The sequence below is a fragment of the Terrapene carolina genome, unplaced genomic scaffold (genome assembly GCF_002925995.2).
Source record: "Terrapene carolina triunguis isolate 2854851 unplaced genomic scaffold, T_m_triunguis-2.0 Scaffold93, whole genome shotgun sequence".
NCBI classification, from domain to species: Eukaryota; Metazoa; Chordata; order Testudines; family Emydidae; genus Terrapene; species Terrapene triunguis.
Window position 1 is genome coordinate 23,280,664 of NW_020664444.1, and position 144,179 is coordinate 23,424,842.

At 42.9% G+C, this 144,179-nt stretch overlaps 3 protein-coding genes across 3 annotated transcripts; 2 read left to right on the top strand and 1 right to left on the bottom strand.

The window, feature by feature from the left end:
* Positions 1-2,804: 2,804 nt before the first annotated feature.
* TVP23A (trans-golgi network vesicle protein 23 homolog A) lies at positions 2,805-34,167 on the top strand. The gene is made up of 8 exons (XM_024194035.2): positions 2,805-2,856; positions 3,187-3,266; positions 13,704-13,848; positions 15,610-15,699; positions 26,032-26,160; positions 28,158-28,286; positions 29,175-29,243; positions 33,929-34,167. The coding sequence occupies exons 1-7, from the start codon at positions 2,848-2,850 to the stop codon at positions 29,235-29,237; spliced, it is 645 nt and encodes a 214-aa protein (XP_024049803.1). The 5' UTR covers positions 2,805-2,847; the 3' UTR covers positions 29,238-29,243; positions 33,929-34,167.
* Positions 34,168-34,494: 327 nt separating this feature from the next.
* On the bottom strand, positions 34,495-53,443 carry NUBP1 (nucleotide binding protein 1). The gene is given in 8 exon segments (XM_029911284.1): positions 34,495-34,559; positions 35,156-35,241; positions 36,104-36,211; positions 37,768-37,877; positions 41,772-41,824; positions 41,827-41,925; positions 45,043-45,145; positions 53,369-53,443. Coding segments are annotated over 8 exon segments (699 nt in total).
* A 10,424-nt stretch (positions 53,444-63,867) lies between these two features.
* Positions 63,868-115,477, top strand: TEKT5 (tektin 5). The gene is made up of 7 exons (XM_024194034.3): positions 63,868-64,440; positions 65,036-65,119; positions 67,505-67,575; positions 72,720-72,863; positions 78,714-78,936; positions 100,903-101,057; positions 115,255-115,477. Exons 1-7 carry the CDS (start codon positions 63,868-63,870, stop codon positions 115,466-115,468), a joined length of 1,464 nt encoding a protein of 487 aa, XP_024049802.2. The 3' UTR covers positions 115,469-115,477.
* Positions 115,478-144,179: the final 28,702 nt, after the last annotated feature.

Sequence of the window (144,179 nt, forward strand, 5' to 3'; positions counted from 1 at the left end):
TAGTTTCCTGGGTTGTTTTTAGTTCCCTTTTTATAGATGGGCACTATATTTGCCCTTTTCCAGTCTTCTGGAATCTCTCCCGTCTCCCATGATTTTCCAAAGATAATAGCTAGAGGATCAGATACCTCCTCTATTCGCTCCTTGAGTATTCTAAGATGCATTTCATCAGGCTCTGGTGACTTGCAGGCATCTAACTTTTCTAAGTGATTTTTAACTTGTTCTTTTTTTATTTTATCTGCTAAACCTACCCCCTTCCCATTAACATTCACTATGTTAGGCATTCCTTCAGACTTCTCGGTGAAGACCAAAACAAAGAAGTCATTAAGCATCTCTGCCATTTCCAAGTTTCCTGTTACTGTTTCTCCCTCTTCACTGAGAAGTGGGCCTACCCTTTCTTTGGTCTTCCTCTTGCTTCTAATGTATTGATAAAAAGTCTTCTTGTTTCCCTTTATTCCTGTAGCTAGTTTGAGCTCATTTTGTGCCTTTGCCTTTCTAATCTTGCCCCTGCATTCCTGTGTTGTTTGCCTATATTCATCCTTTGTAATCTGTCCTAGTTTCCATTTTTTATATGACTCCTTTTTATTTTTTAGATCATGCAAGATCTCGTGGTTAAGTCAAGGTGATCTTTTGCCACATTTTCTATCTTTCCTAACCAGCGGAATAGCTTGCTTTTGGGCCCTTAATAATGTCCCTTTGAAAAACTGCCAACTCTCCTCAGTTGTTTTTCCCCTCAGTCTTGATTTCCATGGGACCTTACCTATCAGCTCTCTGAGCTTACCAAAATCTGCCTTCCTGAAATCCATTGTCTCTATTTTGCTGTACTCCCTTCTACCCTTCCTTAGAATTGCAAACTCTATGATTTCATGATCACTTTCAACCAAGCTGCCTTCTACTTTCAAATTCTCAATGAGTTCCTCCCTATTTGTTAAAATCAAGTCTAGAACAGCTTCCCCCCAGTAGCTTTTTCAACCTTCTGAAATAAAAAGTTGTCTGCAGTGCAGTCCAAGAATTTGTTGGATAAACCAAGCTATTATTGTCAAAGTAATAAAATACATCTTATCAGTAATCTTTGCTTTCCAATTGTTTGTGTATTTATTTGCCTATTTGCAAAATTCAGTTGACAATGGGTGAAAGCTTGCACTGTATTCTGTATTTACTTGCTGTATTAATAGCTGATTAAAGCTAGGTCCTGTGCAACATTTTGGAGGTGTACTTACTTGGTAATTTCTTCATTTAATCCAACTTTTTCTGTATTATTATTTCAGTTAGATGTTTTAGTGCACAGTGATAAATTACGCTTTAGCGTGATTGTCTAGTGACTAATTAATCATATCTAATATGCTATAGATATTAACCCTTTTTTGATCCTTCATCCAACCATTATCAAATTAAAATATTTTACCCACTGGTCTCAAAAAGCCCCTAAATTTCTGTCACATTTCCCTCCTTATCTTTTTCTCATAACTATAAGTTATTAAAGTTGCTAAAATGTTAAGTGTAGCTTAGCTGTGTCATTTCATACTTTCATTATGTAGTGTAGCTGAGCTACACTACATAAACTGTACTTAGGCATAATCAAACAAAAAAGCAGGTGATTATTAAAATAACCCTCAGATAAATCCTGCTTCAGTTATACAAGTATTTAGCCAATAATAGAATTACACAAGTAATTCATTGTTTTCAATGGGACTATTCACATATTCCCATGGGAAAAGAGAGCAAGATTTAAATAAAACAAAAACACACTGTGTACTTTCCCCTAGTATGTTGGAAATCTCATTTTAGTAGTCTGAACAGCACTTTTGATCACATCATTGCCATGAAAAAGTGTATTTTTAAATTGTAAAAAAAAAAAAAAAAAAAATTGTTTTACAATGCTTATAAGTGTGTATATACACCCCCCCACATATATAATTCTATAGGATATACAATGTTTCTAAGCTGCCAGCTACCAGTAATAAGGAAACAGAATGCACTCAGTACAAAAGTAATAAATGAAAATCAGTTTAATGGGCTCTCAGGCTTGGATTACAAGGGTTTTTTTTTATATAGAAGCTTCATTCTATTCTATTAAATCTTTTGCCATTTTCTCCCAACTTGTGGGTTTTGTCTTCAACAACAGAACCTAAGAGCTACTTCCTAGACTGGATGTGTTTTCAAAACCAATGTTTGTTGTCACTGAGACTCAAACAAAGGTTCTTTTCTTGAAAAACCTATACAAAAAGTGAGAGAATAAAGGAGCTCACTAAAATAAAAAGGTATTTGAACTGTTTTTTGTTTTAATCAACTTAACTTTTTTGTATTTTGGTTTAATAAAGGCAGAAGAGGTTCTGGTTTGCCAGCATACAGCAAACAGAAACAAATTTGAGAGCAAGAGGCTGTATCTGAATTAGGTTGCTTTGTTTCTTAATTAAAAAAAATGCTGAAGGTAAATGGAAAGCAAATAAATAGGTGAGTGGTGAAGGGGAGGACAGTCTCTGCTATGGGATTGGATTTTGTACAGCACCGTGCTCAATGCACCACCAGTAGGGCCCCCCTGCAATATAACTAATCATCTAAAAAGCCCATCCACCCTTCCCAGCACCTTCTCCACCAACTAGCCCAGACCCCTACCCACTCCTCTAATAGCCTAATCCCCTATTATCTCTCCCCCCCCCCCAACAGCCTGGTCCTCTCCCCCCGCCTCGGGCCGGACTCTTTTCACTGTGACACCCGCTTCTCCCCCCGCCCCCCGCTCCTTAGCAACCGGTCGCGCCTGGCCCGCGAGGCCGAGCCCGCTGCCGCCTGGGCCGGACTAGGTCCGGGGGGACCGCGGAGCATCCGGCTCGGCTCGGCGCGGACGGCAGGATGAAGCAGGTGGGCCCTGGCGCCCAGTCCTTGCGCCTCAGCCAACGGAAGGCGAGCGGGGAGGGCAGGGCCTGGGTGGAGGTGCGGTGTCAGTAGGTGAATGGGAAGTGGTCGGAGGGTGGGGGCGGCGGCTGGGGGCAGAGGGAAAGGGGGGCTAGGATGGGGGAGGTGGCTAGGGGGCAGAGGGAAAGGGGGGATAGGCTGGGGGAGGTGGGGTGTTTGGGAAGATGGGTGGGGGGCTAGAGGAAAGGGGTGGTAGGCTGGGGGAAGTTGGAGTGTCAGTGAGCAATTGTCTCTTTCTCCATTGATGTCTGGATGTTGGGGGGTTTCTCTCTCCAGCCGTTAGTGGATGACACTGAGGATGTGTCTCTTGACTTTGGGAATGAAGAGGAACTGGCGTTAAGGAAAGCAAAAATCAGGTAAGTACTTTAGAAATTTAGTGTAAATTACATGATTATTCCCTTAAATGCCATATCTTAAAAGCAGGAATCTGTGGGAAAGGCACTGGTTATACTGATAGACAACAGGAAAATACTCCTCAATGTGCATGAAAGCCAGCTGTCTGTCTTTCCTCCTTGACAAACTGCCGCCCAGGAATTGTTCATGCCTTGAGTCAGGATCCAAGCATCGCTTTGCCAGTTCTTAAGCCTCTTCAAAATTGCATGTATCACCCAGAAAATATGCATCCTCTCTTTGCTGTGGCAGCATGTTAGCCTTTAAAAATCCAGCTCAAAAGAACATTTTCTTCTTCCATAAATTTTTTTTGTATGAAAGGATCTTGTTGAAAACAAAAGGTTCCTATTCAGGACACTGTTCCAGCCGAGAGGGAAGGCAGACATCATTTACTGGCACCTTCTCTTCATCTAGTTGTAAAATGCCATTTGCAGTACAACTGTTACCTAGGGGGGGAGAACAGCTTGTCATGCCAGATGACCAGACTTTCCTTTGTCATGTAATTTGAGCTGTTCTTGTAAATTTAGCTGTTAGGTCAATAGGTCTTTTCCAAATCTATCTGATCCATCCTTTTGGAGCAAAGTAGGTTTGTTTTCCCACGGTATCCTAGTACTGTGTCCATTCTTTATTTAGATGTCACAATACATGGAGATTTCATTACTTTAGTTAGGAGACTGTTCCACAGTCTATTAGAGCAATGCCAAGGTTTTTATTATGCCAACAGGATTAGAAGTATACACAGTACTGATGAACTGATAACCTTGTGCTTTGATTTGTATTACCTTCCCCTCACACAGCAGGTGTTGCTATTGCTTATTTGCATCAATGGGAGAAGCAAAGTGATCAATGTGTCCTAATCCATCTACTTCCTGTAGTATTATTTCCATAGGGATCAACCTCTCTTCTCAATATGGCAATAAAAATTTGTCTCATTTGCAAAAAAAATCTGTTTTAAATTACAGAAATGTGATTCCTTAAGCTATTCCCATGGAAGCTTATTTTTATATTTCTGAAAATGTGTGTGTAAAGGAAAGAGGATGGAAAACATCAAGGATCTAGTCAAACTTCAGTTTGTTGTGATTCAGAGTATCCAAATAATATGCACGCCTCCTCCTTGATTTAACTTCCCCTTTACTACTGCTTCACGTAGTTTGAACTCAAAATGGTGCTTATACAAACAGTTACCCAGAGTAGCCTGTGCATTTCTGGTTCACTGATGGTGTATCAGGCAGTGTTGGGCAGTGAGATAGAATGCCTTTAAATACTGAAGGGCGCTGGTGTCCCAAAGAATGAAAAAGTAGCCAGTGCACTAAGGCTATGTCTGTACTAGAGATCTTACAGCGGCGCAGCTGTACCAATGCAGCTGTGCTGCTATAAGATTTCCCGTGTAGCTGCTCTGTGCCAATAGGCGTGAGCTCTCCCGCCGGCATAATTAAACCACCCCCAACGATCATGGTAGCTATGTTGGTGGGAGAGTGTTGCCTGCCGACATAGCGTTGGCTACACTGGCGCTTCTGTTGGTGAAACTTACGTCACTCAGAGGGGTGTTTTTTCCCCACACCCCTGAGTGACATAAGTTATACCGACAAAAGTGCTAGGGTAGACAGCCTCTTTGCTGTCTCTTTAGTTTCTTTCTCTTACTTATACCCCCAAAGTTAACTGTCCTATCCCCAGTCGTTTAGAAATATAGGCTGGAAGGGATCTTGAGAAGTCATCAAGTCCAGCCTATTGCCATAGGGCAGGACCCAATCCAGTGGTTCTCAATCTATTTACCATTGTGAGCTGCAGTGCAGCTCTCTGTGTGTTATGTGGGCCACCTCCACACAATATATATATACACTATCTGTATGGCCCTGAGGATGTCACATGGGCCGCAGCCATGTGCTGATCAGGCTGCGGGTCGAGAACCACTGCAATAAACCTAGACCAACCCCGTTTTTAAAAACCTCCAATGATGGTGATTTCACAACCTCCCTTGGAAGAGTATGCCAGAGTTTCTTATAGTTAGAAAGATTTTCCTAATCTCTAACCTAAATCTCCCTTGCTGCAGATTAAGCCCTCTACTTCTTGTCCTACCTTCAGTGGACATGGAGAACAGTTGAGCACCATCGTCTTTATAACAGCCCTTAACATGCTTGAGGAAAGTTAGCAGGACCTCGCCCCTCCCCCCAGTCTTTTTTCCTCAAGACTAAACATACCCAGTTCTTTTAACCTTTCCTCATAGGTTTTCTAAACCTTTTGTCATTTTTGTTGCTCTCCTCTGAACTCCAGTTTGTCCACATCTTTCCTCAAGATTGTTGACCAGAATGGAACGCAACTGAGGGAGGCCTCACTAGTGCTGAATAGAGCAGGGCAATTATCTCCCGTGTCTGACATATACAACACTGCTGTTAATACATCCCAGAATATTAGCCTTTTTTGCAGCTGTATCACATTGTTGATTCATATTCAATTAGTGATCCAGTATAACCTTCAGATAAGTTTCAGCAAGACTACCACCTAACTAGTTAGTCTCCATTTTCTAGCTATGCATTTGATTTTTCCTTCCTAAATGAAGAACTTTACACTTGTCTTTATTGAAATTCATTTTGTTGAAATCAGACTAATTCTCCAGTTTGTCAAGGTCATTTTGAATGCGAATCCTCTCTTCCAGAGTGCTTACAACCCCTCCCAGTTTGGTGTAATTTGTTAATATAAGCATTCTCATTTGTAACGTATCGGCACACTCTCCACTCCATTATCCAATCATTAATGAAAATATTGATTAGTACTGGATCCAGGACTGACCTCTGCAGGACTCCACTAGATATACCCTTCTGGTTTGACAGAGAACCATTGATGATTACTCTTAGAGTATGGTCTTTCATCCAGTTGTGCACCCACCTTATAATCATTTCATTTATAGTCCAGCAGCTACTTTCAAAAACTAAATGTGGAGTGTTAAACAGGTCACATTTAAGTTTTGAAGGGAGAGAATTGAAAGGGCAGACTAGCGGACAGGGAAAGTGTCCGTTTGCTTTATTTTTTGTTTTTGTTTTTCTGTTTAGCAATTTTTTTTTTCTTTTCAGATGAGCAAGTCATGGTGGCTCAAGTTTGCTTACTTGATGGCATCAGATACAACCACAGCTCTAGGAATAGTCCAATTGTTTGCATGTGCTTCCTCTGCTGGGTGCACAGCCGCAGAGTACCTCAGCAGTAGATATGAGATAGCGGAGTGGAGACTGAGGAAAAACTCTTTTCATATAATCCTGAGATTTGAAATTTTCATTAATAGGCAAAAGATAATTACTTTGACAATACCTCACAACTCCCCTAAAGGATACTTTCATGCTTGAGATTTTTTTTTTTTTTGCTATACCACATTTACTACTCACTCCAGCATTTTTGTTCTGATGAAAATGTACCAGACACAAAATCAGCTTTGCCTGCTCTTACCTTGATGGAACGGACTGAATTTATTCTTTAAAAAAAAAAAAAAAAAAAAAGCAGCCTATCCACTACAGACAAAATCAATTGTGCAAGACTTTGCTATAATTAACTTTAAAAAGTGCATTTGTAGGATGAGTAAGTGGCTACTCTGAATGTTGCAAAGTTTTAGGAAGGTATTTTTCTCAAAATATTCTTACAAACAATTGTGGCAAATTGATTAAGAACAGATTAAACACATCATACTTGTAAATAAAGAAGTAAAGTCCAGATCCAATGCATATTGAAGTCAGTGGAACAACTTCTACTGGCTTCAAAATGGGTGTTGGATGGGACCTCAAGGTAATACAAAATCTAAAAGAATTGGCTCTTAGATTGTATTTTCTAACCTATCATTTTTTCCAGAGGTTTTTAAATAATTCCTTGAAAGCTGAAAATGAAATTTTCATGGGAACAAATTATTTAACTCCATTTAAAGCGAGGTGGAGTTGCTCATAAGTGCTTTAAATGCTTACAAAATGTTCCTTAAGAGAAGGGCTCCTTTATTTAAAGAAAAGGGGCAGGGGAGTAGATCAGTCTGTTAGGTTTTCAGTACAATTCTAAGACTAGGGTCAGATAAAAATAGAGCAAGATTTGAGCCTTTCAACCTTGACATTGTTTTTAATTAAATGATTTCACTTCCTCCTTTAAACATCTGTAGCATTTTTTTACTGTTAATCTCAAATTAGACTCTTTACAGACACACTAATTCTAGTTAACATTGTCTCCATTTCAATTTGATAAATAAAACTTATTTTGCATGACTTATTCAATCATGTCTTTGACCACTGCTTGTAGGTTATACCCTTCTCCCCCAATTTCTGTTTGTCTAGTCCTAGAGCTAGTCTACACTACCCGCCCGGATCGGTGGGTAGAAATCGATTTCTCAGGGATCGATTTATCGCGTCTCATCTAGACGGATAAATCGATCCCCGAATCGATCTTTGAAGTGACCTGCAAAGGAACATTTTGCTTCTTTGTAATTTGTAAAGAATGCCTGTGATTTGAGGTTATTTTCTGCTGGTTTCATCTTAGCAATAAAAGGAACGTGAGGTCTGTCTTGTTTTGCTGTAGTTCTTCATAAGCAGACCAAGAACATTTGGTAGGCCATTAAATTAAGAGGTAGTTCTGTTAATCCTTAACAAGAGCTTTCAACTTTAAGATATTTGAATTTGATCTTTAACAAGAGAAAATTTAACATTCTGAAGAGAAAATATTTCCCTTTTCAATCTGATTTCATTTTCTAGATAGGCGTCAACCTACTTTTAGTTTAGTTTTTCATTTGACTACAGTCTTTCCTATTTTTCTTGGAAGACTCAATCTGAACTTCTAAGTAAAAAACAAATCACCAAAAACCTTTTGAGCCCTGCCTTAAATAAAAAAAGTAAATACCCATTTTTTCCTTTTACAGGCCACTATCAAAGAGCCCAAGAATTAAGTATCCCTGCTTACTAAGGGCTTGTCTATTCACTTTTTACATCTATTTAACTACATTGGTGCAGTTGCCTAATGTGGATGCAATTATACCATATCAAGGTGTAAAACACAAGTATATAATTTTTCAGTAAAGCTAATCCAATAAACACCTTTATATCAGTATAACTATATTCACACTAGGGAAATGTAACTAAATTGATTTTTCTACCAGTTTAGTAAAATGGTTCAAAAATTGAGTGTAGACAAGCCCTAAGACTGCCTTCTTTGATGGCCACTGTCCACTGAGAATTGAACTGAAATTGCCAGCTTAATTTATAAGCAGTCATTCAGCTGTAAGTCCCCAATTCTGCATGGTGTAGTTCACAGGCAGACTGTAGTGCCCATGTGGAGCCCAATGTATGCATACAACTGCAGGATCAGAGGGTGAGACGGTAAGTTTTGGTTACTTTTGCTCAGTACTGGCTTTGAATGCGTGAACTAGAGCTAAAGTGTCATTACATTTTAAATGTCTCCTGAACCATCCTATGTCACTTAGTTCTCTGCCTCTAATACCAAACTATAGCAATCATCTTAGAAAAAAATCATGATGCTGTTTCTTTGAACTGAATGTTAGTTAATATGAATTGGCTTTTTTGTTTACTAATTACATTGGCCTCTTCTGACTGTCCTTGTATGTCTAGAGAGCTTTTAGGAAGGGTTGTTTCCAGTTGCAGAAATAATATTGAAGTAAGTATAGATAAATACTATTTACCTGTGAATGGATTTTGGAAGGTACACATTTCGCTTTGTTCAAAAGGGACACAGGTGTTCTGGCTTAATGTTTTACCTGCTTTATAACACAGTTCTGCTTGGGAATATTCTGTCAAAAATCTTATGTAGACAGTAGGAACTAGAAACTGTCAATTGCAGCTCTGAATCAGAAGAGTGAACAAGTCAACAAATCTATTCCCAGAGTTTTTTTTCTGGTGCATAAATGAGGAAGTAAATTACTGTACCAGATTAATTTAAAGCTCCTTTGGCATAAACAGAAATGGACTACATTGAAATACAACAACATGGAATTCTTTAAGCTTCTGAGAGGTTATTCTAAACAATGGGGTGCAAGTTATTACTGTGCATACATATGTATGCACAAAGCAGAAGAGCCTGGAACCCTAGCTCTGTGAGTAGGTTCTTGACTGATTAAATCCTGCAGGCCAACCACTTAGTCAATAGTATTTGCTATCAGCATGACTTATATATCAACTAAGATGCGTAAACACACTTCAATCACTGTTTCCCAAGTAGAAAAAGGTGTCAAAGCCATAAGCTAGTGAAGAATATGCTGAAGTCATTGAATAAAATATTACACTTTTGCTCAGCATTGTCTGATATGGCAGTACAAGATTGACAGGGATACCATGGTGGGAGCTTCAGAAAAAGCAGAAGGCCATCACTCATCCAAACATGCAGTTTGTTTTGGTTTATCGTAATCCTACCTTCCTATTTTTTTAACCACAGGTTTCCATGGTGAAAACTAAACTTAATTGCCTTTTCAACTAATTATGCCACTTATCTTTATGATTTACATTCTGAACTTACCACAAAGAGGAAGCCCAGTGTAGGTGTCAGATATAAAAAACCACCCAATATTTAGAGAGAGAGACAGGACACATTAATTTGCGAAGAAGTTAGAAAGCTGTAGAGCACGTCTAATAGTCTGTAGAGAGGCAGCATTTCATGGCATCAATTCCTCCTCAAAGTCCACTGCCTTCTTGCCAAAACTCCTGCAAATATGGTGCAAAAAATAAAAAAAATCCCCAATTTTAACAATTGTAATGGGACCTATACTCTGGGGAAATGAGGCCACGATTAACTTGTGTGACAAAGTTCCTCCTCTGCCTTGGTGGGTTCTGCATTTTTTGGCGGAATTGTTCACCTCACAGGTTCACTGCAGCCCTCAGTTTGGCCGCTTCTGATAGAGGCTCAAACCTGCCGTTCGCTCAGGTAACCTCATCACAGGCCAGCATTGGGGAAATGGAGAACAATACCTGCAGTCTCTGTGTCCCACCTAGTGGGTCAGGGACAGGCCAGATCCCTTTCCAAATTAGACCTTCCCTTCTGGTGTTTCTTACAGACCAGGTCAACTCCTCCTGTGTCCGATCAGGAGTTTGGGGGGAACCCAGGCCCACCCTCTACACCGGGTTCCAGCCTAGGGCCCTGAGGATAGCAGCTGTCTACAATGTCCCCTGTATCAGCTGCGTGACAGCTACAACTCCCTAGCCTACTTCCCCATGGCCTTCCCCCAGCACCTTCTTTATCCTCACTGCAGGATCTTCCTCCAGAAGCCTGATCACGCTTGTACTCTTCAGTCCTCCAGCAGCACACCTTCTCACTCCCTTCTCCTTGCATGTCCCCTCACTAACTGATGGGAGGTCCTTTTTAAACCAGGTGTCCTGATTAGCCATAATTGATTCTAGTAAGTTCTTAATTGGCTCCAGGTGTCTTAATTAGCTTGCCTGTCTTAACTGGTTCTAGCAGGTTCCTGATTGCTCTAGGGCAGCCCCTGCTCTGGTCACTCAGGGAACAGAAAACTATTCATCCAGTAGCCAGTATATTTGCCAGTCTGACCTGCGGGATAATTCCTTCCCAATCTCACACAGGGTGATCAGTTAGACTCTAAGCATGTGAGCAAGAACCAGCCAGCCAAGCACCTGAGAGAGAGAATGCCTGATGTCACCTTAGAGCCCTGTCCCATCTCCAGCCGTGGTCATCCTTGCTGCTTCAAAGGATGCGTCTTCCAGTGAACACCTATCCAAGTCTGGGATCAGAACATTTCTAAGTCCTGGTAGCACTATTAACACCTTAATGTCCCTCAACATTAGTACAGCTAATACATTTCAGCAACTGGTCTATTCTGGCAGCCGTTACCCACCACTTGTCTGCCTGGTTTTGCTCCATCACTAACGTTTATCAGCACAATGCACCTTTTATGTGAAGCTCTGCCTTGTGTAACCTCTCCTTGCTACTTACCACAGCAGAGTAATAGTCACTTGCCTTTCTGGTCCATTTCATTAATGTCATAGGTCTTCCCAGACATCCTGGCAATGACTATATAGCTCAAACACCCTACATTTCCCCATATTGATTTGCTGTTAAAATCAGAAAGTGTGAAACATACATTCCTCATTATCCCTACTGGAGTGAAGTTGACACACATTACAGATCTGCAATAGCAATTCAGTACTCCCAGTTTTGACAATTTCCAATATAATCATGTCTTTTTACACAGAAACTGCTCAGAGGAAGTAAAAAAAAAAAAGAAGCTTTCATCTAAAATTTCATATGCTTAGTTGTAAACCAGAGAATGGTTTTTGGAAAGTTTGAAGTTAGTGTGGGTACGAACAGAAGAATGATTAAATATCAACTCATCTGTTTACCTGGATTTGTTCCCTGTGTCATTATTGCTTTTTTAATAAAGTGAGTTTCTCTCTTTTGTGAACACTGCATTGCCAGTTGGTTCTGGAGGAATGAAGTATTCTATTCTGGCTAGCACATCATAAACACTTATTAACTAAGTTTTGACTGCAGGAGCTTTGACTGGTGTGGATTAATGAATGTAACTCTGGTATAACCATATGTTAATCATATATTTTTGAAAATACTACTATCTACAAAAATTTATTATTGTCCACTTCTAACTAAAAACTTAAACATCACATTTTGAACTCAATGAAAACTATTGCATTAGGCTTTACACTTACTTTTTTGCAGTCTTTTACTTTAGTCGGAGTTAATTCATTTAAATGTTAACATCTACAAAACTTCTAGCATGTCAGCTCATTTCTGGAAGTAATCATTTTGGATAGGACCCATTCCATAAGTTTCACCTTCACCTCTGGATAATATATCACCAGCGAGGTATTTTGATCTGTTAATATTACTGTATCTTGCTGCTTAAGTCTTGTAAAAACTTGGCTATACTAATTAATGGCAGCTTTATAGGGACAATTCCAACATTTTATATGCAGGCAACATTGTGAATTTTATGTTGGAGACCCAACACTGGGTCTACTGCTCACGCTTCCTGCGACCTGTCACATTTAAGTGTCAGCTATGTCTTATTCATTTTAAAAAATAACTTTCTTTAGAGGATCAATAAAGATATACAGCAGGGGTACTCAAGCTGAGGGTCGGGAGGTTATTACATGGTGGGGTCGTGAGTTATCAGCCTCCACCCCAAACCCCGCTTTGCCTCCAGCATTTATAATGGTGTTAATATATATAAAAAGGTGCTTATAATTTTTAAGGGGGGGGTGTCACACTCAGAGGCTTGCTATATGAAAGGGTCACCAGTACAGAAGTTTGAGAACCAGTGCTATACAGTATTTTTGCTATACCTTGCATAATAGCATTAATTATTAAAATGGGAAAATGGACTAATTATTGATTAACTAACAAATTAACTGCCTTATTCAGAAGGTGAATTGTGTTTTTCCATCACAGGGGGTGATAGTTGAATTCCTAAAATGGAAGTGCCTCCAAAATTAATTGGCAAGCTAACACTGAAATCTGTATATGTGCTAATTAAGTATTAGTCTGCTACCTTGCAGATGGAAGCTGCAAGATAAAACATTCCTCAGTAAAACAGCTTTCCTGCTGAACGGGACAGATGCAAGTTCACCTTCTTTCCAAAGGGACAAGATTAGTTTAAGTGGCTGGGTCTTTGCTTGTATCAGCTGAACAGGTCCAACTAACCATTGGAACTGTAAATTGGGCTCAAGGTCACATACTTCATAGCTTGTGTAGGCCAAACTTATTGTCTACACCAGGGGCTCCTTGCATTCCTTCATTCTCTCCCACAAGCTCCTTCTGTGCCACCCTCCTATCCCCTTCTGTTTCAGGGTTCCCCTGAAACTCTTCCCTGCCACCCCCATTTTCACCTTTCCCCCATGCCAGGGGCTATGTATCTCCATCCCCCACCCCACCAGGGGTTTCGTGTGCCAACCCCCCCTATTCCTGGGTCTCTGTGTACAATCCTCTTTCCCAGGTCCTCCAATCTCTCCCGCCACCAGGGGTTCAGTTCCCAATTAACCCCCCACCTGTACCAGGGTGCCCCATTCTCCCCCTTCTGCCAGGGGCTAAGTGCACCCTCTTTCCCGTACCAAGGTCCCCCTAGTCCCTCCCAGGGTTGTGTGTGCCCCTATTCTCACCAATATGCCAGGGGACTGCCTACAACAAATGATGAAGAAACTAGATTTTTTTTGTTCTAAATTGGGGGAAGAAGGAGTGTTTATAGGTAATAGGCAGCACAATCTTCTTTTTAGTCTTATGCTGAAACTTAGCTAATGGGAAAACCATGATTGCTTTGTTGAATAAGGGATCTACATCCTACCACACACATTTAAGTAGATATCACATGTTTTTCAACAACATTTCATAAACATTAAATTGCAACATTGGTAAATATTGTAATATGTTTTGTCTCTTAAGTTAGTAAGTGTTCTGGATTGTTTCTCTAGGCATCCCCTGGCTACCTTTTTTCACCTGTTTTTCCGAGTGAGTGCTATTGTTACCTACTTGCTCTGTGACTGGTTCAGCAAAAGCTTTGTTGCCTGTTTTGTCACTATTCTTCTCCTTCTGTCCTTTGACTTTTGGTCTGTTAAGGTAAGAACATTCTGAACGAGTAATGAAGTTTAGAAATATTTTGTTTATTTCTTGATTTTGATTTTTCTTAATGACAAATACAGTGAAAAATAACCATCAGATAATCCTGTACTGCTCTTCCTTTATTAAACTTGCTGAACAGCTTTGTTTTAACTAGATGGAAGCAGCATTTACATATTTTAGTACAAATATTAAGGAAGTTACCTCACCTAGGGTAGTCTTGTTTATGCTTTGCCTTTGGAATCAGGTAAGGTAGTGTTCTATGCCTTAGTGATCTTTACATTCAATTTAAAGAGCAGTATTCATTGATGAACTCCAAAAAAGGATGATAGCTATAATACCAGGGCCTTTGAGATTGAGAAGCTTTTGATGTAAGAGGGGAAAATCATTAACATAATTTTTCATTTATACATCTTTTAAAAAGCCTGGAGTCTAGGCACCCTGAAAGTGTAAAGAGATACCATACATTTGTAATAACTTCAGAATATAACCCCATAGCTTTAATGAAGTTCTAAACCACTTAATAATGGAGAAAATGCAAAGGATCAGAGAGGAGGACTAAGGCACTGATTTTACAATCAAATCCGTGTGGGTAGACTCTTGTGCCTGCATGGAACCCTCACAGAAACCAGTGGGGCTCTTCATAGATACCAAGGATCACTGAAGTCCCGATCCTACAGTTTGAACTGCAGAAGACAGCAATATTGCCACTAATGTGGTGGGCCTTCTGAATTTGACCCCATCTTGTAGAAAAGTCTAGTGATACTGACAGGAAAATCTGTCACTACTCACTAGTTATTTGAAAAGCAATTTTAAAATGAAGACAAACTGGAAAAAACAAACTTTTAATCTTGTTCTGCCTGGTCACGATGTCTTAGAAAGCTTTGGACTACTTAAAGAAAACAAAGAGTTTATTTAAATTTTTTGTCAAACCGATAAAAATTGATCTGTGTTAAATCTAGGATTTTTTTGGGGTGGGGCTGGGGGTGTGTGTGTCTGGGCAAGAAAAGAAGCCTAGAAGTGAGAAAAAGTTACCTGAGCTATAAAGCCTGTGGATGTCCCTACCTACATATGTGGCTTTCCATTTTACTTCAAAAGTGACTGAATAAACATTGTTCCTGTATTATACTAAATTTAGATTATTTTGAGATTTTGGGGAGGGCCTTTGGATGCATTAAAATGGGCAGTTGAATATATATGTTAACCTTGCATTCAAAGAAAGTCTTAGAATGAAGGGAAAAGGGAGAGAAATGGAACAAGGACTGTGTGTTAGTTTATAGATGTATGTTGATGTAATGAAAAATTTGTACAGTAATCATTCATATGTAAAGATTAGTGCCTACTTGTTTGTTTGTGAATCTTTGTTACTTGCTTGTTTATAATGAATGTTCCTCTTTTCTGTCTGTTCTATACCCTTTTGGATTTCCCCTCTTACATTCACAGTGTGACTGGGTGTTCCCCAGATGAACTTCACTATCTGAATAACTCCTCTTGTAATCGACTTGGGAGAGACATTTTCCCATTGAAATAAAATTGCATTGTATTAATGCTTATATTAGAACAGTATTATAAGGCTCTATAGTTTATTGGCCTGTCACCATACACCCCTAAATATTTGGCATAACTCTCAAAACTTTAAACAGTTGACAAAAAGGATCTAGTCTTTCAGAGTCGTGTTTGTGAATTAAAAATAAATAAATCTTGGTCTAATGTGAATTACCTAGTTGATTTATGGAAATAACTGACTACCTCTATCTCTAGAATGTAACTGGAAGACTCTTAGTTGGCTTACGTTGGTGGAACCAGATTGATGAAGATGGAAAAAGCCACTGGGTTTTTGAAGCAAAAAAGGTACTTTTAAAGTAAGAACTGTAGTAAAACATTATCCATGTTACAATATATAATGATAAACAGTTGATAAGTAGCACTGATACACTATTAAGTGCAGTGAATTCTGGAATTTTAATGTTGTGTAAAGGATATTTTTATCCAGATTTTACAGCTCTTGGGATAAATTTACAGAGCAATATTAAAGGAATTGAGAGCACATTTGAGAGTTTTTTCATAGCACTAAACTTTTGTCATGCTACAGTTTCAACACTTTGACCTTGGCGACAACAACAGGTCCTGGCTTTATGACAAATTTATATAATTTTATTGCTTGTAGAATTACAATTTTTATTTCCTGGAGAGAGAACATTATGTGTTAGCTTGGCGTTCTATTTGCCCACTCCTGTTACTGATGGCAGTTCTGCTCTGATACTCAAGAATTGTGCTGGAAATGAAGGTTATCTATCTATAACCAGAGTTCTTTGAGATGGACTCTGTATATTAACGTTCCTGGGTGCAGCTCAGACAGTGGAATCTTTTCATAGCAGTGCCCATTAGAGTGCTCATGTATCCCTCCTACCTCTTCCCCTTGCATTCCTGAATATTCTGAGGGCAAGGTTATAAAAAGGCATATGGTACCTTTTGCTACTTCAGTTCCTTTCACTACTTTCTCAGACTCAAGATTCTATTAAGATTCCAAGGAAGAGGAGAAAGTGGGTGGGGAGTGTCCATCTCGGAGGACAGGTAAGTAAGAGGATACTCAAAGAAATGAAGGTTACTATTCCATTTATGGAGTACTGCTTGCCAAACTATCGTATAAGTGGGAAGGTAGGACTTTGAGTGCTAACTGAAGCCAAAGCCAGGTAGCAGTGTTTTGTAAATGTACGTATAGAACTCCAAGTAGCAGCCTTTTAGAAATGCAATTGTAACATGTCTAAGGTATGTTATGGAAGTGGTGTGTGACCTATTGCCAACAAGAGATAGAATGGATGCTTTCCTCAGTTTGACAAATGTGAAAGTTAGATACCACCTTGGGAACGAATCTAGGGCTATGGCTACACTGGCGCTTTACAGCGCAGCAACTTTCTCGCTCAGGGGTGTGAAAAAACACCCCCCTGAGCGCAGCAAGTTACAGCGCTGTAAAGCGCCAGTGTAAACAGTGCCCCAGCGCTGTAAGCTAATCCCCTCTTGCAGGTGGAGTACCTGCAGTGCTGGAAGAGCTCTCTCCCAGCGCTGGCGCGCGACCACACTCGCACTTCAAAGCGCTGCTGCGGGAGCACTCCCTCGGCAGTGCTTTGAAGTTTTGAGTAGCCACGGCCTAGGATTAGAACAGAGCATCATCTTATTCTTGTGAGAGAGAGTGAATGGAAGATTAGCCAGAAAGAGCATGTAGTTCATTCATTTGCCTAGCTGATGTTATGGCTACTGTGAAAGCCATTTTAATATATAGAAGAAACAGAACAGGCTGCTGTAGCGGTTGAAAGGGAGGCTTCATTAGCTGCATAAAGACTAAATTGAGATGTCATGCTGGTACTGGATTTTTTTTATTGATGGATACATATGGGCAAGTCTCTTCATAATTATCTTTCTGGGCCTGATGGGTAGCTTTAGCTGCTAGGTGAACTTTCAAGGATACAGAAAGACCTGAAAGCTTTAATTGAAGCAATTATTCAAGAATAGACTAAAGTGGTGCCAGTGGTAGTGTTTAGCTGTTTTGATGTGGCGGGGGGGGACAGAGTGGGGAAGAGAAGTGTCTGGGGATATCTGCAATGACTCATCCAACCTTTTCTTCTTTGGTGGACAGATCTGAGGATAACTAGCAGGAGCCTTCCTCTTATTCCAACCTTAGAGGCAGAAACCATTTTTGTCCCTTGTGGAGCCGGCACTGGATCTGTGCGGTGCATTTGGGCTTCCACAGTGAAGGTTGATGCAGTGCAGATGGACAATGTAGAAACAACTGCCAGTTCTGGAATAATCTTCAGATTTGAAGTGATCTTCAGAACTGGGGGATGACACTTAGGCCTGGTCTACACTAGGCTTTTATGTCGAATTTAGCGCCGTTATATCGAATTAACCCTGCACCCGTCCACACCAGGAAGCCATTTAGTTCGACATAGAGCTCTCTTTAAATCGATTTCTGTAATCCTCCCCAACGAGAGGAGTAGCGCTAAATTCGAAATGGCCATATCGAATTAGGCTAGGTGTGGATGGAAATCGACGCTAATAGCTCCGGGAGCTATCCCACAGTGCACCACTCTGTTGACGCTCTGGACAGCAGTCCGAGCTCGGATGCTCTGACCAGCCACACCCCCGGGAAAATTTGAATTCATTTTCATTTTCCTGTCTGGGCAGTTTGAATCTCAGTTCCTCTTTGGACATCGAGGTGAGCTCAGCAGCAGTGGCAACGATGCAGAGCTCTCCAGCAGAGATGGCCGTGCAATCTAATAGAAAGAGGGCCCCAGCATGGACTGATCGGGAAGTCTTGGATCTCATCGCAGTGTGGGGCGATGAGTCCGTGCTTGCCGAGCTGCGCTCCAAAAGAAGGAATGCTAAGATCTACGAGAAGATCTCCAAAGCCATGGCAGAGAGAGGCTACAGCCGGGATGCAACGCAGTGCCGCGTGAAAATCAAGGAGCTGAGACAAGGCTACCAAAAAACCAAAGAGGCTAACGGACGATCCGGATCCCAGCCCCACACATCCCGTTTCTACGAGGCACTGCATTCCATCCTGGGAGCGGCCGCCACCACTACCCCACCCCTGACCGTGGACTCCGAGGATGGGATATTGTCCGCGGCCGGTTCCTCGTCGGACATGTTAGCGGATGGGGAAGATGAAGAAGGAGATGAGGAGGACGAGGCAGTCGACAGCGCTGGCACCGCTGATTTCCCCGACAGCCAGGAGCTCTTCATCACCCTTACCGAGATCCCGTACCAACCGTCCCCATCCCTTACCCCGGACACAGAATCAGGGGAAGGATCAAGCAGTAAGTGCTGTAAACATGTAAACATTTATTTAAAACAGAACGGTAATATTTATACTATTAACAATGTATATTTATAAAAGTGCTGTAAACTAGTAAAAAAATAATCAGGTACAAAACAGGAATATTTACAAAGGTAACAAATGGGTTTTCATGATTTCTCTGTCTTAGGCTCTTCTCAATTTAGTCCCAAGTATTTTAAAAAATTTTCACAATGTCCCTTACTACATGATTCCGAGGCCCAAGACGCTCCACTCCATAGTCCCAGTGCACCTAGGCGAAAATCCGGTCAATGTGGCCGGGGATTGACGAGAAATCCTCGTAGGAGAACTCCTCGTAGGTCTCGTGGAGGTAGATCTCAAGCCTGTTTATGAGGTTCCGGGGTAGGGCGATCTTAGTGGGCCCTCCGTGGTAGCAGACATGTCCCCTCCACGCCACAATCAAGTACTCGGGGATCATGGCCCGACATAGCATGGCGGCATACGGCCCCGGTTTCTGCATGCTTTCCCGCAGCATGCGTTCTCTCTGGGTGTCTGGGATCCTCAGGAGGGTGATGTCGCTCATGACGCCCTGCTTTGAATTAGGGAGGGGAATGTTAGTATTGGGACTGCTTTACAGCCACGCGGTGGAGGGAGAGGGGCAGCATACAGGGATCTTTCCCTGGGACAGCCGCGAGGGGGTGGGACAGGGGCAGAGTTGATGCTGTCCTGATTGCTGGCAGCAGAGACTGGCATTGCTTTCAATGTGAAAGGAGGCCAGTGCTACTGCTGGAGTTTTAAGCAGCCACAAGTCTACGGCTTACCATTATTGCCCGCTCCAGAAGTTCAGGTCTCCAGCCACAGTTCTCTGATCACTCCAAGACCACCGCAAGTCCACAGGCACTGAAGGCGACGGCCGAAAATTCGACCTTGTCCTGAGTGCGCATGTGAGAGGTGCAGTGCATGGTCTTGTTCACAGAGAAAGACTAGGTTCTTTGTATACAATTTCATTTATCTGTCTCAGGAATTCACTCCCTTTTTACAATTCACACAGACACATCTGCGACTGTCTCCCAACCCAGCCTGTCAGCACACTCCCAGAGGCTAGCGCAGATTAGGCGGAGGAAGAAGAAGACGCGTGAAGACATGTTCTCAGAACTAATGGGCTGCTCCCGAGCCCAGGCAGCCCAGCAGACACAGTGGAGGGAGAACTTGTCACAAATGCACCGAGCAGTCATGGAACGGGAGGAGAGGTGGTGTCAGGAGGACCAACAGGCTACTGAAAAGCTGCTTGGACTAATGAGGGAGCAAACGGACACGCTCCGGCGCCTTGTGGATATTCTGCAAGACCGGAGGCAGGAGGACAGAGCCCCGCTGCAGTCTATCTGTAACCGCCCTCACCCGCCACCAAGTCCCACACCACCCTCACCTAAAGTCCAAAGAAGGAGGGGCGGCAAGGGACGTTAAAACTTTCAGTCAACCCCTGCAGACTGCTCTAGCACTAGAAGGCTGACATTCCCCAAAATTTCATAAGTCCTTTCCTACCCACCTCACACAAGCCCCCGTCCAAGTTTCACCCCCCACGTTTCATGTCTGGTTCGCAATAAAATGTTTGTTTCTGTTCATTGCTGTTTCAGTCAGGTTCTTTTGAGGGAGAGTCTGTCTGGAGGGGGGAAGGGGATTGGTAATTGGACAGGACAGTGATCTTTAGCAGGGTACAGAGGCGGTGTCAGGTCCAGCATCAGGACACATACACAGTGCAGTCACTGGTTACCCTGGTCAGTCTGGGAGGTGTTTTTCATGTTCTGGGGGGGGGGGTTGCTCTGTGACTTTGTGGCGGGGGAGGGCCGTTACAGATCTTATGCAGCGGTCCTTATCCTGGCTCACAGATCCATGCAGCAGGGGATCTGTAACCCTACCCCCCCTGCCAGAAAGTCACATAGCCGACACATACACACAGTTCCCCCCAGGAGTGCTGGCAGGCTCCATTGAAATAACCAGTCCACCAGTGCGGAGCCTGTCATTCCGGGAGTTTAGAAGCATCATTTGCATCAGAACACTAAACCCGCCCCCCGCCACAGTCTGCGTCCCCGGTTTAAAATATTCCCGCGAAAACAGCAATACAGACAACGGTGTTCATTAACAAAATAGAACTGATTTTATTTTTTGGGAAGGGGAAGGGGGTGAAGGGGGTATGTAACTGGAGAGGATAGTCAAAATGAACTGGGTAAAGAAACGGGGGCAGGTTCAGCTTTTCTGTCCACAAACTGAAAAGTCACTGGTTGCCCTGCTCACTCAGGAACCTAGCTTTCAAAGCCTCCCGGATGCACAGGGCGTCCCGCTGTGATCTTCTAATCGCCCGGCTGTCTGGCTGGGCGTAATCAGCAGCCAGGCTATTTGCCTCTAGCTCCCACCCCGACATAAAGGTCTCCCCCTTGCTCTCACACAGATTGTGGAGCACACAGCAAGCTGCAATAACGATGGGGATATTGGTTTCACTGAGATCACAGCGAGTGAGTAAGCTTCTCCATCTCCCTTTGAGACGGCCAAAAGCACACTCCACTACCATTCTGCACTTGCTCAGCCGGTAGTTGAACAGTTCTTTTTCTGTGTCCAGGGCGCCAGTATAGGGCTTCATGAGCCAGGGCATTAGCGGGTAGGCTGGGTCCCCGAGGATGACTGTAGGCATCTCCACATCCCCAAGAGTTATTTTGTGGTCTGGGAAGTAAATACCTTCCTGCAGCCGTCTAAACAGACCAGAGTTCCTGAACACGCGAGCGTCATGAACCTTGCCCGGCCATCCGACGTTGATGTTTGTAAAACGTCCCCGATGGTCCACCAGTGCTTGCAGCACCATTGAAAAGTAGCCCTTTCTATTGATGTACTGGCTGGCCTGGTGGTCCGGTCCCAGGATAGGGATGTGAGTCCCATCGATAGCCCCACCGCAGTTTGGGAATCCCATCGCGGCAAAGCCATCTATGATGACCTGCGCGTTTCCCAGGGTCACTACCTTTGGGAGCAGTACCTTCACGATTGCCTTGGCTACTTGCATGACAACAACCCCCACGGTAGATTTGCCCACACCAAAGTGGTTCGCGACTGACCGGTAGCTTTCCGGCGTTGCAAGCTTCCAGAGGGCTATGGCCACTCGCTTCTCAACTGTGAGGGCTGCTCTCATCCTGGTATTCTGGCGCTTCAGGGCAGGGGACAGCAATTCACAAAGTTCGAGGAAAGTCCCCTTCCGCATGCGAAAGTTTCGCAGCCACTGGGATTCATCCCAGACCTGAAGCACTATACGGTCCCACCAGTCCGTGCTTGTTTCCCGGGCCCAGAATCGCCGTTCCACGATATCCACATGACCCATTGCCACCGTGATGTCCTGGGCGCTGGGGCTCGTGGTTTCTGACAGCTCTGTGCTACTCTCCGACTTCAGGCCATCACGGCGGTGTCGTAGCCTCCTCGCCTGATTACTCTTCATCTGCCTCAGGGAAAGGTGTATGATAAGCTGCGAGGTGTTGAGAACGGCCAGAAGTGCAGCGATGGTCGCAGCGTGATCCATGATCGCAGTGCTGTGGCGTCCGCGCTGTCACTGACCAGAAAAGTGCGCGAACTGATTTCCCGCCGGCGCTTTCATGGAGGGAGGGAGGGCGTTAGTGACGGACGGATGACGACAAATTTTTTTTACCCAGAAGGCATTGGCGGCTCGACCCAGAATTCCGATGGGCAGCGGGGACTGCGGGAACTGTGGGATAGCTGCCCACAGTGCACCGCTTCCAATATCGACGCTCGCCCCGTTAGTGTGGACTCACAAAGTCGAATTACTGTCCTTAGTGTGTCCTTAGTGTGGACACACACGTTCGACTTTGCAATATCGATTCCACATATTCGATTTAAGTAAAATCAAATTACCCTCGTAGTGTAGACATACCCTTAGGTAGGGATTTACCCTGACCTGACATCTTAGTCTGATTTAGGAACTGATGTTTTGACAGATCGGAGGAGTCTCCTGTATAGGATTTGGCCCTGCTAACAGGAGTTGCCTTGTCTTGCACTGTGTTTCTCGGAACCAAAGTAGACCAATATCAAGATTTTTCAGAGTTCAGCATCGACTGTCTGAGCACTTAAAGTTTAGAACAGGTGATCTGGGCACTGGCTGCATTGAGGTCTTAGATCCATATCCTGGGGCAGAGATCAGAACTTTATGTATAGTGTTTTTCATCTTCTCACTCTCCAAGGTGTCAGAAGCTGACACTGGCCTTTTCACCTTAGATGCAGGACCCGTTGGATGAGTATGATCCAGGAGGTTTTGCAGTCAGAGCTGCTTGAAGCAATAAGGTTTGCAGCCTCTTCTGGTGCTCCTTGTGTAGTTTTGGAGAGTGACCCTCTCTGCAGGCCAAGTATAAATGCTCTACGATAGGCATCATATTCCAGGAACACTGCTGGACAAAAGCACACCTTATGAAGTCACATCTCTTAGTTTTCAGATCTGCCATGGAACTGGAATTGAAGTCTCAACTAAGAACAAAGAATAAAAAACTAAGTTTAACACTATACTAAGCTAAGGCACTGCATTTTTAGAGAATGATTTGGGTATGATGGATCCAGAGAGATTCATGTCAGGCTACTGCCTAGTTGGAAGAAACTGAAGTGGTAGAGGGCACCCTGCCCCCTTTATAATAGCCTTGCCTTCAAACATTCTGGAATGCCAAGGAGTGCATGAGTGCTCTAACAGACACTGCTATGAGAAAGCTCCAGTCTGCCGCACCCACTGGCGTTTCCCCAGAGTGGGAATATGCTGAGGACATGCTATAACCTTTCCTAACAAGCTCTTGGGGTAAAGATTCATCAGTGTTTCCAACTTGGATGCTATAACTTTTCTGACCATACTGGATTTAAGTTCTATAAAAAACCCAAACTCTTTGTTTATAAGACCTGTGCACTGAATCTTTACTTTGCAAAACATGGAAGGCTTGCTCTACTTAAACCATTGCTTCCCTTTTTGTGCTTCACTCTAGCTCTTCATACATTTTGGATGTTTCCTCTTTCACTCAAGACAACTCAGCATTTTTGTAGATTGAAAACAGTCCTGTTTGTGCATAAGAGAACATGTTAAAGTCAAATCAGTACTTTAACTTGCGTTAGTGTCTGAGGGCTGGTCTATACTTAGCCGCTAGTTCGGCGGCTGGAAATCGAACTTCCTGGTTCGATTTATCGCGTCTGGTCTGGACGCGATAAATCGAACCAGGAAGTGCTCGCTGTCGACTGCGGTACTCCAGCTCAATGAGAGGAGTACCGCGGAGTCGACGGGGAGCCTGCCTGCCGCGTGTGGACCGCGTCTGAACCGCGGTAAGTTCGAAGTAAGGTATGTCGAATTCAGCTACGTTATTCACGTAGCTGAATTTGTGTACCTTACTTCGACTTGGGGGGTAAGTGTAGACCAAGCCTTAGTTACCTCTTCAGGAGTCAGCTCAGATATATCTGGCTTCTGCGGGAGCAGGAGTCATGCCTATTATGTATTTGTTGTGACTTCAAAATAGACTGGGCATGCTCTGCAGTTACCAACTTAAACAGTAATCTTGAAGGATTCCCTTTGTATTTAACAGTAAATGAAGTTTGCGTGGTGCTAGGCATGACCTTCACTGTAAAATATATCAAACATTTAATAGTAAGTTATACAAATAAAGTGAAATCTGTCATTGTACACAGTTTAATAATAGAAGAGCTGGCTTGCATTTCATGATTTCTAAATTGTAGAATGTTGCAAGCTTGAAACATATAGGGTGCCAATTTATTCTAAATGGCTTTCCAGATAGTTATGTCATTGCTCATTTTCAGTGGAGCATTTTACACAGCATAGGGTATGTCTAGAGTAGACCAGTGGTCTCCAACCTTTTTACACACAAGATCACTTTTTGAATTTAAGGGCAACCCAGGATCTATCCCCCCCCCTTCCCCGAAGCCCCACCCTGCTCACTCCATCCCCCCACCCCTGTCCATTGCTTGCTCTCCCCCACCCTCACTCACTTTCACTGGGGTGGGGCAGGGGGTTGGGGTTGTGGGGGATGCAGACTTTGCGCTGGGGACAAGGGGTTTGCAGTGTGGGAGGGGGCTCCGGGCTGAGCCTGGGGCAGGGGGTTGAGGTGAGGGGTGCAAGCTGTGGGAGGGAGTTTGAGTGCAGGAGGGGACTCTGGGCTGGGGCAGAGTGTTGGGTGCAGGAGCAGGTATGGGGTGCAGGCTCTGGGAGGGGGGTCAGGACTGGGGCAGAGGGGTTGGGGTGTAGGAGGGGGTATAGGGTGCTGGCTCCGGAAGGGGGCTCAGGGCTGCGGTGCGGCCTCCCGCTGGGTAGCACTTACCTCGAGCGGCTCCCGGTCGGCGGCACAGTGAGGCTAAGGTAGGCTTCCTGCCTGCCCCGACCCCACACTGCTCCTGGAAGGGGCCAATGCGCCCCTGTGACCCCTGGGATGAGCGGGGGGCATGTGGCTCCTCACGCTGCCCCTCTCTGCAGGCACCGCCCCCACAGCTCCCATTGGCCAGGAACGGGGAACTGTGGCCAATGGGAGCTGCGGGGGCAGTGCTTGCATGCAGGAACAGCGTGCAGAGACCCCTGCCCCCCATGGGGCCATGCTGGCAGCTTCCAGGAATGGTGTGGGGACAGGGCAGGCAGAGAGCCTGCCTTAGCGGCAACCCCACTGCTCCCCCCGGAGATCGCGATTGACTGGGAGAGACTCTAGGATCAACCGGTTGGTGACCACTGGAGTAGACTGATCTGTGCCTCTAGTTTTTCCAAAATCCAAGGTGAGATTAAATATGAGCCAAAATGACACATTGATTTTTGAGAATTAAGTGGCGGTTTGGTTCACAATTTGCTCCTAAAACATTATTATCCTGCCTGTTAAACAGTGTAGTGTGCTGGACATACTCATTCTAGGGTACTTCATAATTTTGTAGCATTTAAATAAAATCAACTGAGTTCTACCACTTAGTATGTTTCTTTTCATATTGTTGAAGATAAATTTGAATTTTAATGGCTGTTTCATGCAGAATATAAATGTCTAAAATGCTTGGTGGTTCAACTAGTTACCCAGCATACCTATGGTACTAAGTAGAGTTCAGGGCATGACCAATTTTTGTCTGTGTAAATAAAATTAATACAGTATTTAGAAGCTGTATTTTGTTCTCCCATGCTGCAATGATTTCAGTTAACTGAATGCCAATCTAAGGAAGCATACAGCCAGGCAATAGGAAATAATTTATTTCAAGTAGCTACAGCTGATATTATATAAAACACAACAGGAACATACAAATGCATATACATTATCTGTGAAAGGAATGCCTCAGTCCTTAACTATTATCAGGGTGTTTTGGTAATTAAAACTAAATGTTTTTCTTTCTAGGTATCTACAAGCATAGCTGCCTCAACCGAAGTTGAAGCTCGAATCTTTTGGCTTGGACTGATTATCTGTCCAGTTATTTGGACAGTGTTCTTTTTTAGCACTTTGTTTTCCTTGAAGTTGAAATGGCTGGTAAGCATGGGATAACTCCATATGAGCTGTGGGTGATAAGTGCAGTGAAGGGGAAAGGAGCAGAAAAACAAGTATATTAAAAATATAGTTTTAAGTTAGATTCCATAGGAAGTAAGAATTTAAGTTAGAAGATTAAAATGATAGCTTCAAGAAGTTGTAGAGCAGGCTTCTGTTTCCAAACCGTGAGACATTTTGCTGACATTGACCGTCTGCAGTAATGGCCTCCCGCAGCTCCCAGTGGCCGCGGTTCGCTGTTCCCGGCCAATGGGAGCTGCGCGAAGCGGCGGGCCGCAGGGGCTGGGAATGGCGAACCGCGGCCACTGGGAGCTGCGGGATACTGTGCCTGCGGACAGTCAATGTCAGCAAAATGTCTCATGGCCCGCAGATTACCCTGATGGGCCGCATGCGGCCCGCAGGTTGCCCACCACTGGTGTATAGCATATGCTTGAAATGAGGCCTTTTAAACTTCAGTTACAATTACTGTTTCCAAAATAAGATACTGTTTTCTAGAAAATGTCTGGTACTTTCTTTGGAAGAGAGTAGTACCAATAATATTAATTTTCTTAAGTTCATTAGACAACTAGATGGAGAAGTGCAAACTACTAAACTTAGGAAGGAAAAATCAAATTCACAGCTACAAAATGGGGAATAACTGGCTAGGTTGTAGTACTGGTGAGAAGGATCTGGGTGTTATAGTGGATCACATGTTGAATATGAATTGACAGTGTAATGCAGTTGCGAAAAATATTAATATTCTGGGGTGCATTAACAAGAGTGTCATATATAAGACACAGGAGGCAATTGCCCCACTCTGTTTGGCACTGGTGAGGCCTCAGCCAGTACTGGGCGCCGCACTTTAGGAAAGGCTTGGACAAACTGGAGAGAATCCAGAGGAGATGTTTTATCATTTTTGTGGCTATCACCGTTTAATCACCAAATAAGCACCATTTTTTCCATGCGTTGTGGAAAAAGTAAACATGTAACTTTTCTAAATTGTTTAGAAAACCTGACCACTGAGGAATGGTTAAAAAAACGGGCACATTTAGTCTTGAGAGAAGACAACAGAGGGGGGAACCTGTTATGTCTTCAGATTTGTTAAGGGCTGTTATAAAGAGGACAGTGATCAATTGTTCTCCATGGCCACTGAAGGTAGGACAAGAAATAATGGGCTTAATCTGCAGCAAGAGAGATTTAGGTTAGATATTAGGAAAAAAACTTTGATTATAGGGATAGTTAAAACTCTGGACAAGGCTTCCAAGAGGTTGGGAATCCCCATCATTGAAGGTTTTTAAGAACAGGTTAGACAAGCATCTGTCAGGGATGGTCTAGATATAGTTGGTTGTGTCTTATCGCAGGGGGCTGGATTTGATAAACTCTCGAGGTCCCTCCAGCAGTCCTACATTTCTATGATTCTGAAAGCTGCTGAAGCTGACCTATTAGAAAATGTTTACCAAATCGTTTTGTGGTACTAAAATTATGCTTTCTGCAAATGTTGGCATATCTTCTAAACTGTATTCTTAAGTCTTTCATAAATTTGCAAATTATTATAGAACCTCCTTTGTAGGTAAAGGGGTAGTGGCATTCAAGGTTAAATTAAATTAAAGGTCTTGTAAATAGCTGGTAGTGAGAATTTGGCTATGAATGTCTTAAAATGAAGGGAACATGACTGTAGATTTAAAGCACTGACAAAATGGGTCAAGCTGAAAGGAGCGAGACCAGAGCTGGGGGGCGGGGAAATGATTTCCATCCTTGAAATGTAAAGTGAGACTTCCCCCAAAAAAAAGGCTAATCTGTCAGTGGCTAGGGAGAGCTGTTACTGGTTATTTAAGCTTCCTAAAATGCAAGCTTTAATTTATTATTTGAAGGTAAATTCCTTTTGATATTATTTACATTAATCAGCATTATCATTTTGTCCATACTAAGTTGTTGATTGTCTATAGCCTCTTAGAGAGACAAGTTGGGTGAGGTAATACCTTTTATTGGGCCAACTTCTGCAGGCTCTTGTGATAGCTGGAATCTCCCTTCAAGCTGCTAACTTATATGGATACATCCACTGTAAATTAGGAGGGAAAAAAAGCATCAGCAAAGTAACTTCGAGATTTTTGTCACAGCAGATGTTTCAGAGGGTAAGTATTAAGCTTAGTTATTATTCTCAATAGTCTCATCGTGTATGAGTTTTCCACAGCAGGCTTTTAAGGAATGAGGCATTATGCTGATTTACACTTCGATAGACATGATTGAGGAATGCCAGGTTGTGCGTTATAGTGAGTTGTGTTCATCACATATACATCTAAGTGGACCTACAGATTTTCTGTGCATGAATAATATCAGCGCAAAAGTCTGTCAACACTTTTAAAGTCTCAAACTAGTGGTCCCTCTTTCTGAAATGCAAAATTAATGTTTAATCTGAAAAACCAGTTTGGGAATTCTACGGTCTAACTGCTGCACTGCAAAAGAGTAAGTGTGACCTGAGAAGCCAAAAGGACCCATTGACAAGGACTGCTTTGCAATAAATGAAGGATTTCCTTGAAAAGTGGCCTGTAAAAAGGGCCTATAAAATTGTCCTGGTATTTGTTTGAGTTCTGTTCATGGTTTGGGGTATGGTACAAGAAAATATCTTGCTGGTGCTACTACACTCTTTTCTTTTACGGATGTGGATGGCAAAGACCAACAAATCAATTTCTAGTTTCCCAAAAGATGCAGAATTGAGTGGCTTAAGAAAATAAGCACCATTTCCCCCCTACATTGTGGAAAAAGTGACCATGTAACTTTTCTAAATTGTCTTGTTTGCATGCCTGAAGTATAAGAATTAGACAATGTGTTTTATAAAAAACCCATTCTGTGCTCTTGTATTACCTCCTTGGAATAGTTAAGATTAAGATTTTGTAAAGTACATTAGAGGTGGCAGCAAAAATGATTGAGAAATGATTGCAGTAGATGTTCTAGATACTAATGCTGGAGCAGCGTTAGGTTAGTAGAACATCATCTTTGGATTTCATGTGTTCATTCTACAGGAGAGACAAGAAGAAATTCAGGGTATGGATGTCCTGAAGGATATGGAAATACATAACCACTAGGTGACTGTAAGTTGAGGACTGATATTGGAAAAATGGATAAGCAATAAGGCAACATCTATTAAGTAACACTATTCTAAAGCATGAACCCTGTCTGAACAAGAATAAAGAATTGCTTGATCAAAACATGTCAAACTCAGATTTTTAGTGACAGAGTTCCTTTGTTGCAGTTATAAGCTAACACCTTAAGATAAAAAGGCAATGTATTCAGGAAGGAAAATTTCAATTTTTACTTAAAACAGGGCAAAGTATCCTACCATGCAAATAATTTCTTGCTTCTGTTTGAGAAGTTAATACAGAGTTTGTTTGTTAATGATTGGGGTCATTTTAAACATTAAGATAGAGATCAGGAATCCTCCAGAGGATTTCTGATCTCTGGGTGTTTCTAATACTCAGTTCTGTGATATTCATACTGTATAGATCAGGCAGCATAATTTCAGAAGTGTAATAAAAAAAGACAACTGCAATTTTCCTACAGTATGTGCTACTCATTTCTCAGAGTTTGGGCTAATTTCTGGCATAAAGGAGGGAGGTCTGGAATCAGAGATTGGGATCATAGAATCATAGAATATCAGGGTTGGAAGGGACCTAGGAGGTCATCTAGTCCAACCCCCTGCTCAAAGCAGGACCCATTCCCAACTAAATCATCCCAGCCAGGGCTTTGTCAAGCCTGACCTTAAAAACCTCTAAGGAAGGAGATTCCACCACCTCCCTAGGTAACCCATTCCAGTGCTTCACCACCCTCCTAGTGAAAAAGTTTTTCCTAATATCCAACCTAAACCTCCCCCACTGCAACTTGAGACCATTGCTCCTTGTTCTGTCATCTGGTACCACTGAGAACAGTCTAGATCCATCCTCTTTGGAACCCCCTTTCAGGTAGTTGAAAGTAGCTATCAAATCCCCCCTCATTCTTCTCTTCTGCAGACTAAACAATCCCAGTTCCCTCAGCCTCTCCTCATAACTCATGTGCTCCAGCCCCCTAATCATTTTTGTTGCCCTCCTCTGGACTCTTTCCAATTTCTCCACATCCTTCTTGTAGTGCGGGGCCCAAAACTGGACACAGTACTCCAGGTGAGGCCTCACCAATGTCAAATAGAGGGGAATGATCACGTCCCTCGATCTGCTGGCAATGCCCCTACTTATACAGCCCAAAATGCCGTTAGCCTTCTTGGCAACAAGGGCACACTGTTGACTCATATCCAGCTTCTCGTCCACTGTAACCCCTAGGTCCTTTTCTGCAGAACTGCTGCCTAGCCACTCGGTCCCTAGTTTGTAACAGTGAATGGGATTCTTCCTTCTTAAGTGCAGGACTCTGCACTTGTCCTTGTTGAACCTCATCAGGTTTCTTTTGGCCCAATCCTCTAATTTGTCTAGGTCCCTCTGTATCCTATCCCTACCCTCCAGCGTATCTACCACTCCTCCCAGTTTAGTGGCATCTGCAAACTTGCTGAGAGTGCAGTCCACGCCCTCCTCCAGATCATTAATGAAGATATTGAACAAAGCCGGCCCCAGGACCGATCCTTGGGGCACTCCGCTTGAAACCGGCTGCCAACTAGACATGGAGCCGTTGAACACTACCCGTTGAGCCCGATAATCTAGCCAGATTTCTAGCCACCTTATAGTCCATTCATCCAGCCCATACTTCTTTAACTTGCTGGCAAGAATACTGTGGGAAACCGTATCAAAAGCTTTGCTAAAGTCAAGGAATAACACATCCACTGCTTTCCCCTCATCCACAGACCCAGTTATCTCCTCATAGAAGGCAATTAGGTTAGTCAGGCATGACTTGCCCTTGGTGAATCCATGCTGACTGTTCCTGATAACTTTCCTCTCCTCTAAGTGCTTCAGAATTGATTCCTTGAGGACCTGCTCCATGATTTTTCCAGGGACTGAGGTGAGGCTGACTGGCCTGTAGTTCCCCGGATCCTCCTCCTTCCCTTTTTTAAAGATGGGCACTACATTAGCCTTTTTCCAGTCATCCGGGACCTCCCCCGATCGCCATGAGTTTTCAAAGATAATGGCCAATGGCTCTGCAATCACATCTGCCAACTCCTTTAGCACCCTTGGATGCAGCGCATCCGGCCCCATGGACTTGTGCTCGTCCAGTTTTTCTAAATAGTCCCGAACCACTTCTTTCTCCACAGAGGGCTGGTCACCTTCTCCCCGTACTGTGCGGCCCAGTGCAGCAGTCTGGGAGCTGACTTTGTTTGTGAAGACAGAGGCAAAAAAATCATTGAGTACATTAGCTTTTTCCACATCCTCTGTCACTAGGTTGCCTCCCTCATTCAGTAAGAGGCCCACACTTTCCTTGACTTTCTTCTTGTTGCTAACATACCTGAAGAAACCCTTCTTGTTACTCTTAACATCTCTTGCTAGCTGCAACTCTTGCTAGCCTTCCTGATTTCACTCCTGCATGCCTGAGCAATATTTTTATACTCCTCCCTGGTCATTTGTCCAGTCTTCCACTTCTTGTAAGCTTCTTTTTTGCGTTTAAGATCAGCAAGGATTTCACTGTTTAGACAAGCTGGTCACCTGCCATATTTACTATTCTTTCTACACATCGGGATGGTTTTTTCCTGCAACCTCAATAAGGATTCTTTAAAATACAGCCAGCTCTCCTGGACTCCTTTCCCCCTCATGTTATTCTCCCAGGGGATCCTGCCCATCAGTTCCCTGAGGGAGTCAAAGTCTGCTTTTCTGAAGTCCAGGGTCCGTATTCTGCTGCTCTCCTTTCTTCCTTGTGTCAGAATCCTGAACTCGACCATCTCATGGTCACTGCCTCCCAGGTTCCCATCCACTTTTGCTTCCCTACTAATTCTTCCCGGTTTGTGAGCAGTAGGTCTAGAAGAGCTCTGCCCCTAGTTGGTTCCTCCAGCACTTGCACCAGGAAATTGTCCCCTACACTTTCCAAAAACTTCCTGGATTGTCTGTGCACCGCTATATTGCTCTCCCATCAGATATCAGGGTGATTAAAGTCTCCCATGAGAACCAGGGCCTGCGATCTAGTAACTTCTGCTAGTTGCCAGAAGAAAGCCTCATCCACCTCATCCCCCTGGTCTGGTGGTCTATAGCAGACTCCCACCACGACATCACCCTTGTTGCTCACACTTCTAAACTTAATCCAGAGACTCTCAGGTTTTTCTGCAGTTTCATACCAGAGCTCTGAGCAGTCATACTCCTCTCTTACACATACAATGCAACTCCCCCACCTTTTCTGCCCTGCCTGTCCTTCCTGAACAGTTTATATCCATCCATGACAGTACTCCAGTCATGTGAGTTATCCCACCAAGTCTCTGTTATTCCAATGACATCATAGTTCCTTGACTGTCTGGGGATTGGTCCTGCTTTGAGCAGGGGGTTGGACTAGATGACCTCCTGAGGTCCCTTCCAACCCTGATATTCTGTGATTCTATGATTCTATGACTGTGCCAGGACTTCCAGCTCTCCCTGCTTGTTTCCCAGGCTTCTTTCATTTGTGTATAGGCACTTAAGATAACTTGCTGATTGTCCCGCTTTCTCAGTCTGAGACAGGAGTCCTCCCCTCTTGCACTCTCCTGCTCATGCTTCCTCCCAGTATCTCATTTCCCCACTTACCTCAGGGCTTTGGTCTCCTTCCCCCGGTGAACCTAGTTTAAAGCCCTCCTCACTAGGTTAGCCAGCCTGCTTGCGAAGATGTTCTTCCCTCTCTTTGTTAGGTGGAGCCCGTCTCTGCTTAGCACTCCTCCCTCTTGGAACACCATCCCATGGTCGAAGAATCCAAAGCCTTCTCTCCGACACCACCTGCGTAGCCATTCGTTGACTTCCACAATTCGACGGTCTCTACCCAGGCCTTTTCCCTGCACAGGGAGGATGGACGAGAACACCACTTGCGCCTCAAAGTCCTTTATCCTTCTTCCCAGAGCCACGTAGTCTGCAGTGATCTGCTCAAGGTCATTCTTGGCAGTATCATTGGTGCCCACGTGGAGAAGCAGGAAGGGGTAGCGATCCGAGGGCTTGATGAGTCTCGGCAGTCTCTCCGTCATATCGTGAATCCTAGCTCCTGGCAAGCAGCAGACCTCTCGGTTTTCTCGGTCAGGGCGGCAGATAGATGACTCAGTCGCCCTGAGGAGGGAGTCCCACCCTCTTCCTTCTCTTGGGAGCAGTGGTCGTGGAACCCCCATCCCTAGGACAGTGCATCTCATGCCTTCCAATCGATGGAGTCTCCTTCTGCTCCCTTCCCTCAGATGTATCATCTACTCCACTCTCCGCATTAGTACCTGTGGAGAGAACATGAAAACGGTTGCTCACCTGTATCTTCATTGCTGGTACATGGACGCTCTTCTTTCTTCTTCTGGATGAGGAGAGCAGAGGAAAGGCACATTTGAGAGAGATTTCTGGCAACACAGCACTTTATTACCTAGTGAATTAAACTCCTACAAATAAATTAAAGCCTGAACACTGACTTATTTCCTTGCTATAAATCAAGTAGGCAGCAAGCTCCCTCAAGTCAACTCATTCTGTTATGCAACCACACAGTCAAGTTTATATTGATTTAAATTTGAAAACAAATGCAGTTAATTTTCCCTTGACACTTGCCCTCTAATTTCTTTTATTACAAACAAGGAAACTAATGTTAACTTGTCTAAGTTAAAAAAAAAAAAAAAAAAGGTAGTAATTTGTTCCTACTAGGCTGAAAGTTATTTTTCTTTTCCCAGACACTCTGATCACAAAAGAGGAGACAATCTTAAATTTAAGTGACTGCACTCTAAATATGGAACTCTACTAATCAAAGAAAAAGATGTCCAAGTGATCTTATCCAATGAAACACAGCATGGAAATGCACACTACAATTAATCCTCAAATGAAGAAGGCTTGAAAGTACTAATATTTAAAAAAAAGAGACTCAGGTAAATGTTCCAATGAAAATATGTATTTAATGTATAAGAGTTTCTGAATAAAGTCTATATGTGAACCTCTTTGGAGATTAATTTCACTAACGACATATGCAAGATTTCAGGTATCACAAAATAGTGCATCAGAGGTGAAATCTACATGCAGTAAGTGACTTATTTCTATAAACTTATAATAAAGCTTTGAGACAGCAGATGGACTAGCTGGTGTTCAAATAATATGGTGACTGCACACATCAAGAACAGGAAATTAAAGCAAGGACATTAACTTAAAAGCTATTTATTTGCAATACAGAAAAGGAGTACAAGTCTTTACATTCTTCTTATCAATTCAGGACACAATAGTTGCTTTCCTATAATTAACTGCACATTTATTCTGTTCCTTGGTTAGATAATTTTTCTTGTGAGTGGTGTAGGCCACAATATTCTTGAATCCCTTCAAAGAGGCAAAAACAAGGTAGTAGTGAACTTATTTTAGGTATTGTTGATCACTGTATGGATCTATTGCCTGCTGTGGGCATAAGTCACAACTTATATTTGGTTTAAAGAATATCTCAACATGCCTTTTAGACCAATTTTTCTTCTGCTATTTGAATACTTTCTGCATTTTGTACATTTGCTCTTCCAGAAGTGTAAGAGTGACATATTCAAAACTTCATTTACTGGTAAGCTACCAAATTCCATTTAAGAAATGCCTGTTCATAGAAAGCAAAACTATTTTATTTTGTCAGTAAGAGTACATGATGTATTTGCTGGAACTCAGTGAAGGTCAAAATAAGCCATAGAAGACACATTTATTTTAGTTACCTGGAGTTAAATAGCTATCATTTTAACAGAATTTAATTGTTGAAAATACAAGTGGCTGAAGTAATTCTCTGAGACAAATAAAGAGATAACAAATGGTGCAATTTCATGATTCTTATACTGTACATTCTGCCAAAATTATGCTGTTGATGCCTTCATAGCATATTTTAGAAATTAATTGCTCAGACAAGTAATTCACAGATCAGTCTTTTAACATGACATACTTACTTTGGATGATATTCCTGTAAGATGAAGTAGCTGGGGACTCACGTATTTCAGACAAAAAAGATTGGCCTTTATCACAACTTTTCCCTCTAAAAAAGAAAAAAAAATAAGCTAAAACCCTTGTGATGCAGGAAAACAAACAAACAAACAAACAAACAAAAATTGCCTGAAATTTACCTCCCCAAAATTGCTGTACCAGTCCAGTGAACCAAGGACTTATGTTCTTCCTGTGTCAGTAACATATAAATGAAGCATGGTAGCTATTTTCTTATAGATAGCTATTAGAACTAAGTAGCAGAACAATGTAGTTTTTCAGATTGAGGTCCTAGGTTTTCCTAGATTTAGAAGTCTATGCACATGCCCTGTCTATACCATCCTTCCATCTACATGGGATGCTGTTCCTTAATTTTATGGAAAAGTAGCACCAAGATGGTCTTGCTTTGCACTCGATAGTGTAGATTGGTGTATATTATCTACTAGTAACTTGGTTCTTTACATAACTAGCTCTTTTCTTTTAATATATCTAATTATCCACTGAAAAAATCCAACTAAATTCATACAACTAGCATTTTTTCAGTTGTTATAGAAGCTCTAGTTTTAACTATATCAAAACTTGATGTTACAAGATTTTAGTCTTCCTGTAAATGAGCGGTTTTTCAAAAAAATTGCACACTCTAAATTAGTCATGTTTATAAGGGTGAAAGGCTGACATGATTACTATTTAAACCTAAGCAGGAAGTTCTCTCACCATTTTACTTATTTCAGACCAAACCATATTATCACAGTTCCACAAACTATATTTACAGGAATTTTCATTCTAAAAGAATCAGCTATTGGACACTGTGTTGTGTTTATCACAGTGAATCAGTCTAACACATAGTTGATATGCCAAAAATAACCCTAAAGTAATGGCAAGCACGTTGCTGCTTATTATTATGTAATTTGCCAAGCTTCCCTATTTGAGGATCTAGGAGCACTTTACCAAGGAGAGAAATATTTAAATTTTGGCCCATCTTCTCTGTTCCTCCAGTTGTTGGCGGAAAGATTTGAGATTCAATCGGTAATATTAAAAAAAAAGGACAAGTAATACAAGACAACTCCAGAAAAGATCATTTTGAGAACGACATTTCTTCAGCTTTGTTTAGTGGTATTTTCCAAACATCACTTATTGAAATCCCAATTAAAACAGGACCATATATTGTGGGCTTCTGAAGGCTGTGTATGGTAGTTTGCTGGTATACTATCACTAAGTACATTGGAACTCTACACAATTAAAACATTTGACCTAAGCTTTCATACAAATCATTTCTGCCCATTAAGAGCATTTTAGGTGCATATATAAATCACAAGTACCATTTCTAATACATTTTTCCTCTTTTCGTCTACTTTAGGTTACTATTCCTCCAAGATATTTATTGTGGTATATACACAATCCTAATTTTAAAATTGTGGGTTAGAATTTAAATTTACAAGAGTGGGGATTTGAAAGCAGACAGTGTGGCCAGCCAAAAGCTGTCAATATTCTTTAATTCTGACCTGCAAAAACCTAATTCTTTCCAAGACCTGGGACTCCTGAACAGAGACTGACGATTATGTCTGATTTTCAAGCACTCATATTGCTTTGAGGATGTGTTCAAATGGGTAATAGGTTGATGCCAAGGAACTTACCTGAAACCCCTGGACCCACATTCCCAAGACCAAAAACATGCAGACTAATGCACTACCATCCTTCAGTTCTTCTCTAACTGGGTCAGTAACATGTCCTTTGTCATCTTGTTCCCTTCCATGCCCAGTCCTCAGACTCTGTATGTGCCAGTCATGATAAACATAATCAGGCATGGGAATGTTTTTAGAAAATGATTAAGGTAACAGTGTAGCTACACCCCATTCCACAATGCTCCCAGTTTGTACTTTCATGTGTTGAAAATGACAAGAAAGTTCTGAAGCAAAAGCAAAAGCTCTCTTATGTATTAGGGTTATCAGGAGTTCAACATCTAAAGGAAATTGTTAGTAATGCAGAAACATCTAAATGTTTGCGTAAGCTTTTAGAAGCAAAACTAAACAAGAAGGGAGGATGCAGTAGTGCTTGAAAACACAGCACTTCAGAAGTTTCCTACATCACAGAAGCTGCAACATCCCACATCATCGATTCAGAGATGCCAGCCAGTGGCTCCTCTTAATAGGAGCATTTAAGACATAGAGTTGTTAAACACAGATCTTAAAGTAGGTCTATCATTAAAATATAGATGTCTAACATGTAACATCCCGCTGTGTAGCTGAAGCCTCCATTTCAAAATTGCTATTTTTATACAATGTCCTGGCTCCTAAAAGAAGCTACAAAACTAGTCCTTGGCCTCAGGAAAGCACGTTTCGTAACTATCTAAGGACAGCAGTACCTGTATAGGAGCTTGATACTGTTTCCACCAACAGAAACAGGATTTTTTCCGGTACTACTCCAAAAAGGATTTTTTAATTAATGGCTTTACTCAAGAGATCAAGCAAGTTTGTGCCATGATAAGTAAATCCTTTCCCTTCCCTCATGGTCACCACAAAACATACATACATTTGGAGTGCATAGATTAAGACGAGTTAAAGTATTTTTAGATAGTCTTACCTTACATTTTGGGCATACAAAGCCACTCATATTTTCAACAACACCTATGATTGGCAGTTTCACCTTATGACAGAAGTTGATCTCCTTTCAAACATCTTGAAGTGATATTTCCTATCAAAGGCAAGTGTTATTTTGTCAGTCCACATGTACTGGACTTTTTTCATCTATGGGTTTCCCCTACAAAGCAAGCTTTCCTCATCCAGAAATCTTTCAAGCTACTGTTACAAGAGTGCTCACTTCTCTTCACATTCTGAGCATGTTTTCCACCATCAGATTAAACATATAACCTATTGTCTGGTTTACTCAGTTAAGGTATCTTCTGTTTTGAGACTGACCAAAGATGATCAAGCTTTTTAGATCCTTATTCAACCAACTTAGCTTCCAGCATCTTTAAATCTGTCCAACAATTCTGGCATGGGATCAACCATCTTTATGCATATCGCCTGCATTCAGGTCCTATCTTCAGTGACAAGTATTTTTTAAATAGAACGGATTATGCAAATATTACTTTTGCATCTACTGTTAGTTTACAGAAAGACATCAACAAACTAATCTGGTGAAGGTGTTGAGGAAGATGTGCGGGAACGGGTTTACTCACTCTTTCCAAAGTAAATTCTAACACCACTCCCTAATCCTCACCCTTCTCATGCACATGCCTGACCTCATTTCCTTCTACTCCCTCCTACCACATAATTTGCATTCTGCTCCCTACTCAGTATTCCACTTGTTTCCTGCCCCTTGTGCCTCTGGACATTTTCTTGTTGCTCCTACTCCTGTAAAACTGCCTCTTCCTGCACAATTGGCCTCTTCTCCCCTTCCTTCAAATTACCCACCAAGAATGTACCTTTGATTTAGCTAGACTTCTGCCACTAATCTCAGCTCTGGTGCCTGACTTCAAACAAAAAGCGCCTCCCTCCTCCCCCCCGCCAAAAACACAAAAACAAAACACATTATACACATCCCAAGAAGGAAAGGTATACTAAACCACAGAGATTCTACTTTCCTTAAAAAATAAAAATAAAAAAAGCTCACTACAATTCTCCCCCACCTCAACATCACTAGTATTGGCCTGCTGTTTAATGTTATCACTCCTTACTTCCCTCCTAACACCACCTGTAAGTCAACAGTATTGCAAGTTCCTGAAGGCAAAGGACTCTGAAGTCTATAACATGCCATAGAGCTGTATACAAGTTCAACATACTGTCATTTAAATGAGAAAATTATTTGATCTCTACCCATCAGCATCCAATAATTTCATAGAATCATAGACTTTAAGGTCAGAAGGGACCATTATCATCATCTAGTCTGACCTCCTGCACAATACAGGCTACAGAATCTCACCCACCCACTCCTGTATCAAACCTGTGTCTGAGCCACTGAAGTCCTCAAATCATGGTTTAAAGACTTCAAGATGCAGAGACTCTTCCAGCAAGTGACCGGTGCCCCACGCTGCAGCGGAAGGCGAAAACCCCCCAGGGCCTTTGCCAATCTGCCCTGGAGGAAAATTCCTTCCTGACCCCAAATATGGCAATCAGCTAAACCCTGAGCATGTGGGCAAGACTTGCCAGCCAGACACCCAGGAAAGAATTCTCTGTAGTAACTCAAATCCCATCCCATCACAAGCCATTGGGCATATTTACCGCTAATAGTCAAAAACCAATTAATTGCCAAAATTAGGCTACCCCATTATACCATCCCCTCCATAAACTTATCAAGCTTAGTCTTGAAGCCAGATATGTCTTTTGCCCCCACTACTCCCCTTGGAAGACTGTTCCAGAACTTCACTCCTCTGCTGGTTAGAAACCTTCGTCTAATTTCAAGTCTAAACTTCCTGATGGCCAGTTTATATCCATTTGTTCTTGTGTCCACATTGGTACTGAGCTTAAATAATTCCTCTCCCTCCCTGGTATGATTGCTCTCTACAAATATATCAGAGGAATAAATATCTCCCCTCAGCCTTCTTTTGGTTAGGCTAAACAAGCCAAGCTCTTTGAGTCTCCTTTCATAAGACAGGTTTTCCATTCCTTGGATCATCCTAGTAGCCCTTCTCTGTACCTGTTCCAGTTTGAATTCATCCTTCTTAAACATGGGTGACCAGAACTGCACACAGTATTCCAGATGAGGTCTCACCAGTGCCTTGTATAATGGTACTAACACCTCCTTATCTCTATTGGAAATACCTCGCCTGATGCATCCCAAGACCGCATTAGCTTTTTTCATGGCAATATCACATTGGCGACTCATAGTCATCCTGTGATCAACCAATACTCCGAGGTCCTTCTCCTTCTCTGTTACTTCCAACTGATGCATCCCCAGTTTATAACAATAATTCTTGGTCTTAATCCCTAAATGCATGACCTTGCACTTTTCACTATTAAATTTCATCCTATTACTATTACTCCAGTTTACAAGGTCATCCACATCTTCCTGTTTGATATCCCGGTCCTTCTCTGTATTGGCAATACCTCTCAGCTTTGTGTCATCCACAAACTTTATTAGCACATTCCCACTTTTTGTGCCAAGGTCAGTAATAAAAAGTTTAAATAAGATTGGTCCCAAAACCAATCCCTGAGGAACTCCACTAGTAACTTCCCTCCAGCCTGACAGTTCACCTTTCAGTACGACCCGTTGTAGTCTCCCCTTTAACCAGTTCCTTATCCACCTTTCAGTTTTCATATTGATCCCCATTTTTTCCAATTTAGCTAATAATTCCCCATGTGGAACCGTATCAAATGCCTTACTGAAATTGAGGTAAATTAGATCCACTGCGCTTCCTTTGTCTATAAAATCTGTTACCTTCTCAAAGAAGGAGATCGGATTGGTTTGGCACAATTTACCTTTTGTAAAACCATGTTGTAATTTGTCCCAATTACCATTTACCTCAATGTCCTTAACTACTTTCTCCTTCAAAATGTTTTCCAAGACCTTGCATACTACAGATGTCAAACTAACAGGCCTGTAATTGCCAGGATCACTTTTTTCCCCTTTCTTAAAGATAGGAACTATGTTAGCAATTCTCCAGTCATACGGTACAACCCCTGAGTTTACAGATTCATTAAAAATTCTTGCTAATGGGCTTGCAATTTCATGTGCCAGTTCCTTTAATATTCTTGGATGAAGATTATCTGGGTCCCCCGATTTAGTCCCATTAAGCTGTTCGAGTTTGGCTTCTACCTCGGATGTGGTAATATCTACCTCCATAACCTCATTCCCATTTGTTATCCTACCATTATCCCTAAGCTCCTCATTAAAGACTGAGGCAAAGTATTTGTTTAGATATTGGGTCACGCCTAGATTATCCTCAACCTCCACTCCATCCTCAGTGTTTAGCGGTCCCACTTCTTCTTTCTTTGTTTTCTTCTTATTTATATGGCTATAGAACCTTTTACTATTAGTTTTAATTCCCTTTGCAAGGTCCAACTCTACATGGCTTTTGGCCTTTCTCACTTTATCCCTACATGTTCTGACCTCAATAAGGTAGTTTTCCTTGCTGATCACTCCCATCTTCCATCCTTGTAGGCTTTCTGATTTTTCTTAATCGCCTCTCTGAGATGCTTGCTCATCCAGCTTGGTCTACAACTCCTGCCTATGAATTTTTTCCCCTTTCCTGGGATGCAGGCTTCTGATAGTTTCTGCAACTTTGACTTGAAGTAATTCCAGGCCTCCTCCACCTTTAGATCCCCAAGTTCTTCAGTCCAATCCACTTCCCTAACTAATTTCCTTAATTTTTTAAAGTTAGCCCTTTTGAAATCAAAAACCCAGTCACAGATCTATTTTTGTTTATCCTTCCTTTGGTTGTGATGAATGGATCATGCTGCGCATGGGTCCCAAATGGCAGGAAGAAGATTCTGAAGCCAATTGGCTGAGTTAAATCATTTCCTTCCACGGAGAGACATTCCTTTGCGCTACAGTTGATTGACATGGTCATTTCTGTAAAGTTAATAAGTGTTCCAAAGCAAAGATTTGATTTAACTGGTATTACATTGGTAGCAGTACTTCTCTTACCTGAGGGGTAGTGATTATAACTGCTCCATCTATGTATGCGGAACTTAGATATGCACAATAGATAAATGTTCATCTGAAGTACCTGGAGGTGTATCCACAATAAGGTAGTCAATTTCACCCCACTGCACATCACAAAGAAATTGTTTGATCATTCCTAAAAACAGATGCAATTTAGAAACATACAAGCTAGAAAATAGCAAGTGTGCACAGTTTCCCCACTCTCCACTGTAAACTTAAAGGAGCCAAAAGCTTGAGTGAGACATTCAGAATTTGGTCTGTTATTCAGAAAGCCTGAAAGGCACTTTGAGAATCTATTCTATGCTAAAAGATTAGAATTTGAGAATTTGAAAGTGGAAGGCAGCTTGGGTGAAAGTGATCATGAAATCATAGAGTTTGCAATTCTAAGGAAGGGTAGAAGGGAGTACAGCAAAATAGAGACAATGGATTTCAGGAAGGCAGATTTTGGTAAGCTCAGAGAGCTGATAGGTAAGGTCCCATGGGAATCAAGACTGAGGGGAAAAACAACTGAGGAGAGTTGGCAGTTTTTCAAAGGGACACTATTAAGGGCCCAAAAGCAAGCTATTCCGCTGGTTAGGAAAGATAGAAAATGTGGCAAAAGATCACCTTGGCTTAACCACGAGATCTTGCATGATCTAAAAAATAAAAAGGAGTCATATAAAAAATGAAAACTAGGACAGATTACAAAGGATGAATATAGGCAAACAACACAGGAATGCAGGGGCAAGATTAGAAAGGCAAAGGCACAAAATGAGCTCTCAAACTAGCTACGGGAATAAAGGGAAACAAGAAGACTTTTTATCAATACATTAGAAGCAAGAGGAAGACCAAAGACAGGGTACACCCACTGCTCAGTGAGGAGGGAGAAACAGTAACAGGAAATTTGGAAATGGCAGAGATGCTTAATGACTTCTTTGTTTCGGTCTTCACCGAGAAGTCTGAAGGAATGCCTAACATAGTGAATGCTAATGGGAAGGGGGTAGGTTTAGAAGATAAAATAAAAAAAGAACAAGTTAAAAATCACTTAGAAAAGTTAGATGCCTGCAAGTCACCAGGGCCTGATGAAATGCATCCTAGAATACTCAAGGAGCTAATAGAGGAGGTATCTGAGCCTCTAGCTATTATCTTTGGAAAATCATGGGAGACGGGAGAGATTCCAGAAGACTGGAAAAGGGCAAATATAGTACCCATCTATAGAAAGGGAAATAAAAACAACCCAGGAAACTACAAACCAGTTAGTTTAACTTCTGTGCCAGGGAAGATAATGGAGCAAGTAATTAAGGAAATCATCTGCAAACACTTGGAAGGCGATAAGGTGATAGGGAATAGCCAGCATGGATTTGTAAAGAACAAATCATGTCAAACCAATCTGATAGCTTTCTTTGATAGGATAACGAGTCTTGTGGATAAGGGAGAAGCCGTGGATGTGGTATACCTAGACTTTAGTAAGGCATTTGATACGGTCTCGCATGATATTCTTATCGATAAACTAGGCAAATACAATTTAGATGGGGCTACTATAAGGTGGGTGCATAGCTGGCTGGATAACCGTACTCAGAGAGTTGTTATTAATGGTTCCCAATCCTGCTGGAAAGGTATAACAAGTGGGGTTCCACGGGGGTCTGTTTTGGGACCGGCTCTGTTCAATATCTTCATCAACGACTTAGATATTGGCTTAGAAAGTACGCTTATTAAGTTTGCAGATGATACCAAACTGGGAGGGATTACAACTGCTTTGGAGGACAGGGTCATAATTCAAAATGCTCTGGACAAATTGGGGAAATGGTCTGAGGTAAACAGAATGAAGTTTAACAAAGACAAATGCAAAGTGCTCCACTTAGGAAGGAACAATCAGTTTCACACATACAGAATGGGAAGAGACTGTCTAGGAAGGAGTACGGCAGAAAGGGATCTAGAGGTTATAGTGGACCACAAGCTAACAGCATGATGCTGTTGCAAAAAAAGCAAACATGATTCTGGGATGTATTAACAGGTGTGTTGTGAGCAAGACACGAGAAGTCATTCTTCCGCTCTACTCTGCGCTGGTTAGCCCTCAACTGGAGTATTGTGTCCAGTTCTGGGCACCGCATTTCAAGAAAGATGTGGAGAAATTGGAGAGGGTCCAGAGAAGAGCAACAAGAATGATTAAAGGTCTTGAGGACATGACCTATTAAGGAAGGCTGAAAGAATTGGGTTGTTTAGTTTGGAAAAGAGAAGACTGAGAGGGGACATGATAGCAGTTTTCAGGTATCTAAAAGGGTGTCATAAGGAGGAGGGAGAAAACTTGTTTATCTTAGCCTCTAAGGATAGGACAAGAAGCAATGGGCTTAAACTGCAGCAAGGGAGGTTTAGGTTGGACATTAGGAAAAAGTTTCTAACCGTCAGGGTGGTTAAACATTGGAATAAATTGCCTAGGGAGGTTGTGGAATCTCCATCTCTGGAGATATTTAACAGTAGGTTAGATAAATGTCTATCAGGGATGGTCCAGACAGTATTCGGTCCTGCCATGAGGGCAGGGGACTGGACTCAGTGACCTCTCGAGGTCCTTTCCAGTCCTAGAATCTATGAATTACCCGAAATATGACTGCAGCCACACTCAACCTCAAAGCATGGGTCTATTCCGCAAGGAGAGTATGTAAAATGGCACCGTCTCACTCAAAATACCTGCTCTGTGTCTGACTTCAGCAAATATATATTTTTACTCCTGTTAACAGTGCAGAGCCAACACAGATGAGTGAGGTGGATTCTATTACTTCACGTGTATCGGAATTATTTAGCAAGTTCCAATCAGTTACATCTGTAAAACTCCATCTATGGCAAGTGATAAAAGATACCACTGAAGCCATAATTTTGCCTGCAGAAGTTTCATTACTGGTAGTAATGCTATAAAGTAAAGAATTCAGTTTTACTCTCAGATCCCATCATTTGCAAGGCTAATACTTAGAAATCACCATCTTTTCAGCTGACCATTTTAAATATAGAAGGTTTTGGATACAACAATCCTGGACTCTCACAATATCAGTACAGAGTCACTGTTCAGAAAGATCTGCACCTTAAGTTATACTTCCAATAGAGCATTCTACTCAAATTTCTCTATATTTTAACTCAATATAAGAACCATCCTATAGTGAAAGGAAATGCTAAGAATAACTGCTTTTCCAACAATCCAAGTTTTATATGGAAAAAAGGAAGCCCTGTCTACATTGCAATAGTTTATGCTCCCCGATGCAACAATCAACAACAATGAAAATACTTGAGCTACAGACCATTTTTTTGGGTCCTCTCCAGATAACAGCATCATCAGGACCATTGAGCAAGAACCCCACTGACATGACACTTAAGTTTTCTTCAACATACTAGAAAAGAGGACGCATACTATTAAAATAGCCCAGAAAGAAATTTACTTGACAAAATAACATCCTTACCAGTTCTTAAATGGAGCAAAACATAATTTAAGAAAACGGATGTTGGAGGAAAAGTAAGGACACTTCATTTTTTCAGTCAGTCAAAGGCTGCATGATTTCTGTACAACAGTCAGTAATCTGACTATATTTACATTTTAAAGAGCCTTTTACAAACGAATAATGCCAATTAGTGCAATAATCTTCACAGAATCACTATTGAGAAGGCATCTGGCTAAAATTACTTCCCTTTCTCTCTCAGATTCAGAAAAGTATTTCTGTGGTGGCATGTACAAAAGTTTGAACAAAATCTGAAATAGTTCCATGCATTTTGTTAAGAACATCACTTCTGTTATCCCTTGGGATTTAATTATCTGCAATGTTATTATAACTGAAAGTGAAGTATTGTGCATAAGTGCATGAGAACCAGAAATAATGAAACTGAATAGTCTATTTTCACTGCCCAAACCAGAATAAGTGCAAAGGGAAACAGTTGAAAAAGCGAAACTTTATTTTAAAATATTTGGTTATAATAATCCACTGTGATGCTAGTAACAGAAGGAATTTTTGTAAAGCTATGATTTTTAACCTGTAGTGCGTCTTTAAGAAGCAGGATGTCTGTATATGGAAAAGACTGGGTGGTAGAGAGAAAATAGTTCTAGTTTCTCTCTGGAATAGGCCCCCGAAACTGTATTCTTTTTTTAAAAAAGAAAAAAAAAACCCTCAGTTCTAATGGGCAATCATTCACCATCTCAATGGAAGTTAATTTGTATCTTCCTTGGTAGTTGCAGCAGGAATTGCCTAAGCATGGAAACTGATTTGTCCTCTCATGCTCAGGCACATCCATGCTACAAGAACAAGGCCCAGCTGCATATTTTCCATGGTTAGATGGCATTCCATTGTAACAGTTTTATTGCTAGCATGGTTAGAAAGTCTGTAAAGAAACAAGTTTTCCTATGCACCACATTGGCAATAAAACACATTGTAGGAATATAGATGTGCTTAATTGTGTAGCATAGACAGACCCCTTGGGATGGTCTGTGCAGGTCAGGATCGGCACAAATCAGCCAGTGCAGTCCTGGGCAACTTTGTGCTACTGCTGCGTATCCACTGATCTATGAAAAAATACTTCAGGCTCAGACATTTTTAACAAAGGCTAAATTCTCTTAAAGTTACTTGAGAGATTAGGAGTTTATTACTCTTCAACCAGCAGTATTTGAATTGAGATCTTAAACACCTCAGTATTTACAATCCATTGTGAGGTACAACTTTTTAAACAGTCTAAAACAAAAAACAAAAACAGTCTTAAGCATATGTGCAACTCTCAGCAATTAGCCAATTGTGTACCATTCTGAGCAGCAGGGGGAATTGCTTGAAAATAAATTGCTTTTGCGGGAGTCCTTTCTGTGAATTGAACATGTAGCAAAGCTTCTGAAATGCAATTTGAACTCATCTGTGCTACATTCTTCACCACACTCAGAGCAAAAAAGGTTATTCTAAAATACACGGGGCCCATCAGGGTAATCCGCTGGTGGGCTGCCAGACAGTTTGTTTACATTTGCATGGCCGCCTGCAGCTCCCAGTGGCTGCGGTTTGCCATTCCCAGCCAATGGGAGCTGCGGGAAGTGGGCGCAGGCTGCAGGATTGCCCACCACTGATCTAGAGACATGTTCTGCACACTCAGATACAAAGACAAGCATTCCTCTATCTAGCTAATTTCTAACAGCCCCATAATTTAAAAGAACACATGACAACAACCTCGAAGCAGATGAAATTATAGCAAAAAATAGAATTGACAGCGATTAAAAAGCCTGAAGAATAGTGCAAAAGTTTAGTCTCTTGGTTAGGGCAATGGGATTCTTGTCTTCTCTTCTCAGCTCTGCCACCTACTCATGCAAAGCTGTATCAAGCTGGAAATGAATAAATAGCACAGAGATTGCACTGTTATACTATGCTTTGTTTTTGAAACATCTGCTATTTTAGTAAGAAAAATGAGCAAAAGAAGTTTGATGTTTAATAACAACTTAAATATTTTTGAAGTACAGTGTACACATTAGAAACTAATTCAATCTACACATTATAAACCAAGATAGGTTTCTTTGGCAAAAGATCAGGGGGTAGCCATATTCGTCTGTATCCACAAAAACAACAAGGAGTCTGCTGGCATCTTAAAGACTAACAGATTTATTTGGGCATAAGCTTTTGTGGGTAAGCATGGCGGAGGTTTTTTACCCATGAAAGCTTATGCCCAAAGAAATCTGTCTTTAAGATGCCACCAAACTCCTTGTTGTTTTTTTTGGCAAAAGAATTATTACAGCTTGTTTAAAGTGTCATAGAACAATCCTGGATTGTCCAATCCTTGAGTTGTTATAACTAAAGCAGGTAAATGTTCCCTGAGCAGCCAAGCAGGAATTGGTAGAGCCCTGTGCGGATACAAAATTTATATCTGTGGATATAAAATGGATATCCGCAGCATTGCAGGGCTCTAGCAACGAGAAAGACCAGCAGGGCCATGGCCAGCGACTACGCCAGGCGAAAGCAGCAGCATGTTGGGCTGCCGCTTGCAGGAGTCAGTGCCCAGCCTGGGCAGCTCCTCTGGTGTGACTGTACTGCACTCTGCCCACTGGGGGTGGCACCAGGCTCACTGGCAGCTGTCCCTGGTCACACTAGTAAGTGCAAGTGGCTCACACATTCCTGGGAAGGAGTCCCTTCCCGGCAGCGGTGTGTATCACCAAGATGGGAGGGGTTGCAAGCACCTTGGAGGACAGTATTAGAATAAAAAAAGACTGATAAATTGGAGAATTGATCTGAAATCAACAAGATGAAATTCAAAAGAGACAAGTGCAAAATACTTAGCTAAAAAAAATCAAATGCACAAATACAAAATGGGAAATCACTGGCAAGGCAGTAGTACTGCTGCACAGCATCTGGAATAGCGTGTCACAAAGTGAATGAGGCAATAATAGAATGCAGTTGTGAAAAAGACTAATATTCTGGGGTGCATTTAACAGATTGTAGGTAATTGTCTCACTATACTTGGCACTGGAGTACTGTACACTTTAGGAAAGATGTGGACAAAATGGAGAGCGTCCAGAGGAGAGCCACAAAAGTGATAAAAGGTTTAGAAAACCTGACCTCTGAGGAAAGGTTAAAAAAACTGGGCATGTTTAGTCTTGAGAAAAGAAGACTGAGGGGGACCGTAAAACAGTGTTCCAATATGTTAAGGCTATTAAATAAAGGACGGTGATCAGTTGTTCTCCATGTCCACAGAAGGGAGAACAAGAAGGAATGGGCTTAATTTCCAGCAAAGGAGATTAATGTCAGATTAGAAAAAACTTTCTAACTATAAAGGTAGATAAACTCTGGGCGAGGCTTCCAAGGGGAAGGTTGTAGAATCCCCATCATTTGAGTTCTTTAAGAACAGGTTAGATAAGCACCTGTCGGGGGTGGCCTAGATATACTTGGTCTTACCTCAGCACAGGGGGCTGTATTATAGGACTTCTAAAGGGCCCTTCCAGCCCTACATTTCTATGATATTAATATAACTTGAGTGCAACAGTGAAAGGAGTGCAGATTTATCTTATTTTGGGATATTTAGAAGCTTAGCAACTGTATTAAAAAGGACTGTGAAACAATTGCTTCCATTAGAAATACACATCTCTGTAATAGCAACACATGATACTATCAGGTAAATTGTCCAGGTCTTTAAAAAACCCTCTAATGCCACTTAGTTTCCAAGTATTATTCTTCCATATCTCTTAAGTGTTAGGAGAAAAAGCCATGAGCTGCAGAGGCATAATGATCTCTCTCTCAAATATTATATCGTACCTTTCATCAGCCTTACAGCAAACTACATAGGCAAAGGTATCAGGGGGTAGCCGTATTAGTCTGTATCCACAAAAACAACAAGGAGTCTGGTGGTACTTTAACGACTAACAGATTTATTTGGGCAGAAGAAGTGGGTTTTTTACCCACGAAAGCTTATGCCCAAATAAATCTGTTAGTCTTTAAGGTGCCACCAGACTCCTTGTTGTTTACATAGGCAAAATCACCAGGACATATAGGACATACAGCCCTCTGCCTACCAAAAAAAAAAAAAAAAAAACACTGTACAAACAAGAGAAATACCAGACAAGGACATAGAGTAAACTCCAACACTTACAAAATGTCAAGGTCTCATCCCAAAGTCCTGATTTCTTTGTATTCTTGTGACATCAGAAGGAGGAAGACCTGAGTTGACTGCTCAACGGTTTGAATCTGCAGTCCCTGGGAGACTAGGTATCCTTTCTCACTTTTAACTTTCATCTGTTGAAACTAAATCTAGTGGTCTTTCAGATTTACAGAGCATCATTGTACAATGTGAAGAAGACAGCTGAATTAAAGATAGAATAAAAAAAACACTTGGAAAATATAGTTTGTCCGCTGAATGGTACTGAGGAAGAACTGAATCAGTGATCAAGCCCAACATTTGACCTTTTATTTGCATTGGGGGAAGAAACAGATTTTAATTAAATAACCACAAGAATTGCTGAAACTCTCTCACAATCGTCAGGTATACAAAGGTTCCCCCCACTGGAAAGTCTCTGAAAATGTGGATGCTATTTTTGCCAACAGGTCTGGGAAAGAAAAAATAATCCAGCCAAAGACTAAGAGGGCAGTACATGATAACCAACAGGAGGGAAAAAAGAATCAGAGTGGAAAAGACTCATTGCATCATTCCAATGCAAGAAAGTTCTCTGCGGTACATTTCTAGTGGCTTTTTCCAGAGTGAATAATAAAAAAAAATATTTGATTTTAAAGATAGTTCTAAGGGGAATGCCGCATTAATCTTTCTACTATTGGATAATCACATGTCCCTCTAAGAGTACACAAGGCAAGGGCTAAATTACCTTTAGATTAAGTTCAAATTCCCCTCTGTTATCTGGTGATTTTGAACCAGCCACATACACCAACACACGATAAAGAGGTCTGTAGAATACATTGATTAATATTTCCAACTAGGGAGGAAATTCCACTTACGCAGCAGAGAAAAATATAAGTCTTATGATAAAAACCTCTTGAAAGGAAACAAGCCTAACTTCCAGATGTTCATGGTCAGAGTGGTCAGCCATTCAGACCTGGTTCCTCAGGTTTAGAGAGTTTTTTCAGTGGCTGCAACCAGACTTCTGTGTCCCCAGTGCAGCAATATCAAATGTCTGCTGGGTTTTTTCCGCCCCCCCCCTTTTTTTTTTAAATCATGAGGTTTTTTACAGTTTCACTCAAGTGCCCTTTGACTTTCTGTGGAGGATACTCTGCATTTTGCTATTCAAAAAGGCTTGTTTTTATCACCATATGTCCTTACAAAATATTTAATAGGAATACTTGTGGCACTTTCGAGACTAACAAATTCATTAGAGCATAAGCTTTCGTGGTCTACAGCCCACTTCTTCGGATGCATATAGAATGGAACATATATTGAGGAGATATATACACACACATACAGAGAGCATGAACAGGTGGGAGCTTACAAACTCTGAGAGGCCAATTAAGTAAGAGAAAAAAACTTTTGAAGTGATAATCAAGATAGCCCAGTACAGACAGTTTGATAAGAAGTGTGAGAATACTTACAAGGGGAGATAGATTCAATGTTTGTAATGGCTCAGCCATTCCCAGTCCTTATTCAATCCTAAATTGATTGTATCTAGTTTGCATATCAATTCCAGCTCAGCAGTCTCTTGTTGGAGTCTGTTTTTGAAGCTTTTCTGTTGTAAAATAGCCATCCGCAGGTCTGTCATTGAATGACCAGACAGGTTAAAGTGTTCTCCCACTGGTTTTTGAGTATTATGATTCCTGATTTCAGATTTGTGTCCATTAATTCTTTTGCGTAGAGACTGTCCGGTTTGGCCAATGTACATGGCAGAGGGGCATTGCTGGCACATAATGGCATATATCACATTGGTAGATGTGCCAGTGAATGAGCCCCTGATGGTATGGCTGATATGATTAGGTCCTATGATGATGTCACTTGAATAGATATGTGGACGGAGTTGGCATCGGGCTTTGTTGCAAGGATAGGTTCCTGGGTCAGTGTTTTTGTTCAGTGATGTGTGGTTGCTGGTATTTGCTTCAGGTTGGGGGGTTGTCTGTAAGCGAGGACAGGTCTGTCTCCCAAGATCTGTGAGAGTGAGGGATCATCTTTCAGGATAGGTTGTAGATCTTTGATGATGCGCTGGAGAGGTTTTAGTTGGGGGCTGAAGGTGACAGCTAGTGGTGTTCTGTTATTTTCTTTGTTGGGCCTGTCTTGTAGGAGGTGACTTCTGGGTACTCGTCTGGCTCTGTCAGCCCTATGGCCTAGCAGCTCAGGCAGCCCTATGGCCCGTCACACTGGCTGCTGTGGGGGCAGTCTCGCCCCACCCCCCCAGCAGCAGGAGTTTGGGGGGGGGGCTCACTCAGGCTGGGGCGGTGGGACTCCACGGAAGGGCGACAGGAAGTCCCCTCCCTCAGCTCCTAGCTCCACGTGCTCCCCTGCAGCTCCCATTGGCCGCAGTTCCCAGCTAATGGGAGCTGCAGAACCAGGCCTTGGGGCGAAGCGGAGACAGCATGTGGAGCTCAGGAACCGAGTAGGGAGCCTGCCCCAGCCCCCCCAAGCCTTCTCCCCCAGAGGCCCCCGCCCAGTTTTAGTCATGGGTATATAGTAAAAGTCATGGATGGGTCACTGGCTGTCAATTTTTGTTTACTGCCTGTGACCTGTCCGTGACTTTTACTAAAAATACCTGTGACTAAAACATAGCCTTAATTATAAATCCTATCCAGTAGAAAGGCAATCTCCATGTTGTTAGACGATTGCAACACCGCCAGCCTCACTGCTCTGGAATCACAAGGGTGGAATCTCCATTTGGCAACCACTACATAATACTGTTTCACACACATATTTTGCAATTACATGTGAGCACTGACCTCTCTCCTAGTCACAGAATCTCAGACTCTGCTATAGCAACACAATAAGGGGATCAAAGGGAGCTCCAGGGAATGAAGTCAGGGAGACAAATTGTGGCAGTTGTGTAACCTCAGAGAATTTTTTGATATCTTTTACAGTTCAGAGACCAAACTAATCAAATTCAGATTTTTTTGCAATGTTATAGTCAACTCTGACTTCCTATATAGTGGGAACTTTTGACAACAGCCATTCTCACTGTTTAGTCTATTGCCATAGTTCCCTCCAAAAAGACACGCCCCCTGCAATCCAGTGGAAAACTCTCAAACCAACCAGAAAGACATTCTAAGCACATGTATTTTGAGTTTCTAAACTCCTTTCTTTAAAGGGACACTGAGTTGCATTTGGGCACGGAGCTAGCATCCACCAGCTCTCAGAGCTTTTTAGCTGTTGAGCACACTCAGTTCTTGCGCCAAATGCCACCATTACATCTGCCTTTTAACCAAGTGTTGGAAGTTACAAACTCCATAGCCCAGATGAAAGTAGAGCTGTAGAATAGCTGATAACAAATGTTCTATAACAGGTTGGCCAGCTTGTGAGCCAAAACAGGTTGCATATGCAATTACGTTTAACTTTCATCATCCAAGAATTTCACTAAGAGCCTCTCTCTAGATTGAGCATTAATCCTTCAGTTTTATTCTTTGTTTGCCTACAAAGATTATATTGTTTAGCCAATAGGGCTATACATCCACCTTAAAAGAGGCACTGAATAACAAAATTATTTGTAGTATCCTCCCTGTCTTTGTCTGTTTTAATCGTCTACAACTAACAAATCCCCCCCCCCCCCCCCGCTCCACCCATATCTCTTAAGAGGCACAAGTGTAACATGATCTTCACACAATCCTGTTGCTCTTCTTTATGTTTGGAACACAGCTCTGGGACCTGGGTGTAACTCATGCTCCCTCTGGTGACTGGTATATAAATTATATAGAAACAGTTTCTATATTTGTGTATGTATTTAATGTCTCAGTAACAGAGTGGTGGATTTATAAAAAGTTTTAGAACCTAGATGGCATTGCCCAAGCATGTAATCTTGAGTATCAGAAATTATTGCACAGACTACCTTCAAACTGATGTAATTAGAATGCAACTGTCAATGGCTGATAGTGAAAGCATATGAATCAAATAAAATGTTAAGCAACTGCATTGTATGGTTGAAAAGAAAATCTAATAACTTTTAGTGTATTTTCTTGGGGGGAAATTACCAATGTTCCAAATTTATACTGTTGCTTATGAAGATTCACCTTGTCAGGCCTCAGCAACCCTAGTTCTACTTGCATGGAGGCAATGTCAGACTCAGGTAATTTAATTTACATTGGGAAAGTGCAGACTGAACTAACTTATGCAGTAGTACGAAGACCAAACTGTCACATAGTTACAGATTTCATTTGCCAACAAGCAAGCAGCATAAGAAAATATTTCACTTAGTTGTTACATATTATACATTAGACAAATCACCATGTGTGTCACAAAATAAAGTCACTTATTTCTAGTTTTTTTATTTCTTTAACATGTCTGAAACATTGATTATTGAATATGTTAAACAATATTCTCATAGAATGTCAAGGTTGGAAGGGACCTCAGGAGATCATCTAGTCCAACCCCCTGCTTAGAGAGGGGCCAGTCCCCAGACAGATTTTTGTCCCAGATCCCTAAATGGCCCTCTCAAGGATTGAACTCACAATGCTGGGTTTAGTAAGTCAATGCTCAAACCACTGAGCTATCCCTCCCCCCATGTTTCATAGAGGTATCGGTTTTGCCACATCAGGGTAAGGGGAAATGAGAATTGATCCAGTATGAAGTGTTTGTGAAAGATTTGTCTTTCTGAATGAAGTAATACTGCATGTGGAAACTCACAAGCATGGGAAAGGATTTAAAAGCTATTAATTAAAGGAACGTTCTTTCCTGAAAAACAGAAGCTGGTTTCATAGCATTAACTGCAAACCTATTGAGACAGATTTTAGAAAAAAAGTTCATAAACATAAAATTCTAACAGTACTAAGCACATAGCACACATGTTCAAGGTGTTGTTACTGAACCTATTTACTCTATGTGTGCCCAAAATTTCTCTTTTTGTGCATACTGACAAAGACAACTTTTTACTGTTATCAGTATTGAAGAATCCAGACAGCATTAGAAGAGTCAGCTACATTCTAGACTACCTCACGTATCAGCAACACAAATGGCTAAGCTCATATTTAAAAAAAAAATATTGTTTATGGTGACTGAGGAAGTAGGAAGCCAAGAAGAGCCACACACCACATAACTTGAAACCAGGCTTCACATTGAGGGTGTTGACAGTTAAGCTTACAAGACTCTTAACCGATTTGATAATGGAAGCTACTGGGGAAGCAGGGCCGGCTCTACCATTTTTGCTGCCCCAAGCAAAAAAAAACGCCCGGACTGTGCCGTCCCGAGAATGGACGGAATGCCGCCCCTTAGCATGTGCCGCCCCAGGCACGTGCTTCCTCCGCTGGTGCCTGGAGCCGGCCCTGTGGGGAAGAATGGCACATGCCATATTTATAGTTATTTTTCTGATCTTAACTGCACTGGAAACAACCAATGAAATGTTAAGGTTTTTTATTGTGTATGTCAGATTTTTTTTTAAAGATGCATTTTAGTAGCTTTCACTTCTCTGGGGTGGGAAGGGAGATATAGGAGTAAAATAAAGCCCCCTTCTTACTCCCAGAACCCCTTAGAACCGACTAACAGGCACATGGGAAGACAACCACATGCCTGAGCTTCTTTTACTTGCTCCTCACAGTGCCCAGGTGTGTGCAGGATAATGCGTTTTATGGCAGCTTCTCTCACCACCTACGTATCCTCCTGCCCAGTGGCAAGTCTAGCTAGATTGTGCCCTTTCAGAGATGCAAGCAGCTTCCTTTTCACCTCCAAGTTCCCTAGTCAGTGATGTATCTGTGTGGGAGGGGCGAAGAGGATGGGACACCAAAGACAGAACAGACAGAGTTAGCAGGTGGACTGTAGTTATTTGTATTTATTTCAACAAGATATCTAGATACGGACTGTGCTGTCTTACAGATTGTGTGTGCCTACACCCAAAAATACTGAATCTGTAAGAGACTCGTGCGGGGCAGTCATTTGATCTTTTGGGGATTTCAGGGGTGTTTTCCTTCAACCTAACACCAGTTCCAACAGTTGAAATGCTTGCAGTTTTTGAGGGAATGACAAATATCTTATTTACAAAAGAATTTTAAACACACCAGCAATTCCTCTTATACTAGGAGTAACGGTAAACAGGAATTCCTCATACAAAAAGGGAAGTCAGTTATGCAGCATTTTCCTTCTTCAGAATTAGGCATTAAAAAGGTGAGGGACAGTTTTTACATCTTCTGGCATAATCACAGTACATCTGTCAGGGGGCAGGGAGCTACATGGAACCTCCTTAACCCCCACACTGGCATTGCCCTATTGCCCCTTCCTACCTCCCCCACTAGCACTTCCCAAATGGCCAGTTTTGCCAAATAAATAAATAAATAAATAAAAAGTAAGGATGTCCAAGACAGAACTTAAAAAGAGGACTGTCTCGGCCAAAACGGGACATATGGTCACCACCAAAAAACCTATTTGTTATCCAGTTAATCTCCTCCAAATTAGAGATTCCCCCTGAGTATCAATATCTCTTTGATGGGGCAGGATGAAACCTTCATTCTTGGCAAGACTCTCTAAGGCCTGGTCTACACTAACCCCCCAAGTCGAAGTAAGGTACGCAACTTCAGCTACGTGAATAACGTAGCTGAAGTCGACATACCTTACTTCGAACTTACCGCGGTTCAGACGCGGTCCACACGGGGCAGGCAGGCTCCCCCGTCGACTCCGCGGTACTCCTCTCGTTGAGATGGAGTACCGCAGTCGACGGCGAGCACTTCCTGGTTCGATTTATCGCGTCCAGACCAGACGCGATAAATCGAACCTGGAAGTTCGATCCCCAGCCGCCGAACTAGCGGCTAAGTATAGACCAGCCCTAAGACTGGGGTGGGCAAACTTTTTGGCCTGAGGGCCACATCGGGGTATGGAAATTGTATGGTGGGTCATGAATGCTCACAAAATTGAGGGTAGGGGTGAGGGAGGGGGTGATGGCTCTGGCTGGGGGTGCGGGCTCTGGGGTGGGGCCAGAAATGAGGAGTTCAGGGTGCGGGAGGGAGCTCCGGGCTGGGGTGTGGGCAGCGGGGAGGGGGTGAAGGCTCTGGGGTGATGCTGGGGATGAAGGGTTTGGGGTGCAGGAGGGTGCTCCGGGCTTGGACCGAGGAGTTCAGAGGGTAGAAGGGGGATCAGGGCTGAGGCAGGGGGTTGGGGTACAGGGGAGGGGTGTGAGGGCTCCAGCTGGGGGTGAGGGCTCTGGGTGGGGCTGGGGATGAGGGGTTTGGGGTGCAGGAGGGTGCTTCGGGCTGGGACCAATGGGTTCAGAGGGCGGGAGGGGGATCAGGGCTGTGGCAGGGGATTGGGGCATGGGGGGGGCTCAGGGATGCAGGCTCTGGGTGGCGCTTACCACAAGCAGCTCCCAGAAGCATGTCCCCTCTCTGTCTCTGAGGTGTGGCCAGGCGGCTCTGCACAGTACCCTGTCTGCAGGTGCCACCTCTGCAGCTCCCATTGGCCGGGAATCGCGGCCAATGGGAGCTGCGGAGGCACCACCTGTGGATGGGGCAGCGCGCAGAGTCGCCTGGCCACGCCTCAGAGACAGAGCGGGGGACATGTCGGCTGCTTCCTGGGAGCCGCGTGGAGCAGGGCAAGCCCCCGACCCTGCTCCGAGGGTGGAGCGGGGCAAACCTGATTCCACTCCCCAGCGGGAGCTGAGGGCTGGGTTAAACGGTCTGATTGGCCGGATGTGGCCCATGAGCCGTAGTTCACCCACCCTTGCTCTAAGAAATCAGAAAGTCAAAGATAGGACATTGATGGAAACATTACTAACAGGCTTTTCCTCTCCTTCCTGGTCAGTTCATTTCTGGGGCCAGGGCTGGCTTGAGGCTCAGACAGGCAACGGGGCCAAATTGAAGGTGACACTGTTGACAGAAGGCACAGCCTCCCTTTTTCAATCTCATGCCTGGGTTAGGGATCTAAGCCCAGATTCAGAGGAGAGTCTTACCTACCAGCAGTCATATGCTCAAGGGGCTAATAAAGATGTGAGGGCTAGTAGATGTATACATGTGTCACCTATGAATTTATGTATCAGAGCGGTAGCCGTGTTAGTCTGGATCTGTAAAAAGCAACAGCGACTCCTGTGGCACCTTTAAGACTAACAGATGTTTTGGAGCATAAGCTTTCGTGGGTGAATGCCCACTTCGTCAGACTCATGAATTTAAACTCCAGTGCAGGCGCTCTTCTAAAGTGGCTGTGGTTGGTCAGGGAAACCACACACCATTCTTTGCTTTGAAGTACCGCTATGGCAAGAGCTAGTCCTGCTATACGTACACATTATCATTCCTCCACTTTTGACTACTTTATTTTTATATTACATTAGTACCTAGAAGAACCTTTAGCCAATTCAGGGGCCCATGGGGTTATATATTCAGCAAACATATGGTGAACAACATTCCCTGCTTTCTCTCAGGTGTTTCTTTCTTCTGTCCTTAATGTGTTGGCTGGTTTATTTGCTTCAGCGCCACACATTATGGACAACTAGTAACTGAAAGCCTGTGCTGTAAGAACTGTGGCAGTTGATCTAAGTAATCCACCATCTGTGCAGTCTCCCTCATACACCCAATGCAATTGTTGCATGAAAGTTACCTGTAGAGGAAGGGTGGTGATTGGTTAAGTTACTTCTGAGATCACAATGGTCTAGAACTCTTGGCATGGCATAAATGCAAGCCTTTCTGCCACACAGGTGTAATTCATAAATGGCTGAGAACTTAAATTGGCTGGTAACAGATCACAGATCCGATTGATGATTAAATGTGGTGATATTCTGAACAAAACCAGCTCTCAACCATTTTTATAGCTGTTTCCATCGCTTTCACACTGCCTCAACAGATATTATAGGCTTCAGAGTGACAATCCTGGATTCTTATTATATGGATCTATTTTTAATCTAGCCAATGAGCTGGAAAAATGTGTGGTGTTCAGTCTCCCTTAACCTATTTCCTTCCAAGTCCCTGATTTTTATACTGAGATCTGGAAATGCAATCCCAACTGTGCCTGGAGACAGTTCTTATAATAGAAACTGAAACATTAACATCTCCCCCACCCCAAATTGCTGCATGTGAAAGAGACAGGCTGCAGCAGTGACTACAATTTGACAATGTTACGTTATACCTTATCCAAATCAGTCACTAGCTTTTCAGTAACCTCATTTAAAACCAAAGCCAACTCCTAAAATCATAGGGTTGGAGAAATTATACTCTTTTGTGCATACAGAGCCACATAAAACTTGCTCATTCATATTTTTACAGAGCAAGGCTGATTAAATGAGAAATTAAAATTCACATCAGCGTGAGAGCTCATGCCAGCGTATCTAGCCAAAGTACCTCCAAAGGGAGAAGGGAAATTGCTGATCTCAACCACAGAACTCTTGACATCAGTTTTTAAATAGTTAGAAATAGTAAATATTGTCAAACATCTTGAAGGTTCTTACACAGGAAGGACCAGATTGTGCTTCCAAAATTCACACATAGGGGGCACCTTCTGCATACATATCTTCTGTTCTGTGTTTGAAATTAACAATTTGAGATTGTCAAATAACAGGCTCAGATATAATTATTTAATCAAAGATTACCAATCAGATTAGTACAGCACTATACAGAAAGAATAGATATATTACCATTAGCATAAGGTAAAGAATCAGCCTCTATTTCTTCCTACTCTGTCTCTGGTAGGATGGTGGCAGTCTGTACTCCCCACTGTAACTTCTGAACCTGCTCTCTTTTACAGGGAGGTGAGACAAAAAGCTTAAAATGATGTAAGACTTATTTCTAAATTACTTTACCTGCCTGACCCTTTGGGTTTTGGCAGCTAGTGTTTGTAATGTGTCACGTGATCAAACTTCCTACTTCACCAATCTGGATAGTACTACTGTATAGTGCTAAAAAAGTCATTTCCTCACTATGGATGTTCAAAGATTTTCAACTTTAGTTTGTTTAGTTAATAACTGTAGGATACCATAATGGACTTTTCAGAGCATAGGACATATCCGTGACAATTATTGGTAATGGGGAAATAGGAATTTGAGGAAGCCATGCCTTGCATTCTATTTGGTTGTCTTTGGCAACCCTATAAACAAATGAAATGTCAGTTCTAAGAAGATGGTGTTGGAATTTCAAGGGAAGTTTCTTCATTTAGTCCAGATGGGACTAGATGAACCATGAATGCACATCTGTAGTGAGAGATTCTGCTACTAATCTGTCATTACCACTTTTACACTGTGATTTATTTCTGAATTGTCCTGTAACATGTTACCTTTGGGAGATTATTTTGTTTACTGTGAAACTTCCTTTACATTCTAAATTCCTATGCTATCTTTGTGATATCTATGCATGGATTTATTTACAAATAAAACTGCTTTACCAAAGTTACTTTGAGTGAAGAAAGGTAAAGCCTTTGAATATTGGAATTGTTTGTTAGCCTACTGATGCATTCTGACCATTCAAGGGCAAGTATCCATACAGGTAAGCCTTCTGAAATCAGTAGGCACTACTATGGTCAGTTGAACTACTCACATGCAGTATAGGGAATGGAAGCATAGGTCTCTAGCAGATGAGCTAAATAGGAATTGTCACTAGTTGTCATTAGCGTTTGTTTTTAACTGTAAAAAAATTGTTTAAGAAGAGTCTTACTAAAGTAATCAGTGAAACGAGAAACAGTGAGTGCTACCATAATCCTGACACACTTCACCCCATCACTGTGTCTGCATACAAAGCAGAGAACCCAGGAGCTAAAAGTAGTGCAACTTTTAAACTCTGTAGGCCAGCCATTAGAGGGTGACATACTCAAAAAGTTGAGCCAGTCTACCCAATAAAGAGGTGGGGTACATATATAGATTATCTGTGATGTTATACTGGCCCACTAAATAATATTTATTACCTTTTGGCTTTGAAAAAGAAAGTTTGCTACATGAGAGATCATGTATTACTCAGTCTAGCTAATAAAATGGCATTGCTATTGTTCACAGAAGTTCTGAACACATTTTTCTCCTCTCTGACTAACAGATAATGGTTGCCTTCCAATGAATTTCATTAGGGAAATCCCATTTTCAATATTATTCCTCCTTCACTTGAGTGTTGGCACCAGGGGGCTACTACCCATGAATGGATCTTTACTGTCTCCCAGTGGAGCAGATTACTGTCAGACCAGTGAAAAAGGTCCACGGTAATTAACTTGCATACACTGCAAGTTATTTATTTGAGAAGGAATTACACAAGCGGTAAAGGATTACATTAAGCACATAACTCCTATGTTAGACATTAAAGAACTATACATTAAGAGCTATACATTCCTCTTAGCGAGCCTCTCTTTCACAAACATACACAAACAGGCCCTGTGCTAACCTCACACAGTTCCTGCTTGGCTAACAGAGAAGGTGGTTACCCATTCTAGGGGCAACTTCTTCTCTCCAGGTCTGGTCTCCTCAGCTCTCTGGTCTATCTCAGATTTCCTTGAGGCAAGGCCTTGGCTGACTGGAAACCCCTCTGGCTCACAGTCCTACTCGAGCCCACGGAGCAGAGTTTTGGCTACTCTGGCTAGCTTCTTCAAGCGTTAATTAAGGAATCCCCCAACAGTAATTTAATTTGCTTGATTTTTATACTCTTTTTTCCCCTCAAAGGAGTCATATGCCTTCAAATAGCATAATTCAAATTGATGTAGCTTAGATCTACTTACCGCGGGGTCCACACTACGCGATGTCGACGGGAGACGCTCTCCTGTTGATTTCCCTTATTCTTCTCGATCTGGTGGAGTACAGGAGTCAACGGGGGAGCGATCTGCAGTCGATTTAGCAGGTCTTCACTAGACCTGCTAAAGCAACTGCCGATGCATCAATTGCCACTCGTTGATCCCCCGGTAAGTGTAGTCAAGCCCTCAGATACCCAACACTGGAGCCTGTTGCACTGCTGCTAGACTGAAAGGCCAATTCCACAATATGTTCATTTTACTTTAGGAATATTTTAGTTAACACTTTGGATAGAGGAAACATTTCCAGCTGGTCTGATCCTGGCAAAGTGTTATACAGATAAGTTTGGAAGGATTTTACCATACATACTCAAACACCAACGAAAAATAGTTCCATTGATCGTCAAAATTTACATATAGGAAAATAAGAAAAATTCTGCTTGAGAACTTAAGAGTTTGATTTAAGGATATTTGCTTTATATACTTTGACATGTGAGGTTGACAATTTGTGTTTTAACAGTTTTAAAGCTTCAGCATCTCCTGTCAATTATTGTCTGGTCCCCCCATAATTTTCTGCAACTGTGAAAGTTTAATATCAGTAAAAATCAGAAAAATGCTTGAAAATAAATCTCAATACCCATCAAAATTATAAAAAATAAAAATCTAATTCTGCCAAACCTATATAGAGAGAATAGCATGCATCTGTCAATGTTTGCAGCTTAGGTCTCCCAGCTCAGAGTCAAATTGGTCTTTATAGGAAAAAAAAATTAAACACAACATTGCAAAGTATCTCCTACCAAACACAAGCATTTTCCACTTAACATTTGCTGATTTAAAAACAAAACAAAACCAAAAAAACACCAAAACAAATCAATCAAAATAAACAGGCTTTCTGAATAACTCTTGATTTGCTAAAAAGAGGCACACTAGAAGGAAACCTCTTAAAATATTAACATTAAACTTCTTCAGTAGAGCTTTGTGTCTACACGATCATCAATAGACGTTCTTCCCTTCTATATTTTTTCCTTTCAAATATACCTACAACAGGGATATGCTTATTGCCATATGATAATTACATGTTTTCTGCATTTATTGCTATGTAATTATCTGGCTGCTTGTTCTGCTTATATGGAAAACCAAAGAAAAAAAGGTGGAGCTAATGTTCAAGCAAGTGGAAACAAAGTAAAAGGAGAATTAAGTATCTGGGAAGTTTATGCATTACCTTCCATATGAAACAATTGGCTTCAGGTTGGACTCCAGTTCAGCAAGATATGTAAATACATGCCTAGCTTCAAACATGTGATTAGTCCCATTGATTTCAGTGGGACTTTTTACGAGTTAGGCATGTGCTCAAATACATTTCTGAACTGGGGCCTTACCCCAGTTTAAAAAGTAAACAGCAGGCCCAGGTTATCTTCTCTGCTTCTGAGAGATCATTTAGAGGCTCTCCCTTAGGGAACACCAGGGAAGGAGTGTGCCACAGAAACCCTAGGGAAGGAGTGTGCCACAGAACCGTCCCTCTCTTTGGACATTAGGAGCTCCTTCATGGGTGCATCTTGGCTGGGAATAGGCTTTGCAGTGTTTGGCTGGGATTGAAGTCAGTGATGAATTCTGACAGCAATCTTGCCATCAATGATGCACATGAATAACTTTACACCAATGAGTAGTTGCAATGTGTTAGTTCATTGGGGGTACTCATAGGAGTGAAATTACTTATATGCACAAGCTTTTGCAGAATCAGGCCCTCTCTGCTTAAAAAGCCCAGTCCAATTTCCAGTGAAGTTGATGTAGCTTCATTCCCTGGGTTTAGCATGCTAACCCAATGCTGCTGAATGTGTTCCTAACACTGCAGGGAAATTACATTAAGAAGTCATCTTTAAAAACAAAAAAACAAAACCCCAACCTCCATCCCTCCTAATTTTGAGACCAAATTAACTGACAGTGTCTCTCTAGTTTTCCCAGACAGGAATGTGTAACTAATGCTCATATACAGTATATTTCCCCAAATTGAAAATTAAACAGTTTCATATGCTGTAGATAAAAAGCGAAGATGGTCATTGTCTAGAATTGAACACCTACAATTTTGAAACCAATCTGCAGCAATTTTTAAGAAATATTGAGAGAAATATTATTTCTATTGAAACAAATGATTTATCTGCAAAATTCCTTGTATGGGGATGAGCCACATGGAGATCTCAAAGCAGTGGATTTAAGAAAGACTAAGATGTAAGACAGAGGACAAAATATAGAGAGGAGAAATGGGAAAAATGCATTTCCAGTATGGGATTTTAGTAAATATTTGTAAATAGGAGGGAATAAGATAGTTAAAAGGAGGTGTGAGAGAGGGCTCTCCACCTTACAAAAAGAAACCTCATGTAAATGCACAAACAGAGGCAAAGCCTGAGGTTTTTACTCAGTTTTACTTTATACACACTCAGCCAGTTTTCTAAGTCAATTGTACAGATAACTATACAGTTACTTGTCTGGGGGTGACTATGCCAAAGGCCGTGTTAAGCCTTTAAGCATGGCTGGCGTGAGCCAGATGTTCCCAGGAACCTGAGCACATGTCTGCACTGGGGACTTATGCAGTTAATAACAATCCTCTGCAGTCTTTCAAAGCAACCTGCTTCCTCAGTTTGTTTGCTTAATAAAGCCAACCTGAGCATGCTTAAGGGTCCTTTGTGGATAATGATGTCCTCAGCAGGCTTTATGACAATATCACTGAGTCACAGAGGATAAAACAGCACCTGCAATAAAAGCAGCACTGGCCAGGAGATACAACCATTCCTCTCTGGGCTTTGAAACTACACAGGCTGCAGTGTTTGGGTTACAAACAAAGTAAGGGTGGGTGTATGAGGTAAGGAGCAGGATGGAGTTCCTTGGAACCACTCAGACAGCCAGCTACTGTGGCCCCAAAAAGAGCTACTTATTCCCTGAGCCAGTCTCCACCAGCACTACTCAGGACAGTTACCAGTCTTACTACCTGCCAGGTTACCGCTACCTCAACTCATGGAGACCCAGCCTGTTTTACAGAGTATCAGCAGTCCCCACCAACTCAGGTGAGCAGGGGAATATGCAAATCTGTGCCCCTTTACGGCCACCCACTATACTGCCCTCAGTGCGGTCTGCTTTATATGCTCGCTATTCCCCCCGTGACTGGTACCAGGCAAACACAGTTCAATACAAAGGATCGGAGTCCTGCCGACACTGGGCTGGCCGGCTGAATGCTGATTCTTTGCGACTGATGCAAGACAAAAACCAGCTGACCCAGCAGACACAGGACAACACTGGAAGGAGCCTAGGACAGAGACTCTCTGACATCGATTTTTGGAGGTCGGAGCTGACCTATGAGCTAGAGCGTCTGCTGACGGAGACTCGTGCCCTGGAAACAGCCAAGAGGCGGCTGGAGTGTGCTGCTGATGAGGCCCAAAGGCCACTGAAGGTGGGTCAGAGGTAGCTACTGTTCTCTAAACCGCTTTGGGGAACAGGCAAAGCAAATGGATGGAGTTCTAGCTTAATACTGAATATATTAGTATGTCTAAGCCTAGCTCTTATTTTTACCAAAACACAGCCCTAGAGATTGCATTTTGAAGATCTAAGGTGCAAGTTAATTCCAATAGAAAAATTGCACTAACATGGATTTAAGTTTTGCTGTTTAGGAATGGATGTCAGCAAACACTAAAAACATCAGAAGTCTAGAGTTAGAGTTTATAAAAACTTGTAGAATATTATCTGTGAAAGTTATTTCTATCAAAGAAACTTGTATGCAAGTACAAATATAAAAATCAAAATTCAGGATCATGTCCTGCAGCTTGCCCTTAGAAAGAAAACACCAACAGAGATAAGCATAAATCATAGACATGCATCCGTTATATACAATGAAACCACCCCAAAGTATCAAGTACAATTCTATTCCATCTTTATTAGAAGGCCACCTCTTACCAATCTGTTCAACAGTCCTTTGACAAGTAAATTGAAGTTCTTTTGTATAGTGCAATACTGAATTTGATGCAAATTTTCCTCTGGTTTGCTTGCAGGTAGCCTTGGAATGCTTATATAACCGTGAGAAGCGGATGGGGATTGACCTAGTACATGATGACGTGGAAAAGAACCTCATACAGGTATGATGAGACTTGTTATTTGATAAATTAATCTGTAGAAAATAGCTAAAAATCAAAGCAGACTCTCTCTGGAATTCAGTTGCAAGACTGAAGAGAAGGGGGAAAACACATCAAGTTAAGGAACCCCTAGTAATTTTGAGAAATTAATCATGAACATGATTGTTATCTTTTGGCCACGATGGGTAAGGTGTCAGAAAGCTTTAGATACATCACATAAATTCTGTTCTAGTGTCTTGCCATATAATTAAATACCCAGGCCAATCTATCCTATGGGAAGTTAGTCGACAGGGAGAGACGGCGATAAACACTATGGGGGAGGGCGCTTATGTGAGTTTATGTGAATGCAGCAGGGGTCATGGAAGAGGGGAAGCTAGGGTGGAGGGATGAAAGCATACCCCTTCTTCCTCACCCCAATAGCCAGGAAAGAAAGCTTCATTCTGGTGGTTCCTCCAATCACTGCTCTGGAGCTATCTTTGGGCTTCATCTGCGTAGCCACCTGTAAGGTAGTGTACTCACCACCCATCTTGTCCTCTTGTGTCAGGGTGCAATGTTGCAAACAGCCCTTGTCTCCAGCACCTTCTGCAGGCCATCTGCCTCTCATCAGGTGCTCCATAGCTTGGCCCTCCAGCCAAGTCACAAAGTTCTGCTATCTTCCAGGGTTCCAATTTGAAAATTCACAAAACATCCCAATACAAAAGAGCCTTCAGCCCCCTCTTGGACTATTCCTCAGCCCACCCTTCAGGGTAAGGCTTCAGTCCCAACCTGGACTCAACATTCTTTCTACTCGGCTTGCATGCCTCTTCCTCAGGAGTGGCAGGGGAGCCCAGGCTCACTCTCTACTCTGGGTTCCAACTCAGGGACCCTATATTAAGCAGCTAGGTCTGCTGCTTCATACATGCTGCTGTTTTCCTGGGCCACTTCTTACCTCCAACTTCCCTTGTGCTGCTTCCCCGCAGCTTGTGCTTAGCTCAGCCTCCCTTTGGTTCTCAGGCCTCTAGCTTCTCCCTAGGTCCTTACAGCTTTTCTTTTCTCTGCTGAACTAACCCCTTTCCTGCCCTTTAGGGGATGACTCACACTCTGTGGATTTCTCTCTACAGAAGATTGCTTTCTCCCTTGTAGTTACCCACCTGACTGTAAGGCCTAGGAATCTAATGATCCTATCCTAGCTCTGGCCCCCCTCCTGGCCCTCCAATCAATCAAATCACAGGTTTTCTACTTGGCACTTAGTCCCATCAGGCCCCCTTACACTCCTTGCTTGGCTAACTGACTCATCTGGAACAAAAACGAGCTGCTCCCGAGGGTATGTCTACATAAACCATAGAGTGTATGATTGCAGCATGTGTAGACCTATGTGAGCTAGCTTCAGTCTAGGTAAGCTTATGCATTGACAGCAGTGAAGCCACAGCAACATGGGCTTCAGTATGGTGTACAAACCTTCTTGGGGTGCTGGTAATTACTCAGGTGGCTTGGCCCTGCTGAAGCCCATACTGCTATGGCTTCATTGTATCAGTACATGAGATAGCTAGATTAAAGCTAGCCGGGGTATGTCTACTGAGGCTGCAATTACGCTTCCTGATTTCAGCGCAGACATACCTTTAGTGGATGGTGGGCAGCGTCAGAGCTGGAGTTCGGGGTAAAAAAAAAAAATCACCTTATTGGGAAGGGTTCCTAAGAAAGTACTGGAATTGCTTTTAGAGCATTTGGAGGCATGTTTCAATCTGAGGAAGAGTGAATTACCTGATTAATTACGTTTTTTGGAGCAGGGAGAGTCTTTTTGTCCTGTTTGAACAATACCTACCACAAGAGGGTCCTGGTCTATGACTAGGATTCCTAGGCGCTTCAGTAATACTACTACTACTACTACAGTCATGTGCTCTTTTAAATTCAAACTGGCCCCATATATATTTTCCTGTTGGTAGCCTTTGGACCTAAAGAAACCAGTCTTAGGAATTTGCAGTGTGAATACAACTGTCATTTTGTTCAAAGTCTATGGCAGTGTGCGATCACTTTAAGACAGAAGAAGGTCTACTAAGAGGTGCTCTTGATGTTTTAGCATCGGTGAACATGAACATGTGTGTTCTTAGAGACTCACATTGCCTCTAAGTTTCTAGGCTTGTCATGGCAGAGGTTTGGGGCAGAGTTAAAGTTGTTCAGATGACTGACTGTGCATTTTCTTATTTTCCTATCATTTTTTATATTTTTTTCAAACTGGGGACCTTGATTTTGAATTTCCAGCTTTGCAACACTTATGACTTTTACACCCTTAAGTCCAAGTTTAGACGATCAGATGTGTATGTAATCTGCAGAATAGTTAAGTTTATTTTATATACACTGAAGCAAATTAATGTAATCACAGTATTAACAGTTGGACATTTTTCATTATAGGAGGTTGACTTGTTCAAGTCTTGTCAAGAAAGAATGAGAAAACTTGCAGAAAGAATTGATCAACAGTTGGGGTAAGTGTTTGCTTTTAAACCCCATTTAAAAGAAAGGGGAACTGAATCCAGTTTCCTTGGGAAATGTAAATTATTCTAGAATAAATAATATCTGATTTGATAAGTCTGATTACATTCACTTCCTTCAACTACTCAATAATGATATGGACAAAAAGATTCATGTTTCTATTCTCTCCCTGCTAGGTGCAAAACTGCCATTAGTATAACTGGAAGCAGTCACACATCAAAGGGAGATGATTATACATGATGGTTAGGCCACATGGGAAAGACATATATAAATAGATTTTATAATTACTGTTCTTGTCAATGGTACAGTTATATGAGTCAAGTTGAGGTGCATTTCTGACACTCATTATTGCAACACCTAAAATATTTTTGTATTTAATACTGATCAAATAAAAGCCAAGTTTATATTTTGGTGGCATGAATTCTACTCACTTCTATTGGCTGTGATTTCTAAGTTAACTTTTATACAGTTTTATGACCAAATATGGAAGACACAGATTATAATGTTTCAATTGAAAAGTATTGACAGAAGATATATTGCTGAGTTTAAATGCCAAGGTACTAGCAAACCTCTTACTACTGAGAAATATAGGGTCTTGATCTTTCCCACTGAAGTCAAAGGGCAGGGTGTCCCCTGCTGTGGAAGAATCAAAAGGAAGAGAAGTTATTACAAAGGTTCCATGTGGCTAAGAGAGCAAAAATGGAGCCACATATCTCCTCCTTGTGGGCAGGATGAGCAGTAACACTGGAGAGGCAGGGTGTGGCTTTCTACCCACCCAAAACTTGACTAGCTTCAGGTCAATCTGACTCCAAAATCTGCAGGGTTGGGAGATCTGAACACTGTACTACTTGTCTTTCCATTCTGCCTCTCACCCATAGCAACATAGCTGGCTCAGGTGTTCCCATTGCAAGTCTCCTACTTTTTCCTCTCCGAGACAGGAGGATAGAAACTTCAAAAGCTAGTTTGTCATGCCAGCTACAGGACTTCGCTACAGATACATAATACATAAAACAGCAAATCTTTATCTCTATCCCTTCTGGCCATCCACCCATCACCAAAATGATGATTATTTTTAAATGTGTTGAGCTGTCCAAATGGAAATACCAGAGGTTAAGTGGTGGGGCAGGGACAGTCCCTCATGGATCAGTAAGTGGTTAAAAGACAGTAAACAAAGTGTAGGAATAAATGGTCAGTTTAACAGTGGAGACAGGTAAATAGCAGGGTCCCTCAATGATCTGTACTTGACCCTTGCTGTTCAACATATTCATAAATGATCTGGAAAAAAAATGGTGAATAGTGAGGTGGCAAAGTTTGCAGATGATACAAAATGACTCAAGATGGATAAGTCCAAGCAGATGGCGAAGAATTACAAAAGAATCTCAAAAAACTGGGTGACTGGGCAACAAAATGGCAGATGAAATTCAATGTTGATAAATGCAAAATAATGCACATTGGAAAACATCCTAACTATATATATACACAAAATGATGGGGTCTAAATTAGTTGTTACCACTCAAGAAAGAGATCTTGGTGTGATTGTGGATAGTTCTCTGAAAACATCCACTCAATGTGCAGCAGCAGACAAAAAAGCTAGCAGAACGTTAGGAACCATTAGGAAAGGGATAGATAATAAGACAGAAAATATCATAATGCCACTGTATAAAGCCAGGGTAAACCCATACCTTGAATATTGTGTGCAGTCCTGGTCACATCATCTCAAAAAAAATATTGTGGCAGAGCACCGGCTTTGCCTTGGGGGCGGGTCCTGGGCTTCTAGGCGGTTAGGGTTTACGTCAGAGGTTTGCTGTGACCCTCAATGTAGCCTCTCTCCCCTCCTAGAGGCAAGGGTTACAGCTTACTGAGTCACCTTCATCATCGGCCAGTCAACAGGTTTGGTGTAAGAACCCTCTTTAGTCCCTGTTTTCCTTCTCAGGGAGCGTTTGTGTGTGTAGGGAGGGTTTGGGGGGAAGCCGAGCTTCCAGCCCAGGGACCGTAATTGGCAGCAGAAACAGATAGTTTTCCTATACTACCGGAGCTACGGCCCTTCCCTGGGCTACTTCCCCAAACAGTCCCTCCTAGGTACCTGACCACACTTGTTCTCCAGGGTCTTTTACTGCACACTTTCTTTCTCCCAGTCTTCCCACAGCACACCTTCCTACTCCCAGCTCCTACCAGCTGGCCTCTGTCAAGGGGATTCCTTTTAAACTAGTCCCAGCCAGTTCTAAATGGTCTTCAGGTGATCGGACTAGCCTGCTTCCTTTGATTGCTTCTAATCAATTCTTAACTGGTTACAGGTGTCTCATTGAGTCTGCCTGACTTAATTGTTTCTAGCACCTTCCTGACTGCTCTGTGGCAGTGCCTGCCCTGGTCACTCAGGGAACAGAAAACTATTCATCCAGCATCCAGTGTGTTTTCCTTCTACCAGACTCCTGCACCCAACCGGTCTGGGTCTGTCATATATCCCTTCCCCCTGCTCAACACCAAGAGGTTGGGCAGCTTGGGACGCCATACAGTGCACACATGACAAACTATCGGCATTGCAATGGCGGCTCCCTGCTCTATGTTGCACGTGAAACTGGAAAAGTTGGAGACACAAGAACCACCTGGTTACCCTGGAGTTCTTCTCCTTGTTTCGCTGCATCTATTGAAGAGGGGCATGGTCAGTTACAAGGACAAATCTATGCCCGAGCAGATAGTAACGTAACGCTTCCATGGCGATCCGCTCAAACGGAACTTTGATGATCGGCAGGGGTACCAGAGGGACTCTTAGATATAGATGAGGGCTGTGCAATTGATATTTGGGACAGGAGGTGGACATTCTCATGTACCCCCAGCCAGAAGAACCTGCGCAAGATTTGCGCCTGCGTTTTCTCCGCCGTCACATGTCCTCCAAAAAGGTGACTGTGGGCAAGGTTTAATATTGCCCTCTGGCGTTTCCAGGGTACTAGGAGCTGGTGTACCTCTTGCTCCTGCAGGCACACAACCAGGTACAGGAGGTCCTTCTTGATTATGAAGTACGGCCTGGGCACTCGAGTTTTTCCCCGCTATGGGTACCCCATCAATCTCGGCCACCTCCTTCCTGGTGCTCTCATACCTTGAGTCCTCCACCGGGTCCCGTCTGAAAATCGCCCTCCCGGGACTTATCAACTGGAACTCTGAGGGATCTTCTTCTACCCTCTCGGACGGCTCTGTGGGGGCGGGGTGTGTGTGTGTCGGAACCAGTTTCTGAACCTTCCTGCATCTCGGGGTCCTTCCTTTTAGTAGCCTGTGTCTGCCCGCCTACACAGGCAGCCCTTTGTCCTTATAGAAGGATTCAGGTACCCAACACCTAGGCAGCCCTTCTTTCCCTTTTGGTCTTCCGGCCTCCTCCGGCGGTGGGGAATAGTTCCTGGGATACTTCCATGAACACTGGGGGAGAACATTCTGCTGTTGAGGCCTCCCTCAGTTTGGGGAGCTCCACTTCCTCCCACCCCTCCCGTGGGAGCAAGTTTCCAAACCCAGGAAAATCTCTTCCTATGAGCATGGGACAGGGAGGTGTGGGACCACCCCTACTTTCACCTGAGTGACATTTTCCTGAACTTCTAGCTTTACTGGTATGATGGGGTAGTAGCTAACAGTCCTATGGACACATGTTATCCCTGTACATTCAGCCTGTGTTAACAGGCTGCACTTTACTAGTTTACCTGAGATCAGGGTAATAGCACTCCTGGAATCTACGAGCACCATGGTTTCTACCCCATCCACTTTTACTGGCCTTGTATATTTGTGTGGGGTGACTGCGACCCCCACAAGGTTGAGCAGGGAGCATGGGCCACTCCGGTCCCCAAGATTACACTGCATGGGCTCTTCGAGGTTAGGGCACTTGGCCGCTATGTGACCCAGCTTCCCACACCCATAACACCTATAATTACTTCTCCTGGGTTAGGAGGTTTAGCCTTGAGGTTTCCCCCATCCAATCCATTCCCATCCTCCTGGATTCCCGTCTGGTCTTCGGCCTCCCTCTTCTTCCACGTAAGGGTCCCCGGGTGTCTGGTCACCTGAACCCCTGGTGTTGGCGTTGGTCGCCTGCTTCATATGGGGCCTTCCCTAGGTAGATGGGTCAATTCCCTGGCCACCAATTGTCTCTCTACCAGCACGATTGTTTCGTCATAGGTGGACGGGTTGTGCTGGCCTACGCATGCACGCAGGTCTGGTGGTCGTCTCTGCATAAATTGGTCTATGACCAACGTCTCCAAAATTTTCTCCGAGCTGCATGCCTAAGCCCATAGCCACTTCCGAGCAAGGTGCATCAGATCGAACACCTGAGACCTTGGGGGCTTGCTCTCCTGATACTTCCAATCATGGAAATTCTGGGTACATACAGCTTCCGTCACCCCTGACTGTTCATCTTAGAAAAGAGATGAATAAGGGGGGATATGATAGAGGTCTATAAAATCATGAATGGTGTGGAGAAAGTGAATAAGGAAGTGTTATTTACCCCTTCACATAACACAACAACCCAGGGTCACCCAATGAAAATAATAGGCAGCAGATTTAAAACAAACATAAGGAAGTACTTCCACAGGTTGACTGCGCATTGTGTGAACTCATTGCTAGGGGACATTGTGAAGGTCAAAGGTATAACTGGGTTCAAAGAAGTAAGTTCATGAAGGAAAGGTCCATCAGTGGCTATTAGCCAAGCTGGTCAGGGATGCAACCCTGTGTTCTTTCTGGGTGTCCCTAAGCCTCTGACTTCCAGGAGCTGAGACTCAATGACAGGGGATGGATCACTTGATAATTGTCCTGTTCTGTTCATTCCCTCTGAAGCACCTGGCATTGGCCACTGTTGAAAGACAGGATACTGGGCTAGACTGACCATTGGTCTGATCCAGTATGGCCTTTCTTATGTTCTTATGGGGGAGAGAATATGCCATAGCTACCACTTCCCTAAACATGCTCTCTAACCCAATTGTCAGTGCAATAAGTTCATGCTGTCCATGCCACCCAGCAGAGGCCAATGGACTGTAGGATCAGGTGGGCGGAAGTCAGGCTATACAGGACTGAAATGAAAGGAACCAATTAATCTGTAAGCAATGCCAAAGTAAATGTGCTGATTAAAGATGGATTATATTTTAATGTAAGAACTTGCTCTTTGCAGTATCAACAGAGATGCACAGCACGCGCTAGAGAGAGATCTTTCTGACAAAAACTCAGCACATTTTATTGATGAGAAGTGTTATAATCTGAGGAACACATCGGACAGCATCAGCTTCTATCATGGAGTGGAAAAAATAGATGGAACGTAAGTATGAATAGTTATTGTACTCTCTATCCCTTATATGACACCACCATATATCTGTGGGGCAGATTCCTGTGCATGCCTTAATGTGCTTCAGGGTCTCTCTGCTTCTTTAAGAAATGATAGAGAAAGAAAAAGAATTGGCCTTTTCCTTAAGATTGCACATTTTGCCCTGGAGACCCTCCATTACCCTCAGTTACTCCTTGCTTTTTATTTATTCCTTCAGAAGCTTCAGGGAATGTCTACACTACAACAAAATACAGGCAGCTGGCCTGTGTCAGCTGACTCAGGCTCATGGGGCTCAGGCTGCAGGACAATTAAATTACAGTGTAGACGTTTGGACTCGGACTGGTGCCCGGGCTCTGGGACCCCGCAAGGGGGGAGGGTCTGCACTGTAGCACTTCAGTGTAGACGCTACCTAGACCGATGGGAGGGTTTCCCTGTTGGTGTAGTTTAATCCATCTCCCTGAGAAATGGTAGCTAGGTCAATGGAAGAATTCTTCTGTTTGAAACTCTTTGTTTCTTTTTAAAGAACATGATTTGAACAAGTAATTGTCATGAAAGTCCGGTCAACATTATTCTTGGAGATGTGTGGGAAGTTGGTCATCTCTGGTGCCTGTACATAACTTAGCCTGTAGTGAGCTTTATCTTCCAGCTAGAATGGTCCTTTAAAGCTATGGGAACCTTCACAGGGATTCATGCAGATTTTCCCCCACTGTTTGATTCATAAATATTTGCACCCTTCAATTAAAAAAGCAAAACAAAAATCAAAGTAAAATTTCACTGTAACTGCAAAGTGTGATGTGATTTGGGTCAAAACCATGCAAACACACATAAAGCTTTGTACTACACGTTGCCATAAAATAGCCCAGGGTTACCTGAGAATTAGATCTCTGGGCTTGTCAAAATTTTTTAAACCTTTCCATTACATTGGTAACATTGAGAAAGTTCGGCATAGCTCTACCTTTACTGTCTGGATTTAGATTTTCAAAAGCTAATAAAAAAACAAACAAACCCTGGCACTAGTCAGTTAATGAGAAAACTACTGATGACTGATGAGAATCTGTCCTGAGGGTAGCCTTAGATGTAATCGAGAGACCTATATCTGGCTTAAAAATGACAGGAATAAAATAACTTCATGCAACAGAGGGCAGTGTTTGTTGTGCTAAAGGCATGTTAGCTGCCTGGTAGAGATCAATTTGCAATGCAGCATTACTTGTGGTTCTGAGTCTACTTCATACATACGAATGATAGGTAGCACTACCTGCTGATGGCTGCTCCTGGAGGAAGAAACAAGGTGGGTGAGATAATATCTTGCACTGGATCAACTTCTGTTGGTGAGAGAGTCTATTTATTTAAATAGTGCTTTTTATAAGGGATCACACTTACTACTGAAATGCAGGCATCTCTGGGGTGGAACTTGGCAATCATTCCACTGGCTCGAGCATCACGACACATGTTGGGAATTGGAAGTGAATAAGAATATTCTAGCTAACTGAGGTAAAAACAGTCCAATGGGTAAGTTTTATACTCTTGTTACCATATAGCCATTTCCCCCTTATGCCCCCATGTTATCCACAGCAATGCCATTTTCCATTAACATGATTGAAAAAGCATATCTGTTCCATTCAGGAGCATAGCAGGTTTGTTCTACCTGGACTATTCAGCACAGTCCACCAGATAAATTATAGGCTGGGGAAATAGTGTTATGAACCAATTAAGATATTCAGTCAAGAATGAGACCTTCTAGGGAAGTTTGTTTTTATGATAATTCCATCAGAGCACAAAAGAGGAGAAAGTGCACAGAGATGATCCAGACCAGTAGCTGCAGGCAGGGTTGGCTCAAACGAGCATGGTGTTTAACCTATAAACTCATGCATCTAGCATGCTGATTTATGCACGATGCTGTGATGTCATATTGTGTGACAGAAGCTTTTCAGGACAACTGCCTAAATAAAAGTGTGGCATTTGGGTGGTTTAGTTTTCAGTGACAAGAGCTGCCAGGTCCCCTGGCTTTGTAAATTTATTATTTCAGATCTGAGAGAGAGAAACCCCAAGGAAAACCATAAAATATCCATTGAGAAAACAAAAATTGACAGGATTATCTTTTCCCCGGCCCTTCAGCTGTTAGCATTTAGCCCTAGTTTTCAGCTAAAATATTAAAGAAAAAATATGACTGGAACTCTAGCAATAGTGAACAGTTCTTTAAGTGGTTAGATTCAAACATGTCTTTAGAGGGAAGCTTGGGGTAGAGGAAGGTAGATCTGAACTCAAACAGAAGCTTGACTTGGCACTTCAGTTTAGTCATGAAGATCTTTGTTCATTTTTGTTTTGATGGAGACAAGATCAAGTAGGCTCCACAGTGCATTACATAAATGGATTAAACTAATTCAAAGGAAGGCAGTGGTGTAGTTCCCCTTTGTAGGGTGTGTCCTTTGTAATGCTGCCACATCCAGGCTAGCTTTCCGTGTTTACCTTTCCATAATAGCCTTTAACATTTGCAGTTGCACTCTTAGTAGTTAGCAGGATGAGTTGTAACTGTGCAGCCATGTTAGCTCTGCAACTTTCCAGCTTTTTGCCTTGTTGGTGACTTATTTTCCTTGTTGGATTTTCTTTAATCAAGCTAACTGTGGTTTCCCACAAGAGGATCTAGCTGCATCATTCCAATCACTCGGTAACTGCAGGGGATTCTTAAAAATTTTCATTTGAATCATCGTCATATTTCAGGAGAAGTCAGAGGAAGGAGTTGCAACTAATCCCCTTGCTGAGAAGCTAATGCTGAAAACACATGAGATCAGAAAAGTAATGATGTGGGAGAGAGAACTGGTTGACATGGCTCCTAACACACATTTACAATGTGGGTAGAGGGAGGTCACAATCCAAATGAAGGGGAGAGCCTGTTGAAAATCCACATCTGCAGGGTATAGGAGGTTTGGATACTGAAAGTCAACCTACAATCTTGTTCTGACTTCTCCCTCACACACCTATGATTTTTGTTGGGAAGCCATGCCAGTATCTAGGCACATCATCTGCACACAACTTCCCACCAATTTTAAATACATATGTTTGCAGCTATATCTGGTCAGAGAAACTCATCTGGAACTGTATTCTGTTGGATTATGCGGTTCTAATGACATACAAACACTTTGTGAATGCCGGTCAATTTAGTCATAATTTAATTTCTGAAGAAAACATGGGGAAAAAGAATTCCAACAACGTTGAAATGTCCTATATTGACAGTCTCAGAATGAAACATTTCAGTCTTTCATTTTAAAATATTTCACTTCACATTTTGTAAATTTTGTATTATATTATAATTAATACAAAATAAATGTGAATGAAATATTTTAATAGTTTTGAAATGAGGTTTTGATCAACCTTAAACTAATTTTTATGGGGAATTTTCCTTCGTGGAGAATTTTGAAATTTTCAGGTTTTGTGCCTATTTGGAACTGCATCAAATTTCAAAATCTCATATCCTTTCTGAGAGAGAACTTCTGTCCTCCACACAGCTCTATTTGCAACACGCAAAGCTTGGGAAGGGCTCAGACTGCAAATTTAGATCCAGATCCACACACACTCAGAGTTTAGTGATGTCTGAATCTGGGATTTTGGTTCACACTGTGAAGATACAAACCAGCTGTGAAGTTTTGACATGAAACCAAACCTCCCTAAAGTTTGGGCATGTACAGTACACTGCAAAAGGAATATTAATGGGTGCCCGAACTTTGGCTCTAAGCAGCCTCATCTACACTTCCACTCAACCTATTTACCGGCTTTTCTCTGGCAGTCACTGTATTATCCAAGTGCCTCACCAATATTACCGAATTTCTCTTCAGCACCCTTGTGAGTTAGGCAAGTGGTGCTCTCGAATTGGGCTTGTCAGCCAGAAGCGGATTCCGCAGGCACCTGAGCAGAAGTCTTATGTGTACATATACCATGATGTAGTTTGGATTGAGGGTTGCCAAGGTTATCCCCATTTTACATATGGGGAATTGAGGCCTGGGGGAATTAAGTGAGTTGCCCAAGACCACACAGAAAGTCTGGGGCAGAGGTGAGAATTGGATCCAGTTCTGAATCCCAGTTCAGGGCCTTAAGCACAATACTCTTGTTTCTCCTCCAACTCCAGTCTGTGTATAGCAATTGCAGACTAGCACAGGCATTGGAAGCATGTAGGGTGCCCTACATCAGGGGTTCTCAAACTGGGGGTCAGGACCCCTCAGGGGGTTGCAAGGTTATTACATGGGGGGTTGCGAGCTGTCAACCTCCACCCCAAACTCCGCTTTGCCTCCAGCATTTATAATGGTGTTAAATATACAAAAAAGTGTTTTTAATTTATAAGGGGGGGGGGTCGCACTCAGAGGCTTGCTATGTGAAAGGGGTCACCAGTACAAAAGTTTGAGAACCACTGCCCTACAGGAATACAACCGTACAATCATTCACTTCTCCGTCCTTTCCAACAACTCATCGATTCCCCTGAATCATATGTCAGGCTGAGTCAGGTAATGCCTGGTTCCTGCATCCAAACGTGACCTAGAATCCATTGCACTAGTTGCAACAGTGCTTCAGGGGTGGTGCTGCACTCGTTAGTACAAGGACTCAGGGACCTGAGGTGAGAGATCAGAAACACTGTTAAAGAGCGGGATAAGTCAGCAGAAACTCCGTGACTGGAGAAGAAGTTGGAGGCTACCCTATTGTTGCGTACCAGTGCTATTCCAGGAGCAAAGTCTCTTAGATGTGATGCCTCGGGAAGGGGAGGGGCTACTTCACCTATGCACCCCACCAACTCCTCCTACAGGCGTCCAAAAAAGACTGAAATACAAAAGGTCACAGAACCAGTTGTTTCACTAAAATGTAGTCTTCAAATCTGTCCCTCCTAAAATAATTACCAAGGGAGGAAAAGACCCTATACTTTGTTACTATTCTGAGATACTTTAATGGCATGTTGGGTGGGGGAAACAAAGTCAGATTCTTTGTGTTGGACAAAATGTGCCAAGTGCCAACTCAGATACACCAGGCATGAACTCAGAATGCTCTATAGACTTGTTAAAGAGCTGGATAGGCGTATAATGTTGACATATGTGCCTGATGTTGAAAAATTGTAATTTTGTGCTTAAGTATATGGAGGAAATTATGTAAGAACAGGTCATTCTTTAAAAAGTAAAACAAAAACAAACTTAGCCGGGTAATGAAGCCAAGTGCAATGAGACCTTAGGTTGCCTGTCTCACTAGTGTTGGCTGGAAAAGGAAGATTTGTCTGTGGGATTAATGTAAATCACTTAATTTCCTGAAAGTTGGATAAATTTTCCATTCCTCCTCCTCCTGCTGCCTGAACTAGCTTAACATCCTTCTTTCCCTTTATTCTGACCTGTTTCAAATTGTACATCTCTGGTGGTGCACTCAATGAATATATCTCCTTTGTATGTCAGTCACTTTCATACACATTTATACTTTTACAAGACAATTCATCTCTAAAGCTTGTCCTTTGGAACTAAGGTACATCAGATAAAGGATAATTGTCATTGGCTTGAGAATCTTACAAAATGGCTGTGCATTTTTTTTAACTGATATCTACTACAAAATCCAAGAAAGCTATAGGAACACTGTAAAAGCAGTAGCTCTTCTGAAAGTTTGTTCAAAGTTGAAAACATTTTTCTGTTCCTCCTGCACAAACTGGTTCTGATGTGGAACAATAAGATAATGGAATAACCCCCCCGCCCCCCCACACACAGTTAGCTCATGGAATTAAGTGTTTAATTCATTTGTGCTTTGCAGTTGTGGTAATTGAATGCAAGCTTCATTTTGGCTGAGGACTTCATTCTTTTCCTCTCAGTTCAAATTGTTTTCTTCCAGAGTTTCAGTTCCTGAGACCTGGGCAAAGTTCAGTGATGACAATATTAGGTACTCTCAGAATGCACGGGCCAACTCCATCAAGCTCCGTGAAGAAACAAAAAACACACTGGAGAATGTATCTGAGGAAATGTGGAAGCAATTTACCGATACCAACTTGGCCTTTACCAATCGCATTGCTGAAACAGCTGATACAAAGAACAAACTACAAACACACCTGGCTAAGGTAAGAAAATGACTGCAGAAGTAATAGGGGTTGGAAGCTACAAGGTATGATTCAGCACAGAAAGAACCAGAGTTTTCACTGGTGAGTTAAATACTCAACTAAAAGCACCTTTGTTGGCACATTACCAAATAGCTTTACTAATGTTCTCCAAATGGGAGCACAAGTTGCATTTAGAGCCATAAGAAGAGCTGTTAGCATAGCAGCAAAATAAGATTTTGCTGCACCACAAAGCCATAAAGCAAAACGTGCCTCAGGAGGTACACTGTGATGCTGCTTGAAGCTGGAATGTCAGAGGAAGGAGGAGGAGTAAGAAGGTGACTTAAGAACCGCCTCTTTTTGCTAATTGACAGTAATTAAAAACACAAGCAAATGCAAGGTATTTTAGGACCTTAAGGATTTCAAGGCCTTGGCAAAGTACATTTTTTGAACGGCTTTTGTTTGGTTAATCGTTTCCTTTGTTCTTTGTTAGTGGTGCATTAACCTTGGAGACAAATCAAATAGAAAGTACTAAAAATCCTACAAGCAGCATGCCTCAATTTTGGAAGAAGGGGAAGATTTTAATATTGCATGTTTATTTTAAAGCAACAAGGAGAGAGCCCACACAGAACATTTATTTTAACTTAAGTATTTTTAAATTTTCATTAAGAATTTTCATTATTCTAGTTCAGGGGAAACTGAGAATTCTGTACAGGCAAAACCAGTGTCCATGTGGACTTTTTAACTTTGTAGATTTCTTTCATTTTATACCTGGGACTAGTAAAACAGATGGAAGATTATGGATGACAGACCAAGGTTAGCCCACTAACCACATACTTTCCTTAACCCGAAGACCTTTCTGCACCCATAATTCCCATTGCCTGGTGGCCTGTGTAATGATTGTGAGATCAACCCATTTTTATTTTCTTCCGCAAGTCAAGTCACCCTTGTGACTTGCTATCTCATTTAGCTCCAGACTCTCACAGCTCTTATATTGACCTGAATTATTTAATCCTTCACTCTTTCATTAATAATTTAGCACCCAAAGTGAATAATTTAAGTGAGCAATAAATCCTCATTAAAAGAGATTTCTTCTTGAATTTTTGCAAAAGACAAACAGATGATGTAATAGCTAGCAGAGAAGTTTCATTTTTCTGTGCAGGAATCTTTGTTGGTTGTTTTGTTGACAACAATAATAAAATCTGCATTATTGTTTAGGGTCAAGCTTTCAAGGGGCCTGAAGGGGTTTGTAAATTGTAGCTGCAAAACCACACACTTGCAGCACATATGCCAAACAAACTGGGTAGAGACTTTCCTCAATTTTCTCACCCAAATCAGAAGCCAGCTTGAGGCCTTTCTAGGTTTTGGAGAATAAAAATATTACATTTGTCTTGTTTGAAGACTACCCTCTCATGTAATAGGATTATAAAATGCCACTATAGTCTTCAGCGATTCATGCTCAAAGTTGTTTCATCCCCTTTGATATAAATATCTCCCACATCCTTAACCTAAGTTACAGCTTGGGTATGCTCAAGGAAAATAGTCTACTGTTCTTTGGTGGATCAGACAATCTGACTTTTCAAACATACATTATACCTCTCTTCTTCACACTTATACAAACCATGGATGGTATTTAAATAGCCAGTTTTGTATTTAAATTCCATCTTTGTTAGCTTTGCAGTAATTCTTTCACTGAAGTTTAAGAAGAGACCCGACAGTATTAGTTGATTAGCTAAAAGATGTAGAACAAAGTCAACAAGAGGTATTCCCTCTGTACTGATAGATACATGTTGACTGGAATCTCGTTAAATTGTCTAGACTCACTGGGATCCTTTCATCTGACTTCAGTTAGACTAGCTAGGTTCTCCATGAAAAGCCTCTTTCGCTTGCAAAGACGACAAGTTTGCTTCAACGTGCATTTGGAAACAATAGGGCTTTTCTTGCCATCCTGTTTGCCTGAAGTTGTATAAATTATTAGTATTAAAGTAGAGTAAAGAGTATCCATAGGAGTATAAAGTGCCATGTATGATATCAGCAATCTGAACAGGAAATATGTCCCATAGTGATAGGGATATTATCAAATAATCTCCGACATTTGAAATATACCTGAAACATTCACTACAGTCTAGATGAAAAATTTAACATTGAAGTGCTTTTTTTAAACCAAGTTTAGCTGTGATTTGTGTCCCTGTAACAGTACAGTTCTTTTCAGTAACTTGCTATATGAAATCGGAAGAAAGTAACATTCAGTTTACATAAGGAAATTATTATTTTGTATGTTACATGTTGGTAAGCAAAGTCTGCAGAGCTCCTTAGAAAACTGCATTGTTTTCTCGCTCTTTAAAGAATCCCTCTGGTGTAAGTACTGCGTTACCAAGAGTTGGTGAGATATAGTGCTAATAATTAGCGCTTACATAGCACCAATAGGTTTCAGAGTAGCAGCCGTGTTAGTCTGTATCCGCAAAAAGAACAGGAGTACTTGTGGCACCTTAGAGACTAACAAATTTATTAGAGCATAAGCTTTCGTGGGCTACAACCCACTTCTTCGGATGCATATTGAGTGAAACATATCGAAGAGATATATATACACACATACAGAGAGCATGAACAGGTGGGAGTTGTCTTACCAACTCTGAGAGGCCAATTAAGTAAGAGAAAAAAACTTTTGAAGTGATAATCAAGGTAACCAAGTACAGACAGTTTGATAAGAAGCAAGTGCAAGAATTCTATCTCCCCTTGTAAGTATTCTCACACTTGCTTCTTATCAAACTGTCTGTACTTGGTTACCTTGATTATCACTTCAAAAGTTTTTTTCTCTTACTTAATTGGCCTCTCAGAGTTGGTAAGACAACTCCCACCTGTTCATGCTCTCTGTATGTGTGTATATATATCTCTTCGATATGTTTCACTCAATATGCATCCGAAGAAGTGGGTTGTAGCCCACGAAAGCTTATGCTCTAATAAATTTGTTAGTCTCTAAGGTGCCACAAGTACTCCTGTTCTTATAGCACCAATAGATTAGTCATCCCATAATCTCCCAGGTTTGCTGAAGGTAATTACAAGAGAATACAAGAGAAAAGTACAACATGTGCTTGGGATATATCAAAGAAAACTGGTAGTTGGTGCCAGGTTTGGGTTCAAGGTTATGTTTCTGTTTTTCTTTAGCTTGACATTTTCATATGCTTATTTTGTGAAGCCGCTCACAGTTTCAATGTATCTTTCCAATTTGTCATTACGTATTTCAGGACAACTCACCAGAGCTTCAGAGAATCTCTAGCCTAGTGGTAATTCACTGCACTGCCATTTAAGAACTCTAGCTTTGATACCTGACCCTAGTGCGTTGCTCCAAAGACAGCACTTAAGGAAAGGGAAAGTGCCTGGGTCACTCAACAAATCCTTTGGTAAAGATGGTTGATCGGATTTGATGGGGATGCTGTCCATGATCTATGTCCTTAAGGAGGGTGGCTTTGACAATATTTCCAGAGTGAGGGCGTAGATGTAAGGAGGAGGGAAAGTGAGAGCCAGGATGAAAAAGAGCTACCTGCTGAACAGTTTGGTATATTTTAGCTGTAGCTAAGGCTAGCAGACTGCTTGAGAGTTCATGCCCCTTCTCCTGAACCCTGAGAATGTGTCATAAAACAATGACGTCAGAACTGGACCTAGGGGCTACCAGTCATTTGACAAGCTAACAAAGGGGGGTGGGCACTAAGCAACAGCCACCAAAACCTATGAATGACCAAGCTTCCTCATTGCCTTTGTTCTGCCTTTGGTCTATGATTCTTCTGAAAAGCAGTTATTCATGATTCTGTTTAAATCTACTAGTCATTAGACAATGGGTCGCAGAGACCCTTCATGTTAAAAATCCTTCTCCTTTCAGTTTGTTTTTGCATTCATTTCTCAAGAAATGAATACAACCGTAAAGCGCTTTGCTTGTGTGCCAAATTCTTTCCCCAGCTAAGCAGGCTACCGTTATGAAATGGGGAGGAGAGTATTCTTTGAAAAGGTTTGCTATCTTGGAACCAGTAAGAGTTATTTCTTTAATGAGGTCTGGAACCCATTTCTGAATCCCAAATATTTTTCGTCTTTGCAAAGTGTCAGAATCTCTTCCAAACAAACACAACCAATCTCTCAGTGTTTTTTCTAAAACCACTTCCTTGACAGAGGAAAGGACCAAAAATTATCTGAAAGGGCCAATACCATGGTTGTGGAGATGATAATCCATGCAACTGATACTCTGATGCATTGTTGCATTTGTGTTCTGTATCACTTGTGTAAAAAAAAAAAAAAGTCAGTCAGTGAAAATTCAGACCCATAAAGAGCTTTAATCTCTCAACCCCTGGGCCATTGGGTGTGTTTTAAACACACAGTCCTGGATGAATAGCTTATATCTTACTCTGTGAACTTCATGTAATGCCTCTGAAAACTTACTTGGTTTCCTTCGGAATTAGGCTTCTTGTAAAAACTGATCTAATTAGACGTATAAAATCTTGGATCAATGCATTACACTGGCATAGGGCTGTCTGTAATTGATACTGTAGTGGTGACTATGTTGTGTGCTGTGGTTAGTACATACAGTGTCTGCCTTCAAAATGTTTCTACTGGTCTGAAAGCTTTTACTTGTTTGATATTCCTTAAATAATGGGGAATACCAGTTGAACTGGTAAAAACTGGTAAGATGTAAAGAGGTCAGAACATGCAATAAAAACCCCACAGCCCACCAGTGTCACAACCATTGCTTTTCTGCATACAAAAGCCAGGGCCGACATTAGGGGATTTTGTTGCCCAGTCACTCAGGTTTGTGAGATCCCCCAGTAATCTTTGCAGTCAGCTTTGGACTTAACTATGTTGAATAATTTTGTGTCATCTGCAAACTTTGCTACTTCACTATTCCTTCCCTTTTCCAGATCATTAATGAATATGTTAAACAGCACAGGTCCCAGTACAGATACTTGGGAGACCCTAATGTTTATCTCTCTCCATTGTGAAAACTGACCATTTATTCCTGCTCTTTGTATCCTACCTATTAACCGGTTACTGATAGATGAGAGGACCTTCCCTATTATCCCATGGCTACTTAATTTCCTTAAGAGCCTTTGGTGAGGGACCTTGTCAAAGGCTTTCCAAAAATCCAATTACATTATATCACCTGGATCACTCTTGTCCACATGCTTGTTGACTCGCTCAAAGAATTCTAATAGATTGGTGAGGTATGACTTCCCATGTTGACTCTTCCCCAACAAATTGTGTTCATCTATGTGTCTGATAATTCTGTTCTTTACTATAGTTTTTAGCAATTTTCCTGGTACTGAAGTTAGGCTTACCAGCCTGTAATTGCCATGATCACCTCTGGGGCCCTTTTAAAAAACTGGCATTACATTAGCTACCTTTCAGTCATCTGGTACAGAGTCTTGTTTCAATGTTAGGTTACATACTACAGTTAGGAGTTTTGCAGTATGGGTGAATACCATCTGGTCCTGGTGACTTATTACCATTTAATTCATGAATTTGTTCTAAACCCTCTTCTACTGACACACCAATGTGGGGCAGTAATGCAGATCTGTCAAAGTTAATAGCAGTTCTGCTACTGAACTCAGTAGCTGCAGACTGAGCCTTCTGATTCCTTCCAAAAGAATACTGAGTTTGTGTTTTTAAAATACAAAGTGTGGAGACAAACTGGGCTCCTCTAGTATTCTGTTTAGCTTCCTGTTCTAGAATATCCTTTTCTACAAAGACCAGACCTGCGCACACTATTGCAAAGGAGACCTCATTTACTCTAGTTCCTTACACGCTAACGGGACATTTAATGTATCTATGTAATGAAGATTTTTTCCTCTAGTTTTTCTTATGTCAAGCGCAGTGCCAAAAGTTTTGTCAGGAACTTGCCCAACAGTGACAACATCTCCAACTCTGGCATCCATAAGGTAACGACCTATACAAGGCTCAGAGTAATGACTACACAGTAACCCATCTGTATTTGAATGTATTTGGTCTCTTATCAGCACTGCTGGTATGTTACCAGGCATGCCAGTCTCTTATCAAAGATGAGTGCTCTGTACAATCTGTTCCCTCTTAGGAAGTGAGAAAATGATCCTGTAGTACAATTAAAAGATGGCCAATAAAACTGCACTCCTTTTCCCGTGGGAGTTTTGTCATTGACGTCAACCCAGGTAGGTTCACATCACGGGAGCGTAGCTACTAGCCCTCTCCATTCAGATGTTAAACTCAGTTAAACTCAGCTGTTCCCAACAGACTTCACAAAGTTTACCTTACATCAACTTCAAAATCCTTAAGGTTGTAACATCAAGGAACGCATCTAAGAATTTATTATTGTGGGTTTTGGAAAACAGATTGTGTGGATTTGATGTTATATAAAGAGCACAGAGGGAAAAAAACACACCAAATCTACTGGCACAGCCCTTGCCTCTTTGCTGCATTACTTTAGTTCAGCAGGATCAAGTGCTTTCAATTTCTAGTCATCAGACACCACACAGAATGAAGATAATCCATGCTGTATCATTTTACAGGATATATCAATTGTTCCACCACATTTTTGACTGTAAAAACTGAACTAATTTGCATTCAGTCAGGGGAACAAGAGAGGAATTTGCAGACATCTTGTCTTAGCAAAGATCAGCTTTGTGCTTACCCTTTATGCTGTTGGAGACTTGGCTATTTGTCTGAAACCTAAAAATGGTCAGGATCCAAATTCAGAGCAAACATCCAAGCCAGTAGGAGGGAAGTCTCATAAGAACACTTGTAGGCGGTCAGTAAGTCCGCTTTCATTCTTACATTTTCTGTCCAGCTGCTGTTTCCTGTTACCTTTACTTCACCTGGGACTCTCCCTCATCACTGACTTATTCTGGAAGTGAGCCATAGGTTCCCATCCATGGGATTTTCAGTGGGTGCTAACTAGCTGCTCCTTCCCAGTACTTCTTTGGGGAAGCTGCCAGGTGAGGCTAACACACCCATAGTCCAACAGGAGTCTTTCAGGAGCTGATTTGCATGGGGAAATAGTACAGACTCACTAAGTTGCTTTTTTACAGCATGGAACAGGAAACTATTAGGACAAGAAAAATGGTCCTTTGACATCCAGTCAGACTCCTTCTCGTTCATAGTGGAGCTTCTGTGTAGAACAGTCCCCAGACCCCCTCCAGCCTGGTTTTCTGTTACAGTTCTAAGACATTTTACAAATCATATAGTGGTAAGGAACCTGGCTCCTTCCTTACACATGGGGGAATGGGGAGAGGCACAGGCCACTTTTCAAAGATGCTAAGGGGTGACTTGGGCAGTCTATAAGCACCTACAGGGGGAACAGAAATTAGATAATAGAAGGCTCTTCAGCCTAGCAGACAAAGGTATAAGAAGAACCAATGGCTGGAAGTTGAAGCTAGACAAATTCAGACTAGAAATAAGGTGCAATTTTTTATTCATGGGAGTAGTTAACCAATGGATCAATTTACAAAGGGTCGTGGTGGATTCTCTACCCCTGGACATTTTAAAATCAAGACTGGATCTTTTTCTAAACTATGTGTTCTTGTTCAACTACAGCTTTTGGACTGGAAGCAGGCATTAATTAAGGGAAGTCCAATGGCCTGAGTTAGACAGGATGTCAGGCTAGATGATCACAATGATCCCTTCTGGCCTTAAAGTCTGAAGTACCTCTGTGGTTCTCTAGCAACTGTCGCAGGAAGTAGGTCTGTAGATGGGGTCTAAATGGCCTTTTTTGGGTTTTCAGCATAGATATCCCCCAAGAAAAAAATAAGATTATGTCCCTTAGCCTACTGGGTTCTCAAGCTGGGTTCTGTAGTGCCCCAGGACCAGAATTTGAAGCTAGTGAACTGAATAGGCCCTGGAATATAGTACAGAACCCTTGGGATGTAATTGTCACCATTCCTCATTACAAGAGAGACTGTCCAGTTATAGCCTTAAGGACCCCGTGCCAGATTCGGAGAGAGGCCCATTTTAGAATGGGGGGGGGGGGGAATACATCCACCCTTTCACACCAGGAAAGAAAAGGAAAGTCTTATCATTGTGCCAGTCCTTCCTTAAAATGCTTGCATCTCTTTTCTCTAAGATATACATTAACATGAATAATTACCTTGGCTTCACTCTCCCAAAAACCAACAATGGAGTAGGATGTTTGCATATGGGAGGTTCTTATAGTCACTGTGGGAAGCAGTCATATCAGACCACAAGTGATATGTTTACATAGTCCTGTTTTATACCATACCTAAACAGTTGAATATTTCAGTCGGCAAAGTACAAGACAGAACACTTGTAACATTTTCAGTAGTGTTTGTATTTCCAAAGGTAAAACACAGCCCCACCCTTCCTGCAACACTGCCTTTCTGCCACTCATGTGTATGTGGATATAAAATATATTATAAAATCAGACACGATTAGTAAAACTATGAAAATATAAATAAGTAACTGCAGCTGGTAAGCCACATGCCTAAGGTACCAATTCAAGCTAGATTTTATGTCTCAGCCATACCCATTCATTGGTCTGCTCACAACAAATTGTAACTCATGTGAGTAGACACTTTGAGATCAGTGAGAACTTTTGTGACTAAAGGTCACAGTCCTCTATATTTTCTGATGGTAAAACACAGCATAGTGCACGAGTGACAGTACAGAACTTGATCCTGGAGAGTAAACTGCGTTTTTGAGTTGGACATTTTTACTTTATATGACTGCAGAAAAGCATTTACAACTAGAAGAGTTGGTTTATTTCTCCCTGCTGCCAAACTGGTTTGATTTAAAAACAAACAAGTGCTGGTTTGTCAGGACAACATTTTGGAGAACACTGGAGAGAAGAAATAAAAGGCAATTTCAAAAAGAGTAAACAGATTGTATTTTGGAAGAAGTCAAAAGGCTCCAGGCTATTTATTTAGATGGTGTCCATTACTGTTTCACCTGGGCCCTTCATGTCAAACAAAAACTAACACAATACAAAAACACAAAGTCAGCCACAGAAGCAAGCTTAATAAATCACACCTTCAGTTTGATTTTGTGTATCTAGCCACTTCCCCTCCAACTTCTTTAAATAAGATTTTCCATCACTCACCCCCCAAGATCAAATAATTTATTTTTAGACAAAGCTGAAGGGCTTTTTTCCTTCCTTAGCAACAATAGAACATGCTTACATGGTGGCTAGAAAGAAAAAACAAATACATTTTACATTCTTATGCCCCCATTCTTTATTAAGGGGATCAAAGGAAGTTGCACCGCTTCACTCCTGGTTCTAGATTTTATGATAGTTGTAAGGTGTCCCACACATTCCCTTGCAGTAAAAATCAGAATCTGGATACCTCCTTCGAAATATTTTCAGAGGTCAGCTGCTATAGATCTGTCCATTGAGGCTGATCTGAGTGCTCATGAATTTAGTAACAAGGGCAGGGCCTGACACCTCAGCACTTAGCTTACAATAGGCTTAGATAAAAACATATTAAAGCTTGATGGGGGAGGAAAGAAGTGGTTGTGAAAATGTGTTGGACCTGCAGTCACATTGAAAAGCACATACAGTGGGTAGTAAAAAGTTGGGGTGGAGTGGGCAGGTGTCGGACTCATTCCCCACAACAGGTTACACCGCTGACCCTGAGTTACACACATGGGGTATTTTCAGCCTTCATATCTCAGGCTCTTACAGCTTTCCACACCCATTCCTGATAGTTGAACAAACAGTTAATTTTATTCTTTAATATTGGAACCTGTTTAAGAATAAAAGTCTCAGATTATTAGTGAACTGTGACTAAGAAGTGATTGCAAAGGTGTGTGCTGGTACGATCAGCTCAAACTTGCACAGCAAAACCTGTTTAAAGGGGAAAATATATATTTTTGTCCACAAATAGATACATATTAGGCTTGTGCCGACAAACATGTAGAGGTGAAAAATAAGTCACTTCATGCATTTCCCCTGAACGCTACCCTGTGAGGAAGAGCAGGGTTCTCTCACTGGAACGAATGATTAATCTCATGATATTGGAGGAACAAGTCCTGCCCTCACTGGTGAGCAGAACCACCGTGGTTCCTGCGTGTGGGGCAGAAGGAAGGGAGTGGTTCACAGACAGGCCATGGAGGAGAACCCTGCCCTCTCAGCATGCCATGGGGCAGTACTCCATAGTAAAGCACTTCATGACAGAGCATGGGAGAAAGGGGAAGTTGGGAGCATGGCCAGAGAGACCACAATTGAGTGACATTGCCATGGCTACAAGGGTCTGTTCAGTTTGGTATGAATCTAAGTGATTTGATTTGCAATGTAACATGAACTCTCCTCACACTCAGGGTATATGTACACTGCAATCTGAGGTGTGATTGCAGCCCAGGCAGACATACCAGCGCTAGAACATCTAAAAAATAGTGTAGTGTAGGCTGTACAAGCACACCAGGGGCCCTGCGTTCAGACCTGCATTGCTGAAGATGGCACCCCTGTATCTAACCTGCTATTTTTAGCCATACTAGTGTGGGTATGTCTAGCCAACCTGCAATAACATCTTGGATTCCAGAGTAGACATAGCCTTAGGGCTAACAGGCTAAAAATAGTTGTGTGGGAATCGTGGCTGTGGTGGAGATTCGGGTTAGCCACCCCAGCTCAAGTGCAGAGGGTTGGGTGGGCTTGAGCCTTGCTAGCGTGAGTGTGTCTGCTTAGGCTGTGAAGATCCCTCCCAGCTGCAGTGTCGACATACTCATAGAAGGACTTCGCTAAGCTGCTGTGTGAAGACAGATTGGATTGACCATCCACCATGAGTGAAATTTTGCTAATACTGTAATGGAGATGAAGACATTCTCTCTCACACACATGGCTGTGGCATTATTATGCAAGAAATCTGTAACTGGCATTGCTGATGCTCTGCTACTGCTCAGTGGCTGGAGGGAAAATCCCTCCCCAACAACCACTGCAGAGTCCATCTGTGCCAAACCGGTTTACACAGGCTTGGCACAGGGACCAGAATTTGGCCCAAGGGAATGTCAATCTTCTGAATATGCAGTAGTAAAACCTTCCCTTACACTTAGCAAGGGCTGTATGGTAGGAAATACAGTGATGGACATATTAAGTAAGTTACCTAGAAGAGAAGCATTTAGGGATGTAGTATTTTCAGACAGGGGAAATGGTCTTCTTCATCAGTTTAGAACCAGAGTGAATTGGAGGTGCTGGAGGTAAGAGATTCAAAATTAAAACTTTGTTAATGATTGCAAAGAACCTTTTTCCTGAGACTGAAGACAGTATACTTAACACATGTCTTTCCTAATGGTCCTACATTTTATAATTTGGCTTAAATTAGAAGATCAAAGTACATTTCTTCAGCTCTCTACCTAAGGTTATCTCAAATTGATTGCCTCACCTGAGAAACCACAGTAATCTTACTACTTATATCTCAGCTTCAACAGAATCTGAAGTAAACAGTTATCAGAACTCTGTCTAAGGTTAGTGATGACAGAGGACTGGCTAACTAATTTTATGGACGAGCTGTTGAGTAGCAACCTTTTCTCTAATTGTATTAACAGTACTTGTGTAATATAGATTAAAGTCTGGTTCTTAACAGTCCAGTCTGATTGCTTGAGAAATATTTTTTTCAAAATTAGCAAGAGCAAAAATTCCAAACTTCATGAAAAGAACGTCTGATCTCCAAGAATGAATGACTTTAATGTGTGTGTTTAGTGAACAACTGAAAAATAAAGTAAGAGTAGTACAGTTTTAATCAACTAAATTTCTTACTTTTTTTCCACATTACTAACTCTTTTGGAGGACTACCTTTCTTACAGTCTTGTTTCCAATAGGTTGTTTTCCTTTGTTAAATTACTAAGATACAGCTTTTGTACCTCTTTCAATATAACTAGAATAATGTTTTCAAAATTTAACGTTAGTTTGAGCTGGGGGTCATATTCTTGAAAATGTAAAGAGTTATTATGTGGTCTGTATAAATATTTCTCCCATTAATTTCCCTCTTGACAGATGTCTTTTCCCTTTAAAGACTTAGAATTTCTGAGCCTCATGTTAAGATACAGATGAGTCTCATTTTGTTTTTTAAATATATTTATAACCTGACAGTCTTTTCTAGTCTATGAAAAAAAATCAGTTTGCATAACTGAGCTATAAATAAAACTATTAGGATTTCATGGGTACTTTTTGGCGTCTCTACAGCTCAAAGATTGCTCTGGTATTGAACTCTGAAGATTGTTTACTGTGTTTATTTCAGCCCATTTAGTTTTATTGTGAAGCTTTGTAAAGAAAGGTTTGCAATGGTCTATCAAGTCCACAGCACCACCCTCCACACACACACTGTGCCTAATCACTTGTGTAATGCTGTACATGGAGGGGGAAAAAATCTTCCAGGCAGGCTCCATGTTGATCAGTTGATGCTCTAAAGTATGAAATTTGATTACCCCTGTCTTAGCATGCACAACTACTGTACAAATGTTACTACTCATACTTATTCAAATCTCTTTTCAATCCAGCTAAAATATTTGATTGCATGACTTGCCTGGCAAAGAATTCTATAGGCTGATGATACACTTTGTAGAGGAGTATTATAATTATTTGTTTTAAATGTACCTGCCTTTATGGACCTCGGGACTCTACCCCCTTCACCGCCCCTATTCCCCCCCCCCCATCAAAACAAAACTTAAAAAGCCAGAAGACAAAAAGTGACCTGAAACTAAAAACAGATCAACCAACCAACCAAATCAAAACACCACCCCCAAGCAGTTATTTTGACCCTGAAAAGAGAGGAGCCAGAGACACCATGAAGTTTCCTAGGAACTTTTCTATTGCTAATTGATTTTACATAGAGGACAGCATTCAGATCTCAGCAGCAGCATAAAACCTTAAGATAGATACAGTTGAAAAGATGTTGGGCCAAATTCATCCAGCTTTGACTTAATTTAAATTCTGAGTTATATCAGGGATAAATTTAGTCAAAGACTATTACATATAATCATTAAACCTTGAAATACTATGCTCATGTGTCGTAACACTAATTGTGAAGTCAACCATAATTACACTAATCACTCAGGGAAATGAAATAACTAGCAAAAAATTACTTAAACATGAAATATGTACAACTAGAACATTAGATCAGACCATGAAACAAACAGAGGAAATTATAAAACACCGAGGCACAATGCTGCAGCTAACTTGTTATTACCTGACTGTACCTTAGTGTATTCAGCTCCAAGGCATTTAGCAAAAAACACAGAAACAAGGACATTCACAGCTAGGGACTGAGCATAATATTTTAAAAATATGTTGTGTGTAAGGTTATTCTGATCACACCATGAAGTATGAGTGAGATTTCAACAGCTCTTGTTCCCAGTAATATTGAATCCAGCCAGTAACAGCCACAGCCTTGATGAGGTGGAAGTGAACAGCAGTTTATATAAACCCTCAGGAATGCCACAGCACAAAATTCTGCTTATTTTCTGTAAGTGAAGGGTGTATGATGGGCAGCTGCTGAAGCCAATCTCTGGTTAGACTCTTTCAGGAACACACAATTCAGGATTTATTGTTTTTTCTTCCTGCCTTTGGAGGTCCTCCAGAAATGACGTGGACTGGTGCAACACTATCTGGTGATTCTCCCCACCAATCCGGTTATGCATTTTAGATTATTTGAATGATTTAATCCAATGTGTAGCCAGCATGTGTAATCAAAGGCTATTTGTATAGAGCTGCTACCATGCGTTGGAGGTGATTACCCTAGGGCATTTTTCTTTGTGTGTTCTAGATGATGGTGTTTTAAAAAAAAAAAAAAAGAGAGGCCAGGAACACGGAATAAGCCTAAACCACATCTATTAGAAACATGAGCAGTCAAAGTTTAAAGATGGCTGCATGTCTTCAGTTTGTATTGTGAGTTCACAGGCAGGTTCAAATAATATTTTTTCAGTGACTGAACAGGGAGGGAGTTCTTTGCTCAGTGGCAGTAACCAGTTTCCTTGACTGAGCATAATATGCTTTCACAATATTCTCAGCTCTGTGAGCAATACATCTGAACATTTACTGAAGCCATATGGTATAAGGAGTGCTTTGTAGTTATTGCTTTTTGTGCTAATTCAAAGGAGAATTATAGCTGAACACATAAAACTGTGAAAAAATGTAAGTGATTTACTTGTATAATAAAACTCTCACAACTCCTTGAGCGTTTCTAGTGACGACTGCTCTATAAAGACAGCCACAATAAAAAGAAATGCTTCCCAAATAGAGTCACATCTTACCCTTCTCAAATTTTAAAAGTTTGCTTACTGAAAGAATGCAAATTGCACAAGCCCCATGTAGCTTGAGTGAAGTCTAAACATGAAAAATGATTTTCCTGTATTTGTCACTTTATATTACTTGAGGGGAAAAACAAACATGCATTCATTCAATTTCCTATAAGAGAACAAGATAATCCCATGCCTTCCATGTTATGAAGGGAGCAAATGCACGTTCATTGCCTATACAGGAGGCTGTGTTGCCTATGCAGATGTGGTTATACAGTATGTTTCATTCACCCTAGAGCTGTCACTCACAGCACCTCCAGTCCAATAATGTGACTCTAGAGAAAAGTATCAGTTATGGGGTCCTTGCTGCCAGGCAGAGAGATGGAAGAACTGCAGTAGCAGCAGTGTGTTTCTATGGAAAACTGTACAGAACTTGGAGGGAGGAGCACAGTTTGCAGGAGGTCTCAGGAAGTCAGTCTGTGTGCACATGGCTAGAATTTTAGCTGCAGTTGCAGCACCTCTGTAGCTTTTTTAGTAAAGAGCCACTTTGGTTTTACAAGCATGGAGTCATCTCCTGTTATTACCCAGAACATGGTACATAAAACAAAAAAACACCATAACTAATCTAGGTACTACCCATAAGTAGGGCCCTACCAAATTTACGGCCATGAAAACTGCATCACGGACGGTGAAATCTGGTCTCCACCATGAAATCTGGTCTTTTGTATATTTTTACCCTATATTATACAGATGTCACAGGGGAGACCAACGTTTCTCAAACTGGGGGATCCCGACCTAAATGGAGGTTGCGGGAGCGGGGTGTTACAACGTTATTGTAGGGGGTCCATGGTATTGCCACCCTTACTTCTCCACTGCCTTCAGAGGTGGGTGGCTGGAGAGTGGTGGCTGCTGGACGAGGGCCCAGCTCTGAAGGAAGCAGCCCAGAAATAAGGGTAGCAATACTATACCATGACATCCTTATTTCTGTGCTGCTGCTGCTGGGGCAGTGATGCCTTCCGACCTGGACTCCCGGCCAGTAGCTGCCGCTCTCTGGCTGCCCAGCTGTGAAGGCAGTGCCACCAACAGCAGCAGCACAGAAATAAGGGTGGCAATACCCCAACCCCCCTACAATAACCTTGCAACCCCCTCCCCCCAACTCCCCTCTTTTGGGTCAGGACCCCTACAGTTACAACACCGTGAAATTTCAGATTTAAATATCTTAAATCATGAAATTTAGAATTTTAAAAATCCTATGACCATGAAATTCACCAAAATGCAACATGAATTTGGTAGGGCCATACCCATAAGATAATGCTATCAAACTTCAGAACTACATCTCCCTCCATGGCTTTCAGCTGATGTTGGAAGCCAGTAGGAAATATGGCTGTGATCCAAGTGATATGGCCCCTCCTGTCTTGATGGGACCTTGGGCTCTGTGTATTACAATGGTTCTCAATTTTTTTTCATTTGTGGACCCCTACAACATTTGGAGGTGTGGACCTTTTGGATATCTTAGACAATCTGTGGACCTTCAGGAGTCCGTAGACCACAGGGTGAGAACCACTGGTGTGTAGGAAACCTCCTGCCTCCTTCCACCATCACCATCACCAGCACATTCAGGGTGAGAAGTGGAGTGTAAGAATACCAATACAAATAAAAGCAGCTTTTCAAGAGTCACGGGTTTGACACATACCAACACACACACAGGGCTGAAAATGTTAACACTTGTACACAAAGGTACAAACTGCTCCTGCACACAAGTGGAGGTAGGGTAGAAATGGGGCCAGAGTGAGAATCTGGCCCTAATGTTCTCTTTGCTCATTGAAGGTGAAATTCAAGACAATGGGCTTTTCACAGGAGACTAAGAACAGAGTTGTGGGATGGAGTCTGTCAAGCTTAGACATTTGTAAAACACGCACTGCCATATATTGGATCTGCTCAACATTGTCCATAGTAGATAATAGTGGGCTCTGCTCTGTCCCTTCCACATCATAAAAAGCTCTGTGCTTTTAATAGAATACTTCACTCAAGCTGGAGGAGAGGGGGCAGGACCCAGTCACTATCACAGCTATAGGTTACAGTAGTGGCCATGCTTTGCTCTCTGGGACTGTGGCCAGTGGAACTGCACTTTTCACATTTGGGCATATCCCCACCCCTTCCCTGCTCCTCCCACAACCTCCCATGTGCTCACCCAGACTAAGTCACCGCAGTGAACAAGGGGCCACTGGGTCCCCCTGTTTCTTTTCCCTCACAAATACATTTCAAACTGCCTCTCTCCTCCAGGATGTGGTGCCTAGTCTACTCTGGGCTGCTTCAATTGCTCAGTAAAGCAGGCAGGAACCACCTGCTCAGCTAACCTGAATCATCCCATCCACCTGCTCGTGAGACAAACAAGGGAGGGGCTGGTAGTTGGGTCTGGCTGAAAAGGCGCTATCGTGGCATGCCTCACTCAGAATGCACAAGTCCTGCATTCCATTTTAAGCAGAAACCCAGGACCCACCAGCGGGTAAAGAATTACTTATGAATACATTTTTGCCTGATGTTTTATGTGCTGAGGAGATTGGGCCAGATTTTTTATTTGCATTACACACTTTTTTTTAATTCAACAATATTTGGAATGAATTGTAGTACTCACGAAAGTGAGATTAATATGCTGGACTAACATCACCCCAAGCGTAGCACTGCTGGAGGCAAAGGAATTACACCCTAGTGAATTTGGCCCACTGGCACACAACCAGGCATAGCATGGAAAGAGCTACTGTAGAGACAGAAGCTGCAATACAAACACAGGAAAGGAGGACCCTGATAAGTAATGGCTGACCTCTAGAAGTAGTGTGTGTTTTTTCCCCTCAGATTCCTGTTACACCTATGCAGGCTGAAGTAATATTTTGGTTTGCATTAAAGGTAAATAGTGATTTTAGTAGCCTGAGCGAGGCATAGTAGTAAGAGGCTCTGTAAGATCTCACCCACAAACATCTGCTAAACCACTGGCAGCATAGCTAGAAACCAGATTTTTTGTCAGGGTAGAAGGAGGGAGAGCTCCTTGTAATATTAAAAACAACCCTAGCAGCACTGAACAAAGCTACAAAGGGAGAAGGAGATTCTGCTGACATTGGAAACTACTCAAGTTCTACCTTTTGAACAACAACAATAGATCAGAAACAAAACCTTTTGGACCTACTGCGTTTGCTACATGGGAAGAACAAGGATGTGGATTTTGTGCAGAATGAATCACAATCCACTTAACTTCATTAGGTCTCTTGCCCTGATTTCTATCCTGAGGGGTAAAATAAGCTATATGTAGCTGGTAGCACAGTATGTACAATATCTGTTTATATAATACTACAATCTTATCACTAAGTTTTTCTTTTGCAGAATAGGTGGCTACAAAACTCATACTGTTAGTGGTGTAAGTATATACAAGGTTACTTATATGGTGATTACTAAATTACAAAAGGAAATGCTAAAATGAGCAGGAGAGACATGCTAATCTTAGCTTCACTTCCTTTCAGTACAATTTGCGTTCTAGTCATAGAGTCAGACTGTTTTGCTATAGGGAAAATCCTGCAACACTTTACAAACAGACAAAGCCTCCTTAGGGATCAAAGTCTCTGGGCAGCCGCCTGCCATCCTGACACTCCTGACAACAGCTATGCGTCCACATATATCAGTTCTTGTCTATTCCCAAACTTGCACCAGTTTAAACTAAATCAGTTTAAAGAACAAACCTTCAGTGATAATGACTCTTAAGCTAAATCATGTAAATCACTCAAACTGAAATAAGTAGCCACACATGGGGTTGCACTGATGTAACTACGTCAGTTTCTAAACTGTACAACTAATCAATACAACTCCTGCGTAGGTAAGGCCTATGTGGCTTATTTTAGTTTAGCTTGACCTGGCTTTGTCTGCTCTAAATATAAAAGTTGCACCAGTTTAACTGAAGGGTGTTTAAAACCCATTTGATTAAACTCATGCAAATCTCTGAGTGGCCACAGCAGTTTATATAACTTATAGTGGTCTGTACTCAACCTGCATAAGCCAGCTGTAAAAGAGATATAGATGTCCAGGCAGGGGTTTGCACTTGTTTAGCTCAACTAGTTTTTAAACAGACTTCAGTTAAACTGGTGGAACTGTTGTGGGAAGACAAGCCCTAGAGAAGGTAGGAGTTCTCTGAAACATAGGGACGTCTATCTGCATTGAAAATTTCCTTTACATCCCCATAACATGCCTACTACCTCAGGAGAAATCCAGGCATTTTTCAGGGTCATCTAAGTCCTTATCAGTATCGCCATTTCCAAAGGTTATGAATGTGCTACAACTACCAGCCTTATTTTGTTCATCTCATGCTATCAGATAATGGAGAGCACGGAGTGGCAACTGTCGGATACCAGACAGAGTGCACCTCTGGCCACACCTGGTGTCTCCGAGAGCACCCCACTGCTAGGCCTCAGGCCGTCATCTCTCTTGGGATGGAATCATATGATTCTCCCTGTGTAGTCCCATGTGTACCAACCATGACCACCCAAACAGGTCTGAGGTTCCTCGAAGCTAAGTTTCAAACAGACAATTTACAATGACAGAACGACCAGTGCAGTTATAGGTTAGTGATTTTTATAATGGGGATTCTTCTCAGGTAAGTGCCTTCATTTAAAGATTGGATGTATAAATAACTGGCTTTGTACCAGTTCCCTTCTAACGTAATCTAAAGAGGACAAGATCAGATAAGTGGTACCCATCATCATGTGGATTAATTTAGAGTGTAAAATTGGGCTAAGGGTTGCAAAAATCACTCACGCTTGGCAGTCTCAGCCAAAAAGAGGCAAGGAATCTAAATGGGCACTCAAGTTTACATATCCCCCCACCGCTAAAGACTGTCACCTCCAGGTCCAGGGTGAGGCAACCTGAAGAAGATTGTACTGTCAATGCATGTGCTGTACCGGTTTTGTGGATAAAAAGGACTTCAATTACTAGTCACATTGATGCCTCAGTACAGATTATAAAAGTGTCAAGTAATGGGTTGATCACATTGGCTATGAAGATTTAGGATCGGTGAAATTAATGCACCATAATGCAGTGGATAGAACATGTTACCTTACCTATAATTGCATCTGCCACTGTACAGGCAAGACAAAACTTTGATTTTTCCCTGCTGTTTTTCCTATTTTTATTATAGTTTAAATCAAAGAGCCTACAGGCTCTAAGGCATGAAGGATACTGTTATTGGAGGCGATCATGCTACTTTACAGTTTAAAATTATGCTGCTCTAACTGCACTGGCATCTCCCTTTTGGGGCTACTTCCATTTGAAAAAAGGTTGGCTTTGCACAAAAACTGCTTTTTTTTTGCTCTGTTCAGAGAGGAGTTTTCAAAAACTTCTGAATTCAGCTCCAGTGTCAAAGAGTGAATGTGATTCATGTGTTCTTGCACAAGGCATTGCTGAAACATTTGGAGTATGCAGTGGTATTCAAGGGGCCAAATTGGGTCACTGTCCTAAGATTTTTGACACCATGACACGGGTAGAAATAAGGAAATCAGGGTAAGCTTGTAATGAAAAGGGTAGCTTATCCATGTCTATGAGCACCTGTGCAACACTTCCAATGCTCAAGCTGCATCTTTTTGATGTGGGAGCAAATCGGAGAATGGAGCAAAAGGGAAATAAATTCCTGTAAATCTCTAACCCATTACTCTAACAAAGTCCTCTTTGAAACTGGCTTTAGATAGTATGACATTATTAGAAATTGTTTCCCAGAAAAGCTCTGTGTTTTACTTCTGCACATTCAGGAGAGGGGTCAGGAGCCAGTCTAAGGAACTTACACTCCATTTTGTTTACAAAACTCCCAGTCTGCAATTGGAAAGACATGGCTTGTTTTCAGGTGGACTTACCAGAGTGCTCTGGTGTTGCTAGAAATGACTGCAAATAATTGACATAGCTTTCTGAGATGCAATTGTAGGGGCCTCCACTTGACTATTCTGTGTGTGTGTGTGTGTGTGTGTGTGTGTTCTCATGTGTCCCTCAGAGGAAGGGACAGACACTCTCTTCAGTATTAAATCAATGCAATATGGAACGAAGATACCTGGTTGCCTTAATTTAGGAGATTTATTACTGATTAACAACAAGTGATGTCAGAAACTAGCTAGTTTTAATTAGAAGTTGCACATTTTAAAAATAAAACCAGAGTCTGATAACCCTGAACCGTTCACTAGCTTTGTCATTTCCAGCAGCAACTTCTGCTGTGGTAGAGGAGATCAGTTTCAAAGAGGAATCTGTGGATTCCAACCCCCAGGCCTATAGACCTCATGTTGCTGAGGGGCTTCTTTCCTGCTGATGGCGTGGGGTTGAGACAGTGCACATTCCGTGATCATTTTGACTTTTCAAAGGTTTATAGTTGGTCCTGTAATCAGCGAGGCAATGTGACCTCAGACCTAGGAAAAACAAGGACAAAACAGAACCCAACATTCTGTTTAACAGCTATTGAACATTTTTATCAATGGCCTGGAAGAAAACAAAATAATCACTGGTAAAGTTTGCAGATGACACAACAATTGGGAGAGTGGTAAATAATTAAGAGATCAGTTCGCTGATACACAAGCCGGGCGCAAGCAAACAATATGCATTTTAATATGACTAAATGCAAAAGTATACATCTAGGTACAAAGAATGTAGGCCATACTTACAGGATGGGGAACTCCATCCTAGGAAGCAGTGACTCTGAAAAAGATTTTTTCTGGGGGTGGGTCATAGTGGATAATCTGCTGCACTTGAGCTCTTGGTGAAGTGTTGTGACCAAAAGGGCTAGTGCAATCCTCCAGATACATAAGAAGGGGAATTTTGAGTAGGAGTAGAGAGATTATTTAACCTTTGTATTTGGCACTGGTGCATGTGCTGCTGGAATACGGTGTCCAGTTCTGGTGTCGACAGTTCAAGAAGGATGTTGATAATTGGAGAGGGTTCAGAGAAGAGCCACAAGAATGTTTAAAGGATTAGTCATAGTCATAGATCACTCTTAGTCATAGAATCATAGGGTTGGAAGGGACCTCAGGAGGTCATCTAGTCCAACCCCCTGCTCAAAGCAGGACCAATCCCCAGACAGATTTTTACCCCAGTTCCCTAAATGGCCCCCCTCAAGGATTGAACTCACAACCCTGGGTTTAGAAGGCCAATGCTCAAACCACTGAGCTATCCCTCCCCCCCATTAGAAAACATGCCTTATACTTACTGACTGACTGACTGACAGTCAGTCAGTCAGTCAGTCAGTCAATCTACTTAACTTAACAAAGAGAAGGTTAAGGGGTGACTTGATTACAGTCTATAGGTACCTACATGGGCAGAAAATGATAATGGGCCTTTCAATCTAGCAGAGAAAGGCATGCCATGATCCAAGGGCTGGAAGTCGAAGTGAGACAAATTCAGACCAGAAATTAGGCATATATTTTTTATTGGTGAGGATATTTAAACATTGGAACAATTTTCCCAGAAAGCATGTTTCTAAGTTCCTATGAGCACATTTTCCTCTTGTTCTAGGCTCAGAGCTCTCATTAATCATGATCTTTACACAGAAAAGGGACAAACATATTTGCATAGGGATTCCTATCTTCTGTTCATTATCCCTTTGAGAACAGTGGAAAATATTCCCCTTAGCTCATGGAAGCTGCTGTCCATATGTTGGGCTAATTTTGCTGCTCATATATAGCTCAACAGAAATGCTTACATATAAACTGAAGTAGGGAAGGGTAATAGTGTAGAATTCCAAATAAGTATATGGTGAGGCCTATAAAAATGCTCTGTTTTATTCAGACACTTCAAGAAATCTTCCAGACAGAAAATACAATCATGTTGCTGGAGAGAGCTATAATGGCAAAGGAGTGCCCACTGAAAGTAGCTCAGACCCGTCTAGAAGGAAGAACAAGACGACCCAATGTAGAACTTTGCCGTGACATACCTCAATTTAAGTAAGTGCATGCTCTGGTTCACCCATTTCTCAGATGGTAGTTCTAGGGATGAATTTCAGATGGATTAACTCCGGGCTATTTCATGAATGCAGTTCCCGCAAAGAGAGAAGTCACACAATACTTCAAGATTAGAATGATGTTGGTTAGATGATAATAACTAATTAAAATTGTAAGACCTAGAAGAAAGAGGTATAAATCCAGACCAAGTATGTCCAAATTCAAACCATGGGCCCAAACTTGAGATTCTGAGCATGTGCAATTCCCATTGAAGTCCTCCTACCTTCAGTGTGTTGCAGGTGGCTGGCATGTCTTGAGATTCAGTCCTGTATTTGATTTCTGTTTACTGAACTGTTTTGCAAGCCTATTCAATAGGTAATATTAGGTTCTCTTCAACAATTGCTTAATTTAAAAATGTTAAGTTTTAAATAACATTTATCCCTGGTGAGCCTGTATCTCTGTACCATACTAAAAAAAACTTATTACAAATGATTGATAGCTGGTCCCCATCTAAAACTTAGCTATACATAATAGCATGAGATCAGCTCTCAAAACCCTGAAGTAATTCTCCAATGCTTTTATACATTATCTAGTCACTTTAATGATCACCTTTTAAACAGATGCTCTGCATATGCAGTTACTTTTGTGTACAGTGTTTTCTGTGGTAATAGATTTGTGCAACCTAGGATGTTTCCACTCCTTCTCTAGAGGCTGATGAGGCAGTCCAACTTTTTACCTCTTCTCCTGCTCATTTGGAGCACACCATCTATGTGCAAAAAGTTTCCTGCTGAACTTCATCCAGTATCTAAAACCTTTAAATGTTACCTTCAGAAAATGCAGTCCTGGTTTTCTCAAGTAATGGTGTGATACCAACGCTCAGTATTTCTCCAGTAGATAGAGAGCACTTCAGACTCCAGCAGGAAGAATTTTGCAGGTTTTTATTAAAAGCTGTGCAACAATGCCTGTTTGATTTTAGTCCAAAGGAAAAAAACAAATGGTGTATGCAGCAGCTTCACGTAGGATAAGCGGATTAATAATACATGTAGTGGTTGGGCATAGGTATTTAGTTATTTTTTTAAAACTGTATCGTGTCAGATCAAATAGCCTTTTTTCAAACTGGGATGTAGTAGTGAATCGTTCATTATACTATCACCTTCACTCTTTTCCCTCCAACTCACTGACCCATGAATTGTGGAATATAGTATATTTTTCCAATGGTACATGCCTCCTCAGGCATCGGTATGGATGGCTTTGAAATTCTTCTGAGCATGTCCACATATTAGGCGGCTTAATCTTTATGAAATTCACAAATCCAAGAGGGGGGTGGGGGAACTGCTTTGGCTCTAGAATTGGATATTACCTCAGCAACAGTTTCCTTTCTGCAGCTGCTGTCATATGAAACAAACTAGACTTTTATTACATGTACAGATAAGCTGCAGTCTCATAGGATCAGCCACTGTTCTGTATTTCCCCTTACAAGAAAAACAGGTGAGCATAAACATTCACCTCTAGCTCAAATCGTGCCTCTACTTGGAGGCCTTGGGTGATTGCCAAGATAGCCCACAGCGATGATAATGATTTGCCATTTACCATACTTAGATGATAGGATCTCACTGCTTGTGCTTGTTTTCCCCAAGCTACTCTCCTGAAGGTCCCTTTCATCTCTCTTCCACTCTTTGTGCCGTTTTTCTTTACTGCCTCCTTGTACTTGAAACCTTTTGATCTTCTGTAGCATTGAACCACCACCTTCTCCTTTAAAATGATTCCTTAAACACACACGTTGAAAATTTGCTGATGAAAGTCCACTAGAGAAAAATATTTATCAACCCTCCCTCTTCCCTCCAAAACCCTGCATCACTAAGGCTGACCTCCAACGGGGCTTTGTGTATCTGAACTGCATGGCTTGCCTGATTTCGAACGTAAGCTCTTTGGAGAGGGGCCACTTCATCCTTTGGGCTCTCCACTGCATCAGGCATGCTATTGATGCTCCAGAATTACAACTATGGTTCCTGAGTCAACAAAGCACTCAAGTCCTATTGAAGTCAATGGGATGTAAGCATGTGGTTAGCTGCTTTGCTGAATCGGAGCCAGACTGTGACAAATGAGCAAACTTCAGAGGACAAAATTCAGATGGGAGTCAAAACCAGATTGTTTCAAAGCCCCATCAACTGGGTCACAGATTAAGAGCTTCACAATATTTGGCTTTTCAGACTCAGCTAAAGCAACTTAGGCCTGGTCTATGCACAGATTTAGTACCAGTACAATTATTTTAGATAAGAGTGTGGATTTTTTTTAAAAAAAAAACCAACAAAATACTTATACCAATAATATGCCTAGTGGATGCAGTTATGGTATGAAGGTGCCTTTTTACAGTACAGTAACTCCTCACTTAAAGTTGTCCCAGTTAACCTTGTTTCGTTGCTGATCAATTAGGGAACATGCTCATTTAAAGTTGTGCAATGCTCCACTCTTACGTTGTTTGGCTGCCTGCTTTCTCCACAGCTGGCAGCCTCCCTATGCCCTCCCCCCCGCGCCTCCCACCTGCCGTCAGACCCCGCAGATCAGCACCTTCCCCCTCCTCCCCCTGCCTCCTGCCCGTGGCAATCAGCTGGCTTGCGGCGTTCAGGAGGCAGGGGAGGGAGGGGGAGCCTGCGCGCCGAATCCTTGCTCCTCCCTCCTAAACGCCGCAAGCCAGCTGATTGCCGCAGGCAGGAGGGAGGGGGGAGGAGCGAGGACTCGGCCCGCCTCCCCCCTCCCTCCTGCCCATGGCAATCAGCTGGCTAGCAGCGTTCAGAAGGGAGGGGAGGGGAGGAAGGGGGGGGGGGGGGGGGAAAGGGGGGGGGAGGAGAAGGGGGGGGAGGGGGGGGGGGGGGGAGAAGAGGCGGGTCAAGGGTGGGGGCTTGGGGGAAGGGGTGGAGTGGATGGGCCAAGGGTTGAGCCCCCTGCCCCCGGCAAAGTCAGTGCCTGTGCTTGCAAGAACAGCAAGAGGAGCAGCCGGACAATCCATCCTCTTCCACTCTCTGACTCCACCACCTCAAGCAAGCTTCATACTCAGCAGTGATGATTGTAGTATTAAATTGATTGTTTAAAAATTGTTTAAAATGTATATAATGCCTTTTGTCTGGCAAAAAAAAATTCCCTGGAACCGAACTCCCCCCTATTTACATTAATTCTTATGGGGAAATTGAATTCGCTCAACATCATTTCATTTAAAGCTGCATTTTTCAGGAACATAACTACAACGTTAAGTGAGGAGTTACTGTATAGCTTTATGCCACTTTTGAATGATGCAGTCATGTGCATATTGATGCCAATTCTCGTGCTCTTAAATTTTGTTTGGAGACATCAGAGATTGAGGAGTTGACCATCCATACGATACTCAATCCCAATTCCATGGATGAGAATCAGGATTATGGCAAGGTAAATGGAGAAGAGCATTGGAGCAACGATACAGCCCTGCTTGACACCAGTGTGCATGTTGAATGGTTCAGTCTCTGAGCCGTTGCACAGAATAGTGGCATTCATCCTATCATGTAGTCGTCTGGTGATGGAAATGAATTTCTGTGGACAGCCAAACCTACACAACACCTTCCATAGGGCATCACGATTGATAGAGTCAAAGGCCTTGGTTAGCTCGATGAATGCCATGAACAGTTCCTGGTGTTGCTCTTTACACTTCTGAAACTGTCGTGCCATGAAGATCACGTCAGTTATGCCTTGTAATGGCCTGAAGCCATACTGTGATTCGGGAACAGTTCCTTGGTAAGGGGGAGAAGGCGGTTCAGTAGGATCCAGGCAAAGATCTTCCTTGCGATGGAGAGGAGGGCAATACCTGTGTAGTTCCCGCACAAAGATTTGTCCCTTTTCTTGAATATTGTAACAGGTTGGCATTCTTAAAGTCAGGTGGAATTTCTTCACAGGTCCAGATTTTGTCGAGGAGCTGGCAAAGTTTGTGCTTGAGCATTGTTCCACCAGTTTTAAAAACCTCAGCGGGGATGCTGTCTGGGCCTGGTGTCTTTTGATTTTTTTGTCTGGGTGATGGCACGCCGGACTTCCTCAGAAGATGGGGGATCAGCAAGGTGTTCCATTACCGAGTGTTGTGGAATAGACTCGATGGTGTCTTCAGAGACTGTGGATTCACGATTTAGTAGGCTCTCAAAGTGTTCCTTCCAGCATTGTTTAACAGCTGCATTGTCATTGAGGAGGGTGGAGCCATCCTGGGAATGTAAGAGGGTTGGGCCTTTGGAGCTTGAAAGAAGCTTCTCAAGTTATCCTGGTCTATGAAACCCTGGATCTCAGAGGTCTTCTCTTGCCACCACTTATTTTTGATGTCACGTAGCCTCCTTTGGACTTTGGCTTTGAGCATGTGATAAGTCTCACATTTTTGTTGGTTAGAGGAATCATTTTGCCAGTTACAGAATGCAGTTCTAAACCTTTTTTGCAGATGCCTATCACAGCCTGGGTCTCTCTCTCAACATTGGGAAAACCAAGGTACGCTACCAGCCCCCACCTGCACAAACTACTCTTCATACTCCACAAATCACCATCAGCAGAGAACCCCTGGAGAATGTGGACCATTTTCCATATCTTGGCAGCCACCTCTCCCAAACAGCCATCACTAACACAGAAATTGAATACAGGATCTGCCGTGCCAGCACATCTTTTGGAAGACTACTCAAATGAGTCTTCAATGATAGGGATCTGCAAACAGGCACCGAGATCTTGTTTTACAAGGCAGTTGTCATCCCCACCCTTCTCTATGGGTGTGAGACCTGGGTAACCTACAGATGACATCTCAAGGGGCTGGAGTGGTTCCAGCAGCGCTGCCTCAGGAGAATTCTCAGGATCAACTGGGAAGACCGATGCACTCTGTAACCAACATCACCAGTATAGAAGTGCAGGTCATGAAACACCAACTCTACTGGGCTGGCCACTGTGTACATATGCCTGACACCCGCCTCCTGAAACAAGTACTCTTCTCTCAGTTAAGTCAGGGAAGAAGGGCTCGCAGAGGGCAGTGGAAGTGCTTCAAAGACATACAGAAAATACATCTTAAAAAGGGAGGCATCCACCCAATAAACTGGGAGGACTCGGCGTGGAACAGAACACAGTGGCGCCACACCATACACCAAGCCACAGCTCACTTTGAGGGGAACAGACGTGCTCATGAGACAGAGAAGTGACAAAGGAGGAAAGAAAGGGCACAATGCTCCAGCCAACAACTGTCTCCTCCAAGATTACACCTGTCACTTCTATGGGAAAATCTAGAGGGCATTAATTGGGCTCCTCAGCCACTTTTGAACCCCCTTAGCAGACGTCATCCTCGCATCAAGGGATAGCCGAAGAATTCCACTTCCACAGTATAAGCTGTACAAGTATAAACACTTATATAATGATACAATCGTGTCCACCCTTGGTGGGCTGTGACACTAACTATGCTTGGTAAAGTTAGAGATGTAACTCAGTTGAGGAAGATTTTTAGCTTCTATCACAATTTGATTGTAAACATGCTGAAGTCATAATTACTGCATTTCAAACACAGTTATGGGATCATAAAAGATTCATGAAAACCACAGCTGCGCTGGTTGGTTCTGATGAAATGAGCTGAGCAGAACGTGACAAACTCAACCCAAACACCATTTCATTTTGGACACTAGAAAATGTTCAGCCACTTTGCAAAGGGTCTGCACAGGGTCTAGTATTCATATATTAAACTTTCAAAGCCTTTTTAGATTTTTCTGGGAGATATTTATGAAGCTAAAATGAAATCTGGCCTACGAGTAATTCAATTCCTGGATGGTGGAAATACTGTAAGGAGCTCAGATAGCCCACATAGTACTTTATTTTCAGCTTAATAAATATCTCTGGCAAAGACTGTCATCATCAAATGTGCGCAGTCTATTGAGGACTGTTGCACCAGCCAGAATGATGACAGTTAATTGCATCACGCCAGGCATTGTGCAGTGAAGTTCCCAGATCTGGCTCAATCCTGCGAATCCACCAATCTCTGAGGCAGCCCTATGGGTGGCACCAGGTAGGCTCAGGGCATGCACCAATTCACACGTTGATGGAGAGTTTGAGAGCATGGTGTGCTGGTGACATAGCCAGACAGCACTGCTGCTTTTAAATATAATGAGTGATTGAAAGAAGGCCAGTCTCTATGAGATTATGACACAAAGTCAAACAACTTAATGCTCATGGATTTGGTACTACTAGAGCATATGGAATGCCTCTAGCCACTTCAAGTCTGCCTGTAAGTGGGCCCAGGTTTCTGATCTGTATAGCAATATAGGCTGTACATGCACATTTGATAAATCCTGAACTTTGTCTCAGCACAATGGCATAAGCGAGTGTCATGGGGTATATGTACCCCATGCTAGCCCAGCAACCAAAGGGCTAATACAGGCACGCCAAGCACTGCTGATTGGAAGCCTCACAGCAGCTGGAGGATAAAAGGGCTGGGAAGCAGAGGGGCGGGGCGGACACCAGACAAGTAAGCAGGCTGGAGAAAGGAGCTCCTGCCAGCAAGCTATTAAAGAGCCGCCCAGAGACAACAGCCCAGGAGGGGACAAACTGACCGACAGGCAGGAGAGACTGCAGAATCCAGGGGCAGGTAGGGAGAAACTCAGGGGGGCACTGTCAGAGTCAATCAGCCCTATCCTGCTTATCTAGCTCGAGCATCCTGAACTGGAACCCAGGGGAGTAGGTGGGCCTGGGGTCCCCTACCAGCCCCCTGACAGACTTGGGAGTGAAGAAAGGGTTTTCAGACTCCTGGGCACCAGGAATAGACTGACAGCCCCACTGGGCTGAGAGTGCAGGGGCTGTGCCATGCTTGGCCAGAGTGGGGTGCTGTTGTACTGATGCCCCACCTTACAGCAGGACATGGACTTCATGCAGGAGACAGCAAGACCTATTCATCGAAGAACATCTGGTTTGCTGTGACTGAACTCTGCTTGCAGCCCAGGTTGATGAACTTGTCAGGGATCTCTGTGGTACATGACCCTGCCTGCACCGGGGGTTCTGATGGCCCAGCCCCGAGGTTCTGAACCTTGATCTCCTGCCATGAACCATTCAGCCCCAGCGTGGGGACAGTGTCTTGAGACCTTGGAGCTGGGGCTGAAATTCTCTGACTTCTCCACAAGCAAAGCAGAGTTCTCAGTGTCTTGGTCAGTGAGCACTTCTTGACCAACCTAGATTCAGACAGGAGTAGCGGCAAGTTCTAATATCCAGCTGATGGCTCTACAGAATAGTACTGGGGTGCGAATGCATCCCTGCGGCACACCTGAGGTCATGTAGAAATGTAGCTGGGAACCAACGTGCACTCTCACAGTGGCACCTTTGTGAAGATCAGCAGATTTAGAATGCCAGCTCCTTTCACTACGAGCCAACGTGCTGATTGGTCAGCTGAATCAAAAGCTGTTTTGATTTCAATATATGCCACATGAAGCGGGGGGGTTAAATTCTCAGTGCAGCTTAGACTGGAGCTGAAGGATAAAGACAGTGGCTATTGTCAACCGCCCAGCTGTGAAACCTGATTGCTGTGGACAACTATGTCTGTTAAGGAGAGGCTGCATCCTGCGCAGCAAAGACCTTTCCAGGGCACAACAGCAATGAGATCAATCTGTAGTTGTCACTCTCAATGTGAGATCCATTGCCCTGGTACAGGGACATTATGAGGGCACCTTTCTATTCTGCTGGTACTTTGCCTGATGCCCATGCTTTTAAGAACAGTTGAGGCAGGCCAATGCTCACTGGTTCAGAGGCATCTTTGAGTGACTCGATTGGAACACCCTCGGCTTCAGCAGCATATCCATTTAGTAGCTTTTGTATGACTTTTCACACAGAGGATCAGTGTTCATCCCTGGGTCCACAGCTGTGTGGGTTGCCAGGTCATGTAGCTCTGGAGAGCTGTCAGCAGGTCTGGATTCAGCATGCTTTCATAATGTGTTTTCCATCTATCCCGGACCTCATCCATCGATGAGCAGGGAGAGCCATCTGGTTTCACGATGGGGATGTTAGAAGGCTGTTCATGGCTGCCAGCCAGGTGCGTGATAGCTCTGTAGGCAGGATGCAGACTGATGTACTTTAGGCAATCCTTGATTCTGTCGGCCAGGGATTTGATATAGATCATCCTTTTATGTTCTTGGACATCTCCCTGCTTGCAGGCATCTGCCACCTCCCCCCCCCTCCCTTTTTGCTACTATATCAGGCCTCCTCAGAAAGCCAAGGTTTCTTGCATGATCGTCTGAAGCAGTTTGTTTATCTACTAGGAAGTTGTGCTTCGTGTTTGGTGCAGAAGTAGAAAAGGAAATGGGAGAGTGTGTGTGTTAGTTGGGGGGGGGGCTAGATAATCTTAACATTCTTTAAACTTAAAGCCAAAAACACCCCCTGATAAAAACAAAACATCAACAAAGGAACACGCTGCAGGAGTAAAAAGAGAATGCAGACAGAAGTCCAGCAACAGAGTGGGGGCTACCCAGTTTATTGCACCCAATGCAGCATGTATGATTACCTGCCCTATGGGCTGATGGAGTATGTGTGCATTTGGTGCAAGGAGCCCCTGACCTTTAGAGACCATATACTGGCTTCGGAGACCAGAGTGGCTGAACTGAAGGAGCTAAGGGAGACAGAGAGGTACATAGATGAGACTTTCCAGGACACAGTAGAACAGTCCCACCCCTGCCTGGTCTGACAGCCTCTGTGCTGTTGAGGAGAATGAAAGTCTCAGGGAAGGAGAACATGCAACTGAAGCAGAGGGAAACAATCCCATAGTTGGGACCATCCTTCCAGATGATGTTGTGGTATCCTCTCGCACTGAGGATACCTCTCCAGGGGAGGGATCTCCAGTTATTAGGAAGAGATAGATAATAGTTATGGGGGAGTCAATCATTAGAAACCTAGATAGCTGGGTTTGCGATGACCAGGAGAACTGCATGGTGACTTGCCTGCCTAGTGCGAAGGTTGCGGATCTCTTGAGACATCTAGATAGACTTATGTGTAGTGCTAGGGAGGTGCTGGTAGGTACCAATGACATAGGGAAGGATAGGAGAGAGGTCCTGGAGGCCAAATTTATGCTGTTAGGTAAGAGATTGAAGTCCACGACCTCCATGGTAGCATTCTCTGAAATGCTTCCAGTTCCATGCACAGGGCCAGTTAGACAGGCAGAACTGCAGGGTCTCAATGCGTGGATGAGACGATGGTGTAGGGAGGGGTTTAGATTTAGTAGGAACTGGGGAAACTTTTGGGAAAGGGGTAGCCTATACAGGAAGGTTGGCTCCACCTAAACCAAAATGGAACCAGATTGCTGGCACTTAAAACTAAAAAGGTCATTGAGCAGTTTTTAAACTAAGGGCTCAGGGAAAGCTGACAGGTGCGTAGAGACATCCCTTAGGGGAGGATCTATGAATGGAGATTCTCTATGTCTTAGTAAGGAGGAGAAGATGGAAGATGATAAAATACAGGTAGGATCTGACGAGAAACAGTCAAATGAAAAAGGGGCCCATTCAATTACATCATGTAATGGCAGACAGCTAAAAAGTGACAAGTTTTTAAAGTGCTTGTATACAAATGCTAGAAGTCTAAATAATAAGATGAGTGAACTAGAGTGCCTTGTATTAAATGAGGATATTGATATAATAGGCATCACAGAAACTTGGTGGAATGAGGATAGTCAATTGGACACAGTAATATCAGGGTGCAAAATATATTGGAAGGACAGAACAGGTCATGCTGGTGGGAGAGTGGCACTATATGTGAAAGAAAGAGTAGAATCAAATGAAGTAAAAATCTTAAATGAACCAAACTGTACCATAGAATCTCCATGGATAGTAATTCCATGCTCCAATAATAAGAATATAACAGTAGGGATATATTACCGACCACCTGACCAGGATGGTGATAGTGACTATGAAATGCTCAGGGAGTTTAGAGAGGATATACAAATAAAAAACTCAATTATAATGGGCGATTTCAACTATCCCCATATTGATTGAGTACATGTCACCTCAGGATGGGATGCAGAGATAAAGTCTCTTGGCACCTTAAATGACTGCTTCTTGGAGCAGCTAGTCCTAGAACCCACAAGAGGAGAGGCAATTCTTGATTTAGTCCTAAGTGGAGCACAGGATCTGGTTCATGAGGTGAATATAGCTGGGCCACTTGGTAATAGTGAACATAATATAATTAAATTTAACATCCCTGTGGTGAGGAAAACACCACAGTGGCCCAACACTGTAGCATTTATTTTCAGAAAGGGGGACTACGCAAAAATGAGGAAGTTAGTGAAACTGAAATTAAAAGCTACAGTGCCAAAAGGGAAATCCCTGCAAGTTGCATGGACACTTTTTAAAGACACCATAATAGAGGCTCAACTTAAATATATATCCCAAATTAAAAAACAGAGAACTAAAAAAGTGCCACTGTGGCTAAACAACAAAGTAAAAGAAGCAGTGAGAGACAAAAAGGCATCCTTTAAAAAGAGGAAGTTAAATCCTAGTGAGGAAAATAGAAAGGAGCATAAACTCTGGCAAATGAAGTGTAAAAATATAATTAGGAAGGCCAAAAAAGAATTTGAAGAACAACTAGCCAAAGACTCAAAGTAAAAGCAAAAAAATTTTTAAGTACATCAGAAGCAGGAAGCGTGCTAAACAACCAGTGGGGCCACTGGACGATAGAGATGCTAAAGGAGCACTCAAGGATGATAAGGCCATTGTGGAGAAACTAAATGAATTCTTTGCATCAGTCTTCACGGCTGAGGATGTGAGGGAGATTCCCAAACCTGAGCCTTTTTTTTAGGTGACAAATCTGAGGAACTGTCCCAGATTGAGGTGTCACTACAGGAGGTTTGGGAACAAATTGATAAACTAAATAGTAATAAGTCACCAGGAGCAGATGGTATTCACCCAAGAGTTCTGAAGGAACTCAAATGTGAAATTGCAGAACTTCTAACTGTAGTTTGTAACCTATCATTTAAAACAGCTTCTGTGCCAAATGACTGGAGGATAGCTAATGTGACACCAATTTTTAAAAAGGGCTCCAGAGGTGATCCTGGCAATTACATGCCGGTAAGCCTGACTTCAGTACTGGGTAAACTTCTTGAAACTATAGTAAAGAACAAAATTGTCAGACACACAGATTAACATAATTTGTTGGGGAAGAGTCAACATGGTTTTTGTAAAGGGAAATCATGCCTCACCAATCTACTAGAATTCCTTGAAGGGGTCAACAGGCATGTGGACAAGGGGGATCCAGTGGATATAGTGTACTTAGATTTTCAGAAAGCCTTTGACAAGGTCCCTCACCAAAGGTTCTTAAGCAAAGTAAGCTGTCATGGGATAAGAGGGAAGGTCCTCTCATGGATTGGTAACTGGTTAAAAGATAGGAAACAAAGGGTAGGAATACAGGGTCAGTTTTCAGCATGGAGAGAGGTGTCCCCCAAGGCTCTGTACTGGGACCAGTCCCATTCAACATATTCATAAATGATCTGGAAAAAGGGTAAACAGTGAGGTGGCAAAATTTGCAGATGATACAAAACTACTCAAGATAGTTAAGTCCCAGGCAGACTGCGAAGAGCTACAAAAGGATCTTTCAAAACTGGGTGACTGGGCAACAAAATGGCAGATGAAATTCAATGTTGATAAATGAAAAGTAATGCACATTGGAAAACATAATCCCAACTATACATATGAAATGATGGGGTCTAAATTAGCTGTTACAACTCAAGAAAGAGATCATGGAGTCATTGTGGATAGTTCTTTGAAAACATCCACTCAGTGTTCAGTGTCAGTCAAAAAAGTGAACAGAATGTTGGGAATCATTAAGAAAGGGATAGATAATAAGACAGAAAATATCATATTGCCTCTATATAAATCCATGGTACCCCCACACCTTGAATACTGCACGCAGATGTGGTTGCCCCATCTCAAAAAAGATATATTGGAATTGGAAAAAGTTCAGAAAAGGGCAACAAAAAAGATTAGGGTCTGGAACGGCTGCCGTATGAGGAGAGAATAAGAAGACTGGGACTTTTCAGCTTGGAAAAGAGATCACTAAGGGGGGATATGATAGAGGTCTATAAAATCATGACTGGTGTGGAGAAAGTAAATCAGGAAGTGCAATTTACTCCTTCTCATAACACAAGAACTAGGGGCCACCCAAACCAGCAGGTTTAAAACAAACAAAAGGAAGTATTTTTTTCACACAATGCACAGTCAACCCGTGGAACTCCTTGCCAGAGATGTTGTGAAGGCCAAGACTATAACAGGGTTCAAAAAAGAATTAGATAAGTTCATGGAGGATAGGTCCATCAATGACTATTAGCCAGGATGGGCAGGGATGGTGTCCCTAGCCTCTAGCAGAAGCTGGGAATGAGTGACGGGATGGATCACTTGATGATTACCTGTTCTGTTCATTCCCTCAAGGGCACCTGACATTGGCAACTGTTGGAAGACAGGCTACTGGGCTAGATGGACCTTTAGTCTGACCCAACATGGCTGTTCTTATGTTCAATTGTCATGGGCTTTAAGAACTGAGAGAAATCAGGAAGCACTGGATAGTTCATGAGTCTGTTCTCTTGTCCAAGTCCAGTTTAGATAGAAGAGGTTCCAAACCCCCCAAACTCAGGATATTTGCAGATAAATACCCAAATATTTAGATGCTTCCCCAAAGTATATCTGAGCTATCCACATAATCTGGGTCTGCAAGAGATTTCCAGTGTTTCCCCCCCACCACACACACACACTTGAACAGGCTCAAACTATTGCTAAGGAAGCAATTCTTACGGTATTTCATCACTTCAGCTTCTGGCCTCAATCTGAACCAGTAGCAGTATAAACGCATAGGGAAAATATCCTGACCCTCCATGAAAGGATCAGTAGCAGGTTGTCAGTTTGAGGTACAATTGCAGGTTTGCAAGGCATTTTACCCAGTCTTGCTCCCCCAGTCTTTGTTCATACAATCATCTGAATCCAAGTCATGAAGTCCTTACGTGGGCAAAACTCTGAGTTAAACAGAGTTTTACTGGGCTAAAAATTATACAATCCAGCTCGTGAACTCCCATCTAGCTAATGTAAAACCATTTACTGTCTATTTCCCTACTTGAAGGATTTATGCTCCTGGAATAATTTGTATTGGTTGTTTCCTCTCATATGGTTAAAAACAAGGATAATTCAACCCAAAAGCTCAACTGATATAGCTAGAGGAAGAAAATACCCATTGAAACACCCTTTAAAAGCTGAAAATGTTATCAGAGTTTGCTGTTTATTTAGAAGGAAGTTTAATATTGGCACTGGCTCTCTGACTTGGTGTGCTGCCAACAGTACAGCTGAAGGAATTAGATAAACTACTAATTAATAAAGGAAAGTTAGCTTTGCTGTGCATTTTACTGCAGCAACTGGGAATACTCTTATATGGTAAATTAAGGTGGATCCTGGGAAAACTGCTGTTTATTATTTTACAGAGTAAGAAAACAGAAATGTGGTCTGAGCAACTGACGGAATTGACTGACGAGGGGCTATCCTGTATGATCTCTAAAGCTGCACACGTTCAACAACATCCAGCCCAGAAATACACCAGAGCAGTGATTCTCAAACTAGGGCCACCGCTTGTTCAGGGAAAACCCCTGGCGGGCCAGGCCGGTTTGTTTACCTGCCGCGTCCGCAGGTTTGGCCGATCACGGCTCCCACTGGCCGCGGTTTGCCGCTCCAGGCCAATGGGGGCTGCGGGAAGGGCGGCCAGCACATCCCTCGGCCCGCGCCACTTCCGCAGCCCCCATTGGCCTGGAGCGGTGAACCGCGGCCAGTGGGAGCCGCGATCGGCCAAACCTGTGGACGCAGCAGGTAAACAAACCCACCCGGGGCTTTCCCTGAACAAGCATCAGCCCTAGTTTGAGAACCACTGCACTAGAACACCAGCTAATAGGGGGTTGACACTGCAGTGACATCCCTGGAAATGCTGCATTGACAATCGGCAACGGGGGAGATAGAAAGTTATTCTCGCAAACTGTCTCAACGCAGGGCAGCCCAAGCTGCTGTTGAAGGGGCTCCCCTTCCTACCAGGTGCTCAGTCCAATTCAAAGCTTCTTTTTAACACTTAAATCCCCTAAGTCCTGCAGACAAATCCTGGCCATCCATCACCCTGAAGAACAGACCATGGAAAGGGGTTGTTAGGCATTTGGGTAACTTGTCTCCTCTTCCCTTTTCAGACTCGTCAATGAAGTGTTTACTATAGATGACACATTACAGACCCTGAAGCTGCGCCTGCGAGAGGCCCATGATACTCTTCAGCTATTGGTCCTTAACAAAGCAAGACTGGAGCATGACCTTTCTGTGAAGGCCAATTCCCTCTTCATTGACAAGAAGTGCATGGACATGCGCAAAACCTTCCCCAGCACCCCACGGCTCGTTGGCTACACTTGAAAGGGCCCGAGTCTTCCTACATCCTTTCAGTATGTGACATAAAGGTTGCAAATTATGAAGGAAATACTTTTCATTTAGTTTTTTTTTTTTTAAAAAAAACACAACCCAATAGAAATAAACATAGCAAAACCAAAACTGTCATAGTGCGTTCCTTACAGCAACTCGTTCTCAGCAGCTGCAGTCAGTCTGTGTAGTAGGATGAGAAACCATTTCAGACAGAAGCAGATCAACTTGAAAACAGTCCAAAAAAATCTGCGTGTAAATGTATTGGTGGTGAAAGGTGCGGATGGTTGCCAAATCTAGTGTTATAGTGATGTGAACATCTGTCAATTGGGAACTAGAGTCAGATGAACCAAGCTTGATTCATACAGGTTGCAGAACAGCTAGAAGGCAATGACTCCAAGTCACTGCTCACCTAGGCAGGATTGAAATTTATTTTGGGGAATTTTTGGGTGTGACGTTACACTCATGGCTTGGGTGTGATGTTACACTCCATATTCTTTATGGAAATATGCTTATGATATGGATATGGCATAACAGATATACTTTATGCAAGATGGCTTGTGTAAGATATCATGGAAAGGTTATGATTTACTGAATGCGATTATCCAATTTGTATGCCTGTATCATTTCTGTATCTGAAGTTAGGAATTTTAACCATGTATCTGTATTTCAAATGTACTACTTCGGATGTCACCCAGAACTAGCCTTTCAGGTACAACAATGACAAAGCCAGGCAGGGCTGATGGCCCATTAGCAAAGACAATGGACTGTAAAAAAGAGATTAGTCTTCCTGTGGATACACCAGACTGCCTGCGAGTAATGGCTGCTACAACCCTGCAGAGACATGGGTTTGAGTCACCTGGTACTGGACCCCCTGCCAGTTTTTTCCACTGGAAGACAAAGGGATCATGCCATACACAAAAGCTATATAAGGCACGGGAGTGACATCATTGTGGCTCTCCTCTGCCTCCCCACCCAAAGAGACTCTGAAAAACACCTGGAAGCAAGAACTGAACTGGGGGAAGAAGAGTTGAACCCAGGCTAGAAGTGAGTAATCATCTAGCTTGTGAGTAATAATACTTGAAGTCTCAGGCTGAAGGCAGAGCAGCTGACTTTCAAGACTCTCTGTAATCTGCCTGTGACAATATTTAGGGTGAGAAATTACTATTTGTAGCCAATTTCTTTAGTCGATCAAACTTACTTTGCGTGTTTTGTTTTATTTGTTTAGTAATCTCTTTGACCACTTAAAATCTGCCTTTTATAGGAAGAGGGTGAAATTTTATGAGCTTGCACTGTGCAGATTTTTCTATACAGTGTAAGACAGTATTATTTTGGATTTATCTCCGAAAAGGGGCGTGCATGTGAGTGCTGGGTGAGTCCTCTCACACAGAGGCTGACTTCAGTCTGTGTCTGCAGCTGGGTGTGGCCCTACTTGTGTGTGTACTGCAAGAGGCTGGAGGGCCTAATTCAGCAAAACAGGGAGAGGGAATCCAGGCTGGTGGAGCAGGAGAGGCTCAGTGAAACCCCAGTACATCAGGTGGCATCCCAGACAGGTGCGTCCAACCCATCACACTGGGTTATATAGAAAGTCAGCCTAGATGATCACAATGGTTCCTTCTGGCCTTGGAATCTGAAATTGGTCACCTAGAGGTGAAAACCAACAGACTCCATCTAAACCTAATTTTTAAAATTAAGTTTCTTGATCACGTGGATATGAAGAAAATATTTTACATATGAACTGAGTGTGACTGATACAGTGATATCTGTTTGAGACTGCAGGTGCATAAATATTCAGAAATATGAACTGTACATATTCAGCTCAGAACGTTAACTCCAAAACAAAACATATTAAATGTCAACATTGACTCTATTGCTGATCCTTTTGGGAACAAATAGCCAGGTAACCCAGGCTCTTAGCTAGGTTTTAGTCCTAATCCTCCTATCATCCACACAGAAAAACCTCTGACCTGGGTTTGGAAGTGCTTTAAGACCAGGCTAGTTCACAAAGGTGGTGATATGGGTTGGAACCCAAGCTCTGCTTTAACTCGGGCTGGAACCCGCCCACTTGCAGTGAGAGTACAGGGAAAATCACCCAAGTATTGATAGTCCTCCTGTGCCTTCCCACAGTTCCCCCTCCCCCAAAGTACAGACATGTTCTCCAGCGAGAGCCCTAGAGCATCTCAGCACAAAGAACCATCGGATACACCCACAGACACGGGGAGTGCAGAAACAGTGAAGACACAGTAACATGGGGGAGTGCACTGCAGGGGGAATGCTCACAACCAGGCTAGGATAGCCTTGCTGCCAATCATCCAGATTAACTGTGCAGTGTAGACATAATCTAAGGGTTTGTCTATACCAAACAGTTTGCGGCAAGCTGGGGCATGAATCTACTCCGCACTAGATTGCCATGCACTGTGTGCCTGCGCGGGCCCTCTCCACACACTAAAAGTTCCCGTGCACTTTGATTTACCCCACTTTGAAACAGGCATTTTAGCACACAGCAGGAGGACATTTAGCGTGCACCAGGCTAGTGCAGCGCAGATTAGTAACCCAGCTTGTTGTGAACTAAGCATTCATATTGACAAGCCCTGAGTGTGCTTATCTTCCTACTGCCCAAGGGCCAAAAGCCACAACTGTCCTCTGCCAAGCTGCCTGTGCCTTCAGCGTCCCTTTGCCAACTTCTCTATTGCAGTTTGTGTTCTCAATATAGAATTCTGCAGCATGCTGAAAATTTAGGGGCAGCATAACATGAATCTGTAAAATTGTAAGCTCTTTGTGGGCAGACACTGTCATTGCTGCTTAGCCATTTGTTTGATTTTATTTTTATGGAATTATTTTCTATTTAATTCAATAAAAGCCTTACATTTTTTAAAATCAGCTGAAGATACCTAAGAATTTCCTGCTGCAGAAAGCAAGGCATCTTACTCCCGTAGTTATCAAGTTTATGCACAGTTAATGGGTCATTACGCTTGTCTAAAGTATGACTAGCAGGGGATATAACTATCCACAGGTATCGAAAGAGTATAAATGCCACGGTGTGAGACGAATTAAGCTTATACAAATGGTTCTAACTACTATGAATAGTTGAATTTAAGAAAACATTTAGACTAAAAGGAAAACGTCCCAATTATGAGCCATTGAACTATGGGATAGTTCACCAAGGGAAATGGTGGAAGCCATCAATCATGAATGGCCTGTAGGGAACAATTCTCCTCTGGCAGGAGGGGTATTGGTGATGTTTTGGGCCACTGCTATGATGATGATCCTCAATACAAGCCTTGAATCCAGATCTTACAAACAAACAGCAATTGGTGGCTTTCAGAGTGAAGCTTCAGAGACAGTTGTTTTGTGACAAACTTTTTCTGAGGCTCAAATGCTGTTTCCATTGTGGTGCATTTTAATATATGTTACTGTGGTGCCTGGCGATCCCACTGTGCTAAGTACTGTACAGGCAGTCTGTGATCTCCAGTCGAGTACCCTATCCTCTGGGAAAGCACAGAATAACACAGAGCTCCATCTTAATCTCTAAGGCATAATTTGACTGTTCCTGGAATGGCTTCCCTAGAAGTATAGGAGGAATGCCAAAAAGTAGTCATTTTCCTTTCCTGACTGAGACCCAGGTATAGCCCAGAATTTATATTCCACTATCTGGGCTACATTGAGATAGACTTGGACGGTGAGCAAGTTTTCAAGCCATGTGACAATGGTAAAGAAACACAGGAAGAGCTGGTTTATTTAAACAAAGGACTTTGTCAAAGTAAGGAAAAAGCTGCTGGTTCATTAGAGAACTTCTGCCTCAGACTTTCTCCACACCCCTTGCCGGTCTGGCTTCTTACTACAGCTTTAAAGACAGAGTACGCATCCTCCCAGCAAGGAGGCTATAGGCCTACATTACCTATGTGGCCACACTGGGTAGTTATTAGATTGTAAAGGTCTTAGGGTAGATACTGTCTTGATCAGCACCAAGCTAACTGTTGATACTAAACGATATAATTAGGGTCGTCTCTGCCCAGAAACACACTGCTATAGCCCCAGTTACTGGTGTGGAGACAGCAGGAGGAGGCCACAAAATCCTAATACACGGCCATGCAAAACCTATAGATCACCCGGATTGCAAATTTGGGTTCAATTTAAAGGATTTACATTACATAGATAATTGCTAGGAGTCCAGAATGGCAAGGGAACCTATCCTTTTATCTAATTATTAAGAATAGGGTGGTGTACTTTTTTCTGACAACCCTAGAAAGGAGACTCCATAAGTACCATGTTTGTTTAGAACCAAAGAAACTGTAGCTTATGTATAAGGAGACAAAATTGTTTCTGGTGTAACTCCAGTGATTGCAAACCAACTAGGAATTGTAATTATATTCCTCATTCGGAGCGCTAATATTCAGGGCAACCACTGCAGAGACACTGTCTTTCCTTTGCAAAAAAAAATAAAAATAGAACTACATATTTCATTAAGGTGAGGACTGCTCCAAGCATGTGCAAGTCACAAGCTGGCCTAATCTAAACAGGTTTCCTGGTTATCTGGGCAGCTCTGGCACAGGCTTTTCTTCTTAGACAAAGGGAAGCTCTTTTCTTCTTCGACTATTACATTGCAGCCTGATTGGTTTGGATGGAAATAGCTGCATCAAAGAACACTCCACTGGAATAATTATTATTTCTCTGGAATTTTTTTTTTTTTTTAGTTATTGGGTTTGTTCATGCCTCTTTGCAGAGTAACCTGAGGAATAGGAGTTTTATGGCATAGTTGGACAGTAGTTCTCCATGAACATTCAAAATCCATTTTACTTTGTATCAAAGCCAAATTTGGGACCAAAGCCAGAGTTGGAAGACTACTGTATAAACCTGCTCTGCTCCTTATTCCCTGTATTGTCCTCTAAGCTGTGGTCTAAGTCTAACCATTGCAGTAAGTAACATGGTCTGCGAGTGGCAGGACTGAATCAGGAAGCAACTCTTGAAGTTTAATCCTGATTCTACCTCTAAAGTGGCTTGTTCGAGGCCACAAAGTCCCCCTCAGTTTCTTCAAATATAAAACAATTATCTGTGTCACGTGGCCATTGTGAGAATTCATGTCACTAAATCTCCCTTTGCACTCAAATAGGATGTTATATTTTCAAAGATTCAAAATCTGAAAGAAAAAAAAAAATGAAATTACAGATGAAGAGGGCAGGGCTGAATCATTGGCGCACAGGACTGGGAGCCAGGAGATTTGGGTCTGTTCCTGTTTCAGCTTCTGGCACACACACACTGTAGGACTTTGTACCTTAGTTCTCCCATCTCTAAAATGAGGATAATATCTGCATCGCCATTGTGGAGTGAGCAGTAGGCAAGTCCAACAAGCTGATGCTAACCAGGGTTGCAGTGGCCTCCTAAGGATGATTTTCCCCTCATCCTTGGGAGAGGCTGCAACATCTCATTGTTGCTTGGATTGTGATTTGAGGATGGGGAACAGTTCTGGGTTCTTGCCCCTATCTGTAGCCAGATTTGGAAGAAGTTCTGTTCCCGGAGTCCTTACTAGTAGCCTGCTCTCTGGGCTAGCAGTAGCATGTCACTGTATCCTATTGTGAAATGCTCCCTAGCACACCCCTAACCATAAGGCTCCTGTTTCAACATGTCCTTGGGTTGGGGGAATGCGGAATTCTCATTGTGCTCCTCTCCTTGAGTTGGGTGTCAGAAAGGGAAGTTGATTCTATGGACACGGCTTTCTCCCTGTGCTCTGAGGTTGAGGGGATCTCACTGCTTGCTTCTGTTGCTGCCCATCTTACTAGGGGATAAAAGAGTAGAATTTGGTGGCACTTGTTTTAAAGAGAGAGAGAGAGAGAGAGAGAGATGTTTGTCTTAAACTATTAAATGCTGATAGTATCCCATCCCATTTACCAAACATTGCCAGTTGACCACGTGAAGGAGTAGACACTGTTTAGAAATTTTGTCCCATTTCAAGCCTTAAAATAAATTTAGGAAAATTGGAGGCTTCCCCAGTTCATACAACTACTAATGGCTAGAAATAGTTTCTCTCTCTCAAGCCAAGAACTCTTATTTTGAAACACGTAGCAAACAAGGTGACATTCTGAAAAGAGATGAGCTCAGATCTCTGTCTCTGGAGAAGAGAGGAGGGGGAGACTATCTTTGCCTGAAAAGGTGCATTTCAATGAAAATAGAAGTAGGCCTGAACTAAAACCCTAGATTTGAACACTCTAGGGTGACCAGATGTCCTGATTTTATAGGGACAGTCCCGATATTCGGGGCTTTTTCTTATATAGGCACCTATTACCCTCCCCACCTCTTCACACTTGCTATCTGGTCAACCTAGAACACTCTGAACTGTGTGTGTGTGTGGGGAGGGGGGAGGAGGATTTCAGACACTGGATCTAACCATCAGATGTTCAAATTCCTTTCTAATTAAAGCTAATCAAACTCCTCAGTGCTTCCACTTCTTCAACAGTGATCTCTCTAAGGCTCTGGTCTGCTTCTACATAGGACTGTCACCTGGTACCCCATCTGTGTTTAAATAACATTGTCCTCAGGGCCGGCTCTAGGCACCAGCCAAACAAGCTGGTGCTTGGGGCGGCACATTTTTAGGGGCGGCATGGCCGGCGCCAGAATGCCGCCCCTAAAAATGTGCCGTGGGCCGCCCTAGCTCACCTCCGCTGCTGCTGCCTGGGAGGGCGGGGGAGATCCCGAGCGGCTGCGCTCCCCCTCCCTCCCAGGCTTGAGAGCGCCGCGGCCGCTCGGAGTCTCCCCCTCCCTCCCAGGCTCTCAAACCTGGGAGGGCGGGGGAGATCCCGAGCAGCCGTTTCGCGCGCCGCTGCACCCCCTCCCTCTCAGACTTGAGAGCCTGGGGGAAGGGGCGGAGTTGGGGGAGGGGCGGCCAAAATTGTTTTTGCCTTGGGCGGCAAAAATTCTAGAGCCGGCCCTGATTGTCCTTGTCTGAATGAAACTGTGAACTTCTCGCAGAAGGGACTGTCATATGCATTTGCTGTGCCCTGAGGGGGGCTGATGGTAACTTTCCTAAAGACCACCATCTTGGGGAGGGGGTGGGAGAAATCCCTTGAGTATTACTCCCCAGAATAGATTACAAAAACCTATCCAGAGCACTGTAAAAATGACAGCACTTTACAAAATCTTCCTCTTCCCCAGCAAACTTGGGTTGACTTGAAGACATTAGATGTTACCCTACCAGGACAATTCTGCCAACAAAATGCTCCTATCAGTGTAATTTTGAGATACAGCAAGTTTAGGAATGCAAGTACCTTCTTTGTAAAGTAAGGGTACAGGCAGGATATGTTCTCATCAGACTAATTGGGAGGAATGAGAGAGAGACTTCCATATGCTTAGACCACACGCCTGTACAAAAACAGGAATGCCTGAAGCATATGTATCTAGGTTTAGGTGAAAAAGACAAGTCACTTTTTGCTTCATAAAAATGAATGTAGGGTATCATGAGCCAATGGATGGGGAAGGCAGGAAACCTTGTGTAATAGTGCAGGACTCACCCTTGCGGCACCTCCTGCTGGTCGTCTCCGGGAATTAGCTCTGCCAGCCTTGGGGCACCCTCTGCAGGCTGGTGATCCGCTTTACCGCTGCTGGCCCCCATGTCCCTCCCAGGACCCCGGTGCCCCTTTCTCCATGTTGCTGCCCCCATGGCAGTACCCCCACACTCTGGGTCTCCCCACCCAGGGGAACCCCCACCCACTAACCCCACCTCGCCTCAGTGTAAGGTTACTGCCAGTCACCATCTAGCCCCACTCCCTGGGGCAGACTGCAGTATACACCACTCATCACAGGCAAGGTTGGGTTTGGACCCGCTGCCTTTGCCTACCCCTGGCTGCCCTCTGCAACCCCCAGTACCTATTAGCCCAATGCTAGGCCGCAGCCTGGGGCTTTCCAGACTGGAGCTCCCCAGCTCCTCTGCCTTTCCTCAGCCCTGCTCCACTCAGGTACCCTGCAGCCAGGCCCATCTCTCTCTCTGCTTTCAGAGAGAGAGTCTGTCTGCTTGAGCTCCTGGCTCAAGCCTTTATAGGGCCAGCTCGGCCCTGATTGGGGCGTGGCCCCAGCTGAGCCTGCTTCCTCCCAATCAGCCCAGGCATCTTGCCCTTCCACAGCCCTCCTCCAGGGCTGTTTTAAGCCCCTCAGGGCAGGAGCAGGTAACCACCCCGCTACACCTTGGTTGTATTCTCAGCTCTGCTATTGATTTTCTGTGTGTTCTTCATAAGTTTTTTCACTTCTGTGTCTTACTTACCCCCTCTGTGAAATAGGGATAATGATACTTCGCCAACTCTGTACACCACTGAGATTGGTGGAGGGCAAGTGCTCCATGAAAGCAAAGTACTATTACGAAGTATGCCAGAACATGAGTCTGGGAGAACAAAGTCCTCTAACTCAGTCCACAGGAAAAATACAGCATGGGCAGCATCAACAGTTCTCCTCCACTACCCCACACATTCCTCCACCCTGAGCTGGAGTGAGTCTCTAGCTATGACGGTGCCACGTTCAGTTTCCGTTTTTACTCAGCTTGTGGTACTTCTTCCACAACTACCAAGAGCGGTGCCAATGAATTCCAGTTGTGATGTGGATACTAGTCTATGTAAAATAGATCCAGTTCCTAATGGACAACTAGATGCTCATTCCTGGCTTTTGGAGAGGTTCTCAGATACAATAAAATCAAAATAAAAACTGTGCGGCTTTTTAACTTTTGGAATCTCTGCTAATGAACCAAATTTTGCCCTCATTTACATACATGAAACAACAGATTTCAATAAGTAGGCCCACCACATTTTCATGAAGTTTAATGAAAGAAGTTTAATGAGCACCCAGAGCTGGTGCTCAGAAGATAAGATCTGTCTTATAACAAATTGGCTAACACAGGCAAGACTAAAACCTGCCCCTGCCTGTGTCAAACAATGAGATTATTTTAGTTTCAGGCAAGATATTTCCTTTAAATTATGTAACCACAGCTCATAAAAGTGAATGGACTCAATATTAGCATACAGCATGAAAACAAAGGATTTAATAACTTCATTAATGATAGCCTCAGTGCTGGGCCACAGGGTGAGTAATTTAGAGTGAAGAGCACCGTAGTTTGACAAACATAGCAGCAGCTTGGCTTTTTTGATATTTCGGGTTTGTCTAGTCAAACACTTGAGCTTGCAGCAAGATAGGGTGTAAATCTACCCCACACTAGCCTGATGCACATCCAGGCTTCACGTGGACCTTTCTGAGGCACACTAAAAGTTTCCTAGTGTGCTTTGATCCACCCTGCTTTGAAACAGAAGCAGATTAAAATGCACTACAGAACTGTTAGTGCACGCTAGCCAGATCCACGTGCATACTTAGTGTGTGGCAGGCTACTGAGGGGTAGATTTATATAGACAAGCCCTTACTTAGCACGACAGAGGGGAAGCGCATCTGACAATCATGATAAAGATGACTTCCTTGCCCCAAAGAGCTCACACCTGAAGCCCCAATCCTGCAAACCCATAGGCATGTGACTAAGGTTACTCACCTGATGAGCTGTCCCATTAGAACACTCATATGAGTAAAAGTAGGCATGTGCTGATAGCACTGGGCCTAAAGTTAAAATGAGAACCACAGGAGACAAAGTGCTAAGAAATGGTAGCGGTTTCACTGCTGCTGAATTATGTTCCCGCAGCATGTAGGAACATGCATCCTGTTTTTTCTTAGAGTCATAACAATAACTACTGCCTCCTGATTATGTGCATTGCCAGTTCAGATCTGTTCTCTGGCCTGAGGCCTGCGGAAAATCCTAATACATGCATTGCTTTCTGCTCTTAAGTTGTCACTTTGAATTTAGTCAGGAGAATAATGTACAAGTCAGAGCACAGAAAAAAAAAATCATTTGGTGAATGGGGATTCCCTTAAAGTTATTTGGAATCCTCAGCTCAGATGAGTGTTGGATCCATAATGTTTGTTCATCACATACGTGATCTCCTTTAATCGCCTGTGATCTTATTTGTTAAAAAAGACCAAATACAATTCCTGCAGTCCTAACAGACAAATAACCAGGTGGGTCGAAGCACTGGTTTGAACTTTTGATGTTCAATTAGGACTTATGAGCACTCCTGCAGCATTTTACTTGCTGGCTGTGGGCAAGGAGATCAGTGCCGATAATGATGTATCCTCACACCTAAGATTTCCAATGCCCATTCTTAACCTTAGCAAACAAAGCAGACAAATATTACATAACAAATAAGGCTTGTAGTGGTGAAAAGAGGCATCCTCTGTAGTATTACTATCCAGGCAGTCTCTAAACTGAGTGGAATCTCAAGATGAAAGTCAGCAAGGGAATATGTTTAGACAACAAACAAGGGGGATTTCTGATGGGAACTCTCAATTATGAAACACGTATTCACAACCAAATTCAGCAAGTGAAAACCAATTTTTAAATGAATACAAGCAGCTGTGAAAATAGTCTTATCTAAATCAATGGGAATTTAGCTCTATAAGCCAAGTGTGGTCAGGGTAGGTGGTATAAAGATTGTGGAGTATTATCAGAGGCAGTGGTTTCTTTGGCTAGTTCTCCAGAGTTCTGGTTTAAGAACACATTGAGCTGTTTGCTTAAAGTTTTATATCTAAATTGAGCTAGTGCAGTCTGTAATAGAAGAAGGGAGCTCTATAGGCCAATTTGACTGAAAAGTGCTTCGTGATTACGGACACTACAGCCATCCTACACCCCCTAAACCTCACTAGTAACCACAGCCAGCCTGTAACCAAGCCATGATGACAGTACTGTTTGCGGAATATGCCTTGTTTTGGTCTCCTGCAATAGGAATATACAATAAAGATACTTAGCAAACTTCAACAAATAACCGATACATCTGTTAGAGTTGGGCCCGACACAGGACCCCAGATGCGACGGGAACACTTTGGGATGGTTCAAGACCTCGACCTGACTTTTGGGGCCCAGGCATATCTAAGTAATGGCACTAATTAGGCAATGAGGCACAGAAAAAAAAAAGTCTGACTTCATAATGAATTTGGGGCTTTATGAATTTACAGTGTTACCATTTGGACTATCAGTGCAGGAGCTATCTTTCAGAGGCTTGTTAACCAGGTGTTACATGGGCTACAGGACTTCGCACATGCATATATCGATATCACATCACCATTTTTGAAGCACTTGGCAAGACCACAAAAATCATGTGGTATTGTGTTGCAAAAACTCAAAGTGAAGGTTTGACTGTTAAGGTGTCAAAATGCAAAATAGGATCAGCTAAAATCCCTTATCTTGGTCATTGGGTAGGGGGCCAAATTCATCCTAGTCCCCTAAAGGTGGAATCTATTGTCAAGTGGCCTGTACCCTGAACTTAAAAGCAAATACAGTCCTTCATAGGATTGGCGAATTATCACAGGTTTGTAGAGGGGTTTAGTGATAATTGTATCAGTGAGCACAGATGTTTGTAAAACAAATAAACCAGAAAAAGTCATTTGCTCTGAAACCCATCAAAAGGAGTTTTGGTAAAGTAAAAAAAAAAAAAAAAGAAAAAGATCCTGTCAGAAAAGCCAGTTCTGCAAGTCCTGATTTTAATAAAGTGTTTGAGCTGTGCAGTGTTGCAGCCAAATATTGGATGGGGCGGGGTGGGGACAGGGATGGGGTGGGGGGGCGGGCAAGGGGTGGTTGTAATGCAAACAGGGGAAAGCAACAAGAAACACGCTGTTGCATTCTTAAGTGAAAAACTAACCTCCAGTGAACAAAACTACTCTGACAGAGTGAGAGTGCTATGCAATTGTGTGGGCAAACAGTTAAAACATTATGTGGTCAACAGAAAATTTAGGGTGTTAACAGATCACTCTCCATTGATGTGGTTACACAGAACCAAAGGTACCAGTTATAGGCTGTTGCGGTGGTGCACAGTGCTGCTGGAATATGAGATAAAGATTGTGCTTATCAAAGGGAAAGAAAACATGGTAGCAAAAGCCCTATCCATGGTAGCAAAAGTCCAGAACTGATCCCTGTGGAATAGCCGGGGTAGCCCTACTGGGTCAATATCACAGGGGAGGTGTGACACAATGACCCCATTGACAAACAGTCCCCTGTTCTTTGTAAATAGCTCTCATTTCAGACCTGTCAAACTCATTACACCAAACACATAGCTTGCAGGGTATTTATCCATAAGGGATATTATCTGAGGTATCTATAGAAAGCTCATAACTTGCCAAGACGCAATCATTGTGAGATGTACATACGGATAATGTACATATGGATAACCCACGACAGCTGGATCTGGTCATCACAGAGTCTCTGGCTCTGCAGGGCACACACCTAAGTGCACACTCCCTGTCTGCAACCCTTCCTTGGGATGCAAGACACTGCAGCCCAACTGCCTGGAGCTTCAAAACCAATGCTGACACTCCCAAGCCTGCCCTGTTGCTTACGCAAGCTCCTCCACAGCTCCACCGCTGTGAGCACTCTAGTGTTTTCAGGGACACCCGGCAAGTAAAGTGAGGAACTGAGGCTTTCCCAGCAACTTCTTAAACAATCCTTCTCCACCCACACACCCCTTTTAGGGTTTGTCTACATACTGCGGCTACACACACTAGGGGTATGTGATTTCTAAAGCACACTAACATGCTGCTCATTCATTTGTCCATGTAGACCCTGCTGGTGTCGTGCACTTTAACATAGTGCTTTACTATGCTAAAATGCACTGGGGAACCTTTAATGCACACCAGCAGGGGCTACACTGACCATTTAATCCAAAACATGTTAATCTGCTTTAGAAATGACACCCCAGAGTGCGCATTACCCCACCCTGTAGACAAGCCTTTAGAAAGCACGAGAGATTTACAGATCTATGCAAAATAAATTTGTGAATGCAACCCTCCCCTCCCCTGGGGCCTCAGAAGTCCTTCTTGCTTTCACTTCTCCAGCCATGTTTTCTGTTGCTCCCCAGGGACTAGCGTCCTTGCTTAGAGCACTTGTCGCTCTTAAAAGCAGGGTCTTGCACCGTTTTCTGTCTCTCTTCTTCTGCTGGGGGTTTTCCATCCCCCTCTGGGAGTGCTGGGCTAATAGTTGTTAAACACCAGTGATTCTGCCAGTTGCAACCCCATTGTTCTACCAGGGTAGAGCTATTCCCCTTGGATGGCCCTGTCATCCTTTTGCAGACATACCTCCTCACTGAGCCAGGTGCTGGCCATCAAGTGGTGATCTAATTCACGACTGGCCCCAATCAGAAATGCTATTCATGAAGCACAAAGAAATTAATAAATTAACAGATATTCCCCAAGTCGTCATGCTTACCTTTCATCTAAGGCTTTCTAAGCACTTCACAAATATCAAGTAATACTCAACATCAGAATGAGAGAGGGCAGTACAGGTCTTTTTTTTTTAATTAAAGGAATTTGTAAACCGAGTCCATAGCAAAGCTGGAAACAGGCATGGGTGCTGATCTCTAACCTCTAGGTGACACTGCCTTTTGATGGGTCAATTTTCTCCCTTTTCCCTACTATATGTTGGGAAAGCAGAGATTAATTTCAGTGAATTTAAAATAAAGTGAAGTCAGTTTTGCCTCGGTACATTAAGCTAGCATATTCATAAAGATGTGGGGCTTACCACCTTCACGGATCCGCCTAGAACTGTAACACTTGCACAAGTTTTCACTAGCAGGGTCACTCAAGTCCTCAGCAATGTAGGATTTAAGTTGTGCCTGATTTGGGCAAATACACTAACATAAGTACATTATAATCTAAGCACTATCCCACAGCCAACTATTTTTACAACCCATTCCTTTAACTTTAAATTGGGTAACAGAAACATTTAAATCTGTCAGTGTGATGTGTACTGATTCAACTGTGTGAGAATTGTTACTCTTGACTGCAATACAATGCATCTGCTCACGTTTAAAGCCACACAAACCAGCACTAAAATGGACTCATTGGTTGTCAGTCTTATCAAACAGGCATGAAACCCAAACTAAATTTCTTCCCTTGTAATGTGTTTTTCAGGTCAAGGGTGTAACACATTGGTGGGACAGCAAGGGGAAGGCTGCATTTAATGGGAGATTCTTCTGTTCTGAACCCACAGCTACAGGAGATATTGACTTTGTATCATTGCTTCCTGCTGTATAGCATTGATGTGCGCTATTACATTGAAAATATGTTGGCCCACCAGTAGCATGGTACCAACACACTCACTGTATGAACGATAACTAGGCTCAAAATATAACCAAGAGTTTTAGAAAGTATAAATCCTCCTGCTTCAGAGCATAAACCAACCTGTAACTAGTGGGCATTGGGAAGAAAACCACCCTCTGGTGAGGTTATTTGCCAGCTGGCTACCCTGTAGGTTTCCTTGCATGTTCCCCTGAAGTACTTTGTCAGCATGAGGGACTAGATACGGACTAGATGAACTACTTGTCTGATCCAGAATAGCAATTCCTATGATCTGAGCTAGCACAACAGTCAAGTCCTCCCATGCTAGGTAGGGTGAGATTTAATAGTGCCTGAATTCATTCTCTGGAACAATGGTTGCTGACTTTGTGCATATTTTACCTTTCATTGATAATAAAGATGCCCTTAGGTGAGTTATCAACTTGTGTGGGAAGTTGATTAGATACTTTGGTCCCTTACCAGTGGCTGGGAAGATAAGTGGCTAGCAAAGAAGGCTGAAAGATCGATGATAAAAACAGAAGGAATCTGATAAAGGGACTGTTTTTTTTTTTCAACTTGCAAATGCTGCATCCTAAACCTTTGCTATAAGAGGGAAATTCATTCTTTAAATAAAAACAATTGCAACACTTGCCGGATGCTGTGAGAGTAATTTACATGCCAAAAAGTTATTGGGAGGGAATAAAAACTGCTAAGACTGATTTACAAGGAACCTAAAAGCAATGAATTTATTTTTAATAATAATATGGTGAGGTAGTTGATTGATTTTGTGCTCTGGGACCAGGTGGTCTTACTGGCATCTTTTCAGAACATCATGTTTCTTGGTAATATGTCGCTCCAGAGACTTTTTAACAGCGAGAAGGTGGCTAAGGGGTGGAAAGATCTCCCTGCCCTCCCAATTCTGCCATAGTGCCTTTAACCCATCTGACTTAGTTTGCAACTCTTACAGATGGTGAGAAACAGGTTATCTGGAATCTGAGTTTATGTAACAGTAAAAGACGCCCCATTCTCAAAAGCTATGTAGCACTGAGATGGAATTTAAGTGAATAACCTGGGACTGCTTTTTAAAAAATCTTAAGTTTAATATAGAAAAAAACATTTTAATTAAAGTTAACTCAAGAGTCTTGGCACTGATATCAAAAACTTAGGGCTGACATCCCACAATGGAGAACATTTGGGTTAGCTGCAGTAACGAGAGTTCTGATATTTAACAGCCTATTTTTATTACCTCGCAAAAAGCAGTGAAGTCATACACTGCAGATATTACACGTTTATTCCTTTGTTCTTTGCCATGGAATATTTTGGCTGCCATATAACTGCAAAGATCAGTAACTCTGTAAAGGCAAGGGAAATTTTCAGAGTCGATATGAGGAAACGAGAAAGATAACCCTCATGTTCGGTGGTATAATTTTTTCTTCACAAATCAAGTCAAAGACAAGGACAGGCCTTGAAGTGAAACAGCAATCCCCTGAAGGCCTGTAACTGTCATAGTGAGAGATCTTGGAGGTCCCTCTGTGGTTCGTCTCTTGTCATATTTAACTTCTCTGTTTTTTAAGCTTTACATTAAAACATGACCACTAGACAAGTTCACGGTTTCATTTTCTCTTGAAATGATGCCAGTGGTAGAGAGATTAACAGCTTCTCATGAAACCAATGTAAGTTCTGTCACCACCAATTCATTATCTGGCCCAGAAGAATTAACTGATCATTTAATTGTAATGAACTGGCTAGTGCATTTAACGTACCACTAATCTTTGCCAGTGGGAATCAGAGCTGCTCGACTGCATGTCATATACCTTATGATACTAACATCTAAAGGCAAGTCTCCTTTCCTCAGGCATTAGTAGTTTGTACTATTGAAGCAAACAAACAAAGGTCCAAGTTCTATCCTGTGAGATATGGCTGCACTTACAGCTCTTCTGCTGACTAATCTATGAAGAGCTACAGACATTTCGGTTTATGAAGGAGCTATTGAAAGGCTGAGTACCACAACAGGGACTCAGAGTTGGGGAGGGGAGGCGAAAAAAGGGTAATAAAACTCTAAAGAAAAATATAGATAAGCCAAACTGCTATTCTGCTATAAAATTAGGGATGTAATTGAAAACATATTAGTAGAAAAACAATAAACCTGAATGTTTATTTCTGGGGTGCTCTTTATTAATGTATACCCATATGAACACTTAAAACATGCCTAATCAAAATATAACTAGGCCTGAGAACAAACATTTTCTTTCTTTTAAATTACAAATGGCTAATGTGGCCACACATATCAAACAGCTCCTCACTATCCTCCCAGGCACACCCTCTATTGAAATAAAACCCCTGCTAATTAAAAGCCATATTGTCCTATGCCTGAAAGTCAGTACAACTTGGGCTTGGTTAAATAAGGGCAAGCTCCAGAGAGGAGGTCCCTCCAATGAGAATGACAAGCCATCAAGTCCCTCAAGTTTCAGTCAAGGGAACAAACAAGAAGAGTATTTCAGGAGTCTGGAATTAGCTTAGAAGCAGAGTGATGTGTTATTGTCTTTTCTTAAAGAGAATCCATTGAGATAGTAGGTGGGGAATGAGAATGGTAATTAAATATGGATTCTAACTTTAGGTTACTGATTCAAATCCAATTCAGGTAAGTGGATACCAGAAGTCATCATCTGATGACCTTTAAGATACCACAACTACCCAGAAAGTCCCTATGAAATGCATTGTACATTCTTAGCACACTAGTGCAGTACACAGATCTAAGACACCCTTGTTCACAAAGCCAAAAACTGAATGAGAGATGGATTTGTCTTCTCAGTCCTACAGGCGATCCCCTCCAGGTCACAAGTGAGGAATAAGCACAGGGACAGCGTAAGCCTCAACATCTTATTGTATGCCTATGGCTATAATAAGGACCTGTGTTTCCAGTGCTATAGATCTGTTATCTTTTGCCTCCACTAAATCCTTTAATACAGAAAAATTGTGATATTAGCGTGCATTATCAAGCTCTTTATGGCAATGAGGTCCCAGATAAGGTGACTATCAGTCTTGACTTATTCTGTTTACCTGAAAGAATTATATTCCTGTTAAGTGCTAACTACAGTAAGCAACCACAACAGATGTGTCCATCTGTCCACCTGCCTCCAAACAGCTTGTTTGGCTTCTATGGTGCTGCAAAGAACAGTATTTCGTCTATGTCCATAGCATCATATTTTAGTTGCATTTTTCATTACATTTATCATCATCAGTTAGAACATTTTGAACATATTATATTTACAACATAAAAGAACATACACAAGAAACCCACCGATCACTACATTTACCGCCACAGATCCAGTAACCACCCCAGACCCATCAGGAAATCGGTTATCTAGTGCCAAGCAACCAGATACCACAGAATATGTTTCAAGGAGAAAGTCCAGTGTACACACGCACTGAAAACTGCCTTCAGCAAACAAGGACACTCCATCAGAGAAGTAGATTGCATCATGGAATGCGCCATCAAATACCCTGAGAGAACTGGCTTCAATACAGAAGGAAACCTCCCGCCCCACCAACTGCACACTCCTAGTTGTCACCTACCACCCCATGCTGGAACCCATACAGGGTATCATGAAACAATTACAAGCCACACTTGATGGGGACCACATCCTGAAAGGCGTACAGAGGTGACCGATGTAGTGCAGGCGATGTACGACGCAAAGTGGAGATGGGCGGGTCATGTAGTCCGCAGGCAAGACAATAGGTGGACAACCCGCATCAGTGACTGGATCCCCAGAGACCACAAGCAACCACTGGGCAGACTGAAAACGTGCTAGGCTGATCTTATGACAAACATTTTGGCCAGAAATGGAAAGAACATGCTCGCAACAAAACAGAATGGTGTGGTGTCAACTTGCGTCCGTGGAGGGACAGATGAGGACAAGCCAGACAGAGGTGACATCCTGAAAGAAATATTTCCAAAACTGCCTCTTCTGGCCTTCAAACACCCCCGCCCCCACAACCTTATAATCAGAAACAAGCTCAACACAGACCAGGACACACCAACTCAAAGTGGCACCAGACTGCCAAGACAACAGATACAAAACCTGTAGAGATGTCTTAATCAACAACGCCCCCCACCCAACACCCCTTTCAAGATCCAGGCGTCCTACTCCTACACATGCTCATCACAACATATAGTGTACTTCATCCAGTGCATCAAATGCCTCAAGAACAACTATGTGGGTGAAATCAGACAGACAATCTCTACATTCTCAACAAACTCACACCGCAAAATGATAAAAGACAAAAATACTCATCACCCATGGGTGAACACTTTTCACAAGGCGATCACTCTATATCCGAACCTATCAGTCCTTGTCCTCAAAGAAAAACTGCACAACACCTTCAAAAGAGAAGCTTCGGAACTTAAATTCATAACTCCGTATCATGGGGGTGCTCTACTCACGGCTAGGATGGCACCTCCTCCTGGTCCCTCTGGGGAATAGCTCACCAGGTCAATGCCCCTTCCCATGGTTGCACTGGGTCTGTCTGTCTCTCTGTCTGCAATCAAGACACGAGAAGTAATTCTTCCATTCTACTCAGCACTGATAAGTCCTCAACTGGAGTTCTGTGTCTAGTTCTGGGCCCTACATTTTGGGAAACATGACTTAAGAGGAAAGTTTGAAAAAAGCGGGGGGCGGGGATGAGGGGTTGTTTAGTCTGAAGAAGAGACGATTGAGGATCATAACAGTCTTCGAGAGCATAAGAGGTTGTTATAAAGATGAGGGTGATAAATTGTTCTCCTTAATCATGGAGGACAGAGCAAGAAATAATGGGTTTAAATTGCAGCAAGGGAGATTTAGGAAGTTTTTCTTAATGTCTAACCTAAACACTTAAGCCTGGAACAAATTACCTAGGGAGGTTGTGGAATCTCCATCATCAGAGGTTTTTAAGAACAGATTAGACAAACACCTGTCAGGGATGGTCTATAATACTTAGTCCTGCCTCAGTACAGGGGACTGGATTAGATGACCTAACAAGGTCCCTTCCACTCCTCCATATCTATGATTCTATCACAGACCACAAAGAGCACCTATTCGCAAACCTTCTGTGTTGGAGGAAACTGACTTTACAGAACTCACAACTTTGTAAGCAAGAACAGAACTTTTTGGTTGTAACATTTGCATTTCCATCATTCAAGACAATGGTTAAGAATAGAGCTGGCTGGGAAATGGAATTTCCTTCCCACTAAAAATTTTGTCCCGATTCAGGATGAGAGGACAAACACTCAACATTTTTCATGGGCAGCCAGGACAGGCTGACAGGAAACCAGGCAGGAAGGCTGTTTGGCCAGCCCGGCCTTCTCAGTTTCCATTGAAAATTTTGATGAAATCGAAATGTTGCTGCAGAACGTTTCGATGGAAAATGCTGAGTCGATTGTAAACAAGAAAATCTGTTTAACTGGAAAATTTCCCACCAGTTCCAGTTAAGAAACTTGTGATGGTTTTTCCTGCACACACATAAAGTAGAAGGGTTAATATGATGTGTGACTGAGAGGCTGGACCTCGAGACCATGACAAAGAACCCTGAGACATAACACTAGCAGGGGCTACCTAACAGATGCGGCAAAGGAAAATTGTCTTTCACTATCTTATTAGTATTCTTTCAGCATGTCAAAGTAATGGATAAAGTACTAGTATTAGGTGCAATTCATTGCCACAGGATATAATTAAAGCCAAAAGTATAGCATTAACATATTGCAGTATATTCTTGTTATCCGTATAAATGTCCAATCTGTTTTCAAATCTTGCTAACAGATTAAACCTCATGCTTCACTGCTTAAACCAGCCTTTATTAGAGATTAGGAGGAGACAATGTGATTATCCCACATCTGCAAGATTTCTTGCCCTTTCCTCTGAAACATCGATTGCTGGCCATTGTCAGAGAGGATACTGGATACTGTAACCATGACCTGCTGCATACACAGACCACAGGAAATCTAACAGGCTGCACCTCATGGCTCCTGATTGGTGCCCTACCCTATATAAAATCAGTACTTGGTCCTGCTAGTGAAGGCAGGGGGCTGGACTTGATGACCTTTCAAGGTCCCTTCCAGTTCTAGGAGATAGGATATCTCCATTAATTTATTTTTTATTTATTTTATTTAAGGGGCATTTCAGGAAATGTCCAGGCAATGGTGTGGATCTTCTGTAGCTGCCATGACCATTCCTGCTCTTGAACTCCTGGCTTTGACCTCGGCTTGATTTGGGCCTTGCCCACTCACCCAGACCCTGAAACCTGACTGGGACTCTAATCCTTGGTATCGACTCTGGTTTAGAACTTGACTGCAAACTCCTCTGCTATTCTCAGCCTCAGGTTTCACTCTGCTCTCGCCCTTGGTCCTGAATGCTCTTGTCAGGATCCTGACACAAGGTTCCTGAAGTCGATTAGGTGCATCCCAAACAGCTGAGCTGAGTCTCTGGAACCCTTACAGCAGCCAGTGTTGCTTTCCAGGCTGCCAAGCCAGGACCTGACCATCTTGCTGGCTGAGGTAAGTGACGGCTTTGTCTGCCTCACTGCATGGGGACCTTTACTCTCCTCTCCTGCTTCTGTCAAAACAGAGCTGGGGAAACATGAGACTAGAGTGTGTTGGAGGCAGACAAAGAACGGAGCAACCCCCTCATGACGTGGCTGGTTGAGGGGATGCTGCAGGCGGTACGCTTCCTGTTCTGTACAAGTGCCCTTGACAGAATCTTAGGCCTGGTCTACACTAGGCTTTTATGTCGACTTTAGCGCCGTTATATCGAATTAACCCTGCACCCGTCCACACCAGGAAGCCATTTAGTTCGACATAAAGCTCTCTTTAAATCGATTTCTGTAATCCTCCCCAACGAGAGGAGTAGCGCTAAATTCGACATGGCCATATCGAATTAGGCTAGGTGTGGATGCAAATCGACGGTAATAGCTCCGGGAGCTATCCCACAGTGCACCACACTGTTGACGCTCTGGACAGCAGTCCGAGCTTGGATGCTCTGACCAGCCACACAGGAAAAGCCCCGGGAAAATTTGAATTCCTTTTCCTGTCTGGGCAGTTTGAATCTCAGTTCCTGTTTGGACATCGAGGTGAGCTCAGCAGCAGTGGCAACGATGCAGAGCTCTGCAGCAGAGATGGCCGTGCAATCTAATAGAAAGAGGGCCCCAGCATGGACTGATCGTGAAGTCTTGGATCTCATCGCAGTGTGGGGCGATGAGTCCGTGCTTTCAGAGCTGCGCTCCAAAAGAAGGAATGCTAAGATCTACGAGAAGATCTCCAAAGCCATGGCAGAGAGAGGCTACAGCCGGGATGCAACGCAGTGCCGCGTGAAAATCAAGGAGCTGAGACAAGGCTACCAGAAGACCAAAGAGGCAAACGGACGCTCCGGATCCCAGCCCCACACATCCCGTTTCTACGAGGCACTGCATTCCATCCTTGCTGCGGCCGCCACCACTACCCCACCACTGACCGTGGACTCTGAGGATGGGATATTGTCCACGGCCGGTTCCTCGGACATGTTAGCGGACGGGGAAGATGAGGAAGGAGATGAGGAGGACGAGGCAGTCGACAGCGCTTACCAAGCTGATTTCCCCGACAGCCAGGAGCTCTTCATCACCCTTACAGAGATCCCCTACCAACCCTCCCCAGCATGTAACCTGGACACAGATTCAGGCGAAGGATCAAGCGGTAAGTGCTTTAAACATATTAACCTTTATTTTTTACAAAACTTGAATATTAATACTAAGAACAATCTGTGAATCATGATTTCTTCCCCCTGGGCGCTTAAGTAATCAGTAACAACTATTTAAAAAAAAATCAAACAGTGTCCGGTTGTGCATGATTGTGCTGCCCAAGCTGCTCCACTCTTTAGTGCCTGCTACTGCAGCTATATTAGAATCCTGTCTATATGTCCGGGGATAGAGCAGTAGTCCTCCACGGACATCTCCACAAAGCTCTGCTGCAGGTAATGGGATAGCCTGTTCATCAGGTTCCTGGGGAGAGCGGCTTTACTTGGTCCTCCGAAGTAGGAGACGTTCCCGCGCCAGGAGACAAGCAGGTACTCCGGTATCATTGCCTTGCATAGCATGGCGGCATAGGGCCCCGGTCTCTGCAGGCTTTCTCGAAGCATCCGTTGGATCTCGGTGTCCGGGATCCTCATGAGAGTTATGTCGCTCATGATGACCTGCTTTGAATTAGGTAGGGGACTGTTAGTATTGGGACTGCTTGCAACAAGTTCCTTTACAGAACTGTGACCGCTGGTTTACAGCCATGCGGTGGGGGCGGGAGAGGGGCAGCATACAGGGATCTTTCCCTGGCTCATCCGCGAGGGGGTGGGACAGGGCCAGAGTTCCTGCTTGGCCGATTGCTGGCAGCACAGACTGGCAGTGCTTTCAATGTGAAAGGAGGCCAGTGGTACTCCTACAGTTTTAAGCAGCCACAAGTCTACGGCTTACCATGTTTGCCTGCTACAGAGAGTACCGTGTCCTGCCCCGCTTCCCAGATCGGCAGTGCAAAAGCCCAGGCACTGAAGGCGAGGTTCGAAAATTCGACCTTGTCCTGAGTGCGCATGTGATAGGTGTGGTTCATGGTCTTGTTCACAGAGAAAAACTATGTTCTTGATTCACAACCACATTTTTCTTTCGGAGGAATTCACTGCCTTTTCCTCATTCCCACAGCCACATCTGCAACTGTCTCCCAACCCAGCTTGGCATCACACTCCCAGAGGCTAGCGCACATTAGGCGGAGAAAGAAGAAGACGCGAGAGGACATGTTCTCAGAACTAATGGGCTGCTCCTGAGCCCAGGCAGCACAGCAGAACCAGTGGAGGGAGAATTTGTCACAAATGCACCGGACACACATGGAACGTGAGGAGAGGTGGCGGGCAGGAAGACCAGCAGGCGACTCAAACGCTGCTTGGACTTCTGAGGGAGCAAACGGACACGCTCCGGCGCCTTGTTGATGTTCTGCAGGAACGGAGGCAGGAGGACAGAGCCCCGCTGCAGTCTATCAGGAACCGCAGTCCCCCGCCACCAAGTCCCATACCCCCCCTCTCCCAAAGTCCAAAGAAGGAGGGGTGGCAGAGTCCGTGAAAACTCTCACTCCACCCCTGCAGACTGCTCAAGCACCAGAAGGCTGTCATTCCCCAAAATTTGAAAAGTCCTTTCCTGACCGCCTCACCCAAGCCCCCGTCCGACTTTCACCCCCCAGTTTCCTGTCTGGTTGTTAAGAAAAAATATGTTTCTGTTCATTACTGTTTCAGTCAGGTTCTTTTGAGGGAGAGTCTGTCTGGAGGGGGGGAAGGGGCTTGGTAATTGGACAGGACAGTGACCTTTAGCAGGGTACAGAGGCGGTGTCAGGTCCAGCATCAGGACACATACACAGTGCAGTCACTGGTTACCCTGGTCAGTCTGGGAGGTGTTTTTCATGTTCTGGGGGGGGGGGGGGGGTGTTGTCGTGTGACTTTGTGGCGGGGGAGGGCAGTTACAGATCTTATGCAGCGGTCCTTATCCTGGATCACAGATCCACGCAGCAGGGGATCTGTAACCCTACCCCCCCTGCCAGAAAGTCACATAGCCGACACATACACACAGTCCCCCCCAGGAGTGCTGGCAGGCTCCATTGAAATAACCAGTCCACCAGTGCGGAGCCTGTCATTCCGGGAGTTTAGAAGCATCATTTGCATCAGAACACTGAACCCGCCCCCCACCACAGTCTGCGTCCCCGGTTTAAAATATTCCCGCGAAAACAGCAACACAGACAACGGTGTTCATTAACAAAATCGAAATGATTTTATTTTTTGGGAAGGGGAAGGGGGTGAAGGGGGTATGTAACTGGAGAGGATAGTCAAAATGAACTGGGTAAAGAAACGGGGGCAGGTTCAGCTTTTCTGTCCACAAACTGAAAAGTCACTGGTTGCCCTGCTCACTCAGGAACCTAGCTTTCAAAGCCTCCCGGATGCACAGGGCGTCCCGCTGTGATCTTCTAATCGCCCGGCTGTCTGGCTGGGCGTAATCAGCAGCCAGGCTATTTGCCTCTAGCTCCCACCCCGACATAAAGGTCTCCCCCTTGCTCTCACACAGATTGTGGAGCACACAGCAAGCTGCAATAACGATGGGGATATTGGTTTCACTGAGATCACAGCGAGTGAGTAAGCTTCTCCATCTCCCTTTGAGACGGCCAAAAGCACACTCCACTACCATTCTGCACTTGCTCAGCCGGTAGTTGAACAGTTCTTTTTCTGTGTCCAGGGCGCTAGTATAGGGCTTCATGAGCCAGGGCATTAGCGGGTAGGCTGGGTCCCCGAGGATGACTGTAGGCATCTCCACATCCCCAAGAGTTATTTTGTGGTCTGGGAAGTAAATACCTTCCTGCAGCCGTCTAAACAGACCAGAGTTCCTGAACACGCGAGCGTCATGAACCTTGCCCGGCCATCCGACGTAGATGTTTGTAAACCGTCCCCGATGGTCCACCAGTGCTTGCAGCACCATTGAAAAGTAGCCCTTTCTATTGATGTACTGGCTGGCCTGGTGGTCCGGTCCCAGGATAGGGATGTGAGTCCCATCGATAGCCCCACCGCAGTTTGGGAATCCCATCGCGGCAAAGCCATCTATGATGACCTGCGCGTTTCCCAGGGTCACTACCTTTGGGAGCAGTACCTTCACGATTGCCTTGGCTACTTGCATGACAACAACCCCCACGGTAGATTTGCCCACACCAAAGTGGTTCGCGACTGACCGGTAGCTGTCCGGCGTTGCAAGCTTCCAGAGGGCTATGGCCACTCGCTTCTCAACTGTGAGGGCTGCTCTCATCCTGGTATTCTGGCGCTTCAGGGCAGGGGACAGCAACTCACAAAGTTCGAGGAAAGTCCCCTTCCGCATGCGAAAGTTTCGCAGCCACTGGGATTCATCCCAGACCTGAAGCACTATACGGTCCCACCAGTCCGTGCTTGTTTCCCGGGCCCAGAATCGCCGTTCCACGATATCCACATGACCCATTGCCACCATGATGTCCTGGGCGCTGGGGCTCGTGGTTTCTGACAGCTCTGTGCTACTCTCCGACTTCAGGCCATCACGGCGGTGTCGTAGCCTCCTCGCCTGATTACTCTTCATCTGCCTCAGGGAAAGGTGTATGATAAGCTGCGAGGTGTTGAGAACGGCCAGAAGTGCAGCGATGGTCGCAGCGTGATCCATGATCGCAGTGCTGTGGCGTCCGCGCTGTCACTGACCAGAAAAGTGCGCGAACTGATTTCCCGCCGGCGCTTTCATGGAGGGAGGGAGGGCGTTAGTGACGGACGGATGACGACAAATTTTTTTTACCCAGAAGGCATTGGCGGCTCGACCCAGAATTCCGATGGGCAGCGGGGACTGCGGGAACTGTGGGATAGCTGCCCACAGTGCACCGCTTCCAATATCGACGCTCGCCCCGTTAGTGTGGACTCACAAAGTCGAATTACTGTCCTTAGTGTGGACACACACGTTCGACTTTGCAATATCGATTCCACATATTCGATTTAAGTAAAATCGAATTACCCTCGTAGTGTAGACATACCCTTAAGATACAGGCTGAGTGAGAGTGCGGAAGCAGAATCTGAAATACCCCTGAGGGGAAATGCTCTTGTTTAGAAACCTCACCATTCAGCACATTCACTAGCACAATTGATTTCTAAATTACTACACATTAGTAAAATTCGCTGATTAGCTGGACACAAATATGCACAATTCTAGTTCTCTCAATTTCTGGAAATAGGACGTCAGGAGCAACGTGTTATTTTCTTGGGGGAAGCAGAAAAAAACTCTGGCAAATAGTGAAGAGGGGAGGCGCTTTGCTACAAGTTGTGACTGACAGGTCTGACTTTCTGACCAGCTTCCAGTACCAGCAGAGAGGAGGGACAAACCGTGGCTGGATTTCAAAACACTCCAAAAATAGGTGAAACTGAGATTTCCTGAAATAGCTTGGAACCCAGGCGGCGAGGCAACATGACCATCACCAGAGGTTGATTAAAATATTTTAAAGTCTTTTTTATTTGCTGAGTAAGCTTCTGTGCCTTAGCCCTCGCCCGAAGCCTAGAAGGTTTTTTTTTCCTGCTGCAGTTTCATTAGCAGCAGATGAGTACAAATCTTAAAATAGCAACCCAGGCATGTTACATATTATAATACAAACTGAATTTTAATCTTAGACAGTTCCTGGTTTTATTGCACAACTTTCCTGTTTCATCATACATGCCACTGACATCAACATGTCTTTGTACTTGGTGGAAAAAATAGCCTGAGCTGGCTACATTATCTACAACCAAAAGTACGTACTACATTATCTACAACCAAAGCAGCACCATGCTCATTCAACAAAAAATTCCCTTCTACAGAACAGGAAAAAATTCACAAGGAACAGGGAAAGGCCTTTCCTTTCAGTATTCACACAACTACCTAGCTATATTAGGTATTTAAAGGCAGAGCTGGAGTTATGAGTTAAAAATCACAAATCTAGCCATTAAAAAAAAAGTTCTCGCTTTCCAAAGAAAGTGACTGTTTCCCTATTTCAAACTCTCCTGGCTTCACTTTCTAGAGCTGATGGAAAAAGAGCCTCATATTAGTTAGTCCCTCATATGGACTAAAACCCGAGTATATGATCAGCTAGCTAGCAGTGGCAGGGCCGGCCCACAACATTTTGGCACCTGAGGCGGGGAGCTCAAATGATGCCCCCATGCTCCCTCGCTTGGGCCAAAACTTTGAAAGGTCTCAATTCTGCCTTCTTTCTGTTCTACTCCTCTCATGGTACTGCTCTGCTACCTACCCCAATAAAGGAGAACTAACAACTTAAAATGCCTTGTTCAAAAATTTTAAGTAACACTTAACTTTTCAAACGCCTGAACAGCAAATGTAACTTTTCTTGTCTGCTTAGTAAACACTGGCATTTTTATCTGTTTGAATAATCAAAGTGGTGCTTTCCGCGCCTTCTTGGTTGCAAAGATTTGAACTGCTTCCTGCTGAAGGTCCACAGTCTGGGCCAACTCATGCTCTATTGGGATGGTTGCAAGGCCAACCAGCCTCTCCTGTGTCATTGTGGAGCGTAGGTGTGTTTTTGTTAACTTCAGCTTGGAGAAGCTGCGTTCTCCATTGGCAACTGTTACAGGAAGTGTTAGAAGTATGCGCAGAGCAGCAAAAGCATTTGGAAAGAGGGTGGTCATCTTATTTGTGCACATATATTCCAGAACAGCCTTTGGAGTTGATCCTGGTGAAATGTATCTTGAAAGGGCTTTCAGTTCATCACCTAAATCACTCGCATCAATATCATGCATGTCATCATGTGTCAACACTGTCTCTAGTGCCGTGCATTGCTGGTGTAGGTCTTCTTCAGGTATAGTCAGGAGTTTTGGAATATCATACAACATCCCAAATATACTGCTGTGTTCCTTGAGCTGCATGAAATGTTCTTCAACTGAATTATTGCACAATCCAGCACCTGGTTAAAGAATTCAACTTTGAATTGTTGTTTGGGGTCTCTTATAGGATTGTCCTGTGCCTCATAATCAAAATGTCTTCTTCTGTGACTCCTGTATTCTTGAATGGGAAGGAAAATAGCTTCAGTTTGAAGTTCCTCTGCCAACATCTGTGCACTCTTCAGAACGTTTTGAAATCCCTCATCTGACCGGTAAGACTGTTGGTATGACTTTGCTTTGTCCAGTTGTTCCATTGCTCCAGATATATCAAGGTCCACACCTTGAAGTCTCTTGCTTACAACATTTATTTCAAACAGTATGTCATGCCACAACACTAAGCCACACAGAAATTTGAAGTTATGTATGTTTCTGGTGATTCCATTTCCCCCGTCACTGTTCTACCATGAACAGTTCCTTTCATAGCATTATCCCCCATAATGGCAACTGTGGCATCATCTATCTTCCCAATTTGTGTTTGATAGGCTTTATCGCCTCCACTCGACTTTCCCATCGTGTGGCACTCAGTGATTTCAGTGTCAGAGAGGATGTTCCCAGATGTTGCTTCAAAATTTGCCATTGATGAGTTGATGCAGAGAAAAATACATAGATGCTTTGAATTACATTAAAAAATTCAACAGCCTCACTAGAAGCTGACTTTGACCACCAAGTTCAATGAATGAGAACTGCATGGGACAAAAAAAGCTCAAGGGTTTAACTCTTGGATCCGTGTCTGCACTCCTCTGTTCTTTCCCCTCATGTTGGCACCATTATCATAGCCCTGACCTCTCATGTCAGCTATTGCAATTCCCATATCTTCCAGCTTTTTAAGAAGCACATTTGCCATACCAGCTCCTGTAGTATCCTCAATGTCAATATATTCTAGAAAATGCTCTCTGACAGTCACCATTGCAGGGACATTTTCACTAGGTTCTGTTGTTGTTACAAAACACACCATTAAAGTCATTTGTTCCGTATGGCTGATGTCAGGTGTGCAGTCCAGAATAACAGAATAATATCTTGCTGATTTCAGATCTGCCACAATCTTCTGTTTGACTTTTGTTGCCAGTAACTGTATGATCTCATTTTGAATTGTTTTCCAAGGTAGTGGTGTGTATACATTTCTTGGGTGGTGACTCTTCTTAGAT

Coding starts and splice junctions, on each gene's coding strand:
- TVP23A (XM_024194035.2), top strand. Junction 15,700..26,031: donor GGGTTTTTGAAGCAAAAAAG/GTACTTTTAAAG, acceptor TTTTCTTTCTAG/GTATCTACAAGCATAGCTGC. Junction 28,287..29,174: donor CACAGCAGATGTTTCAGAGG/GTAAGTATTAAG, acceptor TTCATTCTACAG/GAGAGACAAGAAGAAATTCA.
- TEKT5 (XM_024194034.3), top strand. CDS start 63,868: ATGGAGTTCCTTGGAACCACTCAGACAGCCAGCTACTGTGGCCCCAAA. Junction 64,441..65,035: donor AGGCCCAAAGGCCACTGAAG/GTGGGTCAGAGG, acceptor GTTTGCTTGCAG/GTAGCCTTGGAATGCTTATA. Junction 67,576..72,719: donor AGAATTGATCAACAGTTGGG/GTAAGTGTTTGC, acceptor TGCTCTTTGCAG/TATCAACAGAGATGCACAGC.